General features: G+C 39.2%; 1 protein-coding gene across 13 annotated transcripts; it reads left to right on the top strand.

The window, feature by feature from the left end:
* The first annotated feature begins 3,180 nt into the window (after positions 1-3,180).
* Positions 3,181-67,122, top strand: AGTPBP1 (ATP/GTP binding carboxypeptidase 1). 13 transcript variants are annotated; one of them, XM_055790640.1, is made up of 29 exons: positions 3,376-3,618; positions 4,422-4,570; positions 11,530-11,671; positions 12,828-12,959; positions 13,959-14,029; positions 20,037-20,167; positions 20,696-20,763; positions 21,153-21,216; positions 21,549-21,695; positions 21,999-22,130; positions 23,998-24,091; positions 25,575-25,612; positions 27,143-27,351; positions 27,837-28,014; positions 30,233-30,330; positions 31,382-31,498; positions 32,152-32,861; positions 36,258-36,341; positions 36,615-36,701; positions 36,792-36,940; positions 38,459-38,546; positions 39,279-39,423; positions 41,762-41,915; positions 42,657-42,837; positions 44,347-44,476; positions 44,827-44,958; positions 46,578-46,754; positions 52,099-52,259; positions 66,392-67,122. In XM_055790640.1, exons 5-29 carry the CDS (start codon positions 13,998-14,000, stop codon positions 66,567-66,569), a joined length of 3,684 nt encoding a protein of 1,227 aa, XP_055646615.1. In that variant the 5' UTR covers positions 3,376-3,618; positions 4,422-4,570; positions 11,530-11,671; positions 12,828-12,959; positions 13,959-13,997; the 3' UTR covers positions 66,570-67,122. The 13 variants fall into 13 exon arrangements, 12 of the variants coding, with proteins under 12 accessions (XP_055646617.1, XP_055646615.1, XP_055646616.1 ...); XM_055790642.1 differs by lacking the exons at positions 3,376-3,618; positions 4,422-4,570 and adding an exon at positions 3,181-3,298; XM_055790641.1 differs by lacking the exon at positions 4,422-4,570.
* The last annotated feature ends 77,057 nt before the right edge of the window (positions 67,123-144,179 follow it).

Raw genomic sequence — 144,179 nt, forward strand, 5'->3', positions numbered from 1 at the left:
ACTTGGTATGAGCCTTTGAAATACGGTGCATCATTTCAGAAATTTGTCCCCTTCCTGCCTTGAAAAACAACACCCACTCATTCCCACTCCCAGTCCCCGGAACACTTAGATGCAAATATCCACCAGGGTACAAATGTGTATGTTCTGAATTACTCTGTGCAAAGAATATTGATGGGTTATTTCATTTTAGTATTACAAAAGCAAGAGTAGCTAAATGAACCACAGATGTGAAGTTGAACTGAAATGCTTTTGTATGCATTGCAATACAGAGGTAACAGAGCACAAAACATCTTCTCAAAGGTGAAAAAGAACAGAAGCTATGTTGGAAAAGTACCAAGTATTCTGATGGGTAGGGAGCAATGACATATCTAGCCACAAAGGCAACAACAAATTCTGCAGTGTGTTTATCAAATGTGGGAGCGATTGCTTTTCAGAGTTAAGGAGTGCTGGTAGCACATTAATTAATATCAGTCGTTTTTTCTTAAATGAAATGACACATTTTGCCAGTCTAAAATTAATTGGATCTACTGCTGTATCCTCTTTTTTCAGTAGAGAATTCTCGTATTTTTAACTGATTTATTTTTGTCATGTGCCAGTACACATACAGAGCTGTTTAAAAATATTTTCTTAACAAACTTAAGTGAACTGACTTTGACTTCAGCTTTAAAAAATTTGAGAGATTTTTATCTACACGCACCCCTTATTTGCTCTTTACTTGCCAGAGCCTGCCTGACACTATTTTTGTCTTTGCCTGAGTCATACTTGAGTTCATTCCATGTCTTCTGCTTTGCTTTAGACAAAGTTATGCATTCAAAATAATTCCATGAATAGAACTCCACAGAAAACTTCTAGCTGTACTGTTTGCTGTTTTAAGTATTCTTTCTCAATCGTCTGTGATGGGTGTTACAGAGCAAGTGAGACTGTTCCTACCTGTTGCTACTGTGCTGGTAAATTCCTGCATTCTGATTACCTGCATTCTTATTCATGCTAGATGACTGGAGAAACCTGTAAGGTAAGCAAGGGAGTCATCTCCTTCCAAATACATGTGTTTTCTGATCCTAACCCTTGAGTTTACAAGCTCTAGGATAATTAATCATTTGCTGGAGAAAGACCAAGTGAAAAATAAAATCAAGGAGGACTGGTTATATGCCTTAATCTGTCCTATCCATTCATGTTAATAAGGTGGGAAGGGGACGTCAGAACATGTAATCAAGCTTTTATACATAAATTATGTGATAATGGACTAAAGAATGTGTTACACCACTTTAAACTGGAATTAACTCCACCAGAACTCTAGTTGACTTTCCTGATTTAGTTGGTAGAAATTGGCTGATGCCAGTTAACTAGACACACTGTATTTAACCAGACCCAGGTAGGAGGGCTGGTAACTCCCATCTGTCATAGGTATGCAAGAGTGGTCCCCTACTGCGACTTGCGTTGTTTCTGCTGACTTGCCAGTAAAGCAGCTTTGTTGTGATTTAAAGAATCAGTCACCAATATTTGAGTGAGCGGAGGTTATCTTTATTTGGCAGCGCTGGGTGCATGGGGGATTGCTCCACCAAAGTCATGCACACCGAGGGGATTTTTCAGTCCCCTCTTTATACAGGCAACTCATACCTATTCATTAATTTTCCAGGAAATCATTTACATATTCATTACACTTCCAGGAACTCATTTACATATCTTGCTAAACTAGTGACCATGATTTAAGTCCTTGTCTTTGGCACGTTGTATAAACAACAGGAGCTTAGGCCCAGATAGCCTTTTTAAAGATGACAAATCCAAGGACTTAGCGATTAGTACATCCGTCATGTTAGCAATAAGGGTCCTTGGATGTTTCCCAACTTTTAGATAAACATAAGTACATCATCCTATAGATAAGTGGTACATCATTCATCATTCAGTTGTGTGTCTGAAAGTTACAGATGTTCATGCTTTCTGCACAGATCTGTGGACTGTTGCGTGAATGATAAGCAAAGCTTGTGTTTTGAACACTGTAAAGCCATGTGAATTTAAGGGGTAACAGGTAGTAAACGATTATTCAGGTGAATCAGCACTAAAGAAGAGTTGCCAAGCGTCACCTGAAACACACAGCTACTTCCTAGACATCAGAAGAGTCTTGCGTATCTGTTTCTGTCTTTGTGGGTGGAATAAATTCTGGTGTGTAAGACAGTAGCTGCAAATGCTGTAGCCAGATGCATGTATTTTAAAAGGCAAGATGTAAGGCATGTACAATTTAAAGGATCTGAAATATGCTTTTTACAGAGTAAAATTTAAGATGGGTAACGCCAAGGTTACACAATGTTATTGGGAAATGAACCTTGTGTGTTTCTATAGGGATCGTGCTTTTATCATTAGCTATTATTGGTAGAAATGAGATTTGAACTGGATTTCAATTTACCAGCCTTCACTAATGCACTGCTTCTCCTTTGTCAGTTTTGTAAACCATCAGCATCAAGATTTGACCTCGAAATTATTGGCAGTTTCCTATTTTAATTTGAGGAACTTCATGAAAAAAAGGAAATGTTACTTCTTGGTTGCTACAGATCAAGAAGTGTCCGGGAGGGAGATGGAAGTGCCCACTTACTTAAGTCAACAGGGATACCGAAGTGGCTCAATACGGGGCCCAGAGAGGTTAATTTGCCGTAAAAGTTAATGTTTTTTGGGGGGGAGGTGGAAGAGAATGGCGCCTTCGGCTTTTACTATTCCCAAGTTTCCTTCCTCGCTTCAGCGCCCTCGGTAGCAGGGGCCTGGCCGCTGCGCAGCTGCGAGCGCTTACCTGCCACGAAACCCGGGTGCCAGAGCCCCGCTGCGCGGGTGAGCGCTCGGCGACACCAAGGGACGCGCAGCGGCAAGCGGCCGGTGCGCAGCGGGGCCGCCATCGCCGGGGCAGGCGCAGGCGACCGGCCGTGCTGACGCCGCGGCCCTCCGGCTCGCGCGCCCTCCCCCGCCGCCCGGCCCCGGCCACCGGCGAGGCCCGGCGGCGGCGCCGCCCCCGGGGCGGGCTGGGAGAAGGCGGCCCGCGGCCAGGTAAAGCCCTGCCCGGCTTCCCTTCGCCGCCGCCGGGCCCGCTCCCCCCGCTCCGGGCGGCAGCGGCTGGGGCCGAGCCGCACAGGCCGGGCCCCGCGCTCCCCCCCGGCGGCGGCGGCGCGAGGCGCCTGCGCGAGACCGGGGCGGGGGGGCGGTGACGCGTTGCGGTGCGGGCAGGTTCCTGCCGCCGCTCGCACGAAGGCGGCGGGGCCGCAGCGCGGAGCCGCCGCCCCGGCGCGGCACGGTGCCCCCGCCTGAGCATCGTGGGGTGAGGGGCACCCTCCGGCCGCAGCGCCCGTCCGTCGCGGGGCCTGCGGGGCGCGCATCGCCCTTGGCAGCGCGGGCCGCGCCGCAGCGGGGCGAGGGCCGGGCGGGGCGAGGCGAGGCGCCCGCGGGGAGGGGCCGGGGCCGGGGCCGGGGCCGGGGCGGGGCTCCCCCGTGCCGGCTCCCCCGTGCCGGGCCGTGGGCCCGTCGCCGCCGGGAAGCGGCGGGCGCGCTCTTGCACGGCAGCTCTCCCGGGAGCCGCTCTCCGGCAGCCGCGCCCTGCGTGCGCCCACCTCACCTGCGGATGCGGTTGCGGACCCTACGGTAGGCGCGGTGCCCGGTTTCGGGGCTCGGCGGCGCTGAGCCCGCCGGTGGCCGCGGGGCGCGTGCGGCGCGTGGCCCCTTCAGACGCGTTTCCCGGCTGCGCGCGGCCGCCCTACGGCAAAGCTCTGACGCCCGCGGAGCGGGAAGGTGGCGGGGACCCTCGTCCCGCCGTCCCGTGGCGCCGCGGCCCGCCCCGGGGTGGCCTGGCGCCGGTGCTGCGGGGGAAGGCGGCGGCTGGGGTGCCGCTTGCCGGCCGTGCTGTGCGGCGGAGCCCGCTGGGCGGCTGTTTAACTTAACGCTCCTTGGGTAGGAGTTTATTAACAGTCTGGGGTTTTATTTTCTTTTCCTCCCTCCTCTTGCAGTTGTGGAAGTCGAGCGTGGCGAGTGTTGCGGACGGTGCGGGGTCAGGTGCCGGGCGGGCGGTGTGAGGAAGAGGCAGGGCATCGCGGGGCGGGGTGCTGCTTCCCTTCGGCGTCGACTCTTCAGACCCTGAGCTGTGGCAGGGGTTTAGGCATCCAGACCTGGATGAACTTCTGATATATATGCTGGCAGCTGTAGGCTTTCCGTGTTCTGTCATCGGCAGAGATGAAATTCTCCTATGTACCTGTATGGTACTGAAAACACCATGAAACTTCTGTATAGCCTTGTCGTAGGAATGTTGATTTTTGTGTATGTATTTTTCCATCATAAGGGATTTAGCTCTCCAGCAAATGTATTCCCAGTAATGATTTTCTTTTAGAGAAATACGTTTCTGAGCTACCTTAATAGGCTGTATTTCATGAAAAGGCTTCTCTGTTTTGCAGGTAGCTTTCAGTGTGCTTTTCACTGCTGTGTATAATGATGGGTGACAGGATGCTGATGATGGGATAGCCCCACCTTCTGGTTAATCCGTCAGTGAAATCATACTTGGACCTACGAGTTTTTCTGGAAATTACACCACATAATGTGCATTGTGAGTGCAAGTGCAAGGTTGTGTTGGAATATCTTTTTTTATGTTTTGGGCTGGGCAGTGGCAAGATAATCTCCTTTTCTGAAGACCTTCCTCCTTAACATCATGATAATTTTATCACATGCCCCTGTTCCAGCAGAACAAGTTTTTATTAATAGTTTCTGATCTCTCAGTTCACTACTGTCATTTTTTTTTTACGCCAGCATAAATTAAAGGAAGTACATTTTTTGAAAGCATCACAAAACTAGGTTTCTTGGTTTGTTTTTTTCAAAAAGGGAGGAAATGATCCCAAACCAAGGAGTAATCCTAGTGTGTCGAGTGATATCTGATCTATGTTTGTGTGAAGTGATACATCATCTCAGGCTTAGCTTTCAGCAGGTTTTGGAGATGGCAGTGTTCCCACTTAAGTTTTCATATTCAAGAAATTCAGACGTTGTCTTCCAAATGGAAGCTATTGAGCTTGAAAAATGTTCAGGTGTCTTGATAGTAGGTGGTACACACAATCAGCAGTTTTATATTAGTTAGCTTATTGTTGCTGGGAGTGACTTCCCTGAAATTATGCATGTGAAGCTACAGTTAGAGAGGAAAGACCTGGGAGAAGGCTCCCTGAAGTCCTCTTGGCTTACAGGAAGAGCTTGCTATTTCACCTCATGTTTAGGTTTTAGTCTGGGGAAGAAGACATTTCAGCTTGTCACTCAACAACTTGTCAGCAATGTATCTTAAGATTAGAGACTTCGCAGTCTTTAAGATTCATGGTGATACTCTGCTGGACTTATTTGGGAACCACCTGTTTTTTGGCGCCTAACATGTTACTTGAAACTTCTTGAGTTCTAGTATCTGCAAGCTGCTTGCTCTTAGGAGATTGTTCCTGTGCTATGGATTGTTAATGTCCAAAGAAACTGATGCTCAAGTCACTCTGGCCCTGGAGTCTAACTGCAGTAATTGAAGTGTTTAAACTCCTTAAACAACTTAGAGGGGAAGTCAGATTTCTTGGAATGTGTGTGAGAGTGCTAAACAAGGCAGCTGGCTGTATGAGTGCTTAGGAGGGATTTGTAATGACACTGTATCTCTGGGTATGTTTTCAAGCCCTGCCACTATCTACAGCTTAACTCTCCAATATCCTGTGTTAAGAGTCAAGGAGATTATGAGCTGTTCAGTGTGTGTCCTGGATACACGGACAGGTCAGCATGGTTTACATTTGGAAATATAGTTCCCTAACAGTTAGACATAAAAATACTGGAAGCGTGTGTGTGTGAGCACCCAAACATCCTTCCTTTCTTACGCAACAGCTGCAGAAGTTACAGTCCTGAAACTGTCATCCTAAAACTGTAATGCATTAAAAGGCATGCATTAATTTTCACTATGTCTTTAAAAAACCTTACAATTTGTGAGAAGCAGGATGTCTAGGATTTTGTGTACTGGAGGTAGGTAATGCTGTTCTAATTGCTTCGAGTATAAGTCATAGGCTAAATGGTACAAATCAAGGTTTTGAAAGTGAGACTGGTTCCTGAGAGTTTTGTGGATGTGAGAACACTGTGTTTCTGCTTACTAATGAGGTTGAAGGGCTGGAAGTATATTTGACTAGATAAATGTGGAACATGGAGCCACGGGTATTTTTTTCTTTTTTCTTTTCTTTTTTTTTTTCCTCTTTTCTTTTTTTCTTCTGGATTAAAACCAGGCTTGAGGGATTGCTTTAACTCATCTGGTGAATTAGCAAATTTAGATGCTTGGGTTGATTTCTTTAAAGATTGACCTTAGCCATCAAAACAGTGTAAACCAAAGGATCAGTCACTGGGTTAGGTGCTGGAAAGCACCTCTAACATTCAGCAGTGTATCAATGAAGCATTTCCAAGAGCTGAGGAGAGTTACTGGGTTTCCAGTTCTTTTTCGGTTTTTGGTGTAGGGAAATGCTTAGTTTCTGCTATGATTGTCCTTTCCCTCGTGGCTGTTTTTATTGCTCCCCTTCTCCCTCCCTGTGCCAATCATGTTCTGCCTGATGAAAGGGTTATGTTAGCTGGGCAAGAAGTAGCTTTTGCAGTATTTCTGTCAACTTAAATCATGCAAGGTTTGAATGTGATACTCTGGGAGCCGGGTGTGAGGATTTTGTCATGTCTTGAGGAGCAACCTTATGCTTGCCATGCTAATAACTTGCCAGGGGCTTCTTCCAGGCAAGAAATGAAGTACTGTTTTCTTATTTTGCTCTTTTCCTGATAAATGCTTCTTTTTCTTTCTTTTAAAGGGAATTGCTATTAGATATTTACAGCTTCTTTTGGCTACGTGTATCAGACTGTGTTTTTACAGTTAAGTGGACTGGTGGTAATTGACTGCATGACATAGTTGCCAAGCTGCTGTACAGGGCTTTGCTGCTTCAGTCCTCCGTGAAGCTTTATGTATGTAATTTTGAATGTCTGATTATATACTGGAGTTTATTTAGTCACATCAAAAAGTCAGCACTTTGCTATAATGCAGCAATGGGTAAACTAATCAGCTGATATTTTTTGTTTCCTATATGAATATTGATAGCAAAGGGTACAAGGAGAAGGCAGTAGCTGATTTTCAGAAGTATTTTTTTCTTTGACTAGTAAGGGTTGTCAGCCTTTTCTTTTTTTTTTTTTCTTTTTTTTTCTTTTTTTTCTTTTTCTCTTTTTTTTTTTTTAATTTGAAACTAGACTCTTGTTGCGACGGAGGGAAGACGCAGTCACTCAATATGAGTGATCAGCAGACTTCCTTTATTGTACCTTACAGTCACCTTTTATGCCTTGTTATAATTAGCTCATACATATTACAAAAGTTAAGCTCATTATTGGTTAGTTGCCTAAATATCAAGCCCGCCCCTAGTTTCTCTTCTGTAGTTATCTGTTCCCACCTGCAACATTCTTTTCCCACCGCAGTCTTCCTGTTATTTTGTAGCTTTTGCTTTACTTCAGATAAGCTGAGAGCGATGTGCATTTTTGTCCAGCCAGCTGGACTATGTCTATGTGAACTTTTACAGCTAGCCAGTTATCCACAGACTCTTTTCCACCAAAAACTTAAGCCTTTTTTTTGCTACTTAGAGGAGTTGGTTAGCTTTACTTGTTAAATGAAGGGTTATTTTCTGCCATTTCCACATGAAATCTTACTGGTTTTGATGACACTAAAAGCTTTTTGTACTGCTGCATATAAAAATATTAGGAAGAGATAACTGTTCAGTGTGTACTCAAAGCCATTCTGTCCTAATTCACAGTTTAATTTAATTTAGGAAACAGCTGGCCCTGAACATTTTTTGTCTCTGGAATATTGACTAAGACTTTAATTCCTGTGAGACTTTCACAAAGTAAGATTGAGGATGGGGTGGAAAGTCTATGTTTTTGTTTCCCAGTGCTTGTAGAAGAAGGTTCAGGAACTAGTCTAGGGATAGGCAACTTCAGAAAAGAAATTTTCCCTGCCACATTAGTTACAACTCTTTATGTATATAGGTTTTGTTTACTAGATTGTGGTTGAATACAGTGTAGGATTTGCCAACCTGAAACTTAGTTGTGAAGCTTGAAGGGTTTCTGCAGGTTTTCAATCACTAGAGTTTTAAGTTGGAATATAGATAACCAAAACTTTTATGTATTGTACTGTGGGTTGAGCTGACAGCTCCAAAAAAAGGATACAAAGTGGTTTGTACAAATAACTGTAGCATCTCAAAGTAGTCTGTGAGAGTTGTAATCTAGCATTAGGCCTCATGTTTTTAGTAAGGAAATTGTTCACATCCAGTAACTTTGCTAGTTTGTACAGCTTTAAAATAGCAGTGTTCTGTCAAAAAAGCAGTATTTAAAAAAAACCCGAAACAACCTTGTGGAAGTTGTCACCCAGGGTACTGAACTGGGAACAAAGCACCATGTGTGAATGAACAAATGAACAGGTGGCCAGAGGGGTCATTTAAGGTATGACTTTAAAACCCTTTTCAAAGGGCCAGTCCTTCCTGTGGTACAAGAGGGTGAGATGGTGGAGGCAGCACTGCTGTATTAACAGTAGTGGCCAGTGCTTGCTGCTGCCAAAGGAAGAGCACTGTCCTGCTGTATGTTTCTTGTATAATCTCAAGTAACATACTGCAGTTTTCCATATTGTGTAGGGCTATATGTGGGGACTTCCCATATTTAGGATGCTGGTTATTATGGTGTTGGCCAGCTCTAGCAACATTCTTGTAGTTTGCCTTTTTGTCACATGTTCAAAATTTAGGATGAGCAGCAACACAGGGTCTATTCCTACAAGTGTAAACTTAATTAGGTAAATAGTCTGTTCCTGCAAACAATTTAATTCTATGTTTATGTCCTGGTTTTGACTGGGATAGTTATTTTTTTTCTTCTCAGTAGCTGGTACAATGCTATTTGGCTTTAGAAGAGAATAATGTTAATAACACACTGATGTTTTTAGTTGTTGCTAAGGAATGTTTATACAAAGTCAAGGACTTTTCTGTTTCTTAGGCTTTGCCAACGAGAAGACTGGAGGGGCACAAGAAATTGGGAGGGGATACAACTGGGTCAGCTGACCCAAATTGGCCAGAGAGATAACTCTGTACCATAGGGCATCATGCCCAGTATATAAACTAGGCAGGAGTTGGACAGGACCTGCCAATTGTTGCTGGGGGACTTGATGGGCTTCAGGTCAGCAGGTGATGAGCAACTGTATTGTGCATCACTTGGGGTTTTTTTTCCTTTCTCTTTCAATTTTATTCCTCTCCCCTTCTCTCTCCATTACAATTGCTTATTATTATTATATTTTATTTCATTTCAATTGTATTGTTTGAATCTATACTCTTGGGTTTTACCTTTTTCCTGATTCTTCTCCCCATCCTGCTGGAGGGGTCGGGGAGGGGTCAGTGTGTGAGCAGCTGCGTGGTACATAGTTGTTGGCTGGGGTTAATCACAACAGTTCAAAAAAGTAAACCACGAGCAGTATTTTGGAATTAAGATTGCCTAGAGCACAAAGAATGCAGTAGTCTTTTAACAGTTGTGTTTAAAGAGACTTTTCCAGTGTCTTGAAGAAGAGTATTTCAACCTATGCACAGTTTCTGAGACTTTGGGGTATGTGAGATGATACACTATCAAAGGCCAGTTTACTTCCAGTTTAATCTGCACTGGGACTGGGGGACCAACATGTACTTATTTCTGTGAGAGGCAGAAGTGTCTTTTGGCAGCATACTCCAGAATGCAATCACCTGATCAAGCAGAGGGGTTTGATTTAGCTTTTTTTCTGCCTAGCATTTATGAAATTTTAAATCATTGCATGTTTTCTCAGTTCATACCTATGGCTTCTCTATTTAATTTTTTATTTCATTGTTTTTTGACACAATTCTGTCCTCTGAACCTTTCTGTTCCTTCCTTTTTCACATACTAGTTCTGGAGGGTTTTTTGACTGTAGCATTTATTTATTTATTTAATGATTTTATTCAGCTACTTGCTTCCACTATCTGATAAATAAGTATGCAGTAAAGAAGTGGCTTATTTGCTGTGCATTTGTTCATGGTTACTTTTTTTAAAACTTTCATATCAAGAGCTCCTGCTGTGGCTTTGAAAATGCTTTGGGATGCGCCTAGCTTTGGATAAAAAGCAGGACATAGAAATATATATAGATAAACTGTCTTACAGGTTTTGCAGACTTATTATGATAGATACGCACAATAAAGGTGAACAGACTCAAAAAACATGCTTGCCTTTCTACAGAATGTGTATTAGTTAAGAAAATAACTTTCTGGAAAAGAAAACCACAGAAAACAGGATATACTGCAAGTAGAACAGATTCAATAGTATCAATAAACAGTGCATATCCATATTGGTTTTGACTTTTCTAGTTTCATTTAATGAAAAGAACTGTCTTCTTTGGAATGTAGTTGCAAAATACTTTGTAAGAAAGTCCTAGTATTAACTAGGGTAAGTTTCAGAGGTCTCTGGCTTTTTTAAGGAGTTTGTTTTCTGGGTGGTAGGTTGTTTGTTCATTTTCTGTGTGGTTTTGTGTTGGGGTTTGGTGGGGTTTGTTTGTTTGTTTGGTGTGGGTTTTTGTTTTTTTTTTTTGGTGGGGGGAAGGGGTTTAAGAAAAGAAAATATTAAGATACTTCAAATTTTTTAGTTACAGTTACCCTTCCAAGACAGGTACGTTCCATGTTAAAGTATTTTGGTCAATTGAAGCATGTGAATTCTGTTTATGTAAACTCAGAATGTGTTCTGACTTCAGTGGCATACAGATCATCATCGTTTTCCCTGAGGGTTCTGATAGCAGGATTGTAGCATAAAAGCAATGTTTCTTTTCAACCTCCATGGTGTCAAGAGGTAGGCTTTATCTGGCCATATGTACATGTTGCTTCTGAGCATGTCTTTTTTTTTTTGGTAGCGTCATTTTGCCCTGACGGATGGGTACTGCTCCCTTTGCTTGCCATTAGCTTACAGAATACTGGTAGATTTGTCTTCCATGGCAGTTTTTGCAAAAAAACTTTTAGGGTCAGATTCTTCATTGCAGGAAAATGAGCTTGATGGCAAGACAGTCTGATGTAATTCAGAAATATAGATAAATATTTTAAATGTATATTAAAAAAAGTTTCAGTTTCAGTAACAAAAAGAAAGGAAAAAAAGTAACCATGAAAGCAGAGTTGCTGTTGGTTAAAGTAAAATTTTTCAGTCTCAGATGTGAGGTTACTGTGTGTTTAATGTATGAGAATTTCTTTCAGATGTGATGTTATCAAAATGACAATGAAAGCTCTCAGCACTGACATATTTTAATGGTGGCCATACATTTTTTTTCTTACTATGATTGTAAGCTAAAGTAAGGACCGAGGTTTGGTTTTGGCTGCTGCCTTTACTGTCCACTAGTGATTTATGGGAGATAAAAGGGAAAACAATTTACAGTGAATACGCTTAACCGCAGGTTCTGGTGCAGTTGAGCCATGCATTACTGTACTGAATTTAATTTGATTTCTTCAATTTTATTTAAATTTGGCTGTTTAGAGCATGTAGAAATTCCACCTGGATGGCTTGCAATAAATAAGGGGTATACTCACTTTCCCCTGAAATACATGCATCAGTTAAAGTACCAGAATCTTAAGGAAGATGGAAGAAGAGCAGTGTGACAGTGCATGCAAAGTATTTGGTTAGTAGCATTTACTTTTTTTACTTCTCTCTTTCTGTTATTAGGTAGATCATGAAGAGTAAATCTGATGATTAAGTGGCTTTCTACTGTGGTATGAAGTGCCTGATATTTGTGTAAAAATGAAAAAGGATTCCTTTAAGAGAGAAGACAAACAGGGGAACGGGGATGGGCATTGGCTTGATTTTAGTGAAGGGGATTTTTATTTATTTGCTTATTGTTTGAAACAGATTACACTTTAGGTTTCTCTTTCCTCAAAGCAGTGGATTTAGGATCACAAAAGTAAATAAATGTCTAAAATGGGAACGAGGTGCTGCTTTCTGGAAGAATCAGGAGCTAGTTTTGACTGTGTATCAGATACAGATTTAGTGTTCTAAAAAATTTAGTGTTTAACTAGTCAGCAGTCCCTGTTCCCCTCCAACTTCAGGTTTTTTTTGTTTTGTTTTTAGTTATTGTTGTCCTTTTAAATGCAGAAGAACTGATTCTAATTTACCTTCTGATATGCTACCTCTTGCAGAGTGTGTTTAAATTGATACTCATGCATCTTCTGCCTTTACCTTTCTATCAATCCTTTATTCAAAATAAGCATTGTATTAAAAATTTTTTAAGTAGTTTGGAAGTGGCTTTTTTGCATCACCTAGTGAAATGTTACAGAGGATTTTGTTACTTTGGTATGTGTAAATGTTCCACCACAACTCTCTATTGCGGATGTATGCTCTTCTCTTTTTCTCCCTGCTCCTTTGTACTGCTTTTTGTGGAAGATCTTGTGCTATTTCTTATCTGTTTGTCTTTCCCCCTTGATCTGGAGCATTTGCAGATTAGTGCTTACTGAAATACTTTGTGGTGAATTTAGAGCAAAACAGATTAAGACCTTGCAGTCCAAGATAGTTCAGCTCTGTAGCTGGCATCACTTATACAGCAGCTCAGTACGCTATATCATGTAGACACTATTGGCACTGGCAGACTGTTCATCATCTGTCTGACAGTAGGTCAACGCTGCAAGCAAAACGGCACTTGGCTACTTGAAGTCAAGAATGTAGTATTTTCTCCCTGTAAGACCTGCAGCCTGGTTTGAATAATACAGACCTTACACTTTGTGAAATTGTCTGCATTGAGGTGGACATGGCTATTCTCTTGTTACTATTCCTTTTCTTTAAAGGTAGTCAAGATAGTTTGCACTTGAAGGGTACTTGAACAAATCTAGGACACCTGTTACCTTGAGTCAAGCTGAAATTCTTGTGAGAAACTGAGCATTTGCTTCCTGGCTGCTGGGAAGAGATTTGGCTTTCAGGTAAGTCTGGAAATAAGCTTGCTTCATACTTCATCTACTTTAGACTTTTACCAATTGCAGAACAGAATTCACCAGTAATAAAAACCTGATTATTTTACATACTGAACAACAAGGATTTTTGAGAGGTTGTACAAATTTTTCTTTGGGGGAAGAGTGCTTTGTGTGTGTGCTTGCCTGAATTTCTTGCCAACATTTCCCTAGAACAAATGCTTTATCTTCTTCATTCTCACCACCCATATCTTTGAACATCCTTTTTTCCCTTTGCTCTGTCTTCTACCTTAAAACTAACCACTTTGTGCTTTGAGGACACGTTTTTTTGTTACAGTGGAAGTATGTGTCATTCATACTAGATCTGAAATGGAAATACTGAGGTTCAGTTAATGGTCCTGTTGACTGCAACCTTAATTGCTTGGAGACACCATTTGAGGAAGCAGTGTACCCTGAGGACACTACATCCTTAAAAGGATAGGAAAATTGAGTCCTTAACACGATATGGTTTCTGTCCAAGAAATGCATTCAGGTCTCGCTTATATAAGAACACTAAACAGTCCACGTTTCTCCCTGTGCCTCTAGTCCCAGTTACCCTATGGATACATGAAATGGCAGTCAGGTTTAAGTATGTTGTGGCATCTCACAACATTGTCAAGTAAGTTCAAAGAATTGTATTCACTGGCTTCAGCAAAAGCTTTGTTCGATGAAATTCTGTCATGGACATGAAAATACTGTCTGTTAAGTAACTGATACAAATTTCTGTTTTATTATAATCAGACTCAGAGCTTGGTAGGGCTGAATTATAAAGCAGAATAACACTCCATACTTATTGCGACAGTTTATTTTAGAAGTTGGAAGAGAGAAGAGCTTGTGACAGTGTGGAGAAATGCAGTCAATGCAAATTAACTTATTTAACATTTCTATCATAGACACATTCAATATGATGGTAGTTTTCATCATTAAAGAACAAAAGATGTTGATAATTTGTAGTTGTTTAATATCTTCCAGGTTATCAGAGATGGTGATTTGAAGAATCAGGTTTCCGATATGAACAAAGTAAAAACATCATCTGAAAAAAGGTAAATTTAAAACTATAGTGATGTCTCAACATCAAGCTATTTGAGATTTGTGAAAGAGCAGTCTTTGTCTTAAAAATAAAATAAAATATACATCATGAGTCCCTAGTAAGAGTGTGTAACTTCATGTCCTGAAACACTAAGGCAGTCAACACTGATTAGCATAAAGTAGCTTCACATTTAAGAAACAACTTTTAAATGTAAAATTTTCAGTTAGTTAGACATGTTCAAATATAATATACATTACATTCCATTGAAAAAATTAATTTAATCATTTCATGCAAATATGGGCAAAACAAAATGATTCCTACTGAGAGAATTAAAGGACAATTTTATAATACTGTATAAGAAGCCATGAATTTATCATAAGATGTCTATCATTCTCCAGTAGTTCTGCAATCCAACACACAGCTAGGACAAACTAGAGATTACAGAAGATTTCAAGAGTTGAAAGGCTGTTACTTTCATGATAACTTGTTTTAGCAAATAATTGAAAAGGTTGTGAGATTATCTATAGAAGCCAACATGTCTGTTAAGCATCAAGAAACTATTGAAAGACTTTCAATCTTAGTTTTCCGTTAAGCTATCTTATTAAATCAAACAGTCTAATGAGATTTAAAAAAATAAATCTAAAGGCAGCAAAACAGGAAGTTTTGGCTTTAGTCTTAGTTCTGTGAAGTATTAATTATTTTCCAAATGAGTGGATAAATTTACAAGAAGGACATGCTCTACTGTTGATTAATTTTGTCTCTTGGGATGGTTTTAAAATTTGAGATTAAATGCTTTCCTGTAGAAAGCATGACTTTGAAAGGGACGGCTTAATATGAGAGATTGGTTGTTCCTGCTTGTGTGAGTGATGGATCAAAAGATATAGTAAAGAAACTATTACCTTTTCTACTTATGGAATATTAGTTCCTTAAGCATTGCAAACAAAGCCAAACTCTCAGCAATGGGTATTCTTGGAAATACCACTAATTAGTACATAAACTATGCTATCCCAAAGACTATTGGATTTTTGCAGAGTGGCTATTTAAGTGCCATTTATTCTTCTTTAGTTATTGAGTTAATAAAAGTTTCTATCCCTGCAATTCAAAACAGTTGTTCATGAAGTCATGAATAAATTATGGTACAGAGGTAGCTGTGAACTAATCAGAAGCATCCACTCTCTAAAGATTATTTGGTAACTGTGGAGGTGGTTGAGGAAAGAAAAGAATTTGGAAATGGTTTGCATTGGAATAGAGTGAAAACAAACTCGTGAGAAGCCTGCCTACTTTAAAATAGTTTTTTAAAGGCTCACTGTAACATGCCAAAACACAGAAGACTTGTGTGCTGTGGGGGAAGAAGACACTCCTGGATACATCAGTGTGCTGGCAGACTGCAAACAGCAGTTTCAGAGGAAGTAGGTACAGTGGGGAAATGGAAGATTTCTGATGACTCCCTTCATTTATTATCTTCTGGAAGGCTTCTTGCAAGCTGAAAGCTATTCTAAGGTAGCTGAATTTTTATAAGCTGCCATGACAGCCATTAGGGTTATCTTTCTCACTTACAAAGGTGCAATGATGTGTTTTAGCATTTGTGTAGTGAAAGTAGTGTGCAGTGAGTAATGGAGATTATGAAGAAGTGCTAGATTCACAGATGAGACTAAGAATGCTTAAACTTTTTAGGAGCTGGTGAGACTGAAAGAAATGTCCCTGCAGTGAGGGAAATTCCTTTGAGAAGATGTGTTACTGCTGAGGGAGTTCTTTCAAACATGAACCGCAGAAGTCCTCTGTTCCTCACTGTCTGGGCAGTTGCTTCTTACGTATCTGCTCATAGCTTCCCTAACCAGGGAAGGAGGAAATCACTCTGTGCTTTGGCAACAGTTACTAACAGCCTTGCTGTCATCTTGCTTCCTTTCTGCAAATGAGATGATGGTGCGAGGGGCGTTCTGAGCTGCAGCATTTGAACGTAGGATGGAGAAAGGGATTCCTGCCTATGGAGATACGCAGTGTACCAGGTCAGATAAGCCTGGTAATCGTCACCTCAGGATGTTTAAACAAAGTCTAAATCCATCCAATAATAATAATAATTATTATTATAATAATAATTGTTGTTGTTGTTTGTCTTTAGAAATGCATGGGATTTGGGTTAAGTAGTGAAAGAGAGATGGCGGACTTGGGGGTCTGTAGGAGTCAGGGAGCAGAAACTGAGTAGCTGTAGATCAGCCATCTTCTCTTCTTTGCTCAGAAGGATTTTGGAAGAACTAAGCAAATGAGTGGGGCTGTGAACAGCCAAAAGTGGTTTGAGTTGCTCTTGAAAATACCTGTGATTTTTCATGCGTGAGAGAGTAACAGGTCTCTCCCATGAGCAGGAAAGTGTCATTAAAATACCGCATAGGTGTCAAAGCTTTACTGAAATAACCGTTGCCTATGATTTCCATCAGGGAGTTAAGGCAAGTGCTCCATCTAGGTGCTCTGGAGCTGAGCACTGACTGGGTGCCAGAGCAGTGGTGTTTGATAGCTTTCAGAAGGAAATGGTGCATGGTTTGTTTATGGATGTGCTTTCTTTCTGGTTACAGTTAATGACTGAAAATATTTTGAGCTTCGACTAATGATCTGAAAGAGAAGTTCTTGTTAAAATTTCAGACAACTTGGAGCTGGAAAGATCTGCAAAAATATGGGAGGACCACATGATTTCAAAGTACTGTTATGAAATGTAGAAAATAGTTACGAATATTTGATGGAAATATGTTCAAGGTAGTAGCATGCTAAGAGAGGTATACTGCTGGAATGGATAAAGGACAGTTGGATTTGTAGTGAGGAGAGCCAGAAACAGGTTAAACTGCAGGAAGAAAAGCTTTCCAAGGAGAGGATACAAAATGTTAGAATGAAGTTGCCTTTGATTATTAATTCACCATTTTTGCAGGCCATTAAGGACTGTTTCGGCATATGCCTGTCACGAAGAGCCACTATGGTGTTCATCCAACTCTGAAAAGAATAGTTTATATGATTTTATAAAACTTCTTCTGGTGCTTCTTAGTTGTAATTTTTATAACTAAAGGTAGTAGAGACTCTGTGTAACTATGGAGTGCTCTGTGAGAAGGCTTTAGAATGGGTAGTGTGAAGGAAGTTTCATCTGTTAACAAGAAGGGTTCTTCATATTGCAGGCAAATATGTCTTATATGAAAGGCTGACCGCAGTGTTAATGGTATTCATGTGAGGTTCTGCAATGTCAGCAGCCTGAAGAGGAAATCTGTCTCTGACAGGACACAGTTTTTGTGGTGCCATTTTGACCATGCCCTTCATTTACCTTGCTGTTGATTAACAATATTAAATTTCATGGTGCCTCTCTGTTTTGTAGAGCTATCTTCTAGGCTTGGATCCTGAATAATTTGTTGGTCAAAACGTTTGTATTTGTATTACAAGTATCAGAAAGTGTCCCATTGCAAATTGGGCTTCCATTTTGTTCTTAGGTCAAATGCGTGGTGACAGCCGTGTGACTACAGGAACAGAGCTGGTCAGGCTGGCTGCCATAACTCCTGTCCTACAGCCTTTTTGATTTACAGTGTAGACATTGGAAGCCGTCACAGTATTATAACCACTAAGTATATTAATGTAGAATATTGATAAATAAAAGTACAATTCTTGTTTTAAGAGGAAGACTTGGTCATAGCTAAAAGGAAATCAGGACTTCAGTTTATATTTCAGCATAGGCTCTGGGCTGGTGTTATTTTCAAGAGCACTTTATTTGGTATACTGAAGATGTGAAGTTGATTTGGCTATATTTCTGTTGGAAGACTTCTTGCAAGATGGATAGCCTAAAACCCTACTAAAGATATGTTTTTAACTGCTACAGTGAGTGCTTATTGCTCTTAACAGAAACTCCAGCCTCAGGAGGAGATTATACCTCTGAATCTTAGGGCTTAAACTGTTCTACCACCCAGTAAGTGGGAATGACTTAGCCTTCCTAAACCTTTTAAAGCTTTTATTAAGTATGGAGAGGTTACGTTAGATGCTAACTTTTTGTACATGTATGTTACTTCTGTGTGCCAGTGTTGTTTGAATTTTTCAGGCCACAGCAGTAAAAAAATCAGGTTTTCTCTGAAATGTTAATGCCTTAATGAAATGTTAATGAAATGTTAGTTTTGTCTTTACAAAAAGTTACATTTTCTTGTTTTGTTTGTTCCTAAGGGTCATCTTTGCTTTCTTGGGTTGTTCCCAGTTTTCAAGCTACATTTATTTCATTGTGAGAACAATGATATAACACAGTAGAAATTATATATACACACACACAAATTAAAGCAGTAGTTCTCTTACACATTGGCTTAGATGTGGGATGGCTGGACTCTTACTTGTTTTGATTGTGAAGCTGGTGAAAATAAACATCAGATAACATCCTTTGGAAGTTTGTCAGTTTGTGTACCAGATCAACAGAGCTTATGGATTTCATTAAAATCTTGGGTTTATTTTGGAGTATTTCAAGTTCAGTGGATAAATGGAGGGGTAGGAATAAACAAAACAAAACTTATGCAAATAATAACGGCTTTATACTACTCAACCTGGTTTTGGATGATGAGAAAGGATTGACAGGATTATGCTTTACTCATACAAAGAAAGTAGTATTTCAGCAACCAAGACAGATCTATTTTAGATCAAAAAATACTTCTAAATCAAAGTCTAACATATAACTGAGAAGGCAATATACAACATAACATTGTTTTGATTTAAACGCTAGAATTAGTGTAATAATTTCTTATTACTGGTGTTAACAGCTTGTGTAAGTATCATCTGTAATCTGAAATTTTTTTGGTTATGCTTCACATTTAGAAATCAGTGTAGAAAAGTGAAAGTGGTGGAAATGGTTTTGTCAGCACCTGTTATATCAATTTGCTTTCAGCAAAGTACAGTGCAACCTTTGCTGTCAGCTACCTTTTTTCCTTGGTTTTAACATTTTTGTCCACATCTAATTTAATTATTTTAGTAGAGTTAACTGTGTGTGAAACGTTTTCACAGATGTAACATGCAAATAAAAGACTAATAATTCCTCATTGTTATAAACAAGTGACAGTATTTATAAAGCAAACTTTATATACTTTAATTTTTTTTCAGATAGAACAGTATGTGTGTAAAATGAATTATTGTTGATTATTGGAGGACTCTTAATGCTAGTGAAAATTCAAGGTAGCTAATCATTGGAAATCATAATTTCCTCTAGTTAATTATGTGACTATAATTCAAATGTTAAACATTGGTCTAAAAATCACTTTCATGTGGGAATGTGAATCTCCGAATTATTCTAAGTAGTTGTTATGATTTAAAACTGGAGAGCAAATGAAATGATTTCTAGACTGACTGTATTTTGAATACTATAAATATTTACGTTCTTTCTTTATAATCTACCTATCTATATGAATTCCTGTTTTGAAATTGTTACTTACATTAGAATACTTTTAAAGGCAATTTTATGATGTCAGGCCAAAATACCCTTGTGTTCAAAATGAACCCAAATTCTGATGGTAGCTCTGGGCACCTTCGGAAGTTTTTTCTTCAAAATAGTGTTCTTTTTCTTCAGCTGGTGGGTGCTAGTTTGTTCCCCTCATGAATGATCATCTTTTCTTCCACTTCTGAAACACCAGCCTGTAAGACAAGTCTTTGCGCTGTTTGTAGCCAGTTTTTCCTTGAGTGGCAGGTTTGATACAGTATCCTGGCACTTAACATAAACTATATTAAGTATAAATTACTCTGACATAGATAAGCAGCATTTGTACCTCTATCTGGATGTTATTAGCTGCATCCAATTTCCCTGTTCACAGTTGCTCTTGAAGATGGTGTTATATATAATTAGTCTGCTGCAATGCAGGGTTGGCAAAATCTGTAAATCTGCAAGAATTAAGAAGAATTAAGACTGTTTTCCAATCAAGATAAAATATGAAGGTGAATTAGTCACTTCCCTTACTAAGACATGGGATTTCTGTTGTTATATTTTGGGGTTTTTTTTCCTCTGATTCAGATGTAAAAAATCTTTCTTGTAGTGTGTCTACCAGTTCTCGGACAATGTCTCTGCTGTCACAGCTGGAGAAGATCAATTTGGACTCTGTATTAGGAGAAGCAGACAATGCCAGATATATTACCTCAAAGATCCTTCATCTCGTTCAGAGTCAAGGTAAATACCTCAGTTTTGTGGTTTTAGTAGTTTTCCTTTTGAGCCTTCCTTCTTGTACTTCTTCCTTGCTGGATTTTTTTTGTTTCTGTTTGACGAACGTGATTATCCCTCTGTTTTTGGCACTGTTTCTTGAATGCACCTGTTTAAATCCATGTTTAATGCTATCTGGTACAGTATTGGTTACGTAGTGTATTTTGTATTGTCAGACAACTATAATGTAAGTAAAAACTCACAGTAGATACATATGTGCGTAAATATATATGAGAAGCAGAAGTATCTGGAAGAGACCCTTTCTATAGACTTTTTTCTTTACATAGGGCATGACAAGATTGTTGAACAAGTGAAAGGAAAAGTGAGTGTTAAAGTAACTTAAGACTTTTACTTAGTTTGATATACATATATGCAGGTTTTAGTAGGTTTGATTATTTGCAGTGTGGATTTTCTGATCAATCTGTATATGATAAAATTTCAATTTTTTTTCTGCAAGCTAGTATATTAAAAGAAAAATGGTCTTTTTCCCACTGGCAGAAAAAACCAGGAAGGAGATGACATCTAAGGGCTCCACTGGAATAGAAGTTATCCTGTCAACCTTAGAGGTAAAACCTTCTAATCTGTGTGGTTATGGGTACATAGCAAGTTTTCATTTCATCATTAGGCTTCATGTTATTAAATATGTTGTTATCTCAGCTAGACTCCAAAACTTGTGTGGGAGTGTAACGACTAGATATGGAACTTAAGAATTCATCTCCCCTTTTTTAAAATATTCTAAGAAATTGTCAGCTATCACTTCTAATTATATGACATACTACAACCTGATTTTAATTGGTTTTGTGGTTAATTCAGGCTGCATAGTGGGATGGTTAGGTGGGTGGTTACATCTTAAGTTCTGTTTGACTGAGGGGTGGCACTTTCTCTGAGCTTTTAAGTATCTAAACCACAGTAAACTTCTACGTTAAACAAAAAATATCTGTTATTTGTACTGCAGAATACAAAAGATCTTCAAACAATTCTAAATATACTGAATATTCTCATTGAGGTAGTCTCAGTTGGTAAGTTTTCATTAAGGAATAATTTGTGATTTTACTCCTGTATTTTTCTGCAGAATTTTGGGGTTGTTTTGTGTGTGCTTGCTTTCTGGTTGTTTTTGTTTGTGACGTTTGCTAAAGCTGACTTACATGCCAAATGACATAGACTGAAGTCACCTTTCAAATAATCACACACAAATAATTTATTTTGCTGTAAGTCTAAGTCCAGCATGTTCTTGCATAGTGCAGTCATATATGCAGAAAATATTGCTGTGCTAAAGACTTTATGGTAACTGTAACTTAGATGTTTAATTGTTCTTTGGCTTCAGAGATACATGTTGAGTGTTAATTTCTAGGTGGTGGTCGGAGAGCAAGCATCTTAGTCACTAAAGGAGGGACACAGATCTTATTGCAGCTGCTTTTGACTGCCAGCAAAGACACTCCACCAAATGAAGAATTAATGGTGCTTCTTCATACTCTTCTTGCAAAAATTGGTCCAAAAGGTGATAATGATAGACTTAAGTAACATGGCTTAATACTTTACAGTTTTATAATTGAAACTCAAGAAAAAAAAATCTTTCTGTTACTGTGTAAGCATCTTTCTATTATTGTATAAGCATCCACTTATTCAGAATTGGTAGAGGAGAACAAGAGGAGGAGTAAAATAGAAGGCAGGAAAGAATGGTGAAAAATAGATGAGCAGAGTTTACATTATCAGTAGAAGGAATTCACAGTTCATTTAACTTGTATTTTTTGATAATAGTTTCAAAATTAGTGTGATTGATCCTGTATTTTTTTGATGTCAGACAAAAAGATTGGCATGAAAGCAAGAATTAATGGTGCCCTAAACATATCATTGAATTTAGTGAAGCAGAATTTGCAGAACCACAGGCTAATTCTGCCATGTCTTCAAGTATTAAGAGTTTATTCAACCAACTGTAAGTATTGCAGATAATTATTTTCTTTCCCATGTGATATAATTTTTTGTACCTGGATACGGTTAAAATATCATATCTAAGGGCTTGTTTAACGTTAGAAGTTTAAAATAATTATTTTTAAAATGGGAATTTGCTTTTTATAGTGTCAAATTACTTAAATTCTAGTAGAAGCTGTGAAGTATGTATGTACTTGTGTATCTTTGGTTTTTGTTCTCTGTGTGTGTATATATAGAGAGAGACAGTTGAGGGGAGTTAAGCAGTGTTGTTGAATGTGTGGAATTTTGAGTCATCTAATTTGCATGAATGCTGATGCTTTAAGATCTAAACCAGAAATGCTAGTATTGTGTTTGCAAAAGGCACTTTATATTAAAAATTTATTCTTTTTATTATACATTTTGTGTGTTATTATTTCATTCTTGATTGCTACTTTAAAATTGGTTCACACGGGAAATATTTTGTTGATTTGTTTAACATTTCCCTTATGCCTTATGTTGAAGTGCCCTACTCTTGGACTAATACTCTTCTACAAGAGCCTAATTCATTGTTGGGCAGGCAGTAGGAAGCTATTGAAAATAGAGTGGTTCTTGCTGTATCACTACTTGCAGTTAGGTGCTCTTCAGTTTTTCCTTTGAGCTCAAAATGGCAATTAAACCTCATAAACAGGTGGGACAAATTGCAAACATAACGACATTCCTCCAAGAGAACTGATTTGATGATCTGTAAGATTGTTTTCAGGACATTCACATGAGGATCTGCTTTTCATGAAGTCCCAATGCTTTTATGATGTGGAAGCTTTATTTCTATTGAGCTGTCTGATAATAGGTAAAAATGCTTCTAAATGGAAGAGTTTAATATAGATAGTTAAATAGCTTAGCTAAAAACTCATCATCCTGAAAATGGGGAATCAAACTAATCTCTGATTTGGATTCTGCCTAGATCAATGCTGTCTTTCTGTATTTCCCGCTCCCTATAAACAGAAAAAGTAGTGGTTCATTATGTTCTGATGGGTAGTACTATTTAAAGTTTGTGTACAGTTACTACCAGAATTCTTAGATTCTGGTGGTGTAATGTTGCTGCTAATGATGATGAAATTGCAACTTGGGTTCAAGAACTGAACTCTACACTAATAACACCATTCATTATGTTTAAGTCAATTCTTAGTTGCTCTCTCCCTGCTTTGTTAGGAGTGCATACTGCTAAACTCAGTTGGGAATTGAATTTCTGTGCCTGTTTCAGCAGTTTGTATTTTCGGTGGGCATTGGGCTTCAGCCATATGTACGTCCAGTGTGCTTTTCTTGAACATAGGTCTTAGAATAATTTCTTTTTATTTATTCCCTTCCAAATAAATAATTTTTTTTGAGAACTTATATGCATAACATCGCTCAGGAAAGCTTGTACCAATTGGTATTTCTAAATTTCACAGGGAACGCATGGCTTTCAAATCCTGGTGGACATACCTGTCTGTCCTAATACTGAAGGGTAATAATAGCAAATCATAGAACTTGTCAGTCTTGAAATTCTAGAAACCCTGCTGTCTTGATAAACTGAGATTATTTTTTTTCCAGAAAATTCTTTTTATGTATATTAATAACAGAGCAGAAGCATGCATTGAAGTAGTACATGATTTTAGTTGTAAAGTAATATTTTTTTTTTCTTCTTTTCCAAGTTGTATCAGGATTGGATTATCACACTAAATACATGCAGAGTACTGTTTGCTTGTCGTTGTATGTCTTGAAGCACAAAGTTATCTTAATTCTGTACTTCAGAATTAACTCACATGGATTTTAGTTTGAGTGTATTGGGTTTTTTTTTCCTTTTGACTTTCTTATTACATTATCTTAAAATGGATTGTGTTTCACTCTTCCAGCTGTAAATGCAGTATCCTTGGGAAAGAATGGAGTAGTAGAACTGATGTTTAAGATCATTGGCCCTTTTAGTAAAAAGAACACTAGCCTTTTGAAGTAAGTAAGGTCTCTTTAATATAGTGTGTGGGAAAATCTTAGATACACTTCAAAACTTACTTGTAAATGAAAACTAATATTGGAGAAATCAAATGTAATTTATACTTGAAAGTTAAAGTGAAGGGAGTTGGGAAGGAGAAGCACAGATCTGACAGTTTAATTTTACCCAGTAGACTAACACAAACTGTTTGAATGTCTAGTTACAGTGCTGGTAAAAGAATATAAATGTTATTTTTTGCCTCTAATATTCCTGCATAGAAACTATGCAATGATTATCCCCAAATCAGGACAAGCAGATTAAGACAATCCCATCATTTTTCAATTTGTTGAGTTAGCTCCCGCACCTCCTTTGTGTTTTCAGAGTGACATTTTCTATTTTATTTTGTAATTTAATTTCCTTTCTGTTTTACTTCAAAGCAATTATAGACTCTTAGAGCAAAAACATAACACATAGACTAGGAAGCACCAGCAATATCTGTGTAGTGGGCTATTGTGTTTTAAAAAACACATTCACTGCATACCTCAAAGTAGTGAGTTATGATTCCACCCCTGGCACCCTTGTATTTTTCTTTTTTTTTTTAATATTTTTTTTAAAAGTCAATTCAGTTTAAAATAGACAAGTGGATCTAACTGGACATAGCCCTTTCTTTATACACTACTACCTTTTTGAAGCACATACCTGTGGAAAACTGAATTTTTCATCCAGTTAGCAAAATAATGATCTTGTATAGTTCATATTCTAATTTCAGTCAAAAAAAAATAGTGTTATCTAATCTGGTATTTGTGGTCGCTGGAGTATCTTTTAAAAAAAAGCCCTGCCCCTTTAAGCACCAGCTAAAATTAGATATGAACTTACTATCCCATGATGTGGGGTAATCATGATACCCTTGTTTATGGTCTAAGATCAGATGCATGAAGTCTATCTTTACAAAGAGGGTAAAAATAAGTATATACATTTTCTAGTTGTAGAACTTGAGTTAATTGAGACAAGATATTTGTGTACAAAAAAATTTTACAATGATAATCTTGTATTATAGTACAGCTTGATGAAAGTTACTTCTCAACATATTCATGCACTGCCAGTTTTGACCTACAGTTTTCTAAAATCGTATCCTTTCCTTTGTGGCAGTACTTGTTGCTGCTAACATAAAACATGGGTTTCAGAGGTATCTCATCCATTGGGTGTGGTTCATAAACATTGCATGGTCATTTAATGGTGTTCTTTTGCAAACACTGAAAGTTTGTATAGCCATTGCATTGATACTTTTAAATTTCACCATCAGGCTTCAGATGTAGCAGCGGTGCGTGGTATTTTAGTAAAATCAAATTTTAAAAGCAAAGTCTGTGATACAGTGCAACCAGGAAAACATGAGGATGGATGCTAAATAGATCTGTTAGTAGTAAATATTTTGTATGGCTTTACAGTGTTGTAGATTAAATTTACTGGTAGTTGCTGTTTTGACTTTTCTTGTTATGTTGACAGGGTTGCATTAGACACGCTTGCTGCATTGCTAAAATCAAGTAAGTGCTTGACTGCAAGAAACTCTTTAGTTGAGAGAGATATATGTGTGTGTATATGTATGTAAAACTTTAATATTAAGTCTGTGCCCAAATCAAAATCAAGAATAGGAAATGTAGAAGTGAGGCTACAGTTTTACCTGCAGTCTCTAGTGCTTTAATATTTGTGTGGAGTGTATAGATGTTTAAAAATTAGTTACTGTCTCTTCAGTTATGCAACAGAAAGGCTGCACTGCTTTTGCAGAACTGATCTGGATCCAAGGTGGAGAAATAGCCTTTTACACTCACCTCAGCCCTCCAGCAATGGGTATTTATAGTTTAACTCCTGGGCATCTTCTTTATATACGTATCTGAAAATATCTGTTGGATGGCAAGGGAAAATACAGGGTTTCTTCAGGAACCTTTATGAATAATTAGGTATTATGTCTTAAAGACAAACTTGTCAGTGATGCTCATGAATTGAAAACAAGTGTAAAAAAACGTGTGGTCTTGTTCCCAGACACTGGCTGGCTGGGCCAGCAGCAGTGTGCCCTGACAAATGTCATATTTGCAGACTTTGCACCAGGATTGTAACTGACAAGGAGTTAAAAACATTCTCTCCAAAGAGCTGCATAAAATCTACAGCATCCCTGATAGTTTTAGTGGAGTTGGATGAGAACTGAGGTGTGATTAGATTTGCAGAAAAACATTTCAGGCAGATGACAGGAAACTTCTGTACCAATTATTACAAGTGCTGAGTTTTCTCATGTTCGATTAGTGTGATACCTTGGTCTTACAAATTTCTGTATTTGCTAATTTTGGAATTTCTGTTTGGGGAAATTTAGGGAAACAAGTATTTTTGTATTCTTGTCAGTATTCAGTTTTGTAAATTGGCAGTTAAACTTTAATGCTGGGGAAAAAAATAAATTTTGAAAAGATGTGTCTTTAAAACAGGAGGGCTTGCACATTTATTTTGAGACGTCTTATCCAGTCATTAGGGGTTTTGACATTGTAGCTTCCTACACTATATTGAAGTGAAACTTTTCATAAAAACACTAATCTGTGGTATGTAGAGTCCAGTTGTCATACTGATCATGCAGTATTTGGGGTATATATTTTGAATTTATCAAATTTGAGTGATAGTTGTTGCAAAACTGTACAGATTACGAGTGGTAAGAAGTTTGTTTCAGATCTCATGTCTACACAGTGTGTGTGGCTAGATATAGATATGCTTTATATAAACACTTTTTTTTTTTTAAATTTGCTAGCTAACTGTATCTTACAATTACCTTTAGGTGTAACATACACTGTTCTTCTGTAAACCATGAAAATTACATGCAATGTTATTCCGAAGAATGAAGTGAAGGCTCCTGGCCTCAGTTATTGAGCCATTTCTGTTCAGGATGATGTAGAACTCTGTTAAGTGTGGCTAAAAACTGCTTTAAATGAAATGATTCAGCTACTTGGGTAAAAAGAATAATTTTAATGTTGATTTGAAAATAATATTTAAGTAATTGGGCAATTCTTAATTTTTTTTCCCAACTTTTAATAAAGAAACAAATGCCAGGAGAGCAGTAGACCGAGGATATGTGCAGGTGCTTTTAACAATTTATGTTGACTGGCATCGTCATGATAGTCGACACAGATACATGCTGATACGTAAAGGAGTTTTACAGTGCATTAAAAGTGTTACAAACATCAAACTGGGAAGAAAAGCATTCATTGATGCCAATGGGATGAAAATTCTTTACAACACTTCACAAGTAAGTTTATCTCAGTAGTCGTTCTTTTTTTTGTTTGGGGTTTTTTTCTGTTGTTGGTTTTGCCTCTTTAGCTTTAAAAACAGATCCTGACCCCCAGTTTGTCATAGTTCTTTTATGAAATTCATGGTCATTCCTGATTATGGGGGTAAGGATTATTTTCTGTACTTGACTGAAGCAGAATGAAAGAGTACAGAATTAAATTAGTATTTGCTATTATTTGGCTGTGACTATCTCTGGGAGGGGCTGTTGACCTTAGTTTAAAAAAACAGGTTGGGGGAGAAATCTTTTCATTCTGAAGTATGGGGTTTTTAAACAAAGTGAACTTGAGTTGGTAGAAATTATTCTGGCCTTCAAAGGAGACATTAATAAAATTTATTGTAAACAAAATATTTTGCTACTAGTGAATCCTAGAAATTGGTAAAAGAAATGGAGTTTGACTATTAGTTTGAGAGATACTTTTGTCTTCATTATTTTCCTGTTAATAGGAGTGCCTTGCTGTAAGAACTCTTGATCCCCTTGTCAACACATCCAGCCTAATAATGAGAAAATGTTTTCCTAAAAATCGTCTTCCTTTACCAACTATTAAAAGTGCTTTCCATTTCCAACTCCCAGTTATTCCTGCCAGTGGTCCTGTGGCTCAGCTGTACAGTTTGCCTCCTGATGGTATGGTAATGTTGTATTTTATCTTTGAGTATGTCTAACATTGCTTTATGTAGGTGGAATCAATTGCAGTTATTTGTGTTCTCTGCTAAAACTTGGACACTGAGACTCTTCTCAGCTAGCAGAGGACCTGTGACTGTTAGTGTAGCACATCAATTTCTAATGTGAAGTTTTAACTGATGAAAATTTTGTCCTTATGTATGTGGTTATATTTCTGAGGTATGAAATGAAAAATAAAACGGGAGCTAAAATGTGATGTTTGTTAAAGTCTGAAGTGTAAAACATAAGTTATACGTATTAATCTACAAACTAAATGGGCTGTCTTTATAACTCTCGTACCATATACATTCCCTTATGTGAAATTTAGTGCACATCCTGTTTTACAGGAGTGTATATTCCTTGTTTTCTTTCTGTTACTCTGATAAACTGGATGTAGTGAATTTAGATTAACATGTGCCATTTGAAGCACTGTTTTTTAAATTACTGTGGTTATTCCTTCATTTACATGGTGAGAAAAGTAGAGCTGCTTTCTTGGACCATTGCAGTCTCATAGGCAACACTTGTCTGCAAAGGGTTTGTTTGGTGCTTTGTAGGAGATAGGTTCATCCCACTGTGAAAACCTTTCATTATTTTTGAATTATTAATGTTTAATGCATTTTCAGATAGGGTGAAACAGCTTGGTACCTGGGTAAGCAACTGATGAAGTTGCTGTCAGAGAGTTACTCTTAAAATGAAGAGGCAAAGTCAGACTTCTTAATATCTTCTTATTCACAATATCTTCTGAAAGACAATGTGATCATAGTTTGAAAAAAGATAGCGCTTTTTTTTGGGTTCATATAGTTCAGACTCAGGAGTTCAGCGTTTGTTTATGTTTTGTGTTCAAAGTAGAAAACACATTTAGAGTGTGTTCCAAAAGCCACAGAAATTAAAACTCTGCTTAATACAGTATCTTTGGTACTCCATATTACCTATTTAGAAACTTCCTGTACTGTTGAAGTAGACCACTGAAATTTTGTTTTCTTAAGTAGGTCTGTGATCTTTTAAAAAAGTGAAAAACCTGAGGAAATAGGACACATAGGATTTTCTTTTAAAGGAAAAACTTCTGTATTAGAAGAATAAGTAGAATGCTGGGGTGGGTAAAGCTCTGAGTTTCTTGTATAGTTGGTTTTGTAAAAGCAATAAATGTAATCATTCTGAACACAGCAGAAAACCAGTATAATTTGTAAACCTCTGAGCGAGCCTTTTACGGACAATCAGCAAGTTTCCTGTGTGGAAAAGAGTCTTTCAGAAAATATACCAAAAAAACCCCAGCACTCAAACTGCCTGAAATATCTAGAAAATGATCAAATTTGCCACGAATAAGTAGAACATCTGCCAGAATAACTGGTTTATGCCAACTTCCACATATTAAGGAGTTAGCCCAATTCTTGTTAGTCATGTGTAAACAATTAATTTGCTTCCCCTTTTTTTCTTTGTTAAAAACAGAGGAAGTCCTGCACCCTTCAGCATACTGCATCTCTAGCTCAGGTGGAAAGTAGTCATTAATGTCCAAATAGTTCCACATGTCTAAAAAATAACATCTTGCTGTATTTTTGGGGATAAAATTTAGTTCCACATCTGTGCATGCTAAGCAGTTGGAGATACATTTATGACTTTTTTTTTTTTTTTAATTAGGCGCCATTTAAGCAAGACAAAAACAGTGAAGAGGGTACTTTGTTCCGCTGTTCACTGGTACCAGGTCAATACTGGCTGGCATAACTAAAAGCTGCCGAGAACTCATAATTTTTTTTATTAATGTGGTCTTGATTACTTACTTTGGGAAAAGGTGTCAGAGCTCTCATTTTGTGCTAACCACAAGCCATCCCAAGATGTTCTTGGCACATCCACGTTGTAAAGTATTTCTAAGGGCCATCTGCTGTCTTGCTGGGGGTGTTTTTTGAGGTGGTGGAGGTGTTGGGGTGTTTTTTGTTTGTTTTGCTTTGTTTAAACCGGAGATCTTTGTTTTGACTTAAAACTGGATGGAAATGAGTCTGCAGTATTGTGAAACAAGCATTTTGTTTTGTAAATCTTGTAGTAGTAATTGGTGTTTGCTAGTTGGTTTTCACATTTTTTTCAGGTGATAAGTAAAAAAGAAAATAAACCCAGAATTTAGAATTTTCTTTTGAGCATATTTCTTGGATTAAATGTATAATCTGCCTTACAAAACTTTTTTGTGTCATAGTGGATGACGTAGTAGATGAAAGTGATGATAATGATGATGCTGAAACAGAATCAGAAGTTGAAACCGAAAATGATGATGACAAGGACCAACATTTTAAGGTTGGTGTGAGACACAATTAACAAGCAAAAATCAGGCATAACTTTTTTTATTTTCTTACGTTGCTTGAATCCTGTGTACAGCCATATGTTTTAAGTGTTAAAAGGACTTTGAGAGGTTTTCAGTGCAATTTCTAAAATCAAAACAGCTCATGAAACTTATGAAAGGTGGGTGCTGGTTGAAAATATCAACCTTTGTTGTTCAGATTACTTCAAGATTATTTTTTTTTTTTTTAATTTAAAACATTTAAAAAATGTTTGCTTCACACTTGATATTTTTGGAGTATGGTAGAACAGAACTTCAAACTCTGTTAGCAGTGTTCTGTTCCCAACTTGTGTTTCCCTCAACCTGCTCTTCCCACCTAAGCTGCTCAGTATGCAGGAGCTGCTCTTAACTTTTTCCAACATTCTGGACGGGGATTGAGTAGGTCAGTGTTTCAGTAAGGTAACTTTGAAGTTGAGCCAGCTGTAGAGGTAAGAAGTCAGACCTTTCACTGTTGTATCATTTTTGGAAGATTTTGTTCTGCTCTCCAGCAGCCAGTCAGGACATGAAAAGACATCATTTGGTCAGAACTGCCTTATTCTCTGTTTTTATGTTACATACGTTTAGGAGGCATTTGATTTGTCTGTCCATGGACTAGAATGACACATTTTATTCAAGGCTCTCATGAGCCCTGAGGAAGTGAGTATCTTCCATAGAAGTGGTTATTCCTTTATCACTGCAGTCAGATGAAGTCTTGCACATTTCTAGTTGCAATAGTGCAGTGCACAGATCTCATGTAAAGTATGGTCTGATGTCTCTGCATAATACACATGGATGACAGCAAGAAAATTGAGATGTTTGTGATCTTTCTGTTGAACCGTAGGCTTTGGCATACTAATAAAACTGCTGCTTAAACTTTCATGATGAAAGGTGCACTTAAGCTAATTTTGAATTAGTGATATTCAGCTTTTAAAGCATGGCTGTGTCAGAAGTAAAAGGTGAATGTAACTGTTTTAGAAGTTCATTAATTCTGGATGCAAGATTGATTAACTTTTCCTGGTGTTTTTTCAGAATGATGATATTGAGACTGATATTAATAAATTGAAACCTAGACAGGAATTGGGAAGACCCATAGAAGAACTGAAAATGTATGAGCAATTTTTCCCAGAACTTTCAGAAAACTTTCAGGTAAAGTATATGACTGCTAGGGCGTTCTTTGTCATGACAGGCTGACTCTGGAATACACTTTGACATTCTTTTCTGGGTGGATGGTTCCTCTAGCCAGAATATGAGAGTCTGCAGTTCTACAGCTATGTATGAGAGTGCTTAGAGTGAGTTATTTATTTAAATGTTATGGTTAGTTAAATAAATATATCCAGATGGGTTACTTTAACCTGACTCACAAAAGATTGTGGGTAGATAAAAAGGAAAACTGTTTTCTGGTGTCTGATTATTGCACAGTAGAAAGTAAAATAGTAAGAAAGGACATAAAATTTCTGACAAAGATTCCTTTATATTACATATTTCCTTAAATGCTGTGCACTTTTTTTAAAGTAGATGGTTAAAATATCTGGAGAATCATGTTGACTTGATAATTTGTTACTCATGAACTACTTGTTTATTGCTTTGACACTACCTTCTTGTAAAAGCTGAAACTTCATTGCTATGCTTATTTAAGTTTAAAACATAGTAACTTGTCTTCAATTAAACTCGTTTTGCAGTATTGCAAAACGTATCAGGAACAATGAAATAGAAAGTTTTCTGATATAAATGGAACATTAGGAATGGATTACTTTTTTAAAAAATAAATATTTTTATTATTTTTTCTCTTATTTTTTAAGGAATGTGACTTAGTTTCCAAGGAACCAAAGCCTTTTGTACCTGATGTGAATCTGAGCGGACCTATTGTTGTTCCCACAGCAGGAGAGGAGCACTCTGCTGAAGCAAACCAGTCAATGAAAGGAGTTACTTTGAAGGAAAGCAATCCTTTATTGACAGAGGAATACAATAGAAGGCCAGTCTTTCTGGAACTACCAAAGAAAGACAGCATCAAAGACAGTAGTTTACATCAGCAAAATGATCAAAGAAATGTGTTTCCATCATGCCAGTGTCTAAGCCAAGAAATTGTGAGAGGCTTGGACAGAATCAGTCTGCAGAACAGTGCAAAAAATGATCAGTATTATGGTACAGGTTGTGTAATAAAGAAGGAAAGCAAAACTAGCCTTACTTCACTTGCTTGTAGTAAACCTTGCGAACATGTTTCACCCTGTGGAAGTAGCCTTTTTGAAGGATCACCTGTCCAGCTGGGAAAACTCTGTTGTACTGGAGTAGATTCCGAGGAGGAGGATTCCAGATCTAGTTCATCAGGGGAGCAAGTTGTGCTTGAAGTTTCTGATGTATCACCAGTTCATGACTGTGACCTTTATATTGAAATGGTAAAAACCACGAAGTCTATTCTTGAATATTCAGAAGTCGCCTATCCAGATTATTTTGGCCACATTCCACCCCCATTTAAGGAGCCTGTTCTGGAAAGGCCATACGGAGTACAGAGGTGAGTTACAACACTACTTCTTTGTTGTTGTTTTCATTCCCTTGAGAAACAACATTTAAGGTAAGGTTAACAGACACATAAGCAATGTTTACTTTGAGATCTAAAACTATTTTCAGTGAAGAGCAGTGTGGAGGTAGGTGAATAGGCACTGATCAATGCAGAGCCATAATGAAGAGCACAATCTGAATCTGTAATATAGTTTCTAAATTATATGTTGAATTTATAGTCTCCCTTTCTTCCTTTCCACCACCTCCCATCTAAATTTTGCAGTTTGTAAAACAAACAAAAAAACTTTACAAAAACCCCAACAAACAAAAAACCACTACCTGAATGCTCCCTTCAGGTCTTAGCAAAGATAGGACAGTTTAAAGTTATTTCAGCTCTTCTCTTTGCTGTGCTAAAAAAAAGCTACTTTTCAGGAAAATGTAGTGGGAAAAATTAAGAAATTTGTACACTGAAGTGTTAGGGTTTAGTGTTTGCAGTATAACAGAATTTAGAGGCAACGAATGCTGAGGATGCAGCTTGTGTTATGTCCTGCAGAATGACACACAATAAACACAGAATGAAAAATAAACCAATGAAAACCAACATGCCCATTTATTTCTTCATTGAGAGATATTAGATGATGATGAAGAGTGATGTGACTCAAGAATAATTGCAGAGACAGTATGAGCAGCTGGCTCATACGCATAGTAAGTTACTATAAATGTAAATGAGCATGTTAACAGAACATGCAATAGTAGGTACAAGACCTTGCCCCTTGCCCAGTTACTAGATTGAAAGCTTCCAGCTTTACACTTTAATCAGTTTCTTGAGATTCTTCACATTTAGTTATTAAAATTATAAAGAGATTAGGTGTCTTTAGGTTATGCAATTAAAATCCTTTAGCAGTTTCACATGTAAAAAAGTGATCTTTCTAGTGAAATGACCAAGTGTTGAAACATTAATGACATAATGAATAAACTGTTACTAGAAAACACAGTTTGGTGTTGAAGGTGAATAATTAATCTTCCCTGTAAACTTATTTTTTAGATAATTCAGCTGATTTAGAAGGTAGATATTCTTGTGTCAAAAATCACCTAAGAACTACATTTTCAGAAAATCTTGCAGATCTTCATGTATGTTTTTGTAGTACTTAATAGTTCTGATTTTCCTAAGTAAAATTGAGTGAAGTCAGATTGAAATTTGCCATTTCGATGCTCGTTCTGCTTAAATATAGAGCACTGTATTAACCCTGATTTTTAACCAGCAGACCTACTTGTGTGGGTATACATAAAGCTGATTTCTAAACTGTGAAAGTAATTCTAGAGTATATTTTCTTTTTACTTTAAAATGCTTTATTTTTATTGTATTTTTTATGTTGAAAGTAACTTTTTTAGGTCTCGTGTGAAACAAGAATGAAATATCAGATAATACTGCTAAACGACTCAAAAATTCTGCATCACCTTTTAAAGGTGCACTGTTCTAAGAGTTCGGTTTTCTACATATTACTCAGTCTTGTTACTGCAATGTGACAAATTTCTGATACGGGAATCTGTTTAAAAAGGGCTTATTCTTTTTAGGACCTTATTGTTTATATGAAGGTGGGAAAAATGAGTTTGGTAGGGGACATGGAGAAACTTTTAAGTGTTCTACAAAACTGACCAAACTCTTTTGACATTTGGTAGGATTTATTTTTTCCTTAATGTAAGCAGCTAGTTATAGCTTGTCAGCCAACTCTCCTTTAGAAAACAGATGGGTGCCTTAATTCAGCCGTGTAATTTAAGAAAACATTTTTGCGGGCTGAGGTGGGATGTTCTTTTTACTTTTATTAGACAAATGCAATGTGGGGATTTTGGGTGTGAATTTTAGTCTTGTAATACGCTAGCAGATGCAATATTTTTGTATTTGTGCTGTGGAGTGCTTTTACTTTTTCATTTACATTTACAAAAAAAATGAAGTTTTTTATATTCTTCTACCTTTTAGGGAAGAAAATTATTATATAATTCAATACCAGATAACTTTGGGTTTAAATTCCTACTTTTTTCCATTTCTTAAGATTTTGGGTTATTTTTTGCTGTACTCTAGTATTTTCTAATCCCTTTAGTGTTTTTTAATCATGTGACACTTAGAAGTGATCATCAGGTGGTTCAGGCTCCACGAAGGACTAATCTATAAACACAGAGCTCCACATCAGCAGTGTTGGGTTTATATTTTTTCATTGAATTATCTCAAAATAGCTTCCCTTTTCTCTTTAAGTTTTTCAGAACCTGAAAATGTCCACTTCTACTTTTCCTTTTTGTGTGCATCTTGAATAGGATTTCTTCCTTCCTTTTCTCTACATTGGTTATTACTGTGGTATTTGAATGCCTGGCATTCATGAATGGATTTTGTCTTAACAAAAGTGCTGTGATGGTAGGAAGTATTATGACCCCTTAGAGCTGAGGCGTACTGAGATCTGAGAAGTTGTGCAAGATCTAAAATCTGTAGTTCTGCCGTGAGCTGAACTTGATCAGATGGATTGTGATGAGTCAGCCTCTTTACAATTTTGTTAATACATGGGACTTGTAAGTTGTTTTCTTTTCCAGTTAGTTTTAGTTTAATAAGAGGTGCTAGAATTGTGCACTTCCCTTCTTTTTCTTGTTTGTTAACAATATTTACTTTAATTAAATGGAGAATTTCCAACCTGAGTATAATTTACAGCTCTGTTCCTGTAATGTTTGTTGTTAATCTGCCTCGTTTTCTACTTACTGCAGGTGCTGTGCAAGTTTTTTCACACAGCTGTGCAACTAGATTCCATTCTTGAACTGCAATGCATTCTTAGTTTTCCAGACCAGGACCTAGATACTGCCATTTATGCAATGGTTTTATGATCTGGATAAATATACACCTAACATTTGGCTGGCATCACCAAATTCATTCTTATTTGATACCTAGTCAATGAGTGAATCTAGAGCTCCAAAATGAAAAGCTAATGCACTAATACGCTCACTATATGACCTACTCTCTAAAAGCCTTTAATTTTAACTATGGTAGGACTCCTGTTAAGTTCCTAATGACTTACCAAGTGCTGTCCTGGATTAAAGCATTATGTTTGAGTAATTCCTGCTTCTACTATAAAGTATGAAGTAGTGCATTTTTTTCCTAAAGATAAACCCCTGTGGGTTGTGTGCTTGAAAACTCAGTTCCCTCATATAGAAATACTAGACTCGGTCAGCTGTCAATGCAGATATTTAAACCTACATACACTTACAGTTTGTGCACATAAGTGAGGATGAGGCTGAGGGCTCTATAAAAATCTGTCCCACTGTCTTCATGTGAACTTTGTCAGTTTTCATTGTTGTATGGGGTCGTTCCTCTTTTGTAATTGGAAACAGTATGCAACAATTTAAGTGAAAACTCTGCTTTTTATTTTAGGACAAAAATCTCTCAAGATATTGAAAGACTGATTCATCAAAATGACATTATAGACAGAGTTGTGTATGACCTTGATAACTTGAGGTAAGTTTTCACCCTTCTGAAAGCAATATTCAGCAAATACCCTAAGCCTATTCTACTTTGTCTGTGATACGATTTGTAATATTTAAAGCAGTACTATTATGTCAGACTTCAACGGAAGTTTCATCTGAGGTGTTTTCTGCTACGCAGGCTGTGTTTAGAGGAAGGTTCAAAATAATTTCTGAATTAGCAAGTGAAGGCTAAAATAAATGTAATGGATTTGTTTTGGTGAAGTTTGTTTACTCATTTTAGTCCCTTTTCTTTTTCTACTCATAGTTGTTCAGTACCAGAAGAAGCAGATGTTTTGAAGTTTAATTCCAAATTTGAATCTGGAAACCTGCGCAAAGTTATTCAGATCAGAAAGTGAGATATTTCAACTCTTCTTTTCACACTTAAGGCCTTCTATTTCTGCTTCATAAAAAAAAAGATTGATTTGTTTTTGTTAATCTTTAGAAACGAGTATGATCTAATTTTGAACTCGGATATAAATAGCAATCATTATCATCAATGGTTTTACTTTGAAGTCAGTGGAATGAAAACTGGCATTGGTTACCGATTTAACATCATCAACTGTGAAAAGTCAAACAGTCAGTTTAACTATGGTAAGATACGTTTCCTGTCCTTTAAGAAGAAATACATAGAAAAATATCTGTACTCGACAGCTCAGCTGTTTCATTCCCTCTGTCCTGGGATCAGTATTATATTCATGTTATCAGATCAGATTCCTTTTTAGTATCATTACTAGAAATGTTTTGACAAGTTTCAGTTAATAAGAAAAGGAGTGTCTTAAAACATTGGCTCTCAGTTTTTGAAATGACATTTTGTTGTAAGTGAGGCCAAAGCAGAAGAAATTTACTGGTGGCTGCAGCTAAAATTTGTCTTCCGACCATTTTGGGAGGACAACACCAAACCCTGTTGATCCACACACGTGCAAGAAGAATGATAGCTGTCACCATTAATCGCTTTCTGAATAGAGGTATATTTTCAGATGTGAAAGTAAGCAGAGATTCTCAAACAGTTTTGTCATGCTGGTGGGAAGAGAGACACATTATTTGAGAAGGAAAAGTAAGTCTCCTTTGAAATGCTGGACTTCATAGGCCACCTTTTGGTCTCCAGCAAGTGGTGCCTGCTGCATGTATCTCATCCAAAAGTACTGGCTTACTGAATATGCCTTTCTTCCACTTTTCTGGGGGTGGGATGGGGTGTGTGTCATTTAGCTTAATATCATTTGTTTGGTGAGATTATTTTTTTTTCCTGTGGGATTTTCTGAAATTTGTCCTTTAAGAAGAAGGAGAAGCTCCCCTCTCCCTGCCAACCACAAACTCTTGGGGCAGAGTAGCATTGTACTCTTCTTTTTCATAATTGTACAATTCACATGGATAAAACCAAGAATACCAGGTAGTTTGACCAATAATAAGATGCTTTTAGTTTATCTACTAATCTTCATCGGTTACTTCAGATATTCATTCATATATTGCATATACTTTCCCGACAGTTACTTTTGGGGTTTATTTAAGTATGCTGCCTGAATTGGTCAATGTCTTTGTCTAATTATCTAACCAGTAACTAATGTTCAATTAATATGTATTATTTTCTACTGTAATATCATATTATATGTTCAATTTAAGTATACTTTCAAAAAATTACCAACTTTAAAGAGTTACTGTTTGAAAAAGAAAATCAATTTTCCTGAAACCTCAGTTACCTATCCAGGTGAATAGATGATAGTTACCAATTTTTTGTATTCTCTTTGAAGCCTTTTTGTAATGGTGAGTTGGGTGAAGTAGGACCCAAGACTTCTTGTAGTTTAACATTCACACTAACTACAGCTTTCATGAGCATTTCATTTTGGTCTTCTGTAGGTCTGATTTCTTTATTTTTTATTTAATTTGTTATTTTCTGAAAACAGGGACATAATGAGAGGAGAGGGGGAAGAATTTTTTGTCAGCTGGTTAGAAGAGTGTACAATACCCAGGCATTCATGAAAATACACTGTGATAGTGAGTAAATGAGTGTAGGTAGTTTGGAGACTTCCATCTAAGTGTTGATGTGGTCCGTTCCTGCTATGACCTTGATGTTTAATGTTAAGCATTAAAGTGAGATGCATTTTTTTCTTTAAGGCATGCAGCCCCTCATGTATTCTGTTCAAGAAGCATTAAATTCTCGACCATGTTGGACTCGTGTCGGGACAGATATTTGTTACTATAAGTAAGTACACCAATGAAATATGCAGCAAATCTTACGGTGAAGATTAGAATGAGGTACAACTTTTGAGGAGAAATATTTGCTTCTGAGTTTGACAATTCTGTTATAGGAGTTCTGTTGTGAACAGAGTTTTCTTCCTGAATTACTTCTTGGAGAGTAAGAGTAAGAGAAGTGATCAAAATATACAGGATCTTATTTTGTTAGCACACTGCTAATATTTAAGCTGTTCATCTTTTATACTTTTGACAGAAATTGCATACAGTTCCAGAGAAGCTTTTAAGGGAATGTTTATATGCATGCTTACTTGAAATCTTAATAGTGATTTCCAGTAATATTGATCACATGGTGCTTTTGATTAGGCTCCTGTATTCTATGATGCAATCACTGTGGAGCAATCCTGGAACACAGGATGAGATGGTACAACATAACCATGCATTACCCTTCCTCGCTGGCAGTTGTTTGCTTCCCATTTCTTTTCTTTTTTCCAGAGCTTTTTTTGGTTTTGTTTTCTTACTTGTTTTTGTTTACTCACCTTTTCCCAGTATGAATGAATGTATATGACTGCTATAATATCTTTGCAGATGGTGGGAACCAGTGTATTTAATGTGGATGTATGCAAAAGAGAAATACAGCCACTAAAAGTCTATCTGGCTCTTAGAATGTGTGTTCAGGAATAATCAATGATACGAAAAAAAAATATTATAATGTGTTTTATTACCTTCACTTTACTCTTAGGAATCACTTTTCAAGAAGTTCAATTGCTGCTGGAGGTCAGAAAGGAAAATCTTACTACACAATTACGTTCACAGTGACTTTCCAACATAAAGATGATGTCTGCTACTTTGCTTACCATTATCCATATACATACTCAACTTTAAAGGTGAGAAGATTATGATCTATTATGTAGATAAATATTTATGTTTTTAGACAACATGAGATACAAGCATTCATGAGTGAATTCTTTTTATTTCTTTTTATAAAATTCAAAATACTCCTTAAAATGGAGAATTTTCATAAAATATTAGTGTTTAGACTGGAAAACTCTGTATGTTGTTCTAAAGAACAGTCCCTGGAAAATTAAAATTGATATTTACTTGCAGGCTAAATGGATTTTCTGGGTATCATAATTCATAATTGACTGGAAACAGATTGGAAATTGGATGAAGTGTTTGTTTTTGAGTCAAATGACTCGTATCCTGCTGTTCTACATAAACCTCTTGAACTGACCCATTCAAGATACTATATTTAATTGGAGACCTTTTTCAAATAATGAATTGGCTAAAGAAGTGCTGTGAAGCTTTTAGTACTAAGCAAAACAGCTAGCTAGAATGTCTGTTGCTGAACTTGGGGATTCAGTGGCCAGTGTGTAACTGCTTTGTGTGAAGCTTTTTACTAAGCCATTCTTATTCTTGGAAGAAGTAGCTGATAAGAGATGTTAGAAGCAGCTGCTGCCTCCAACAGCTTGAGGGCCTGGTGGTTCCTCCTGTCCAGTGAAGGGCCCTGGAAGTCTCTGTCCCAGGCTGATGGACATGGCCACTGCTTTCCTGTTTGCTTGTAAAGTTAAGCCACTAGTGAGTCTCAGTGTGTATCCCAGAGAAGGAGAGACTTGCACACACTTGCACATCCCACCTCCTCCCAGCATGGCTGGCAACACAGACTGGCACAGACAAGGTGTTGCCTTCAGCAGCACCTGTGTGTAATACTACTGGGACTTGCGTGAAAGGTAACTACAGACACGAAAGTCCCTTACCTCCTCTCCAGTTGCTGAGAACTGCAGTTCACTAGTAAAAGTACACACACACACACACTCTCTAGAATCACAAGCACATGCACATTTGTGGACATCTGGCGTGGCCCATCCTTATTATACCCGTGCCTGGATCCCAGTCTCTTCCCTGCTGTGCAGGCCTCCAACTTGCAGGCTAGTCCAGCCTGATTGCTCACTAGCAAACAGATGTGTGCACTCACATGCTTGTCTCACAGGCACTCTGCAGTTTTGGGTTCCTCCCAGATGCCAGCATGGACTCTCTGCCCACCTGATACCCCTGCTTTGACCTGGGTGATCATACTCGCTGGGTAGTCCACCTTGAAGTTTGCTAGCAAACTGCACATGCACCCCTTGGCCATGCATATTAGCTTCAGGGAAGATGCATATGCTTGCCCTACCACTTCTAGCAGCTGGTATCAGGCACGTGGGCTTGTAACATGTTCATACCCCTAGGTACTGGCACCAAGACATCTTTCCTTGCTTTGCTCACCCTTATCACCCCACTAGATGGTTTTTGGGACACACACTGTTCTGGCTGCAATGGTTGGACACCAAGACCCTCATGTGCTCCAGCAGCTGGCACTGAAGTGCCCTCTTACTTCCGTTGCTGTTGCTACGCACAGAAGGGTGCCTACACTGCCTGCAGCTCCACCAAGTCTGCTCATTTTGATACCAACAGTAGCTGGCACTTTGGACATAAAGTCTGTGGTGCCCACAGGGGTGCTCCCAAGAGGTATGGCCTCGATAGTGACTGATGCTGAGACCCTTGCTCATTCCAGTTGCTGACCCCAAATCCACTCACACTTGTCTTGTTAGTTGCAGGTAGTCCACATAGCACTTGCATGCATGGAATAGAGATAGCTAAGGGCAGACTAGGGATCAGGTACATGAGTTTTGTATAGTCCCACAGGCCCCCTTTGAATATCACAAATACTCCTGTTCCTCTTGCTTCCTTCTTGTCCCTCAGGTGTCCCTCTCCAAAACTTTGCATGTAGATTATTAATGGCCCATCAGTTAGAGAATGGAGACTCTGGTCTTTGCTATTTTTTCTGTTATGTCTTGTCTACCAGGATTTTTTCTCTCTGTTCCTGTTTGTTACTTCTCTCTTTACTTGTTATCCGGTTCTGCACTGAAAGGGTGCATAATCAGATAACCTTAATGAAGCAGAGGTTCTTACCTTCCACATACTCTTACAATATTAACTGGTACAAAATAATGCGCCCTCTGTACCTTCATCTTCGTTGAAGTGGTTGGAAAGACAGACTATAATAAAGAGAAGTATTCACTCAGAGATCTAGAGTGATATTTCATGGTCAAAATTATGATGGAAACTTGGAACATTGTTTAGAATAACAAAAAGAAAGGTAGTTTAAAGAGTACCTGTGGAATACCCTTATGATACATGACTGCAAAAGATTTGAAGTGTTTTTCCATTATTTTGGGGATGAAGATGCATCTTCAGAAGCTGGAATCTATGCACAACCCTCAACAGATATATTTTCGACAAGACGTTCTCTGTGAGACCCTGGCTGGCAACAGTTGTCCTGTAGTCACTATTACAGCCATGCCAGAGTCCAATTACTATGAACATATCTGTCAGTTCAGTAAGTATGACTTCCTTTTCTCATCAACTGAAAATTATGTAAAACTAGCTCTTTATGAAATAAAATTTGTATTTAAAACTGTTGTGCATTGTAAAAATAGCAATGTAAAACACAGTTAATGAACCTCATGTAATTGAAGCATCAATATTCAGGATTTGTTTTGCATTTAATGGTATTTATTTGTGGTAGTCAGATAAGGATATCTATACCTGGATATAGGAGTAATATATTAATATATTTTAAATCAGTTGCTAGGTATTTCTGCATGTTATGTTTTGCAGACTACAGTTCTTGGAATAGAATACCTGACTTCTGAGTAACTTTTTTCTCCAAATGCTCAAGTTATTTGCTTGTCAGAAAATCTTCCATAAAGCTAATATCTGAGCTACTGTGATTTGAAGTAAGCTTTAGTTATGACAGCATTCCTGCTTTGTTCATCCACCCCAGTACTTTTCTTGGCTATTGGAAAAAAAGCCATCCAAGTTGTTGTATCATAATTGCCAGCTCAAACTAGTTGTGACTGTATAATTGTCTGATTGAATTTAAAGCTCCATTGTGAGAGTTCTGTAATTGGCAGTCCTTATAACAATATTCTGGCAAGCTCTATTATTAATACTCAACTCCCAAATACTGTATTTTCCATTGTAATAAGTGAAGCTGGCTATTGCTTCTTTTTTCAATTAACAAACTGTTTACATAGCTTGAATTATATTTTGCAACTTCTATGCATACTTCTTTTAGGGAATCGTCCTTATGTTTTCCTATCTGCTCGTGTACATCCTGGAGAGACTAATGCAAGCTGGGTTATGAAGGGAACGCTGGAATACCTAATGAGCAATAATCCAAGTGCCCAATGTTTACGAGAATCTTATATTTTCAAAATTATTCCCATGCTCAATCCAGATGGTGTCATAAATGGAAAGTAAGCATAAGTTTACTCACAAATATGTAACCTTTAGTACTAAGTCTTTGCATCTGTTATTTACCAAAAATCTTAAAATCTAAACTAATCCCAGAAACACAGAAATGCAATACTTAACATGGAAAAAAGAAACACTTAAAAATTACTAGGACTTCTCAATTTTGTTTGGCCTTTTTAAAGGCAGATGCATTGTTCCATGAATTTCAGTTTTATTAAAAGTATTTTCAGTTGTTCATGGATGATAATCATTCCTGTGTGATTTGACATGACATTTTAATTGTCTCTCTGAATTAGTCTTGGATGGGTGTTAGTGTTACATGAGAGCACAGCTGCTTTTAGGAAAAAGCTAAACAATTTCATGGTTCTCATGAACAAGACCAGTCCTTGTATCTGAGAGAGCTTTTTATGTATTTTTTTTTTTAATTATAGTTTTTAGAAGGATGTTATGGAAATAGTTGTTGTCAAATGCTATTGAAAGGGGGACAGTTAACAGGTATGCAAGAGAAAGGGTAAGAGAGTATCTTGATTTAATTAAAGTTACTAGAGTAATTCTTTCACTTACTACCACTTTTCTTAATAAATTTAAGGGATATTTCAGAACCTTTTGATACTGCAATGAGTAAGCATTTAGCAGGCTATATTTACTTGCTTACAGGGAATTAAAATGAAATGGAAATTCTGGTGTGGTGAATCTACAGTTCCTTCTTACCTAGTAATGGATAAAGGTTTTGTGAAAAAAATAATAAAACCCTAACCAGTTATGGATTTTAGTAGAATCCTGTCTTTATATACCTAAAAGCATGTATATAACAAAACAGCTGGAATTAAATAATTCAGAATACAAGTGGAAGTTTAATACAGGGACAAGTAAGAAATGTGTCCCAAACAGACATGGTCTAAAGACAAATGTACTGAAGATGACTTCGTGTTCATGAATTTCTGCAAGTTTAGAAATTCTTGCTGATAGCTGACTGAATACATGATCTTTAATCTTTACTGTTTTTTGGTTTGTGTTCTTTTTGGTTGTGATTCCTTTTTTTAAATTTTTTTGTTTTTCTCACAGCTACTTGTGTTCTAGCAACTTCATGTTTCAAATCTTAGGTTTCTGGCTGATATTAGTCTTTATATTACAGAAGTCAAGACACCAAAACTGTAAAGATACCATATATTTGAAATTCCTGATTCTTGAACTAGCATTTGAATAGGATTGCAAGCCTTCAGTTTTAACAGCAAATAAGCAAGATTACATTTAATTCGTATAAGAAGCTACTTCTAATTTATTTTTAGGTTTTCTGTAATGTAACTTAACCCCCCCACCCCCAAATACTTCTATTGTTTGGCATGTTGGAAAACTGAAGTTTGTTTCTCACCAGACTCCTTCCAAAGAAGCAGTGGTGACAAGGAAAACATGAGGTGGTGGGGGGTGGGGGAGGCTTATTTAAAAGTATGATAATACAGACTACATCATGTGTTTTTCTACCCCCCCACCCCCAATCCCCCCCACAATAGCCACCGTTGCTCTTTAAGTGGAGAAGATTTAAATAGACAGTGGCAAAATCCAAATCCAGATCTGCATCCCACTATATACCATGCTAAAGGGTTACTGCAATATCTGGCTGCTATAAAACGTTTACCTTTGGTGAGTACGTGTGTGTGAGTAATTCTGAATCTTTTTAACCTTGTCTATGTAGCTAGTCTGTAAATCAAACATTTTAATATGTTTTTTTAAACTGTGTCACACTTAAATTCAACTTGGAGAACAGGTTTTCTGCAAACCTTTAGATCTAAATCTTTTTTTCTTTGCTAGGGTAGAAGGTTAAACCTTCCTTCAATGAATCCTACATTTTTTGTCTTAATGTGTAAGAGTTGTTTCCTGTTCTTTGGAACTTTCAACAGTGCAAATAAAACCTTTTATTTCTTCTCCTATGACTTTTATAAAATGTTATTTCCATATGTCTTGGCTTTGTTTTGCCAAATGATTTATTGTAGGTCTACTGTGATTATCATGGTCACTCCCGTAAAAAGAATGTATTTATGTATGGCTGCAGCATCAAAGAGACAATGTGGCACACAAATGTTAATGGTGCCTCTTGTGACCTGATGGAAGACCCTGGTTACAGGGTAAGTTTGACATTTATGCCTTTTTCAGTTGGCATGAATTTGGAATATACATTTCACACAACTTCCCAATATTATTCTGTGCACACAGTGAATTTATAGCATAAGCAGACTTGATTAGAACGGTCTCTTTTTCGTTCTGAGAGTTTAAAACATACACTAATACAGCCAAAGTAGAGTGGTTTTTTGGGTTTTTTTTTTGTCTTTGTACCAATACATGCGTTTTTGTGTTCAACATTACCATGGTAATAAGTAACATGGCAGATATGCTTCTGTGCATTTGTAATTACTGGATTAAAAAAAAAAAAGTGATTTAAGCATGGTAAATAATATTCTAGCAGACAGGGAAATAAAAATACTGAATTGCTCTGAGAAATACTAATTTTTGTGTATGGAAATAGGCAAGGTTCCTTTTATAAAGAGGAGTACTTAAGGCATGTGCCCCTAATACATATACATAACAAACGTGCACAAACAATATCCACTACATTGACTTAAGCTTTCAAAAATTGTGAAAGATTTAACGCGTTACCTGTTTCTTCTGTGTAACTCCACTGCCGCCTTGTGGCAACTGCGAATCTGTCCAGCCTAATGCCTACAAACCCCGTAATTTTTTTTGAGATGCATATTTAGTCTTTAAAAGAGTGTGAATGCACGTTAAAATGCTTGTTATGCATCCGTGAATGTAAATGAGTACAGATACTTTCCGATTTTCCCCCCCCTCAAATCTCCATCACTTTTAAAAAGAATTCTATGGCTCCTTCATTTTCTTGTGTGATTTCTTGGATGCTGAGTCTGATTCCATTCACATCTGCTGCTCAACACATTTATACGGGGCTTTGCCACTTCAGCGTGCACTACTATAGTGCATAAAAGACAATAGTCAATAAGAGTTGTAGGAAAAAACCAAAAACTTTTAGCTTCAAAAAGCCAGACCGAATGTTTGGGCAAGCTTACACTAATAATGGTATATTTACAATGGACACAGTAAATTCAAATTGGTCATGTGTTTTGGCTTAACTGATACAAATAAAAGCTGGAAAGAAGGTAGTCATTTAGCATTAGTGAAATACATACATTTGCATAACTGTTTTCTTGTCTGTTTCCAAAGCTGTCATTTAAACACTTACATTGAACTTCCAACTTCAGGAACATGAATCAATATGTATTTAGTGCTTTGCAGAACATGAATGAACTTTATGTATTAATAAAATACTGCATGTGTTAAGACTGTTTCAACAATCCCATTTGCAGTCCTAAGTAAGAAATTGAATTAAATTAATTGTATGAGGTATGTATTACATTTAACTTGAGCAAAGTTACTTCGGTGAATTAGGAGGACATGGTGATTACCTGAAGAATTCTGTATCCTAATGTTACCAACATGATTAACACTTAATTTTAGTGATTGAATCGAAGAGGACTTTAATAAGGGGGAAATTGCAGGCCTGTTGTCACTTGAAAACATGGGGTTTTGAAAACTCAAGGTGGAGGAATGTTTTCATTTTTTCTCTTTTAATTCAAATCACAGCAAAATTTGCTTGTGATTGCATATTCCCCTCCCCCCAGTTCCATAAATGAAATAAAAGAATCACTGTATTTTTCCAAATTCTGTCCTGCAGGCACTTCCCAAGATTCTGAGTCAAACTGCCCCAGCATTCTGCATGGGCAGCTGCAGCTTTGTAGTAGAAAAGTCCAAGGAATCAACCGCGCGAGTTGTTGTGTGGAGAGAGATAGGAGTACAAAGGAGCTACACAATGGAAAGCACGTTATGTGGATGTGACCAGGGCAAATATAAGGTAAGAAAATATATCAGTTAAACTGTTCTTGCTTGGTAATTTCTCTCATTTGCGTCAGTATCGGGTTCTATAACCCTGCTTGCTTGCTTTAAACACCTAAAATTCTTCTAAGATCTGTGTACGCAAATATTAGAGTGGAATGACATAATTTACAATATTACAGGTTACATAAGTCTTCATCTGTCACTTTACACCCCCCCTTCTCACACCCATATAGTATGTTGTGCTTATTGGCTGTTTTAACAAGATTAATATTAAATACTGCTTGTAACACTATATGTATGCATGTAACTAAAAAAATCATAACTGTTCTTTCCAGTAGATTAAAATTGGGTAGTAATAAACCCCAATACTAGAATAAAAGATTCCTTTTCACATGGCAACTTCAGACTATCATGGCAGTTCATGGTTCTTCAGCAGACATTTAGTAGTGTCCCTTACAGAATTTTCTTGTGTAGCTGCAGAAACAGGCTTATAAATCAAAATGCTTTAATATCAGGCTACCAGAACTACAAATTACACATCTCTGAACTCATCATAGTTGTTTGACTTTGTGACTTAAAAATTATTTTCAATTTGTCTCATTCAAAAGCATTAACAGGGCTGGATATTTGAAAACAAAACATGACCCTGTTTGTGGTTTCTCACTAGTAGAAAACTTACTTAAGAGGAAATTTTCTTAGGCAGAAAACCAGGAGAACCACTGCCCTAATATCTAATCTTAAGCCTTTGTTACTGGGTTAAATTTAGCTACAAATTGAAGCAAGTTTTTTGGAATGAACGTTCATGGAAGAAGTGACAGTTTTCCTCTGCTTGAAAACAGAATTAAGGAATGCTAATCAAGAAAATAACCACAAACTTTAAAAAGGTGCTCTTGACAAAAAGAGGAGGGAGGACAGAGCAGGAACAAAACAAAAAATTGAAACATGGTATATTTAATATATTAATATATGCTCCAACACCAGTGCTTATCTCCTTAGAAGAAAAACATATTTTGGCAGGAATTTGAGGAGGTCTGTAACTACTAAATGACTAAGTTAATTTTGTCAGTTAACAGAAGCATTCCCACTATTGTCAGAATATTCCATTATTTCTCAGATTACGTCATTATGGAGCTTTAAAAAAAACCTCATCCAGCTTGCTTATTTTGAAGCTTCTAGGATATTCTTATACATGAACCTTGATGGATTTAGCAGTGTTGCTGCAGAAAGTTCTTAAGAAAGGTGAATTGAAGATACTTTGTGGATAAACTTGCAAGATGCTTAACCTGCAAAGCCCTTCTTCAGTGAGGGAGGAAAAAAAAGTCTAAATTCTGTGGAAAGGTTCTTATTCAAAAAGATAAGAACATTCTTCTGTGTAATATAAACTAGCTAATGAGATCAAATTGTTTTGTCATTCATTTTATTTGGAATAAAACAATTTGTGAGGTCTTAAGCATCCTCTGAATGTACAGGAAGATTCTTCATTTTTTCTTCAAAACAGTAATGCTTAGACTTCCTAAGAAAGGGTATCTAAAAGTCTAAGATGAGTAGACAAAGAGCAACATCTCTCCAATGAAAAGGTCAAAGAGATGAAAAGGCTTAGGTTTTTTTTTTTTTTTTTTTTTTTTTGTCTGGAGGGCGTGGGACCAGCAACTCTGAATAAACTTGCGGTATGAGTTAGATGACATATTTCATAATATGTTATTTCAAAATACAATCCACAGAGAGGAGTTAAACTGTAGAAGTTTCCTCCCTTCCTATTCCGATCCCAATGGACATGACAGTTCAGATCTGAGGAACTGGACTGTGTACTGTGGTCTGAAGCACTTTTCCAGTCTTCTTGTTTGGCATCATCGCTGAATTTTGTTTTAAAGCACAAAGCATTACTCAACAATTCTGTTCTTTGTGGAAGAAGTGCTCGGTCTTTGCCAAAGCTGGATAATACCAGAACTTCAATTTTTGGTTCTGCTAGACTATTTCTAGCCAGAACTGAGATTAGTAATTCTTACCTGAATTTAGGATCCCTAGTGACAGAGTTATCTCTGGAAGCAATCTCGTTTTAACTACCTGCATGAGTGAGTCTTCCTAGCGTGTTAAGAATTAGTGCTGCAAATACTGCTCAGCCATCTGCAATTCAAGATACCGAAAAGCAAATGTTCAGGTGAAAGGATGCTCCAAGATCTACTCTGGAGCATAATTAAGATGCCAAACAAAAGCACAATTTCTTCAATAATTCAAACCACCTGAAAACTGAAATCACTCCCTTTCATGATTGGAGATTAATATGTTTGGGAGTATTACTACTTTTTTTTTTTTTTTAAAGTTAATAAAGAAGATTTTGTTATCTGTCAATTTAATGATGCACATAAAGAGAAGACTTTAGGAGATGAAGATTCAGTCAATGAACTTTGTCAGTCCGTCTCTAGATTTTGAGTTCTGAAAAATGATCGCATCTTTGTAGCCTCTGCTGAATAAGAAAGCAGAAGAACAAGATGATGTCCTACTGTCCAACTGACTTCTCCAAATCTTAGTATGGCTGTTTTCAATTTATTAAGTACATGTTACAGTAATATTCTTCTCAACTTAAGGTCACAGTCCATTGTGCTTTTGTTTTGCACCTTTGCTTTCAGGTAACAAAGTTCATCACTGAAACTCTGTGTTCATGTGAAGGTATTTTTGTGACATGCTTAGTAAAGAAGACTTCAACCAACCATCTAAAATGTTACTGTCTAGCAGAAAGACAGTTGTATAAAATGTAAAAGAAAAAGGAATGAAATTCAGTGCATGGTTTTAAAAAGAAAATAAAACCAAAACCAGCTACTTTCAGTGCTTAAAAGCTATGTTTCTGACACTTAAGGAACTTTAACAGGCCACAGCTAAAAGTACTAGAGCAACAGCTGAAGGTGATTAGGAGATCAAGAAGAGGAGTGTAATTAAGGCTTCGGTGAAAATGAACTTCACCTCAGGTTCCTTAGGGCAACTATTTATTATTATTATTTCCTGAAACAGACTTTGCGTCTCTTGTTTCATGGAAATTAAGAGATTTGGCTGATGGAAGAATAACAATAGGTAAAGAAATCTGTTATGTGCCAGCTGTGTGGTATTGCATTATGATTTAAAGAAATAACAGAAACAAATTTAGATTTTGGCATAGGCTTTTACAGCAAGTATGTAGGCCCTTCAGTGTAATAAGTTCAAATTTTATCATCCAGGCATTTCACAGTTACCTACCTCCAATCTGATCCATTTAGGTCTTTCTAGTTATGTCTTCTTTCTGCTGTGCTGAAAATAGCAGACACGGAACATGCACACGCTATTTATCTTTCTAACAATTGTCTTTGCACTTTCTTTCATACTGTACTTTTGTCCTTTTTTGACTGAAAACCACTCCTATTACACTGTCCATAAGGAGTCTGTGAACTAACGGTAACTTCTTCAGCAACAGATATAGACAATGATTGGAAAATTTTCTGAACCATCAAGTTGTGCACGTTAGTAATCTGTGTAACAGTGAGATTACTGTTACCCTTGTCCTTCCTTTTCTGCATACTTGTTGCCTCTTGTCCTTAATGTTATTTTAATCTTTTTGGGGCAGGGACTGTCTTCCTGTGATTAGCGTAGTGGAGCCCCAGCTATGATTGGGGTCTTCGAAAGTTATTGACGTGCAAATAAATACAAAACAAAAACAAAAAATTGGCCTCTGTGGATAAGGTACTGCACTGGGAGTGAGGAGAACTGATTTCTGTTCCCAGCGGGGTCAGTGACATGCTGAGAGACACTGTGCAAATCGCTTCAACCCTCTCTGCCTCCATTTCTCCATCAGTAAAGTGAGGATAATTCTTCCTTTATTAATAAAGTGCTTTGAAACCTACAGCACAAAAGCATTATAAAAGAGGTAAGTAGTATTACTATTAACAATAATACTCAAATATCCAACTCTTGCTCACTGCTGACAGGTTGCTGTACCATTTGACTGGAGGATGGCACTGTTTAGATTAGTGGATGCAGCTTTAGCTTTCTTGTTACTAAAAAACACCTTCTTTACGAAGACTACTGAGGAAAAAAAGAACTTGCAAGAAAAATAAAATCAAACTTTCCATTTATTACGTGTGTATATGTTAAAAACAAAGTACATGAAGAATACGCGGACTGTATCATTTCTGGAGCAACAGAACACTTTCTTTTAAATTTCCATTTTAAAATACATCAGTGTGACAACATATGCAAAGCTTATGTGTATGTTTTTTAGTGTTTAGTAAAAAAAACTCCTACTCCGTTCTTTTTGCTTCATGTATTTTCCTACTTGATGACTTAGTTCACCACCAGTTCCTGGTTCTTCTGCTTCCCTGCTTCTTTTGTCAAAGCTCCTTTTTAACTCTTCTTTACCTTAAGAGACTTAGAAGATCCAAACTAAAATCCTTTTAAATTTTCCTGAGATACAGAAGTTGTAAAGGAGGAGGTTGAGTTGTGTTGTGACATTGAATTTGTCAGTGTATATACTGTCAGTACTAGTAAATTCCGTAATTGTTGAGGATCACTCTAGAATATCATTCTCTTGTCATAAAGTAGTTAAGACCGGAGGTTCTGTCCTTACGTACTGCACTGCTAGCTAAATTAAAAGTGTAGAATTATCTGACAGGAGGCTTTATCACAAGCATCATATTCTCTGAGTTTACGTAAGTTATACCTCCTAAAAACTCTTTGCAGAGGAAAATGCCTTGGTATATCATTCAAGTTAGAAAACAACTATGGGTTTTGATACTTTGTTGTTTTAAATTACTAAATGTGTGAATAAATGCTTTCAGAATTAACACATGTATCCTCTAACTTATAGGAGAGGAAGAGATGTTTGTATCAAGGAGTAACTTGCCTTAAATAGTCTTATTTATGTGTCAGAACATGGCAATGAACTTGATCATAGCTACGATATGAATTTGCTAAATTTTTTCATTCTGATGGAACTTCTGCTGAAGAATCTTGTATTTGAAATTACTACTTATATATTTTTCTCAGGTTTTAAACATAATTTTTACTTACAAACTTGGACACGATACCTGCCTCTTTTCTAATGCCACTGGGTAAAATCCTGTTAATATGGATGTGCCAGAAGTGTAGACTATTAACCTCCAAAGAAATGTGGAAGTGTCCAGAAGTGTCTGTTCAGCCTTAGAGGAATGGTGTAGATATTCGCTGAGTTTTCTCTGATACTCTTAAGTGTTTACAGGTCTTATTTGTTCTGTCTTTAGAGCAAGCAAGTCTATTAAATAAAATAACAAAATGTATTTTAAACAGTAATCCTGCAGTATGTCTGGGTCCATTTGCATGTACCTATTTTATATTTTTAAATCTTATTTTTAAATTAGGGATTGCAGATAGGGACAAGAGAACTGGAGGAGATGGGAGCAAAGTTCTGTGTTGGCTTACTGCGTTTAAAAAGAATGGCCTCACCTTTGGAATACAACCTGCCTTCTAGTCTGTTGGATATTGAAAATGAACTGATTGAGTCAAGCTGTAAAGTGACAAGGTAGTACACGTTTATTATATTTACTTTTTTTCTTTTTTCCTGTTCAGGAAAAATTGCAGTTCTCAAGTGACATAAAGATTCTCTCAAAAATATTCTTCCACTCATCAAAGAGAATGTTGATGTGTTGTGACCCATTAGTGTAACAATAATCTGAATATATTGGATACTTATTGTGTTAATTCAATTGCTTCACATTTTGAAAGAAAACAGTAAACACAGACTGTATGTCACATTTGTTGCTGGGGTAAACACTGACAATTTTAGTGTCATTGGGGAGTTACTACATGCAGTAAAACGCAGTAGGTCTTAGGTCTCAATTGTCTGAGAGCATTTTTTTTCTTTTTTTCTATTACTGGCTACAGCATTAAAAATTTACTTAGACCAACTTGAAGTATGTGAGTTAAAGCACTGTAAGAACTTTGATGTTTATTTCTTCCAAACTTTTTTTTTTCCCCTCTGGTAGAGATACAAAACAACATTTAAAGAATTTAAAACCTGTGAAATAATGTTTGGGTCAACAAAGAAATGTATTATGTCTTTTTCATAGCTAGCTTATTAAGTTGCCAATTCTTTAAGCTTTAGACAGGCCTGCCAAAGTATGCATACTATTGCATATTTCCATTCATGTAATTCATAACTCAAGTAGCGACATGTACATGGTAATAGGGGATGCACAACAAGTAAGCTATTTCAGATGTACAAGCATCTCTTTCTGAAAATCTGGTTAGAGGTTAAATAACGCGGAGTTCCAGACTTCAGAAAAGCTTTGAATTTGAAAAGATTTACAACTGTAATATGTTACCACTTGGCATACTTAGAACCAGAAATGTTTTTATAGTGGCCTTGGCTGTAGCTCCAACTTAGCTAAAGCAATACTGTAGAAATTTGAGAGGAGAGATGAAATTTATTATTGGTTTTGTGGAACTGAAAGAAGAAGGTGCTTGAGACTAAGACTTTATCATTAAATGCTAGACTAATGAGCAATTTGTCTATAGACCATGCAAAGCTAGCAGAGATATGGGAGGACATCTGTGGTACCCTATGGAAGGGGGAGATGATGTTTATTTTAGTTCCAGCATTTAAACACATAAGTGTTACCAGAATGTGAAGTACTGAGAAAAGCTGGAGCTTCTGTTCAAGCTTAACATCTACAGGTAGTAACGGAAGTTGAAGTATAGGCTAAAAGGTGGTAAGAACAATAGGAGTAACAATAGGAGAGTGTCTTAAAGAGGTAGTTGAAAGTATATAAAGAGTAGGTGTGATGGGTAGGTATCTACCGCTCCAGTGATGGTTGTATCCCTCAGTATCACTTGCTCACTGGTACAGCCTTAGCATGCTTGTAATGGCCAGATTTTTACTGTTGGATCAAGTTTTGTGCTTGGCTAAGGCTGAGTTAGTGATTCCTGGAAGAGATAGGATCAGAAGGCAGCTTTGGAATAACCCACCCCCACCAGCATGTAAGCCTCACTGAAGCATGGGTAGGCTCACTGGGAGAGAGAGTGTCATGTGGCAGATGCTGAAAAAAGAAGAAGGTGCTCTACAGCTATTAGAACAGCATTAGCATGATGTCTCCTGGGCAGCTGAAACACAGCATTTTAATCACTAAGAATGCCTTGGTGATGTTTACTGTACTAATGTAACATTGATACCAAAGCAATGGTAGCAGCAGAGAGCAGCACTCAGCATTTATAATATTACTGTTTAGTGTATCACTCTAAAGTTTCATTGGAGGTTGTTTGCTTTACTGTCAGCCTTGTAAGATATAGTTTGAAAATGCAAATAAAATGTCCATGTCCTTGGTTTTGCAAGGGTAGAACCATATTCCACTATCTTTATAACGTGTTAAAAAGCCCCAACAAAGTGGAGGGTGAGGGGCAGGGGACAGGGGTAAACTGTGAATGGTTTTGAACTCTCTTATTTTTTTCTTTCATTCCTTGCATTGTTTTGAGAAGTTGGCCGTTAGAATAATTATCTCTTTGCTCTAAAAAGTCTCTTGCTTTTGTGTGGCATAGTAGTTTAATGAGCAATACTATAGGAGATTAGCACAGAAAATCTGCTTCCTCTGCTGTTATGCTGTGGGCTTAGATAATTGATCTTCAGGCAACTGTGGAAAGCAGATGTCTTGTCATGAGGTTTTGGATTAGGAAAACAGATTCAGTGGGTTTTGTCTCATGGACAGGGATCAACCTAAGGGAAAAAAATTAATTGCTTATGTATAGTTTTATATGTATTGCCAGGGATTCTGGATCTGTATTGTTTGAAGGTAATCTGTTTAGGATTATTCTTAAATATTTGTGGAGTTTACTGTCTCAGACATTTCAGTTGTTCTTTGGGATGAAATGTAAGTGTTGACAACAGAGGCTAAAACTTGAGAAATGGAACTTGTTAACTGCTAAGGAAGTGTGTAGATGCTTGAAAAAAGTTCTACAGAGCACCTCAGATACATTCCTTCAAATAAAACTGGTGAGCAAGGGGCGATGTTTTACACTGTAAAGCTCTTGAAAGAAATCACCAGATGGAATTCCGTCTTTATGGTAGAGGAAGTCTTACTACAGCAAATAAAATTGTTGTGATTACAGTTTTCCTCACAAGGCCTTTATCAAAATAAAAAAGGAAACTGGGAGAAGAAGAGGAGGAACCAAAGTGACAGCTGCTTTCAAATACAAGAAGTCAAGTGCAAAGAGCCTGTTCCCTTTAGAGCAGATGGAACAAGGAGCAATGGCCTTAAGTTACAAGGAAAAGACAGTCTAGGCTTTATGTAAAAATTCTATATGGAAGCAAAAATGAAGTTCTGGAATAGTCATCTGCGGAAGTTGCAGAGTAGGAGATTAAGAATGGTATAGACAGGCTTCTGTCTAGAATAGCAGTGGGAACAGCTGAATTAGCCTTAATGCACAGAGGTACACAGAAGGGCTGTGGCAAACTTCTTCACCAAGTATCATACTTAAAATAAATCATTTATTCATAAATACTAAATAGTTAAGACTCTCTTCTGTTAAAGCATTGCCTTACAGCGTTCTCTCAAATACTTGCATGTAAGAAGGAAGTGCCTATGAGGGACCACATGGAAAAAGCCTGGAGACCCTTTCTGGGAAGTAAACATGCTGGGGTGCCTCTTTGAAGTGCCTCCACAGTCATGTGTGCAGCACAGGGGCTAAATATGAGGAGTTAAAGATCTGTGTGCAGTTGCAGGGCTATGATCTTTTTGCGATCATGGAGACATGATGAGATGCCAAGAACTAGAATGGTGCAGTGGAGAGCTACAGGCTCTCTAAGTAAGGACAGGCTGGGAAGACAAGAGGGGAGGTTGCCCCTTATGTGAGACAGCAGCTGGAATGCATGGCAGTCTGCTTGGGTATGAATAATGAGCCAGCTGAGAGCTCATGGGTGAGGATTAAAGAGCAGATCGCTCAGTGTGACATGGGTGGTGGGTGTCTCCTGCAGGCTGCCTGACCAAGAGGAACAAATGGATGTGGCCTTCTACAGACAGCTAAAAGCAGCCTCAAGTTTGCAAGTCCTGGTTCTCGTGGGGATCTTCAACCACCCCAGTATCTGCTGGAGGAACAACACAGCAGGGCATAAGTGGCCTGGTTTCAGCTGGGATAGAGTTAATTTTCCTTTTAGTAGCTCGTGCAGAGATATGTTTTGGATTTGGTGTGAAAACAATGTTGATGGCACGCTGATGTTTTTAGTTGTTGCTGGATAATGTTCATACTAAGTTAGGGACTTTGTTTTTTCAGGCCTTGCCAGCCAGAGGGCTGGAGGGGTGCTAGGTAAACTGGGAGGGGACACAGCCAGGGCAGCTGACCTGAACTAGCCAAAGGGGTATTCCATACTGTGGGACGTCATGCTTGGTATATAAATTGAGGGGGTTGACCAGGGCTTGGAATTTTACTTTCCTTTCTGATTCTCCTCCCCATCCCTCTGGGTGAGTGAGGAGTGAGCAAGTGGCTGTGTGGTACTTAAGTTACCAGCTAGGGTTAAACCACGACAATAAGCAATCCAGGAGCTTCCTGGAGAGCACTGATGACAGCTTCTGGACCCACATGATACAAGAGCCAACAAGGAGAGATGCTCTGCTGGATCTGGAACTCACATATAAGGATGTGCTAGTTGGATGTGAACATTGAAGGCAGTCGTGGTTGCAGTGACCATCAGATGATGGAGTTCAGGTTCCCACGAGGAGGGAGCAGGGCAAAGTTCAGTCCCCATAGCATCTGCCAGAGAGCTAAAGACACATTAGAATGTCAGGATGAGACAAAAAAAGGGCGAGGAGTCATGCACCAGCCAGCCTTCTAACATAGCACTTTGTGTGAACAGATGCACAAAAAATCCAGTTCTAAAGATACTTGAGGGAAGGAAATAAAGTAACTATAGTTCTTGACCTTCTTTCCATGGTAGTTGGGGCAGAAGCAATTTGCTGTGCTTTACCACTCAGGTTAAAGTTTTAACTGCTCTGCAAACTGCAGACAATTAGGTACAATTGTGGTAAAGAATTAGATAACTGTTGTCTGGATTAAATGTTAGTTCTAGATATTACCTTAAACTAAGAACAGGATTACTGCTTTTGAATATTTCTGAAACTTCCAATAGATCCGCACAATCTTTTATTGAGAGAGATTTTCCTGTTTCAGTGAAGCTAAACTTTACAGTGAAGGTAATGGTTATGGTCCTGATTCTGGAATAGGATCTCTGTAGTCTGGACACAAGTTTATCGGCTTCTTTGAAAGTATGTACAAGCATAAACATAATCTTTCGGATTTAATGGTTCTTCCGTTTTTGACTTACAAAGCACATTGCTTATGATGGGTGTGAAAGTGCCTCCAGTGAATGAAGGTTGTTAGTGCTTTGTGTTTAATAACAAACTTGAGTAACACTAGATGAAAAAAGGAACAAATGGGAAAGTGAGTTGTTTGCTGTTTTGAAATAAAGCAAATCCTGGAGAGAGGGATATGAATAGATATGCCTATTTTGAACTTCCTTCTCCAGCTAAAATACGTCACTAATCCAGCTAGCTCTAGAAGAACTATTATGTACTAACATGAATTGCATGTAAAGTACTACCATGCTGGGGGCAGGGAGAAAACTGCCTCTGACTTGATTTGTATTTTGTTGCTGGGAGTGAGGGGCATGGAAACTGTTTTCTACTAGCAGGTGTTGTTTGGGTTTTTTTCCTGAAAGTACTAATAAAAGACTTACTACTGCAAACACTCCATATAGTTGGCTTGGCGCATAGGAGCATAGATGAAAAATAATGAGGCTTATACTACGGTTAATACTATTGAGACTGTACATGGAAATGTTTATAATCCTGTTATGTGAGGAGGGTAGCTGGTACTGGAGGTTCAAAAAACAGGAAGGTTCAGCCTCGATCCCAAAAGACGAGTTCATGAAAATCACAGAAGTGATTGTACTGCAAGACAAAGTTGGAGAGAAATCATTGAATAACTTAATTCAATGCTTTGAAACGGAATTTGTATATAGAACAAAATAAATAAATATTTTCCCCTAATAATGACATGTGGGTGTTACACAGCTACAGATGGTGAGTGTCAATAACCAAATGCTTCTGCACTAAAGAAATTAATGCAGTGGAAAAAAAGGTATCAGATTCTATATATGTTACAGTTACAATTTTTATCAGATAAGGAACATTGACATAAGATATATCTAACTTTATTGGAGAAGCCTGTTTAAAACTATATAGATTTTCCTAATGTCTGATGGCTTTGTTCCTTAAGTTTATTAAATGTAAGTCTACTTTAATAACACTAAAATAGTAAAATGTGTAGCCTAAAGTGAGAAAATAGATATCTTGCTCTCATTATTCTTTTAACAGCACTGTGAGAATCTGTGATGGAAAAACTAAATGTGTAAATTCCAACAACTTCTCTTTAAAATGAGGTATTCAGACTGAAATAAGTTTTGTGTTTGTACCTGACTCTCTGTATGTTCTGACCAGATCTTAAAAGTGATTCAATAATTAAATTGTCTATACAGAGATTTATTTCTTTGAATTCAGTGGAAATGTTTGGTATTTAAAAAGCGGGATTGGAATCAGACACTTAATGAGGAATATTTTTCAGAGAAAAGTGCAAACTGTACTGCTGTCTGTCACTACTGGAATATTGACCTAACATCACACTGTCATCTTTTTCAAGTGTGAATTTTCTTAAACTTTATGTGTAATCACAGCAGCTTTATGTAGAGCTGCCGATTTGTCTATACCTGCTGATGCATTATCAAACAGATTTTTTTAAACAAAATTACCTAAGCAGTTATCTCTAATTAAAAGCACTGAAAAATATTTAAGTACTTAATACTTAGCCTGGCAAAATGTTCCTCTAGTAAATCTAGAATAATGTAAGTAGATTTATATTTTTAAAATGATACTTTAATGTTCTTCTGAGACAGGAGTGACCCATCTCTGTGCATGACAATAGGAAATCGCTGGCCTGATAATTTTAATTTTTATTTAAAATATCCTTTTTATTTTGGAAGTTGTGTTGTGTCCTATAGAAACTATATACCTACATTATTTTTGCATAAGGAAGAAGCTATGATTTTGTTCACAGTACTTCCACTATTACCAATAAAAGTGCCTTGCCTTGTAATCATTTATGTTTGCACATTATCTTCTTTCATTCTTTGCTGAAGGGGTTAATACTGCCATAGGTGGAATTGACAGATGGTCCGACTTTATTTCCGGAGGCTCAGGAGCAGAGTTCTGCTGTATACCTTAGGCCATCAGACTTTTCCTCAATTACTTGGAGAAGTCTGTCTTAGAGCAGAGCAGTTTTATTCTGCTGCCCAACAAATATGCCCATATGACAATTAGGCCTGATATCCCTGGTATCCAAGTTTCCTGTCTTTGGTAGCACCCACCGCATGTCTCAGCAGAAAGTTGAAAACCTGTAATGTTTGTCAGTGATGGGGAAAGTCTCATGTTATTTAACTTAAGGGACTGGCTTGTATTCGGAACTGAAACACGTACTGTAGAAGAGGTTATAGTTAAACAGCAGCTCTTTTATGGGATAATGGAGATACCGTGTTCCTCTATTCTGTGTGTTACTTAAAATAAATCTTAACATAATAGTCCTTTTTAATTAATTCTATTGCAATCCACTTTGTACTGTCTCAGGAAGTACTGGACGATAGTGTAGTAGATAGGTATTGATGAGAACTCTCCTCAACAAACAAAAAAAAACAAATGTAAAAAGATGAGGAATATTCAGATTTTAACAGCTGAAGAAAAGTATGGTTCAGCATGGATTTTCCCTTGGCCTTTCATAGTTGGGTTTTTTTCTTGGGTGGGTTTGGGTTCTGCTTAAGCAGTATTTTTGTATGACCACTGAACGAGTTTTCAAGGTTATGCTCTATTTCCCTGGTATAGTGAAAAGAAGATGGACACTGCCCTCAAGAGGCTGCAGTTCTCTCATATTTCATAATCGTAATTTTTCTTGTCATCTTGGGGGTGTGAGAGGCACTCCAGAACATTTTGTTAGAAGGCTACAACTACCTTACGTGGATATGATGAGTACCAGCTCCTAGTGATAACTCTAACAAGGCTGAGCAAAACTCTTGAGCTTTCCTGTTCCCACTTCCCAGTCCGATGATGATGAAATACAGAGATGCCCATGGCTGGTATTTCTAAGTACTCTTACAGCTGAACCAGGGCGGGGTGGGGCTCCCTATCTGTGTGAGACCTCACTGCTCTTTGGAGGAAAAGTTTGCTTGGTAGGGTTTTCTTACTTTGCACACGCCCACACCCCCAAGGATTTGGCTTCTTTGTGCAGCAGAAACCCCTCTTTTTGTAATGAACAGGAAATAGATTTTAATTTTTTCTATTTCTTGGTGCTTTAAAAAACAGGTTTCTATTAACACCTCTTAAAACCTGTATGCCAAAACTGTGAAATATGTTGTCAATTTGTCCTTTGATTCAAGCCTTGTATCTAAAGTGCTGAAGTTTTAGTGTTTCTGTACTGTTCTAGACAAGATATTAAAAATACCTATCAGCTGAGGTATCTATTTATCAGGTCTCTGTTCACTTGAGTGCTGGAAATGAAATGTACAAGGAGCCCTCTTGAGTAAAATGTATAAAGTTGATTGCTGTTCCCCTTCAGAGGCAGTCATGGTCAGAAGATAAGTCACACAATCCCTTGCTTTATATGCCCAGACTTCCATTCCTGTCATTTTTCATTTTCATTTATGAAAATGACATCTGGAAAGAAAGTCCTGCTTGTACTTTCCTTGGCTTACATGATTCGCTGCTCATTACTTACCATCAGAGATTAATTGCTTACCAATAGAGATAGAAGGTACCTACAGAAAATAAAGAGTAAAAAAAATCATTAATAAAGTATAGATGAGAATAGTTTTTCACAGCTCTAATTCCCTCTAATGTTAGAATATATCAATGAATAAGATTGTAGTTACTTCCTTTATATTTTGTATGTTACTGGTACTACTTTCTACAAACCCACAATTTTAATGCTTTAGAGGATAAGCAGACAAGTTTAAACATTCAAGTCTAAGCACACAGAAACACTGCTTTTATTTTTTGCAAATGATTTTGAGGGTTTCTCGATTTCTTTTTGTTTTTACTGGTTGTACTTAAAATGACCAAGCAAATGTTAATATTTTAAAATGTGCCTCCAGTATTTCATTACACACAGGCTCAGTTTCCATGAGTTCATTTTGAACCATGTCTGAAACATATTTCACTTAAGAAAAATAAAGCAATAAGTAAATTATTTCCCTCTGGCAGTGCACTTTAACATTGTAAGTGATGAATTAAACACTTTATTTTTTTTTAATTATTTTAAACCCATTTGCCAATGTTTCCCCCCCAGTTCCAAATGGAAAAGATTAGACCAAATGTAGTACTGATCTTGTAGTAAGAATTATAGTTGTTAAGCTGACAGGTTTGGTAGGGTCTGCATGCAATGAAACAAAAACACGACTGCAGTCGTAACTGTTAGGACTTAACTGGAATTACCCTTTGTGCAATATCTTGGCTACTTTTTGGAAATTCTAGTTGTTTCATTGGTTGTTTTGAGGCTCATTGGTGTGTTCTAGAACATAGCGTATTTTTGTTAATTTGATTTAATTATAGCAGAGAAGCAGACTGAGCTTTGGGGACCCAGCATGTCTGGAAAATGGTAGGAAAAATAGACTGCCAAAAGGAGCTGTGGGAAAGAAAAAATGTGATGCAAAAACCATTTCCTGCACTTAGTCTTACACTTGAGAAAAGACATCAGACTGATGGGGCAAGGAGTGAGGGGTACATGCAGTGATAATATGTCCAAGAACTTCTTGCAAATGGTCTGTCTCCAAGATGCCAGAAGGAAACTGGATTTGTTCTACTGTATTTCCCACCCTCTTAATAACTCTTAAACTTTGCCCAGACACTTGCATACTTCTAGTGTTCTTTACCTGGAAGTGAAAGTTTTTCCTTCCTACTCTCCTGCAGTGTTTTAGCTTTTCTTAGCCTCTCTTCCAGTACCTTAGGTTTACAACTTAGTTAAAAAGAAGACGGCTTATGCTGCAACTTTTATTCTGTCTGTCCCTTTCAGAAGGCTGAAAGAAAAAGATGAGACCTAGAATTCCATTTGTGGGCCTAGTGGTGCCTTTGACCTAAGTGAAAGTGATTGCTTTTAATGCTGTGTAGGCTGTAGCACTGGAGTACGGTTTGGCTTCTCTAGGGCAAAATAAGGAAACTAGTAATCTAGAAAAAGAAAAAAAACCAAAAAAACCAAACCAACCACAAATAGGAGGGGGGGGGGGGAAGAAAAAGTGGTGAACAGCTTATATATTTTTTATACCGTTTTTCAAGCTTTTCCAAATACTAGTGTGGGCTACAATCAGTGATTTTTGAGAAAAACACATAGGTGAAAAGCTCCTGAAGGGGACAGCACATGTAGCTGCATGTGTGATGTTGCCTACTGTAGCAGCATTGCTGATCCCTAGAAGAGAATATAGACCCTGAAGGGAAATCAAAAGTAAAAGTAAGGAGAAATGATTCCTTTGTGATACTTTCTGACTCTCTTTCTCCTCTAAAATTTTCCTTCCCCTGGCAATGCAGTTTTAAAAGGAATCATTAGTTCAGATGTCTTTTCTCCTTCCTTTCTGAGCTCCCCAAGTAGTTGCAGTTCTCCATAGTTTGGCAGGGAATATTTCTTAATTTTTTCTTCCAAAGTTTTAAAATGTATACAGTTCCCCTGTAGTCTTAGAAAACTGCTGATCTCCATGGGGTTGAAATTGGGTAATGGTTGTGTCTGGCTTGTGGATTAATTTCTCTGTAATTGAGTCATATGGATAATGAAAAATCCAAGTATATCTTTTGAGGGACTAATAAAACTTTTCAGTTTGAGAAAATGTACCATGTTAGTGAACAGGTTTATTTTTTAATATGTTTGGAGCATTAATGACAATAAGAAAAAACCTAGTAAACTATTGTCATTTAAAATCAATAATTAAAATATTTTCTAGAAAAAAATTGCATTAATTCCAAAATTCAGTGTGTTCAATGGTAAGTGATGTAGAAAATACTCTGTTTTTAAATGAAGGGGAGATTCTTAAAATTCTTCATAAGCATGAAGACCACAGTATTATATTGTGTAATTTAATCAGGTGTGTAGGAGTTAATTTTTTTTGCCCATAAAATGTTGTGTAAGTAAAATCTTCAACACTTCAGGTTTTCATATAGTATTCTCTTTTAACTGTCATGACTTTAAAGAAAATACACAGATTATGGTATCCCTTACATTACAGAACTGTAGTTTTGTGATGAACAGCCTCTGCTAACCTGAGTAAATTAATGGTTTCCTTTTGAAAAGTGGGAGGTGTAGGGGTAGAGGAAGAGGGATTATTGAGCAAGTTAATTAAAAACAGCCCAAGGGAAAAGTTAGGAAATTAAATCCCATAGAATCAGCATGATGGCAGCTAAAAATATGTTGTCACAAGATATGCTGTGGGTGGGGAGCAGCAGGGAGGCAAATAAAGAATTTGATTAAACAGCAAGAAGTTTATTCAGGTGTTTTGATTTCTGCATTTGTTGTGACCCAGCCTCAGTAAAACAGTGGAGTAATATTTACACTTTGTAGATTCATGCTAACCTTCAGAATAAGAATTGCTGGAAAGTTAAATATCCAAGATTAACATTTGCTACATCAGAAGAAAGCATGCCAAAGGAAAGCAAATTACATGAGTGGCTACGCGATGCAGGCTTTTCCTTTGAATGTAGAAAGTACTTAGATACCATATTGTGAGGAATGAAGACTCAAGAAAAGGAAAGTAAAAAATGATCCTAATAAATATAATTATTATATTTATTTTCAGTAATAAATAATTGTGGAGTTGTGGTGCATTGACCTGGATGGTAGTACAAAGCTACTCTTTTTATGAGTACTACTCTATTAATGAGGCAGATTTCAGAGCCAGCTTCTATGTTAAAGATTTATGTAGCTGTGAAAGTAACATCTGTTGATCTATTCTAGTGGTACTTTTTCTTGATTCAGGAAAGTGATTTATAATATTGATTTTTATTTTATTAAATGGGAGATGTGAATGAAAAGCATCCCTCCGTTTTGGATGAGAATTTTGAATGTACACATGCCAGAGCAAATACATAATATGTGTCACGTTAGACACACTGACATAAAGACTCTGCACAGTGGCTGAATTTCTAGAAGTTAGGGATGTGCCTACATGTTTACACATATGTGAATCAGTAACAATTCATAAAAATGTAAGAAAAATATGTTTAGCAAATACCTCTGTGTTTTTCAAGACAATATAAGATACAACATATTATATGAACTAACAAGCCACTTTGAAGACTTCAGCTACGTGGTTTGCTTGTGTGTCCATTTCTGTGGTTTTTGTCCCTAAAATAGGGGGTTTTTAGTTCCCTTTTTTTTTTTTTTAACTAGATCAACTAGGTGAGTTTGATTTCCAAATAACAGCACCTATGAAAAAGTGGATAAATTTTTTTAAGAGCTTTACGATACTATATTGTACCTCACTAACATTAATTTCTGTAAGTGCTACTGTAATGCATTAACATCCCATTGTCAGTGGTTAATAAAATACTTGTCATTGACATAGCCCGTTGTAGTTTTCTGTACAGGTATTCAGAATTACTAGTTAACAGTGGACTGACATTCAGATTTAATGGCTCCATTTCCAGTGAGTTGAATTACACAATTTACCCTGCAATTCCAGCATGCATTGCTTGCGTACGAAAGCTAACAGATCAATATCGAGTTATGCGATTAGAAGCAGAAGTTGCAAGAAAGCTGTGCACTTGTGGAATGCAGTACATTTGGTGAAGTTCCTTTCGTTTTGTTCTTTAAATAAAGGAAACATTTAAACTTTTTGTTCTTTAAAAGAAGTGTTGGTAGGTGGTGACTTCCTTCCGGTAGAAAGTGTCACAGGATAAAAGCACTGGAAAACTATATTCCCTTGCTGGTTCTACCGTAGGGTCTTCATGCAAAGCATGTATCCTTATGGTATGTTGGGTTCCCCACCTGAGAAATGAAAGAGGTGCCTTAGCAAAGATACCGGGTTATTTTCCTCGCTCTTTGTCTCTCCTAAATGGAAACAATGTTTGATGAACCAACATAGTGGGTTGTTGCCTTAGTTAAAGTTTAAATAATCTTTTAAAGTATTTAGTTTTATGGAGCATTCTGTTTTGCATGGTTAATAGGTATGACCTTGTTCAGTGAGCCATGACACAGATTGTTTTAAATGTAAATCCAGAAACTGACTGAATGGAGGTTTTTATAATTTATTTTCTTAATAATTTAGTCTTCTGTACTTTTTTTTCATCCTAAGCTAAGACTAACAATTCTTCTCATCTGTTCTTCTCCTAGTATTTGAATATTTGTCAACAGCACAAAACAGTACAGTGTAGCATGTCATTGAAGCTACAGGTAGAGGAAGAATACAGTGAATTTTATTTAAATTGAATAGAGACTGCATTGCAGATTTCAGCTGGTCCACTTAAGCTCATAAAACACTTTTAGAAAGAATCAGGCATTAATCTTTTTGATCATAAAGCCACAGCCAAGCTAGGCTGTTGTGTGCCTTCAGACAAAATTCATCAAAAGTGATATGCAAACATTTCTACAGGTACCTGTGATCTTTCTCAATAAGAACATTCTCACTGTTTTGTATGAGTGTATGGGGTTTCTGTATGCTTTGATTATTAGGTAAAATGCATTACAAAACCTTCTTAGGACTTCATCTGAATATAAAATTACTTATGAAATATTTAGGAATACTTAGTGCTTTTAAGCAGATTGCTTTTTTATGTCCCATGGGAGGTTAGTAAAACTGCGTCTGGAAAACACTTCCCCCCGGCCCCGTTCTAAGGAGGTGAGAGGATCAGAAAATTGTGTTTTAATCTTTATCCAGTTAACACTAAAGGTGTTAGTCCTTTTTATTCTTGGAGGCCATTAGTTAAGGGCATAGACCATTCCATGGACAGTGGCTCAGTTCCTTAAATCTGCTGCCTCTGAGTTACAAGGCTTAACATATAAATTTTAACTGTGTGCAAGTGTGTGAGGATGTGGTGTGAGTCAAGCGATTCATATGGGAACTTAATCTTAGTTGTAGGCGTAAACGTGACTGGTTATTTTGTCATCTCTGATATACACAGTGTAATTGCTCACAGTGCTTTTCAGTATAATGTGTGTTTTAATAAAATACAGAAGTTTCCCAATTGAATTTTTAAACTCTTCTGTTTTTCAGTTTGTTTATACCTCATAGCAACTGTTGTTTCTTTATGTAGTCACATTCTTCTGCAAAGTTTTCTGATACTGCTATAATTGTATGATTTTTTTACAGGCCATTAGTGTAGGTCTATAACATGTAGCTAATTTGTCATGGCACATTTGGATAACGTGTTGTGTATGACTGACTAATTAGCTCAGTGTCTTACAGAAGTGGTTTTGGCTCCCAGTTGTTTTATGTGCAATTAAAAAATCAATACTATTTCAGGTAAACTGCCCCTTTCCTGAAGTAATTTTTGGATTATTTTATGTCAGGGTAGGGACACGGCATGGTCTGAATGGATTATTCCAAGTAAAACTTTTAAGATGATTCATGCAACTTCTTGTTCATTATAGCCCCACTACATATGTTTTGGATGAAGATGAGCCTCGCTTCCTTGAAGAAGTTGATTACAGCGCAGAGAGTAATGATGATCAAGACATTGAATTAGCTGATAGTGTGGGTGATTATGAGGCAACTAATCAAGAAGATGGACTTTCAGACTCAGATTCAACAAGGATACTCCTTCCCTGAACCAGCTTTGCAGCCAGTAATAGGAAATTAAGTATCCTGAATTTTCATATTCAAATACTTCCTCACTATTGTCTACTAAGGGGATATGCTTAGGAAACGCAAGTAACTGCAGCCTGCCTAGCTCAAGGACAATAAATATTTCTGATTCCTGATAAATCTGTATTTGTTTTATTTAAGGAGTTCTGTGTTTCCTTTTAGCACTAAATAGATAAATTTATTTACCAGTTCATTTTCTATTTAAACAGCACCGCATGGCATTTTGTGTCCTTAAACCCTGTCTTCAGAAAAATGCATTATAATTTGTGGTGTGTCAGAGTACAGCAACTAATTCTTTGTGGTTCGGTTCTTTGGGTTGTTTCCTGAAAAATACTCATGTACAGATTTTCTAAATTAATTTGTGTATGTGTGTGTTTATGCGCGTGTGTATACTGAGGTGAAGAGGTTATTTTTCAAGATTATTTCAAAGATACTTGATGGTGTTTGAAGTAATGTAGTGCCTGCTCTGGAAATACTCAATAATTACTTGCATTAAAAATGAAAAAGTGATGTATGAGTTGTTGTACTTGTTTCTTGCTTCTGAGGATTGTATGGTTTTGCCACAGTACTAGGTGAAAATACGTGTCTGTTCACAATTCAGAAATTTGCACACTGACCAATGCAGCCTGTGCTTACAAGAACTATATGCTTGTATAAAACTCTTTCACATATATTGGTATGTGAGGTTGGGGTGTTTTATGCGTACATGACTGCAGGAAGTGGTTAGATATGTACACTACACAAATGTTCAGTTACTCAGTTGCTCAGGTTTTTTTGTTCAGTTCTCATGTAGTTAAAAAGTGGTTGCTTTACTGGGGGCACATTGACTCAGTTCAAATGCTTGAAGAGGGAAGATGCATTTTGGTTTAAACATCTTTTGCCTGGTCTCAAACCAGTGTCAACCCTGCTCTGAGGAGACTGGACTGTAACTTGCTGAGGTCTCTTCCAGCCTGAATAATTATGCTGTGATTCTGTATTCAGTTTATGGAGTCAAGCTGTCAGGCATGGAATTTACAATTCATCTTCCTCTGTCATCTACTAATTCTTATTGCCTGTTGCCTCTACTTAGAATAAGATGAAGTCTTATGAAGTCTTACCCCATTGTTTACAGAACTGACATGTTTTGCAATAAAAGATATTTTTCAAAAATTATTTTCACTTGATGTCATCTAATTGTGGCATTCATTTTCTGCCGCATGTGTGAGGGCTTTAAGAGCATGAAGAATAACACTTCTAAGTTACAGCAGGATTTTAACTGATGAGAACTTTGTGTATGTTTAAATTATATTTTGGAGGGGAAGGGTGCCTTTGGTAGAAGGATGAAAAATTTAAAAAAAAAATAAAATTAAGAGAATTAGCTGTGTCAATGATTCTGTGTCAGGAGATGGATTTTCACCAGGATCTGCTGTTTCAAATGTAGCATTGTTTGGTGATGCTTGTCTGTACCATCCCGATTCTGAAACTGGGGAAAGGTTTTTGATCCCTTGTTATATGCTGCTGTATTTTTGTTTAAAGGCTTAATTTTATGTCAATAATCGCACAGTTTTGAGATGTAAGGGTATAATGGAAACATAGACATTCTTGTCCCTTTATAAGTTTCTCTCTCTAGCAAAAATGATCATTCCTTGTGTTCTGTGAACTTCATACTGTAAATAAGAATGTTTATGTAATACCCCGTTGAAGAGAGGAGCCCTCTGCATTGAAACAATAGAGGAATTTGGCCATCTGCCAAACAGAAGGATTAATCTTGCCACAGAGAATAAACTCTCTTTAAGTCTGCCCAGTTAGAGCAGTGCAGAATGCTCCTATTGCTGTGTGAGTCTTATACTAGTTATCTACATAAGTAGATTTTCATCCTTGAGGACTTATACTTCAGTACCTAACATAAATAATTTTTACTTAAATTTCAGGGGATGCAGGATGCCACATATTAGTTAACTCCATTGTGCATTTCTCCTTATTTTTCATGTGAATCTGTATTAATTCTGGAACACTTATTTTCATACTACAGGCAGGACTAGAAATGATTAGAAACAAAATTTAGAAGGAATTGTGGCTTAGCAGTACAAAATCATAGTTTCATCCTTAGTAAATATGCATATATTTTCATGTCATGTCTTACACAGCTTTTAGTCTGTGCAAAGGAGGAGTTATGAGTGATTTATAATGGCTCAGGGTAAAAGGCATTTTTCTAAAACAACGATGTTGCGTTTATACATTAGATTCTAATGTACTTATACATTAGATGAGATATATGTGTTTGATTAGATGAGATACCAGTCTGGCAATTGTGGGTCTAAACTTCTACCAGCGCAGCTGTGATGCAAGAGTGAAACTTTGTCCTTATCTTACACATTGTTGAAAATGCAAAGGCCGTTACCTCTCACACTTCTTAATGTGCCTTCTGAAAGGCTCAGTCTCCGTTTGTGCTCACAGGGAGGCCAGTTCATGGGAAGAACTGTCACAGTGGTAGCTGCTTCACACCATTTATCCCTTGTCTACTACATGTTGCCATTGTTGCAGTGGTGGTGGCAGACATACGCTGGTATCCTTTTTTTGTCTGTTTTGGTGGGGAGCTTGGTGTTTAGCTGAAAATGGAATAGATGAGGCTTGAGCACACGCTCCATTCTGTTACTATGGCATTCACCAGAATGGATAGCAAAGAGTGGCAGCTTCTTGAACTGTCACAGATCAGTCACCTAGCATGGCCTTTATTTTATTCATTGGCATTCCAATGTGTTTCTGGTTCTAGATGATGCTCTTTACTATAAGCATGACTTGATTATGTATAGGAAGATATTCTTATATCTTTTTCCAGTAATAACAACAAATAAGGTTATAAACAATAATAACATCTGTGTTATTTACTGTCTTGCATCTAAATAATTGCTGGATGATGAATTACTTGATTCCCTTTTCAGGTGTAATTCAAGTTGCAGCACAAATTTTGGTATTGTGTCTTCACTGGTGATATCCCCTGCTGGAATGTAACTTACAGCTAAGACTGCAGTTTGTGCCAAAATCTTGCCTGGTCATTTTTGGAGGTGAATTTCTTTATCAGGGAGAATGGGTTTAAATCTCAAATAAGACCACAGTAGCAGTAAACACTTCACAAAATGCAAAAATTCAAGGTTTCAGATAGTTTCTATTGTAATGCTGTGATAGATATAAATGTTGCAGTGTTATTATGCATGGCCCAAATAACAATACTTATTAATAAAAGTATGCAATAAAGAATTAATGACAGTAACTTTGCTTCCCTATTATTGGCTAGTAATGTTTAAAGGATTTCTCATCATAGCATTTGCAGCAATGTACCTACCTGTAAGAACGAAGGTGTGCTTAGCCTGTCAAAAAGGAGGATGTTTTTGTTCTTTGTCAAACTGGTGTGCTTCAGGCTTGGAGTACCATTTGCATATTAATGAATTGAATTAAAGCTCTTTTAAAAACCTTGATATTCATCAGTGTATGTAAAACTTACAAAAAACGTTGGATGAACCACAATGAAGTCCATTGCAGAGCACAGAGAAGAGGAGAGTCTTTTGGTGAGTCTTTCCCTCCTACACAGCTAACAGACTTTTAATTTGATCTAGGAAAGGCACAAGTTTATTCCTCAGTAAGTCACTCCTTTACAATTCAACTTTGACTGCAGTTGAGGACTAAGTTATTTTTACTGTTTATATTTTTGCAGTAGCAATTTAAGATTTGAGACAGTTTTTTGAGGGAAGGCTTAAGGTAAAAGCACATCTTGTAGTTGTGTGGAGCTGTCTAAAAAGAGCAAGTGGTTACTAGAAATCATAAATGTCACTTTTGCAAATACACATGCAGTTTACTTAACTGTGTCTGTCATGTTAAGTTTAACACCTTCCTTCACAAGCTCTGTTGTCCAAACTGTGGTGGAGTGGAGAAGAGTCACAGTGACTCTTAAACTAGTCTAAGGACACCTTTCTTTGATCTTAACTGTTTCTAAAGCCATCAGAATGTAAAGCATTGCAATGTGACCTTGCATCTTGTTTGCTTAAATAAACTAACTGTAGATTGCTTTGAAAGAAGGGCTTCAAAATATGAAATGCTAAACAGCTTTGGCACCTAGCAAGGAATACGTTATCTTGAATTATGGATGGCTTGGCTATTTTTAATAGTATCGTATGAAGAATTTGTTTAGTCCCTGTAAAATGCTTCCAAACTATGAAACACACCTCATTATTTTTTCTGTTATTAGAAAAAGTTAGGTACAATTATATTTTCCTTTTTTTTATATATATATGTAAAAAAGTATAATATAGTTGGTGCAGCTTTTGAAGCAGTTCAGAAAGAATCATTGCTGAAAATTACGGGTTTAGTAACAAAGGAAACAGCACACGGTAGTATTTGTTGATCCAAATTATGTGGTTACCAAATGCCAACCAGCTGCAGCTGCTGCTTTTTGCTGCCTATGCAGCATTCTTGTCACAAGATGTTTGTGCTTAATATGTGCCTTTCTTTCTTGGAATGGCGTTACTTAGCATGCATCACTTTTAATGGTAGATTGGGAGAATACATACTTGAATTAGCAGCACCACATAGCACTACTGTAAATTTTCACTGGGCTGAATGCTAAATAATAAAAGAACCCGACTAACCACATTCCACAATACTACTTCCATACATGAAATTGCTGTTAACATGGAGTGGGGAGATTGCATTATAACGACCTGAAAGGGAACTCCTCCCTCCACTGTCCCTCTAGATTTACAAAGGCAAGATAATAAATGTACAAAAGGATCTCCACAATTTACTACAGACCAAGAACTTTTTTCCAGACTCCTTGCCTATCTTTTGTCTTACCCACTTCAAAAGAAAAAGGTCTGGATTTGTTTGTCATGTATTTGGAGAACAGCTCACTCTATTACTCAGTTATTTTGGGGGTTTTGCCCTGAAAACAGCAACTGGAGTCTGAAAGTGATGTAATACTATTGTGGAAGTCTTCATACAGCTTAATCTGCATAAGGTGCCTCAATTTAAGGTCATTGCTAACCTTATTAGAAAAGCTGCCAAGGTCATAATAAGGATTGCCCCAGAACATGTAGGTCCATGGCCCAGGAATGGCTGAGACAGGGGGCTAACTTTTACAGGACGATGGTCTTGCTTTCTCTCAAACTTGAAAATGAAACAAAGGTTATTTGCCTTGCAGTCAACTGGGAAATATGATGCAGGCTGAAGAAAAAATGCAGGTCACTCAGCCCATTTTATTTATAGCTTGCAATCTTACATTTGACCTTAGCACCTGAAAGAGCTCTGGGAAGCTGCTGGCTTTTGGACTTGAATTTCTTTGCGCTGGGGTGGTCTTTCATCACTTGATTGGTTGCAGACTGGCTCTCCTTAACAAGCCTCACTTTGCCTTTCAGGGTTAAATCAGAGCTGTTGTCCTCTCTGGCTAACTATTAAGTCAACACAAACCACTCTTAGATGGCAGTTTTGCATTGATGCTCACTTTGTTCCCAAAAGAAAATTAACATGAAAATATTTCAGCATAAATGAGACATGCAGCACAGAGTAAGGAAGACAGATTATCTTTAGTATTTTGTATGATATTTGCTTAATTGTACCATATTTACATAAATCTTATTAATGATACAAGAAGTCCAGCTGCCCCCACAGATTAAAATGGCTCAGTTGTACATGTTGTGAAGATAAACTGGAATGAGGTGCCTTGCACAAACCCTCAGCCAACAGTCTGCCTCAATGCTTGGCTTTGATCCAGCATCCCACTTAGTTTAGTTTAGTACAATACACTGCCAAATGAAAAGTCCTAAACTGGTCAGACAGTGTTTCAAAATAATGTATGCCTGTTTTGTTTTGTTTTTTTCCTGTGAAGACTGTTGCAAAATTTGCAGATTCTCTGTAACAGTCATTGTACTGTTACAGCTCATATATAATCACAAAAGGGACAAGTTCAATTTACACAGATCTTGTGCTTCTGTACACTTGTACATGAGATCAATTTAATTCACTCTATGTTACTTTGTTCTTCTAAAGCATCCAGTTTGGTCAAGCCAGTCCTTTAGCTTAAGTAGTTAGCTGGTGGCATTTCCCTCTTCCTTTGGGTTTGACCCCACTGCTAACAAAAGCTTTCTGTTGTGAATCACATCAGTCAGGATTGCTTGAAAACTTTGCACTTACCAAATGTACACCTTGAGCATGTTCCAAAATGAAAGGAGGCCCAGATAATCTGTTTAAATACAGTAGCTCGTAACTCAGTATGTCAGGTACTTGTTTCTTTTGTCCAAAGACTGAATGTCTAGAACAGAAGTAGACTGTATTTCAAAAGAATAATTTTTCAGATCTGTGAGTGAATTCAGGAAGATATTAACTATGCAAATCCCTTTAAGCTAAACACCTATTTTTCGGTAGGCCCATATTTTAATAGGAAGTAGGTCAAATCTGATGTACTCCAGCGGGTGTGGCTCCTGGTCAGCTAATTCTGTAAGGGAGCTGAGTCACTTGTTCTGTCTCACACAGGTTCCTGTGTTGAGAAGATGTTGTCATTCACAGAAGTGGATGAAGTCCACGTTAATGTCATTCACCTGACTGTGCCTGCCTCACAGACCTTAAGAGATCTGTGGGCAAATTTTCCTCTGCCTTCTGAGATGCGCTCTGTGGTGTGGAGAGATGGAGAGAAGGATAAATTACAACTTACCAGTCTTAAGGGTCACATAGGCTAGTGCTTAAGAGCAACCACGCTCACCTGTGACTTGTCCACCAGGACAAGGTGGCTATGGGCAAAGCACCTATTGCAGTGAAAGAAAATGGAAGGAGGTGGACACGGGAAATACCTTCTTGGTTTCCAGTCTGGATAGCAGAGGCAAACAGGGCCCAAAGAACTCCTTGGATGCCTCTGAAGCTCCCTCTCTGCAATCCCTGCCATGAGCTTCCCTCCATGCCACAGCGAGGACTGGCTGGGTGCTGGGGGCCCTGATGGAGCACCACTGCCTCACCTGGGGCCAGGCTACTGGCACAGCTGGGAGAGCCGTCCCCACAGTGGTACGAAAGGTGATGCTCGAGTCAGGAGCAGGGCTGTTGGGATGGGATCGTTGATGGGTCGAGGATTCAAGAAAGATGACACCAGCCTAGAAATTTTATGGGAAACCCAGAGGGCAGCTAGGTGAGGGTGACCAGGCTGAGCTGACGCTGCCAATGTATGGGTGGCAGGCGCTTACCTCTCTTACGGGGCTGAGCATCCCACAGAACCCTACCCTGCCTGTGGGACCAGTGCCTACCTGGCCCCCAGAGCCTCTGGTCAGCACTCCAGTGCTTTGCCTAGCACCTCACTAAATCCCAGCTGCCTTTTGTTCATGCCAGCTAGTGAGTAATTGCTTTATGCTTTTATGTTGTGTATATCCTGCTTGCAGCATCTCTTTGCACCCAGAATAAGATGTGTGAACCCAAAAGAGAGGTCGTAACATGTCTTACAATTACTGATCAACCCACCTGGGAGAATCACACAAAATTCTGGCCTTTCAGGAACAGAACTGCCAGTCCACAGAAGCAGGATCCTTCATCGTATGGTTTTGTGAGCAGGAGGGCCAGGGATCCCAAGTAATCACATATTTATTAGGTCATGACTTGCATGTTCTGTTTCTACCATTCTCCCAAAGATCTTTAATTACTGCCAGTTGTATCATTAATATCTCAATCTGAGAAAACAATTTTTTTCTACAAAAATGGGGCACAAACATTCCCTTACAACTTAAAATCATCACCTTACAACCAGGATCCACCTACAAAATTATCCCCCTCCTTTTTTTTTATTACAAACCACACAAAATTATTAAATTTGGTGATTTACAACACAAGGATTTATGTTCACCCTTAGCAGATGGTTATGTGAATGGAATAATACAAATGGAGTACTTTAACAAAAATCTAGAAGTATTTGTCAAATTTGAGGGTGGAAGAAATGTGTCTGAAACCCTAGCCTTACATGCAGGAAGCCTTGTGTGTTGATTGAGCTCTGGGGTTTGCAGGAAGAGACATTAAAGCTAAATGTGGCTGCTGGAGGCTGAGTAACTCTCAGGAAAACTTGGAAAGGCATTTTCTTATTCCCAGCTGAAAGGCTCTATATGCCTCTAAGTGTTAAGGAGTTAAACTATGCCAAAAGAGGAAGACAAGAGGTTATGGTATTGCAGATTATTTCAAAGAGCTTAAATGTGCTTTTCTCAGCACCTAAACACTCCACTCCCCACCCCCTAAACAATAAACAAAAATGGGGGGAGGGGAATATGATGCAGTTTAGGTGCAAAAATTTCACTATTATTTCCGCAATCACTAAATCTCTGAATTTCTAAAATTCAGATTCTCAAATCAATTCATTTTTAAGCTAATTAAATTTAAATATTGTCTTGATAGGAGTTAAGTTTTCCCTGGTACACTAACAGAAGAAGCGGTACTGTTGCCTACTAAAGACCACCTGCCACTTCAAGGCTACAGCCACATATAAGCATGAACCCAAGCCCATTCTTTCTTCTGTTTTTTAGTGATGTCCTTTAAAGCTTCATGCATAATGTAGGTCAATACTGTGAAAGAAACATCTCATTTTCCAGCCCAAGGTTTGTAAATTGGGAAGGGCAGTTATATTACATCATGTAAAGATATAAAATATTGATTGCTATAATAAAAGCTATGATGACTGGTAGTACACTTAGAATGCATTGCCCGATAGTATTACATATGTAAAAGATTCCCTCATATGATGCCAGTTATTAGAATAATCCCTTGAGAAATCTTGTAAAGAAGTGAAAAAGCAGTCCATATGGCATTCAGCAGTGTGGCACGTTTCAAAGCTGTAAGACTGTTCTGAGGAGAAACTGCATCTTATTTTTACACAGACTTCCTGTTTATGCATCTTAAATTTAATTATTTTCGCCAAGCACATCTGGCTGCCAGTTAATAACTTACAACCAAATAAACAGCAGAAGATTGCACACCGTAGCCATGGAAGTGTTGGGGCAGAAAAGCAAATGTCACTCCATGTTTATGGGCAGGGGCCTTTGCAGGCAGCCCTATGAGTGGCAACTAAAGGTTATATTTATACTGTTTCCATGGTGACTGCTCTTTTTGAATGGGAGGCTCTAATGACGAAGCAGGCCTTGGCCTAATGAAGTGTTGAAAGGTATGTCCTTCAATAGGTATCAACCACAAAATGCTATCAGGAATTATTAAAAGAATGTTTTCGTGTACCTTCTTCCTCTGGCTTTAATTTATGCTGTTGTCTTTATTTATTGAATAGTCAGTGAATAACGTATGAATGAGGTGATACTAGAGGTATCTATATTATAGAAAAAATACCCATTAAGTTTCTATGTACTGGCACAATTTCCAGGTTAACAATTTTCTTTCCTCACAGACTGGAAAAGACGTAAGACCTGTGCTACTGAACCTAGGAAATGGTTTGTAACCTCATCTCTGCCATCAGCCAGTGTTGACAGCTCTAGGAAAGATATGAGGAGCCATTTATGGGCTAATCTAGCTGGAACAAAATTGCTCCTGGGAGCCAGAGATAGTTTAATACCCTGCAGAAAAAGAGGGTTTTTTTCCCCCCTCTTTATTAACTGACCATGGTGTATGCCGATACAACTTACCCAGTGTATGCCGATGTCTCTATTTTCAATGTTGTTTAATATAATCACTTAAATGAAGCCCTGTGACAGTTTTATGCCTGTGAATGTCTTGTGCTACAGGTTTTCTGTCCTATTGAATATTTCCTGTTTGCCGTCTCTGAGACCATAGATGGCCAGTCTGAAGCCAGTGAAAATCAAGGATGCCTGTTAAGACTTAATATGTGCATTAATGATGACATTAAACTGCCATGAATTCAGAGTTAACAGGTGGGAATCTAAGCATGTAAAACAACGGAAAACCAGGGCAGAAGCACTCAAATAGTCTTGACTCCAAGCTGGCAGTAATGCTCTCATAGAAAGAAATGACAGCTAGCAACACAAATCCACCCTTCTGCCTTTCCCTCCCTTCTGTTCAAATGCCTGAAAGTTCTATGAGTTTCCAGGTTTTGGGAAACTTGAAAGACCTGCATTATTCTATTCTTGTAACATTTAGGAAGGTGACATGAGACCATGCAATTTGGTATTATTTTCACCATGCACATCTGGCTGCCAACCAGATCTTACAACCAAATAAACAGCAGAAGATTGCACACCGTAGCCATGGAAGTGTTGGGGCAGAAAAGTAAAATAAACCAAAAAAAAAATAAACCAAAATTTGCAAAAGCTGATTCTGAAACTACTTTTACACATAATTTGTATGATTTGCTTGCAAATTAGCAGACATCATAGATTTTCTGAAGTAGAGGCATCATTATACCTTACTTTCATTAATGCTGCTTAAAGGGTCATCAAGCAGTTCCTGTCAAATGACCAGTGTCACTCACCAGTGGCAGTGGTGGCTGAGAGCAGTATTTGTAGTTCAGCACTGAATTAGATTTTGCAAGCTGCTGAATCCTTCCTAAGAAGAGGAAACTTCTTAAATTGCTAATTACTTCTGATGATTGAAAAGGAAAAATCCCATTTTCTAGTTTTAGAGTATATAGCTGTTAATATCTAGTACTTGATCTCACTTTATCTTTGCCTGCTTACAGTTCAGAAATACTACAAGGAAGTCATCCTTCAGTCTTTTCTTTATTGAAGTGAGCAGACTGCACTTCTTCAGCCTGTTTACCTGTAAAGCATCTTCCTAAACTTGGATCCATTCTCACAGCTTTTTCTGAGTGGTCCCTGGGTCACCAGTTCCTGTTTAAGAGTAGTCATCACAGACCATATGGTAGCCCTGTGCTGTACCCACATTCCCTGATGCTGCGGGCAGTAGTACACCAGCTTTTCTGCTTCTGGTGTACTACTCCAGCCTCCTCCTGGTCATACATCCAAGTATATCATGGTCTCTGTGCTGAGACTACACATAGTTTATCTGCCTTTACTCTAACTCTTTGTCTATGTTATTGTTCTCCAAAACTATAGTCACTATTCCAGAATATTTTTTTCATTGAACTTCTGTGCAGGACAACTTGTGAGTTCAGCTAATCTTGCAGTTTAGTCTGTGTTCAGCAGGTAAGCACTCTCGTTTTGGAGAATACACTCTCCATTCTTTTTGCAAAAAAAGTAAAGACTTATATGCAGATTTTTAATTCAAATGAAACTTTAAAAATTCACTGAGCATATTTTTCCATTTCAAAATATGCCTGTTTAAAATGCATTGTAAACTTATGACAATCTAGATTTAAGCAGAATGTAGAAGCAATTTAAAAATTTGACTCAAACTAATTTTAATATTTAATGCCTATAAAAACTATGGACTAGTGATGTGGAAAAGAGTTAGTGTAGGTAGGATGCGACTCAATGTACGTAGGAAGGACTCCTCTCTGTCAACCATGGGATTTGTGTAGCAAATGAAGCACAGAGCTTCACCAAAAAAACCTCAGCTGTTAATGCCAGCCTGAAGATCTGGATTTGGTGTCCGTTGCTGCCCCTGCTTTGTGAAGTTAGTCACGTCCTTGCTCTTGGATTCTCAGTGGCTGGTGAGTGTCAGTTTCTGAGTCCCTGACTTGAGACCACCAAGGCACTTATTGAAATCGGTGTGAACTAGTTCTGAACATATGAAATGGTGTGTACTGCCTGGCATTTCTCATAGAGCACTGAGCATTTGTAGTTATTTTGCATATTAAATTCTCAACACTCCAGGTCTCAGCTAAAAAAAAGGAGGAAGCCCTCCACTCTCTCACTTAAACATTCTGAGTTTACTAAATAGATGTGATGCTTATCACTGTATTTCTGTTGTGGTTTAAACCTGGATGGCAACAAAACACCACACAACCGCTCACTCACTCCCCCCACAGTGGGGAGAGGATCAGAAGAGAAAAAATGAGAAAACCTGTAGGTTGAGATAAAGACGCTTTAATAGGTAAAGCAAGAGCTGCACACACACGCAAAGCAGAACAAGGAATTCATTCACTACTTCCCATCGGTAGGCAGGTGCTCAGCGATCTCCAGGAAAGCCAGGCTCCATCACATGTAACAGTTACTTGGGAAGACAAACACCATAAAGGTGAATGTCTCCCCTCTTCCTTCTTCTTCCCTCAGTTTATATACTTAGCATGATGTCCCATGGTATGGAATATCCCTTTGGCTGGTTTGGGTCAGCTGTCTTGGCTGTGTTTCCTCCTAATGTCCCATGTCCCTCCAGCCCTCTCGCTGGCAGGGCCCGAGAACCTGAAAAGTCCCTGACTTAGTGTAAACATCACCCAGCAACAACCAAAACCATCCATGTGTTATGAACATTGCTCTCACACCAAAGCCAAACCACAGCACTGCACCAGGTACTAAAAAGAAAATAACTCTATCCCAGCTGAAACCATGAAAATTAAAAAAAAAATTAAAAAATGTTTCTAAGACTCATGCAAGGAACTTGAGGACTTTGGTTTCAGAATACTTTGAATATTGTGAAGTTAATAAGGCAAGAGATCCTGCACTGAACAATAGGGATGAAACCACATATTGAATAGTTGCTCATTAAGGGTACAGTCTCTTTTATGCAGTGAATGAGGCACAGATGCACTTAAACCTAAAGATTGCATTGTAATTTAAAAACGTATAGGGGCTGAACAGAGTCTATACAGGCAACTTTGGAGTTCTTGAATGCAGCTTTATTACTACATTAATGCAATTTTATATGGAGCATACAGTTGGGTCTTTCACTGCACTCCAGCAACCAGTAAATGCTGTTTCAATCTCACTGTCTTCAAATGATTCCATCAAGTTATACATGTTGAAAAAAGAACAAAAAATCTGTCAAGAACTTTTTATCTTTGTATTAACATATGTAAAGCACATAGACATTTTGACAGGGTAACTGTAAAATATTATTAGCTTATTTACATAATAAAAATCTCAAAGTTTCCTAAAATATCCCCGTGCAGGAATTCAAACATCTGTTTTTATCTTATCAAAGGAAAGTATGCAAAATAATTATGTTTAAAGCAGAATAAAAAATAGTAACTTGCCAAAAGCAAACTTACTTCCAGTGTTAAATCCCTCAGTTGCTCTGAACAGAAATTGCTTTTATTTTGAAGGTTTTTATATGAGCTGTTATTCATTCTGGTTTTTACTCTTTATGTCAAAGCAAAGGGGGATAATTGCTCTTTCTTCCCACAGACCCTGGAAGATACAAAATTCCAGGAAGCAGAAGTAGGATTGCAAACTTGAAGTTTGTTTTTGTTGTTTGGTATCATAATTGAGGTTATGAAAGATCATGTAGCTCTCTTGAATGTCACAAATAGTTTTAAAAAAAGGTCATTCAGGACCTCATTAGCCTGGAAATGGACTGTAGAAAGAATCTTACGATGTTTGTGAAATGAAATTCTTACATTTCATCTATTTTTCCCTACATAAATTGCTAAAAATACCAGAGAAATACAGATGATATACAAATATGAAACACAGCTTTTTGGTGATTCAACATGTCTGAAAACCAAGACTCAGATCATTTGTGGCTTAATAACAAAAAACCCACAAAAGTTGCTCTCCTCAACTTTTCCCAGTTTTGCAAGGGATACAACATCCTGTCGATGGTGTTCTGATCGGAAGCAGAGTAAGTTGTTCGCCCTGAATTTAGGTCCTGGCCAGAACTTTAAAAATTCTGTTTTAAGAAATAGCTCTTTCTTTACTTCTGAGGTCTTCTGAGACATATTGGATTATAACATGAACTACACAGTATAGAATGAGAATTAAAATAATGGAATTTTAAAGTGCTCAGACCATTTTTGACAGGGCAGATGTTCCCTTGATCGAGTTCCCTCCTTTAAGATACTTGAATTAGTACTTCATAGAAAAAAAGAAAAGAAAAAAAAAAAGAAGAAAGCAGATTCTCCTGGTTGAGGGAGATCAATCAAACTCTGAGCTGGTTTTCACAGTGCAAAGCTGTGTTCTTTGTCCTCTCACCCCAAAGATGCCTTGACAGAAGCCATCCAGCGCTCCAGGAGCTGTGCAGAGCCCAGTGCCATCGCTCCTGCTGACTTGCCTTTCTAGACAGATGGCATCCCTCTCCAGAGAGGACATGGTGTTGGCCATGGGGCCATGACATGCATGGCACTGCACAGCACAGCACAGAGGGCAAATGCAGCCCACCCACAGTCACATCCTATGCACAGCAAGCTGGGCCTGTGGAGAGAGAGGAGTGTTGGGCAAACATGTTCTGGACAGTTGCGATGGGGACTTTGGAGACCATGAGGTCCCAGTGCCAGGGCCACAGGTGACCCTGCGTGCCTCAGGCAGGCAGCAGGAACCTGGGGAGAAGCATAGCGGGGTGAGGCTCTGTGGGCAGGCAGAAAGTGGCCAGAGCCAGCCAGGCCCCACGGCTCCGGGGGTGCTCAGCGGCCACCCTGGGTGGAGAGCCCAGCTGCAAGGTGCAGGCTCTGGAGACCGCACGACGCATGAAGCAGTTGCCTTCAGGGAGGCCCCATGAGGTCTCCCTGCACTCCTCAGGCTCAGGAAGAGTTCAGAGCTGCTTTCATGTGAACTGTTTCAGCAATCTGACACAAATCAATGACTCATTCTGGAGGAGGGGTGGGTCTCCCCTCTTATTTTCCTCTGGTTTGGGGCTTTTTGGTGTGGTTGGGTGTTTTTGTTGTTTGCGTGGTTTTCTTTTTTTTTTTTTTTAACCATTTTCCCTTTCAGTTTTGTGGGAAAGTTAAAGTTTCTTTTATTTATTTTTTCTATTTATGTTTTCAGATTTATTTTTATGTTGCATTTATATTTATATATTATATATATTTTTACATACGTAATATTCTTATTCTTTTTCTTATTCTTCTTCTTATTGTTGTTGTTATATTTTACCACTTTCCCCTGATTTGATCTCCATTGAACCTGGCCCATTGGTCTTGAAGGGCCTCTCTGCACTTCTTTGAGCATCACTGAGACCAGCCAGACTGGTCTGGCTGGATATTTTCTGTCCCATTGCAGAGCTGTGGGACTTAGCACTCAAGTCTTGCTGGGGCAGTTTTTCCTGATTTGAGCACCCCTTTCCCTTGATAAATGCAACATGGCAGCTGGACCTTGTTCTTGCAGGTCCTCTTTGCTGTGATGTGAGTGCCATGGGGCCTTGGAGCACCATGGGGTCCTTGCCCACTGCTCATGGAGAGCCTTTCTGCTGTGGTTTGGGCAGAATAGCCTGGCAGGGCCCCTTCCCCAGAGCAGGCTGCCATGGGTCCTGGCTCTCTGCTTTGCAGGCCCTTTTTGCTCTGTCTTGGCCACCATGGGGCCCGGCTCCCACATGGCCAAGGCACCCGCATCAGGACAAAGAGGTCCTGCATGACCCAGGGGCAGGCCCCAAAGTGCTCAGCTCTGTGGAAAGAGGCAGCTGAGAGAGCAGGGCAAGATGAACATGCTGTTGCCCTCAAACACACGCATTCTTCCCCTTCTTGATGGTCCATCCTTGGCCCTGGCTTTTTCATCTCCCAACCCGGGAAAGACCCCTCTTCAGCAGATGGTTGCTGTCAGTTCCCCAGCAGCCCTCACCATCACCACCCCCACCACCACACGGTCTCTGCAGGACTTTCCCCAGCGCAGTCCCTCTCTGCCACAAGGAAACTCTGCAGAAATGGCAAAGGTGCAAAGCAGGGTGCAAAGGTGCCATTTGCTTGCATGGAGAGCGCTGGGACCCAAGGATCCCACTGCTAAACCTGGGAAGTTACATATTAGCTGGTGATCCTTGTAGGGAAGGTATAGTCAGAGAGCAACGTTCCGTTGCTGTTCCTCACTTCTTTGAAAGGATTTCCTTTAAGGGAGAGGTGACTCCTGGAGATCTGCCTGGCTGGTCTCTGGGGGCAGTGCAGGGCTGTGTCGGGTGCCCAGGGGCCAGCCTCAGGCTGCTGTCGCTGCTTGTCCAGCAACAGCCAGTGGCCCCCGCTGAAAGCTGAGGGCTGCAGCCGGCCCTGTGCGGTGCAAAGTTATTCAGCCACTCCTGGAAAAGGAGTGTCCTGGTGTCGCAGGAAATGCTGAGAGCCAAAGATCCAGCATGTCGGAGTGGCAGGAGGAACACCACATCTCCCTCTAGTCTATTTTGGGGTATGCAGCTGAGTAATCCTCACCATTCACAGCAGTCTATGAACTGTCTCTAAGTTCTTCTCACAAATATGAAGGATTTTCAAGTCAGCTGTTCTTGCAGGAGACCACAGGAGTCAGAAAGGTATTAGTCTGATCCTGTACTGTAAAGCATGACTTTGTGATACATATTCAGGTTTTCTGCTTGTGTCACATTCACTTCCCATAACTCTCACCAGCTTCATAGATTTTGATGTTAACAGCTCAGAGCTATGCATTCTCAACACCTGTTGAGTGTATCTTTTCTTATACTGGCCTTTAACTGTTTTAATTATTTTTCAGTTTACACCCTAGTAACTACTTGGTTCGCTTCCAGGAACAGTCTCATTTACTCATTTTTGGCCTCAGGGTTGTCATGGGGAGAACAGCACAGCGAAACCTGCGCACAGCTTGTGTGTGAGCAATCATGACCCCAGACAATAGCAGGTGGTAAGAATTTCAAAGTCTCTGATTGACCAGAAAGGATACTGCAGAAAGACTTTGTTTAATCTAGTAAGCTGCCAGACCTGCTATCTGAGAAATAAGCCCCATTGCAAATGCTTCATAATAATAATGCATGTGAAGAAGTTTCAGAGGTTTGTGGGTGGTTATATTGCATAATGGAATATGCCCTGGGCCTGAGCAATATCCTGTAACCCTACCATGTTATGTTAAGCCTTCTCATGAGAGCAGAATTTATTTTACTATCAGCAGACACTGCACCATCTGAGTCATAATTCATAAAACAACTGCACAGAGCAAGGAAAACAGCATTGGGTATTTGCAATGTACTGCAAAATGAGAATTGCTTCAGTTTGCTCTAGATTCACTAAGAATATGTTTTTCAGGACTGGCTGAAAGTATTTGTGTTTTGAAAAGGATTATCAAGGTTACCACAGCTTTTGTAGGTCTATGGAATCTGGTTATTTCACACAGCTCCATAAACTGTGCATACCTATCCTCATTAACTTCCCTATGTTCTCTTTCTTGTCACTCCTCCTGCATGTGTTAAATATTCTCTTTTATAATGTTTCTTCTCCTGACTGACTGATGCAGGATTGCTGTTCTAATTTAACAGTAAATACAGGAAAGTCAGAGATGCTGGTTGTGACATTGCAGCTGTAAGCCCTTGGAAGAGCATGAAACCCAGAAAAAATTTACTCATTTACAGACAAGACAGTAATTATCTCCGATGGATAATATGAGTGGGTAGAAAGGCTCTGTCCCTCATTTAGCAGCTACTTTTATGTTGCACTTGGGACAGGGGATTCCGGAGCAAACCACATCTGATACCAGGAAGGAGTGATTTGCACATAGGTCTTGAAGCAAAAGCTGGCTGTTCCACCTGACCATTTGCAGGATTTCAGTACAGATGTGCAATCCAGTGAAGCGTGTGATCCATTCTGTCTAAAATTGACAACTCATTTACAGTCTTTATGATCCATTCTGTCTAAAATTGACAACTCATTTACAGTCTTTATTACCATCTGGCATTTAGGTAAACTGCTATCCCTTTTAGATGTTTCCCTATCAGCTTATGAACTGAACCCAGTGATTCACTCTTAGCTATGTAAAGCCAACTGACAAAACTGCAAGGCTGAATTTGTTAGGGAGGGCTGAAATTTGTCTAGCAAAACCTGTAGCCTACTGTGAGTCAAAAATTCTCCCTAGAATTATTTTGTTAGTTTTATGGTAAATGGAAGGGAACATTCCCTCAAATACTTGGGAAAAAAATGCCAGAATTGCCTATTGCCTGCATGTATGTGATGATAAGCTGTCTCTGCAGAGACCACCAGGAGTTATGGCAGCTTCCTGCATTCAGAAAGGCAAATTCAAGAAACTGTAGCCTTTAAATTTTCATGAGAGCACTGCCTTGATCCGTCTATGGCATGCACTGATCCACCTGAGGTCAGACTGTGTCTGTCATGGGTTACTTTATCATTCTGTTGGGCTTTTTGACAATCAGGGGACGGACCGACAGAACTACTTGGCAAATATATGCTGCAGTTCATTGAGCTGCTCTGGTTTTGATTCTGTACTGAGAATGTCTCCCAAACTAAAGAATTATTACTTGTGGTTATTGTTGGGTTCGGATACCAATACTAACCTTGCTCTGTCTCAGGACCGTAGATCTTGGTAAGCAAGAAAGACTTCAGAAATGCCTGTAACCTCATTTTTGGATGGGTGAGGCTGGACATGTGTGCAGGTGTGAGGAGAGACCATAAAAAGAGGGTCTGGCCACTAAAATGAATTTGAAGGTTTGAGATCCCAGGTGCAGCTGGCTAGCAATATACCTGACATATTCACTAGCACGAAACCACATATAGCACTTGTCGTATAACCTCTTTTTTCTAACAGATATCCTTCTATTTTTTTTTTTTAATTATTTTTCCCTTTTCAGTTATTACCATGCATTCAACTCTGGCTATTTGAAGTAAATAGAAGGAAATAGTGGAATATATGTTTATTTATGAAAGCAAATCTGACTGGTTTTAAAACTGATCACTGTATATCAAGAGAAACTAGAAAGAAAATGAAGCTATAACTGTTAACAGAAGCTGATACCCCTTGTACTGCAGTTGTGTGATTTTCTTCACCACTTTCTGAGATATTTAGTCTGTTTTATCAAATCAATGAATAAAAAACATCCTTCTGTGCAAGTACTGTGTTTTTAAATGTAGCAGAGAAGCATTTTAAGATGTGCCCATCAGTACATTTCTTTGACTTTGAGGGTTTTACGGACACCAAATTTCCCTACAGGCTCCTATTATTCTGTTCTTCAAGAACATTCACAGAAGCAGCATCATTTTAACCCACTGGGATGACTCACGGGCACAAAGTAACATACTAATCTGATGCAACGAGGTATAGCCACAAATAACATCTTTGCAGGACTTTATTAATAAAGGAGGAAAAAACTAAAATCACAGAAGTTTGCATCTAATGTGAAAGTGATCATGTTATCACATGAATACAAAATTTGTAGAATATTTATGTTATGTAACCTTTGTGGTTCCCAGCCATGGGTTGTAATTCAGTTCAGTCCTTCACGAGATAGATTCCTTGTACAACAGAAAATAGACTTAGTGACAATGACTGTATAGGAAGCAGACTGTCTATTTGGTGGCAAATTTTACAAGTTTAACAGAAAGTTTTGAAAACAACTCTCATGAAAAATGTCCTTTGTGGTAATCAAAACAAGATGCCAACACTCTGCAAATAATTTTTTAAAGTGAGGCTAACACAAAAATTCTTTTCAAAATGAAAACCCAAATCGCTCCATTCTGAAGTTGTCCAAAAGAATGTTACTGGGAATACTTTCTCCTTCTCTTCTTCATGAAAACAGGTGTTAGAATATTTCTGTAAAATGTTGCCATTTTAAGCAGTTGGTAATTTCTGATGCGGAAAAGCACCGTTGGTAAATTTCTGATCATCTGATCATCTTTGAACAGCAGGATCTCCAAATAAGAAGTTGCAACTTGTGGGATCTAAGTATTTCTCAGCTGAAAGAAATTTGATTCAGGTGTGGTTCAGAGAGAAGATTTGGCCCAGTTTATTTCACTAATAATTTTACTTAATTGTTAGTTAATTCATGTTGATTGTCTCACTCAGCCTTCTTCAATGTAATACTGAGTGACCCTGTAGGCCAAGAAAAAGTTGTATTTGTTAGTGCAGTACCAGCTACTGTTTTCCCTATGCAAATGAGCTGCATACATCTATGCAGGGCAGAGTTATAACATCCTTCATTATAAATCAACAATATCGCACTGTTATGTGAGCTGTGCTCAGGCATAACAAAAGAAGCTGTCTGGTTAGTTCAGGGAATTGTTGATGAACTAAAAACCCTTTTAATGTAGTTCATTGGTATGGACAGCTGGCTGTTTTCAGCAATTATGAAGAGTTGATATAACGCATTGGCTTGTTTGTAATCCCATGCTGGGAAGCAAATTGGTAGTCTCAAGCCAAATGCCAGTGAGAAGGGCTACAGTAACTACCAGACAAGCTGCAATAACCCAGCGCCTTCAGCCAGGAGAGTGGCAAGTGGACCAGGTGACCCGCCTGTTGGATGAGGGGACTGCCATAAGAACTGTCTTATTAGTGCCCTGTTTCCTGGGGAGCTGCTACCAACCGGGCGGCCCTTGGGGCTGCACTTGCTGCATGGTAATACTCCCAAAATAGGTCTGTCTGTAGGAAAGGAAAGTGAATTGGGACCTGAGAATCCTCCAGGAATGTGCCATGGTGGCAGTCCCCTGGGAGGGCCACAGGTGAAGTACTCTTGGAGTGGATGGGAAGCCAAAGGAGCTGGGATCTGCTCTACCTTGCTCCCCTGAGGCATGATAGAGGAAATGGGGGTACAACTCATGCCCGGAATATGGTGCTCCAGAGGAATTCTGAGTGTTTGTTTTTTCCATAACACTAAACTAACGTTCACCCAACATTCAAATGTGTGGTATCACTTATTTAACTTCCTCCCTGCTGTATGCTGACTTTTGGTTTTTTAGACTTTTTTTGGTTTTCTCTTCTTTTGTCTTTTTTTACCTTCTTAAGAGCTTTGTAAAATTAATCCATGACTGTTGCATGTGATTGAGGCAAGTGTATGGTTTTCTACTTCCCTTTTGTTGCTAAGTATGTGGGAGGATTTTGTTTTATTCACTTCCTCCATCAAACTTTCTAAGTATGTAGTACTAATCCAAAAGGCAAGGCTGGAAAACTTCTGGCTGAAAGGTAAAAACTGTAGAGAGTTCAGTATAACTGAAAGCAAAGATTTGTAACAAAACCAGTTCAATAAAGTCAGTTCTGTTTGTGGTGATCATTGCAGGTTCAGCAATAATGCAGTCCTCATATAGTAGTACATCACATTCATGGGGAACTCAGAAGAAATTATAGATGTCTGCATATCTCATTTAGAATGACCACAAAGGAATCCTTTGGAATATGATTGGGAATTAAAAGAGGTAATTAGTTCTCATCTCCATCTCTGCTGGAAGTTGTGTGTTCTTAAGCACTTACATTATCCTCCTGTTTATAATCCCAGATGATACTGTTATCCACCCTGAGCACTGTGTGGATGTATCTTCACATCCCAGAAGGCTGAAGGTATCCTTGTGTCTGCCATAGAAACCTGTGGATGACCCCTCTTTTTTATGGGTAGATGTATGCAAGAGAAGTTGCAGCCTGGTTTCAGATGCTTTGAAAGGGGAACCCTGGAATTTGAATCTAAAGCAGTCAGTTCAGGAAAAATGCATCTTAGGGGTCTTGTTGCCAGGCAAAAGTATTTGCTTTAAAAGCTGGAGCTCTAGTGCAGTTTTCAACAGGCTACTCAATGAACTAACCTTCACAAAACAGGCAATAAACTTCTTGGCCTCTGCTTAGCAGTAATATCTCTGGTGAACTGATTGCTGCAATACTTTTTCTACCATTTATTAACCTAAAGGTGAGTGATGAGTTTTCAGTGGGTTCTGTTGGCTGTTTTTCCCCAAAATACAGAATAAAATTACTTTTCTTTTCCAAATGTTTAACTCCTTTCTTCTGCCAAGAAAATGCTGTTTAAAATTTTTCCAACCATGAATGGAAATGCTGACAATAAAACCCCTTTCACTGAAAACATCAAAGCAAATCCTGCATCCTTACCCACTTACCCGGTAGTTTGTATTGACTAATGGAAGATAGTTGGGCCCAAATTCCCTAATACAACTGGTACTGGCTTTTTGAAAAATTGTTATGTGCAGCCTAACACTTCAAGCTGTGTTTTAACATTGCTACACACATGGGAACTTTCTATTTTGTGTTAATGCTAATTGTGTGGCTAATTTTCTGTGAGGAAATATGGCAATAACTGCAGCACATGCTTGATTTTTATTTTCCTGCTAGTGGTATTGCAGTAAAAATCTGAGTGTACATGTTGGAAGAAGGAAAGTGGGGAAGCTGTACTTGCTTTTTGCTCTGTTGACACCAGCTTTGCAATGACTTAATAGTTCTAGGCAGCCACCTGAACAGGCTGGACCTGATTTGGGACAAATATTTCTTTAAACTTATCTTTGCCTTATTTTCTTGCAGGCAAAATTAAAAAAGAGTTTCCAAATCAGTAAGCAGAAGGAATATACCCACACATTTCTTGTCAAAATGACTTTTTGAAGGAAGGGTTTCTTCAGCTGTTGTAATCTCCAAGCCACCCAAGGGGAGATGTAAAACCATATGAAAAAAAGCAGTGCTGAGTTAGAGAAAAAGGTCCAAGAAAGAAAAGACAATGTTGGTATCTACTGCAAAGTGCCACTAGCTCGTTTGCCTTCAGAGGAAAATATCTTGCAAAATCAAGATGTTTTCTTTGCTTTCTGCTTATAAAAAAGGATTTAAAAAGCAAAGAAAAACTAAAAGAAACACAATTAGTAAACCACAAAAAAGTTAATCCAAGCCCTGGAGAACAAAAGTTTTTGTCCCTTTTTTAGGTTGATGGATTCAGCATCTGATGATTTGTATGAAAAACAATAAGAAACATGACTTTCATTACTTCATTGTGCCTTTGATTTTTCTCCTCAGCTGTTATTTGTTTATTTGTTCAGGCTTCCATGACTCTGAGTCACTTGTGAGGTGTGGAGCAGCACAGCTCTGAGCTGGCTGGCCATAGTTTATAAGTTTATTCCTCCTAAATGAAATCAGAATGTAACACGCCTGACCATGGTGTTCCTTGTGTAAGATCAGCAGAAAACCTGCATTTTAAGGGCTGTGTTTCTTGCACTGTGCCCATGCCCACAGTGAGCCAGCACAATACACAGATTGGTGTAATCGTGGGGAAATATTACAAAGCATCTTTGGTTTGGCCCTGTGGGACTTATTGTTTGGAAAGGGTCATGTTTTCCCCTCTTCCTCATCAGTGTACCATCACCAGTCTTTCACTTCTTGCTCCTTTTCTTCCTACACCTTCTTCCCGTAGAGCACTTTGCCTTTCTCTGCCAGCAACACACCTGTCCTCCACATGCCTCACTTCCTAAATTGCACCAAGGCAAACTAAGGGTCTTTGTCCTAATTTCTTCTATACTCTCTATTCTGGGTAAGGAGTGTCAAATAACGAACTTGTTAATAACTAGTTAATGAAGCAACTAATTATGTATACTTAATATAGCAAGGGCACCAAATAGTGTGATATCAGGCATCTTTTCTGTTGAAAAAAAATTGTAGTTAGCACCTCTCAGAGCAATTCCTCTAGCAGGTAGGAGGATGATAGCTCATATGATAGCAGGTCTGTTATTTCCTTTAACTGCAGAGGACTGGAGTAATCCTTCCTAGGTGGTGGTTACCAGTCCCTCCAGAGGCTGGCTGCTGGCGGTTAAGTAGTGGTTGTTACAACCAGCAATCCTGCCTTTAAAGCTGGTAGCAGCACTTCTAAGAGGAGAAATCAGGGGAATTACATGTTCTAAATTTGTAAATCAGCACAAATATTTTAAAACTATGGTGGCACTTGAAAACTATGGCTAGTGAGGCAAACTGGAAATTATTGGGAAGGGAAAGTTGGTTTCTGACTGCAACATGTGTAGGGTGTGAAAAATTTCCTTTTCTGGTCCTTCCTTGCTCTCCTTTTGGAGTTGATTTCTGCCAGAAAGATGTAGGTGTCTAAATTGGAAAGACTGGTGATGAGGAAACAAAGGTGCTTTTCTGGGTGCTCTGGAAATAAAGAAAGTCTGATATCGTCCACTGGAAAGAAATAATTCTGTACCAGTTTCTGGCTTTCTGCGCTGATTTTTTTTTTTTTTTTTAAAAAAAAAAGCACAAAAAATCCCCAGAAAGCTTTTGACCCTTTTGGTTTTTTAAACTCTGAGATTCATTTTGCTTTTGCAAATCCCACAGAATAAATGGTGGGTGGTTTCTCACTCAGCAAAAGCTATGAGAACCTGGTAGCTAAATAAGGGGCATTCCCAGAAGGGAGAATATTCCCTCTTAGAATATACTCCAGATTTTTTGCACCTAGAGCTGCCATCTCACTGACCGAGAGGCAGCTAGAGGTATCCCTCCTGACATCCTCTCTGCCATGCTGTTTGAGCAAAACTGGTGGTGCATTTCCTCGCTAACAGCTTCATGATGGCTGCTGTGGAGGGGACTCTGCTTGGCTCAATGTGATGCGACCTTGGTGACAAGAAACCTGTGCCTCCCTCCTCCCTTCAGCTTAAAGTCGCACGAAATGGAGAACAATGTTCTTGTGCAGATAGCAGAACCCACCCTTTCTGCTAAGTGGGTGATCCTTGCATTGACCTTTTAAAACAGATGTGAATATTTAGAAGCCAAGGTTAGTGATGTATCCTTAGTTCATATAAGAGTTACTGTGGATGGTCTAAAAAATGGCATCATATTTCTTGGTGCCCCTGTATGCAAAGGAATGGAAAACATCTGCTCAAAACAAGAAAATCTGGATGCTGTGTTTGTTACAGGATCCATTAGGAAAATGCTGGTCTAAGTTCTGGGGCCAAACCCATTCCTAATTTAACTTTGTAGCTATCCCTTTAAGTTATGGCAGAAACAAGTTTATTCTGTAGTCTTTTTCTGGTGCTATTGTTAGTGGAAAGTTCGAAGACTAAACATTTTCGCAAAGATTTGCAATGTTTTCCTGCTTTGTGAGAGAACTGTCTTAATATTGCATACCAAGTATCAAAAGGCCCAGCATCTGAGAGAGGATGTCTAATAGAAACAAAGCCAGCACTGTGATCATCTCTTTTTTTAATTCTTTGAAAACTGATGGCAGACAAATAAAGATGAAAAAGTTAAATTATGAGGAGTGTTTTTCTCCACTTGGAAATATGGACTTCAACACATTGCTGGATGTCTGTGAGTAATGACATAAAGTGGAATACAACCTGCTTATCTAAAAGGAAGACATGACAATGATGCAAAGAATAGGTTAGTTAATTTTTTTAAAAAATTGTTATAAAAATAAGATTACATCTTTTTAATAAATCCACGATCACTCTTTTGCTTGAGAAAGTAAAACTGGTTCTGAAATGATTAACTCTGAATTTTTTCTTTTGGCTTATAGAGCAAAATGGTTCTCATTAAACCTAAAAAGTCATAAGCTGAATCTGTTGAAATCAGTGGGAAGCTTTCTTGATTTTAGAAACACTTGTCATTATTTTTTTTTGCTTCTCTTCCTTTTTTCTATTTTTGATGTACATGTAGGAATAGGAGAAATGGGGGGAACTGTTAGGAGGTACAGAATGGCTATCAGGTGTTTTCAGATGTTCTACCTTCCTTTTGAAATACAAATTTCAGATACCTCATATACAAATTAACATTGGGTTATGACACTTCTGATTTTACATCTAAACAGTGGCACAGAGGCATTTGTATCTTTCAATTCATAATATGTAGTCTGTAATAGCAGATAGCAATAGCTGATCACATTAAAAAAAAAATTTGGTTTTGTACACAGAAAAGTACATCCTGGCTTCTCACAGTGATTTAGAAATAGCTCATTCTTTGTTTATAGAGAGGGAAACTGAAAGACCAGAAGGGTTGAAGGATTTGCCAGAGGGATTTTTATCCACAGCAGATCTGGAAATAAAACTTACATTCCCTGACTGAGCACTCTGTTATAACAAAAATGTATAACTTTTCCTGCTTTTGAATGCTGATGTTTCTGAACCGACATGTAAAAACTATTGTCAGAGAAAATGGTGATACTGGTAGTTCAGGGCAGGCAATGAAGAAATGCCATACTCTCCGGAAAAAAACGTTTTGTCAAATGATAGGAGCTGGAATGAATTTTTACTTCTAATGCAATATTTGAGAAGGTAGCTAGCCAGTTGTTCTCATGTATTTCTCACAAAATAACCTAATTTCTCCTCTCCTGCACCTGAAACAATAACTTTGCAGACCAATGGGAGCAGCTTATAAATATGCAATATTTAGTTACGTATTAATGGAATAAATACATGGAGGATCTGTCTTGGTAGGCTGTTCTGTCTGCTTAGTGGTTGTTTCCAATGGCTGGGCTTTGCTTTTTATTGTTTGTTTCCTCAACTTTTATTTTTCTTAATGCACATGAATGGCTGTTCTGTTTTCTCAGCTGAGAAGCAGGCCTGCTTGTCTCAGCTGCAAAACAGCGAAGTGGGGGCAGGACAATTCTTGCAGACTTGACATGGTCACTGCATGGAATGTGATTTCCTGTCAGCTAATCTCCTCTCCAGGAATGGGAACCTTTCTGGGCTGGCTGCAAAGGCAGCATGCTGATGAACGGTGGGGGTTTGAGTGCTGACTGTGTCACTGGTAGCGAACACCAGCCCTTCACAACCAGCCTGGTAGCACCAGCAGCTGCAGATAGGAAGGAAGTCCATTTTGGGGAGACACCTGCAGTAACAGAAAGTCCACCAGTTCAGAAAGGCTTTATACAGAAGGCTTTATATAGAAAAGGTGGAAGAGACAAAGGGAATTGCTGAGCCTTTTCCAGGTACTGCCTGGCAAGTCATGAAACACCCCAGCATCCTTAAGCCCTGTTTCCATGTCCCATCAGCTGCTGATCTGAGCCCACATCTATGCCTCTGGGGCACTGTGAGATGCTGAGGCATGTGTATGTATCTGTCCCACTGCATGCAGTCAGCATGACATGAGCAGATAAAGATTCCAAATTGCTTGTTCGGGGAAGAGAGAAACACAGATTAAAAATAAGACACAAGGCAGCTGTTGGCAGGCCACTGGGAGACAAGAAAATCACCCCTTGGGGTCTTGTTTTGTAAAGGGATGCTGAGGTGCCCAGCAAACATAGGTGGACCCTCTGACAGGGTGCTCATTTTTTGTGCTTCACACACAGCTAGCATGTGCCTATAGCAATCACATAAAATAGGCCTTACTTTTTACTCAGTTCTTTTGCTTAGAATATTGGGGGTTTTAAGATTCATTTTCTTTAAGTACCCAAAAGAAATGAGTTAAATATGATATGGAAACATGTTTATTTCCCCTTTCATAGTACATGTGCATCCCTGCTCTCTCTTCCTCTCTCTTGTGTTCACATACTCCCAGACAGTTCTTGTGCTCACAGCTTTCTTTAACAGAACTGTTTTATTCTTTATAAAATTGAGACTTATAAAACAAATAAATCTTGCTATTGTTCTCTTGGGGTGCAGCTGTGTTAAACTGTAATCATGGGAGTTGAAACAGGTTTCCTTTCACAATAACATTTATATTCATTTCCTGACACTCTTTCCTAATAACATGAGTGTCTTCAGCTGACCAAGGGGAAGAAAAGCCCGCTGCTCAGCACTTCTGAAGCTAAAATAATACTTGTGCAGCACAGAATAGTTACTGCTATATTACAGTATTTTTTAGATTTTGTTGCACTGGATAAAGATCCACTAGATCTCTGATTTCCCAATTACCATTTATTTTTTTTGTTTCTCCTCTATCTGAAGTTTCTCCTACTACGGAAACCTTTTTTTCCATTGAGGTTTAGTTAAGCCAGGCCTTACCATCTACATTATCTGCTTCTATTTGTCTTTTTCCTCAAGGATGAGCACAAAAGAGTTGACCAAAACATCTGAGAAAGAGGCAAAATAGAGCTTGTAATGTCTCATAAGGATGGAAAAACAGGAGACTTCCACTCATTGAGGCACTTCCTCTGATTTCTGTGAGCAAGAATGAAACAGCTATCTTTGTTTTACAGCTTTTCCACCTGTAAAAGTTATTGGAGTAGTAAAACGGTGTTATCTGCACCTCCTTTCAATGTCCAGACCCTTAGATAAATTTGTCTAAACACTGATCTGATTTTAATGAGTGGTACATAAATAAGTGATACTCTCACTTTGGAGAACAGATGTCAGAGATTGATACCTTAGTGGTTGAGAGCTGATCTTATAGAATTTTAACAAAAGGATGTCTTTCCCTTTTTTTTTTTTTTTTTTGACATGCCAATGAATAAGTGATGTTTACAAAGCAGCCAAGATATTAAAAATATTGTTCAAAACCGGAAGGAGTGAGCTGTTTTAACTTTTTTTCATTTCAGAGGTTGCTATGGAAAGCAATATCTGCTTTAGGTAAGTGTGAAAGGCCATACAGGAAACTTTTTTTTGAGGTTACTATTTGTAACTAATAAACTGCCTTTGTTTGTACATGAGGGAGACTTCCAAGCCCTTCAGGAAAACCTGCATAAGTATATATAAACACAAAACAGTCCCACGTTGTGTTTGCATCTTCCATGTCTGCCCTGCAGCTGACACATCCCCCTGTAAGCTTTAATGAAGACTAAAAGCACTGTGAGCCTTTGTTATTATAACCTTTCCTTTAACACAGGGGAGAGCCTGGATCCGGTACTGAGTAAGAAAGAAAACTACATGAGAAGATGGTTTTGGGTATTTTTTCTTTTTTTTTTTTCTTTTTTTTTTTTTTTTTCCCCGGGGGAGCAGGGTCATGAAAATGATAATCTACAGGATACAATGCCTGGGTAAACTGCTTGTGTGGAAGGAGCTGCCAATAGAAAGAACATCTGTAAGGAGCTCTGTACTATCTCATCCTCACCGTGTCTCTGTTATTATACACAAAAGACTACTTTTGGCAGAGTGCTGTCACAGACCTTTGCTGAATGTAATCCTTAGGGGCAGCGTAACAGATCCAGTCAGAGGATATCTGACCCAGCTGGTAAGTACCTGCAGAAGAGACTCAGAGCCACTCTTCCCTTTCCTTGTGTCCACAGCTTGGTGGGAAGTTAACTGTTTCCAGTGTTTATCAGAGTTATTCACAGTAAGGTAGAAACATAGACCATAATGAATCCTTCCTTGCAATTGACTAAATGAAAAGCAGGAGAAAGGAAAAGAAGAAAAGAGAAGTAACTTCAAGTTCGAAGAGGACAGCAGCCATCCAGCCTGCAATTTCTACCCCACTGTTGATAACCGATTTATTTCTTGCTCCAAGACAGATGTAAGTCTAGAAAAGGGGTTTCAAAAGCATATTGGTCACAGCTTTCTTGTTAGCCAAGAGAAGCACAGTTTAAACTGGGTATTCGAAGCACAGGGCAGATACAGAGAAAGCATGAGAAGCATGCAACTAATGCAATGAAGGAAGAGGGGAAGGGAGAAAGGATAAGAATCCTGGTTAGAGAAAATGCATTTTTTGATGGATTTTGTTTCATCTAGAAGACAGTGGGAAGGCTGTTCCACTGATGTCCATAGCAACATTTGCCTACTACAGACTGTTCACAAGTGTAGCTATTTAAGCATTGCATTAAATGGATTTCAGAGCCTAACTTCAGGTGTCTTGGATGTCACACTCCTTGCATGCCACACATTATTTACACTGCTCAAAAACAATCATCAGTAGCGTATTAAAGGGCAAGAAAAATGCCTGGCACTGGAAATCACGGGGCATGGTTTCAACTCATTGTAAAGCTGCAGCTTACTGTAAGGTCTTAGGAAAGATATTTAATGTGCATTTAACATGTGTCAAGTCCTTCAGCATGAGTAATTCTTTTTAACATCTGTGAACTTCTATTCCTTCTACAGAGGAAAAGCACTTAGGAAGCCTGATGCATAACCCTAGCCAGAGTCCTCCAGTCAGTCATCCACATGTCTCTAGTGTGACTCACTCCCAGCTTTCTCTTTCTCTTACCAGCTTGAAGCTGTGTGCATGGGCTTTGCCTGAGGCAGAATAGTTTTTGAAGGTCTGAGGAGAAAAAACAAGTCATTTATATAGCTAAGTCATTAAGATAAGAGGAAGGAGGAAGAGCCGCAAACAAACAAAAATCAACAAATGAGTCCTGGGGATTTTGTGTGAACATCTGTTAGTGCCAAAGCCACATGAGGCCAAAGTCTGAATTTCTGATTCTAAGAAAGGACTTAATGAGTACAATAAGCACCACTGACTGTCGTAGTGAAAGATGGCTGTGATTTAGCAAAAGGAACCTTTGAAAGCCATCGTTTCAGTAGTTCCAACCATAGCAATGCTTTTAATCATGATTTGCCAGCTTTCCAGCAGAAGTTTATATGCTTTGTTCATGTCTGGATGGCTAATGAATCTCCTTACTAAAAATACATTAAGTTAAAACTGTTGCCCATGGTTCCAAAAAGCTTCTTAATGCTGTTTTAACTTTTGCCTTCACCTTACCAAAGCATAAGCACAAGTTAAGTTACAACTACTCAAATAAAGGTAAGGAGTTGTTTATAGATGTACAAAAAGGCAGCCTAAATCTTTAATTTGTTACACAATTACTTGTTAATTATTGATTGCTTAATGATAGAAGGCGCCCTTTCTACCTATGATACAAAGAAAATACCTAATTTTAGTGCAAAGGTTACATAATTCTTTCTCCCTTCAAACCACAGAAGGGAAGCCACAGAAAACCAGCTTTATCTGATTTGGACTTAAAATGAGAAGAAAAATTCTTGTCTAAAAGCCAAAACCTGCCCTTGGATGCAGGCACGCACCTCTTGAGCTCATTTGGAGACCAATGTCTTTATCCAAAAACAAAATACAACTTGCCTAGATTGGGTTAAAATTCAGTGCTGCTATGCTATGAATGAAGGAATTATCATAGATTAAATCAGAGATTATGTCCTTCCCCAGCACTGATTAAAGAAGCTGAAAAAAATCACCCTAAATGTATATGGAAAGCTGTGTGTTTCAAGAGTACAATGGACTTTGACTTTGTAAATCAAACCTGAAGAAAGGTATTTCTTATGCTACTTATAACATATTTCATAGGAAATACTTTGGTTAAAGAAAGTTACTACATTAATACTGATACAAACAGCTTGTCTGAAAACTCTGTAAACTGTGGCTTTCTGGTTTTGCCCTGTCCATGTGTTTGTTCCGTGAAGTGTCAATGCGAGTTACTCTGCATTAGCTTGAATCCATATAACTGGATCGATACCTGTCATAATGCTTTTTGCTGTTCATCCATCTTCTGTCAGGGCATTTTGCAAATAAAGAACAAACAAGCCAAACTAAAATATAAAAAGTGGCTCTCTTTGTGGTGCTTATGCTGAAAAAAAAATGGGCAACAGTTAAATATTTCCAGAGAACTGTGCTGAGTATGTTGCCAGCATTTTTTCTGAAGTAAAAATGAAAAGGCTATAGTGTTGTTTCCTTCTTTTTCTTCCTTCTGAAGCTTCCCCATGTCTGCAAAATACAGCTCCAAGGATATAAACCATTCAGTGATCACAGTTCTGTCTGTTTTATTTTTCTTTACATACATATACTGGCAATATAATTGAAAGGCAAAAATATGTAGTGGCAGGAGAAATGTTCATTCTCTGAAATTTTTCTTTTAGCTGAGTAACAATATGGTTAAAAGCACTCATGGAACATATATGCTAGCAGTATGTACCATGAATAATCTGGACTTCTGATGATGTAAGAAAACAGTAGCTTCACTGATTTTATTCTCAAAACAAAAGGTAGATGTTTCCTAAGTCTTTCAAATTTAGCTGAGGCTGATATGATGCAAAAAGTGCTACGATGACAGTCTTGGATGCAGTTTGACAAAACTAGAAGGGTTTTTAGTAAATGATGTCAGAAAGCCACATTGAGGGTCAGAATACTTCTTTCAGGGGATGAATTCTGGAACTGAGAACTTCACCAAAGTGGCCAAAATGTTTCTCCAGCTGATTTCCCATAATTTAAAAAAATTTTCTTTGGGCACTAAACTATCTTCACTGTTTGATAGTGCAAAGCGTTCAGATTTCATAGTCGCTGACTAAAAGGTAGACACACTTCTATTGTGAAATGTGATAGAGACAAAATTATTTCAGCCCTGTCCTTTTTATGAAAATCAACAAAGATCTGGCTTATATGAATGACACAAAGCTGACAGGATTTTGTATAAGAGCATAGTTCAGTGACTCTGCATTGTGTGTATGAAATTGGTGACTAGGTTCAGAATAATGTTCAATTTAGGCCAAGCAGAAGCATTCAAACCCATTAGGATTTTGTGATTTTTACCTACCCAGCAAATGAAAAAGGCATGTTCTTTGTTCTCATCTGTTTTAGGGTGGATTAGTCAGCAGGAATCTGTTAGAAGAGAAGAGTGAGTAGAGCTAACAGGGCTGGGCAGAGAGAATGAATTTGCTCAGTAATGCTGAGTAAATTTGTATGTGCATTGGGGAGAGACCACAAAAGCGTGAGACATCTGGGCAAATGATGATGCCACCAAGAAATCTCTGTAGGGACACTGCAGGTTTCTGAGTCACTGAACCAGGACACTGTAACTCTGCTAAGTATTTTGCACCCTGCTAAGTGTTCTGCACCTCCCAAATGTCTGCAGGATTTTATGTGATCTATTGTGTTTGTTTCCTATTCAGCAGATTATGATCAGGTTGTTTAATTGACATTACAAAAAACCCAACACGCAAATGTTTTAAAGCTAGTTTTCAGGGTTTCTGCTACCCTTAGCAAAAAGCCACTGCCCAGCAACAATTTCCTGCTATTTGCAATAATGCTGCTAATGATACTGTCTGTTTATGGGCATTGGAGCTGAATATCCGGTGTGGTAGCAAAATGTAAACTGATTAAATGGTCAGCTTTTAATGTGACACTCTTCTGTTCTTTGCAGCTGTTTAGTGGTATACACACACACAAACATGCACAGACATGTATTTACAAATTACTGACAGGTGTAGGGGGGTCCATGGCAAGTTAATCCCAAGCTAGATAAATGAATGCAATCTTTAAACCTATGCCAGGTTTTTCCTCCCTCTGTACCACATCAGCCAGTTGAGGATGCTTGTTTGCCTGACTGATTGTTTTTGTTGAGGCAAAACCAAAGCCTCAGTCTTTTGGAGAAGCTTCGTGCTTTGTGAATGACTTAAAAAAAACCCTATTTGAATTAGAAAGGAGAGGTTGCAGCCAAAACTATTGCTAAAAGCTACCACCTGGACTGTGAGGCAAACTCAGCTCCTGGTTATGTGCAATCCAAATAGACAAATGTGTGAAGGAAACAAGCTTAGAAGGAAAAAGTGACTTTTCCACTGCTTCTAGGAGCAAAGCTCAGTCTTCCAATGGAACAGTTGTCTTCCGGCTGACCTCTGCCTGGCCAAAATCACCCTGATTTTCAGCCATTTCCCCGATTTCCCTGAAACAATACACAGTCTGTATGTTATACAGCAGTACAACATGGTGTACACCATCTCACAATAGAATGTATGTGTTTCCTTGCACAGTGTTAGAATACTGATTCTCAAGCCCTGCTTCACTAGGCAGGCACTGAACTCTCCACCCTACTGCTGACCATTTACATGCCACTTCAGGAGTGACTGAAGTGTTTCAAACTGTATTAAGCAGATAAAAAACTCTTTACCTCCTCATGTATGACAATATGATTACATGCATAATTTTGTGCTGAAGTGTTTTGTTACTTGCTCCTGGATCCCAAATACTCCCACATTTACAAATCCTTGTGCTGTTCTTGTTCCTTATTTTAGGTAGCTTCCACTTACCAGACAAGGAGAAAGCTCTTTGTTCTAGCCAATGTATAAATTTTGTCTAACCGTACATAAGAAGTTTATAAAACAATTATAAAGTTTGTATATACTCTAACTGCACGCTGGCACAGGTTGCCCAGAGAGATGGTGGAAGATCTATCCTTGGAGATCTTCAAAAGCCATCTGTACAGGCTCCTGGGCAACAACCTGCTCTAGGTGGCCCTGCTTGAACAGAGGGGTTGGACCAGATGACCTCCAGAGGCCCCTTCCAATCTCAACCATTCTGTGATTCTGTGAATCTTACAGAGAGAAAAAAACAGATCTGTCCTTCCTAAGATGCATATTGTATATAAAGGCCAGACAGACAAAAGAGCAAGGCAGAAAAAGGGTGAGTGAAGTGTAGTTTCATTTCTCTTTTATGTATAGAGAACTGTAATGATTTACTGAAGGTTGCTACATGAAGCCCAAGCAATTCTAAGATGTGAACTTGGATTTCTTGAGACATGATGACAACAATCAGATTGATTCTTTTTTCCTCTGCTGGAGGTTTCGTTTTCTATCAAAGCAGAAGTTTTACTACCCTACTTTCAGTTTTGGTTTCCTACCCAAATTCATGTCTGCTTATGTGACCAAGAACATATTTGAGATCACAAGGTACTGGACTTCTCTACCACTCACTGAAATTGAAACCAAATTCACTGGTGCAGTGAATATTAATGAATGGCAAAAGACTCCTTACTGGCTCTTTACAGAACCAGACTCAATGGTTAAAAAAATGAACTATAACACCTTGTCATAGACAAAAGTAGCTATGTATAAGAGAGCAACGGAGCTCTAGCCTTTAGTAATAATTCTGTTTTCAATGAGTTTGACATCTTAATTTTTCATTCCTGCTGGTGCAATTCTTTTTGACTGAATATGGACATTAAATAAGTGATTCATGCGAGATAGTAATTTCTTTTACAGGAGGTGAAAAATAACAAGGAGAGCAATAGTAGCCAAAGGAATTAGAGCTAGAATCTGGAAAATATGAAATGTGGTGTTTGTGTAAACCTGATGAGAACAGATCCTTTAATCAGAAGTAGAGCATGGAAAATTTTGTTGGAAGCAGACACAAGGAAGCTATGTTTAAGCTCTTGCTCCTGAAAGGTTTTTCCCTGAAGCAGATTTATAATGGAAGAGGAGGAAATAACAAGTGGTTCCATATGACTTTTTTTTGAAATTACTTTTTTCCCCCAAGATCATCCCTGCTGAAATCAATTTCCCCTAATGGAGCTGCCCCAACTACTGTTCTGTATTAAGGAGCCAGGTGTTCTGCGTCATCTGTTTTGAATAAATGGCGGACTATTTCTAAAAGACAATTTCTCATTTCTACTTTGTTATATTTATTTGATCTGTTCCTGTTTCAAACTGTTGTCTTGGCTATCTAAAATTAAAAGGCCTATGCTGAGCACTCTCAGTTCTTGTTAGTTTTAATTAGAATTTAAAGTGATATATTATCTTCCAAGACAAAGTTGATGTTTATAGCATTCAAAATATAGAGTCACGAGCAAGAAACTGATGGATTCTTCTTGGTCAAAGAAGCTAGTCAGGATCTTTTAAATGATTTTTACAATAGAAAGCGCAGTTTCTACAAAACAACATTGCATGAGGAAGCTTTCAGTTTGTCTGAGATATGCCATGCTGATGTTTCACGTAGGGTCAGCTCAAGCGGCCTTGTAATATTCTGGTTTGTTCAAACAATCCCAAATACTTCTCTCATATTAGCTAAATTGGGATGGATTTCCCTGCTGTGGCAAGCTGCTGCCTGGGAATCCCACTCTGTTCAGCTTTCATGATGCAGCGTTATTCTTCTCTTGACTAACAGCCCCCTGCCTCCTGACTGCAGAGACAGCACGCGGGATGTAATCTGGCCTGTAAGGGCCTTTGGGAACATCTAATAAGCCACAGCTCAGTCACACAATAGATCTACTCCTGTGACTATCTGTACGAGTCTCTGAGTGTTTGACTGTCCAAACAAGGACAGTCCAAACAAGAACAGCAAGAAGTAATGTATATTTTTGACTTCTGCAGGACTTCTGCATGTATGTAGTGACCTATACATTGACACGGGCTTGCAGAACACACTGGAAACAGATGAGTAGTGTATGAGCTATTGCGTCACATTGCCAGGTACTGAATAGGTAGTGTTGTAGCCTTGCTGAGATTATTCCTGTAGTAATTTCAGCACTGCCTTTTTTGAGAAATGTTGGACATAAGTTGCTTCCACTAAGGAAATTTTCTAGTCTTTTTAAAAAAATTACTATTGTCTGTAAAATGAAGTTTATTCTGACTAGCTTTACCTCAAGTGATCAATTCTAATGTTGTTCAGATAAGCAGTAGAAGTACAGAAGCATTTGACTTTCATCACTGTATGACATAAAATCCACACTCTTTTGATGAAATATAGTCATGGATTCCTGTTGTGGCAAAAGAAGTAGGAAATTATCTTAGGTGAGAAATTACTCCATGCAGGAAAAAGAATTTGGGATTAACTCTAGATGGCTTACTGTATAGTAACATAAACCTACAGGCTAGTATAGGACATTAGAGGTTTAGCCAAGTTAGGGATCTTTCGTTGCTGCCAGTTTGTGAGGGATTTCTGAAAGCATTGCAAGATGTCCATGGATTTCTCCGAACAACAGAAAAGAGGTGTGTTGCCATCACTGTATCTAAACACCAACAGCACTTTTCTGGTGGTTTGTGCAAGAAATAATTATTGGCTGTGGTGTGTTGACATCACCAGAAAGAATAAGCTGGAAAAGCTTGTGGGTTGAGTTAAGGACAAGGACACCACTTACCAAATACAACCACATGCAAACCAGACTTGACCTGGGGAAAATTAATTTATTTCCAATTAAAAGTAGAGGTGGGTGGTGAAGAAACAAAGACAAAACCCAAAACAACACCCTCTCCATCCCCACCAGCTCAGTTTCACTCCTTCACTCCCAACTCTTCTACCTCCTACCCCTGAGCAGCACAGGAAGATGCGGAATGGGGTCTGTGGTCAGTCCCTAAGAGTTCCCCTCTGCTGCTCCTTCCTCTTCACACTGTTTCCCTGCTTCACCGTGGGGTCCCTCCCACAGCATACAGTCCTCCACAAACTTCCCCAACAGGAGTCCTTTCCATGGGCTGCAGGTCTTCAGGAACTGCTCCAGTGTAGGTCCCCCTGGTGGGGTACAGTCCTTCAGGAACTCACTGCTTCTGCATGAGTCCCCCATGGGGTTACGGGTCTTGCCAGAAAACCTACTCCAGTGTGGGCTTCTCTCCACAGGCTGCAGCTCCCTTCAGGGCATTTCCACCTGCTCTCCTCCATGGGCTGCAGTGTGTATATCTGCTCTGGCGTGGTCCTCCATGGACTGCAAGGGGAAAACCTCCTTCTCCATGATCTTCACCACAGGCTGCAGGGGAACATCTGCTCCAGCACCTGGAGGACCTTCTCCCTTTCTTCTTCACTGACCTCGATGTCTGCAGGGCTTTTTTCACATTTTTCTCACTCCTCTCTCTCAATACTGGTGAGAATTTTTTTTTACCCTTTCTTAAATACATTTCCCCAGAGGCACCACTAGCTTGACTGATGGACTGCTTACCTCTGGCCAGCAGTGAGTCCATTTTAGTACTGGCTGGAACTGGCCATGTCTGGCACAGGACAGCCTCTGACATCTCCTCACAAAATCCACCCCTGCCAAGTCCCCCACTGCCAAGTGTTGGCAATACATTGGCATAGCTCATTTGGTAGAGAGGCTCACTCTTCTTTTTGTGTTGGTTGTAACAGTGCAGGACCATAATCCCCTTTGAGCACAAAACCCCTTGAAAGCACATGAGAATTTCTCTTCAGACCCAAAGGGTGCTAGTGTTCTACACCTGAGGTCACACTGTGTTTGCTCATCTTGTAAAACTGCCACAGCTCTTGCTTGAAGTCCCTGGTTCTCCATGTCATGGCCCATGTTGTGTGTCCATAGAGCCCTACAGCTGTGATTAATGCTGACACACTGTTCTGTCCCAAGTGGCAGCAGTGACAAGGTGCATAAACCATGTTTTGGGTGGCACGCACAGATTAGATTGTGTGGTTTTGAGCTACCATATGGATGCAGGAACTCAGTGAGTGCTTGGCATTTTGAAGTAGAGGAGACAGGTCCAAAAGCAGTGAGAGAGCGGGTATTTTCTGGGACATTGCAGCAGCCAGACAGTGAGCTCTTACATCTAGAAAGGATGTTGATCCGAAATGAGACATACGGATGTTTCCTAGTGCCCCTGTGGTTCAGTCTTGTTTGGAAACCTGCCCAGTCCTGGTTCCTGGGGAAGTTTTGTGTAAGGAAGTGAGGAGCTTGTTCAGCAGGATGGTATGGATAAACAGCTCATTGCTACATGCCCATTCCCACATCACTGGGAGTCTAACAATACTGCATGAGGCTGCAGAACAGTGGCTGTGAGTGACCGAAGGGGAGGCTTGTGAGAGCAAGCCCATGATGGAGTGACTACCTCAATGGACAAAGGAAGAGTGGTGGATGTCATCTATCTGGACTTCTGTAAGGCTTTTGGCACAATCCCCCCCAACATCCTTCTCTCTAAATTGGAGACGGACAGATTTGGTGGGTAGTCTGTTTGGTGGGTGAGGAGCTGGCTGGATGGTCACATACAGAGGATAGTGGTCCAGGGTTCAGGGTCCAGATGGAGACCAGTTATGAGTCGTGCCCCTCAGGGTTCCATATTGGGACCGGTACTGTTTAATATCTTCATCAATGACATAGACAGTGGGATCAAGTGCACCCTCAGCAAATTTGCAGATGACACCAAGCCAAGTGGTGCAGTTGATACACTGGAGGGAAGGATGCCATCCAGAGGGACCTTGACAGGCTCAAGAAGTGGGCCCATGTGAACCTCATGACGTTCAACAAGGCCAGCTGCGAGGTCCTCCACCTGGACTGGGGCAACTCCCAGCATCAATACAGCCTGCAGGATGAAGGGATTGAGAGCAGCCATGTGGAGAAAGACTTGAGGGTACTGGTGGCTGAAAAGCTGGACATGAGCTGGTAATGTGCACCTGCAGCCCAGAAAGACAACCATATCCTGGGCTGCGTCAAAAGAAGTGTGACCAGCAGGTTGAGGGAGGTGATTCTGCCCCTCTACTCTGCTGTGGTGAGACCCACCTAGAGTGCTGTGTCCAGCTCTGGTGTCAGGACAGTACGGGAAAGACATGGACATGTTGAAGCATGTCCAGAGGAGGGCCACAAAAATCATCAGAGGGATAAAACACCTCATCTATGAAGAAAGGCTGTTGAGGTTGTTCAGCCTGGAGAGTAGAATGCTCTGGGAAGACCTTATTGTGGCATTTCAATATTTAAATGGGGCTTATAAGAATGATGGGGACAAAAATTTCAGCAGGGCCTGTAACGATAGGACAGAGTGTAATGGTTTTAAACTAAAAGAGGGTAGATTCAGACTAGATATAAAGAAGAATTTTTTTGGCAATGAGGATGGTGAAACATTGGAACAGGTTGCCCAAAGAGGTGGTAGATGCCCCATCCCTGGAAACTTTCAAGGCCAGGTTGGATGGGGCTCTGAGTAACCTGGTCTAATGGAAGGTGTCGCTATTCATTGCAGGTGCGTTAAACTACATGATTTTTGGAGGTCCCTTCCAACCCCAATTATTCTGACTCTGACTTTTTTATTCACCTGTATATACATGCAGACGGAGTACTGGTAAAATAATGTGGTGTATTAAATCAGGTTAATTTAAAGTAATGTGAGTGTTTTCTTGGTGATGTCTCATAGTAAATTGAAGTGCCTAGATTCTTTGAGATCGTGTTCATGGATGCCAAAATGCTTAAAGAAGATTGGGGGTGGCTGCACTATGCAGGTAAACTCTGCTTAAAATTTCTAAAGATGGGAGAGCACCAACTCTCTTAATAAGGAAAACACTGGGCAGTGAGAGGTGATTTGTCCCCTTGGTTTACTCATTTGATATTTTTGGCCATTTTAGACTATGCTGTTAATTTTGTCATGTTTATCATTCCCCTGATTTCCAACCCTCTCCCACCCCCCTTTTTTTTGGCACTTGTCTTAGTCATTGTTTGTGCTATACTGTGGGCTGTACTGCAGAGCAGAAGAAGTATGTGTAAGGAATAGGCAAGCATGATATTTCTAAGAAAATGTATTTAATCATCCCTAATATTTAACAGTTCACACCTGTTGGCAGTCACATGCTGTCTTAGAAATTACTTGTCATGAATTAGCTAACATGAAGTAGAAATTCACTTTGCACCACTATTATACAAAGCTGAAGGTTACCACTTATTAAGAGAGAATAAATTCATATCTATATGGGTGAAAGCCATCTCAGCAGCCTAATCTACCTTCTGGACTCCTGTAACAGAAATATATAACACACAGGGAGCTTTGGTATCTCCATTACCAGAAGTCAAGTAACAACCATTTAGTAGGATTCTATTATATTACAGGAAAACATCTCAGGGTAACTTGAACCGCTACAGTTGTTAAAAAGAAATTCCTTGAAATATTAGTCCATTTTTATTGTTTATATGTTGATTTAACTCAGATTAGGAGGTCAGACTGTCCAGATCACTTTTCCTTTCTGTCTTAGTGGAAGATGAATAGTTTAATTTTCTTGCTAATATTTTCAGTTGCATGACCCATTGGAACAGCAGCAGGCTGTCCAACCCTCTCCTTAGCACTGCCTCTATGTTATATTAATTTCCTGATCAATTCCTGGCCACCTATGGCACTTCACTCTCTTGTCTGCACAGTCCTCTCTAAATGCAGGATGCTCGTAATTTTTTGCCTAAATGGTGGATGCTAGTGGATCTTTCCCATCCCCCAATTGTATCAGTGATACCAGCAATGCTAGGCTGTGTTCAGGGACTGTCATTTCAGCTGTAAATGCCCTCCACAGGTCAGAGAGTTCAAAGTCCACTGGGATAAAAAAAAAAAAACCAACTTGGATTGCAAATGCATTGAAGTGAAAAATCTTTGTTTGTATCTGTCTGAGGCATTTCTCTAGTGCTTCTTTCAGCTATGTACAATATATATGTTGTAAAGAAACCGCATGTATTAATATCAAAGAAGCAGAGCTTATAGTTATACACAGCCATAAAGCACAGGCATGGTTGCAGAGACTTAATTCCTGATATAAATAATGTGCACTAGAGAACTTGGCTAAAGACATGTTAATTTCTTAGCAATAACAATCCTCTTGAAGTTTATGGCCACTGCAGAAAATGTAAGATAAAAAGCTGCCATATGTCATGTCATCCCCCAGAATATAACAAAGCCTCTTCATTTTCCCCTTCTTTAATCTTTTGTATATTGTGTTTTCCCTCAGGGCTTGCTAGGCTCTTTGGTCAGATAACAGTTTCATGTGCATACTACTTCAACTGTGAACTGGTGTTTGGTGGGTTTGCCCTTTTCTTTCAGTCAGCGACCACACAGAGAGAATGGTTGGGATTTTTCCCCCTAAAAAGGCTTTTGCATGTGTAAAAATGTATTGCATATTTCAAGGAATCTCCTTCTGTGTGATTCTTAGGTGGCAGAGGATGAGTTAAAAAAGAACAGCTGCAAACTGAAACAGTCAAAAACAAAACCAACTTTTCTCACCCAGAAAAATGTTCACAAGAAAGAAGAGGTTTATTTCCAGGCTGAAATGACATTCATACCTTGTTTGCTTGGAAATGTCTTGCTCTTTCAATGGCACATTTTAGTTGGTAAACAACCATTAAAATTCTGAGCAGATCTGCATAGCTTGCAGGAAAACCTCTGAAAACAGCTGCAGCTCCTTTCACCAGATGGGAATTAATAATAGCCTTTGTTCTATGGGCTCTTCAGTTTGCACCCACAAAACAGGGTGAAAGCTGCTTTCCCCAGACCACTGGTGCCCACAGGACCCTGACCGCGCTTGTGGTGCAAGCTGCAGGTTGAGGATAAGCTGGGAGAGTGAGTGTGTCACCAACCTCTCTCCCTTTCCCCCTCAGCTTGCTGGCCCCTGGCAGATAACAGCACTGAGTTCAGCTGGTATGGTGAGATAGAGACCTGCCCTCACCCCTTACCTCCCTCTTGTCTCTCTTCTCAGTATGAGTGAACCCATTAGAGATGCTTTTGGTGACTACAATGTCTCCAGGACATGTGCACTGGGGACTGAAGGTACAGCTTGGTGCATGACTGAAGTGCCACTGTGGGCTTGGGGGTGTCCAGCAAAGGATGATGACCCACCACTAGCACGGTTGGTAGCTCACCTCTGCTGGCTGAGAGAAGCTGCCAAGCGGTGCTGCCCTGTGTGCAGCGCCTGAGGCCTTCCTAAGCCCTGGGGATGGGGGCAACCCTCAGCCTGTGAAATGCAAACGGCCTCTGTGGATGCCCACATTGACGAGGGGTGTGGGACTACACCAGGGGTGACTGTAGCTGGACCCCTGTTTTCACCCAGAATGTGTTGCTCTGACTGCAACTTGTGCAAATTTCAGCTAAAAACTCCGGCTGCTCCCTTTACCCTATGCTTGATGCTTTTGCACTGGATCTTTGGTCTCTAACATTGGGGGAATTGCCAAGAACGTTTTTTGTTTCCCAGAACTGCTCTTCGTAAAGCCTCGAGGCTGCAGGCAGGCTATGCAAACCGAGTTTGGCTGCTGTCTGTCACCTGGAGCTGCCCCCATCCCTGCTGCCTGCATGCTGCCAGCACCCCCGTGCCCTGGGCTTTTGTTCTCACACTCCCCACAAGATGGGACCTGACTGCAGCGAAGAAAGGGGGGAAGTACGTGAGACGTGGAGACAAAATGTTCTTGGCTGAGGGTGCTCATCTGTGGCCGGAGCTCCTCGAGGAGACGAGACCTAGCCAAAATCCCTGGGAGATCAGACCACTGCAAAATCCTCCCGATGACAGCCCCTTTCCAGCCTCCCCGAACGGGAGAATAAATCAGCACCGCTCGGCACAGGCAAGGGCGAGGGGCGGCCTCGGGGGTCTCCTGCGGGCGGACCTCCTCGCCCGGCGCGGCGCGGAGTCCTGCGGCGGCGGCAGGCCCGGTTTCTCGGCGCCTCGCCGCGGCCGAGCAGCCTGCCGGGAGCCGCCGCCCGCCGGGCCCGTTAGAGGGTGCCCCGCGCCGCGCCCCGGCGCGCTCCCGCCCGCCCCGCGCCGCCGCTCGCCCTCCGCCAGCACCCGCCGGCGGGAGCACCGGCCGCCGCTTGCGCCTGCGCCGTGTCGGGGCTCCGGCGGGGAAGCTCCCTTTTACGACTTCTTAGGTGCGCCGAGTACGGTTAATTTGCCTCAACCCCCGTGCTTAATTTCTGCTCGGGAACCTAAACGAAGGGCTTAAATATTGTGACCCAGGCAATGCTGGGCTTCCCCCGGTTCTACAGTCCAGAACTGACAAAACTTGGTCGCTGACTAGAAGAAACTACAGAGCACATCGGTGAATTAGAATTTTTCACTAGGGCAGACTGCTGAGGTCTGTAGAATTTCTTTCATATTGCCATTTGATTAAAGAAGGGGAACACATTTCCCAATCCTTTTTAATTTCAGTAATTTCCTTGCATTGCTTGAAATTGTTACCGGCTTTCTTATTTTTATATATATGTATCTGTTGCTGATGTGTGCCTCAAAATCTTTTTAGTCCAACTATTGCCAGATGGCCAGCTGTACAATGCTGTGAAGTTCTGACTGAGATGGTGGTATGGAAGCGTCACGGAGAAACAAGAAGAGATTTTCTGCGTAGTCGGATCTCAAAACAGACTGAATTTTCTTTTCCTGTTCCCTTTATCTGCCTCTCGTCTGATAATAAGTTATTTCTTCATACCAAAAAAATGTCACAGGATATGAGAATTAATGCCACATGTATCTATCTGCTTTTCCTTTTCTTTCATCATGAGACAGAAGCAGGAAGGATACTTAAGCTATTTGATGACAGGTTGATTGAACTATCAACTTATGGACAATAGAATGCATTTTCATGTGGCAGTGTGACATCTCCTTTAGCATCTAGCAACACAGGTGTAGTCATGAACTAGCTAGGCAAGTATTCTCTATTATGCTTAGAAGGGAATACTTCCACTTTCCATTACTAGCGTACTAGCGTTCCATGTTTTGCAGTCAGCTAAGGCAATAATAGACTGCAACGTTAGACTTGCAATGTTTTGGGAGTGCAAACAGCTTTCAGATAAAACTGGCATTGCCTGTTGACTCATGGCCACCAAGGCTGCTCCCCAGACAAGTCCCAATTGTCCTCCAGATGCCAAAGTCTGCAAGGGATCGACAGGGGGGCAGTAAGCAATCTAGGCTGATCACCATCAGCGCCCATCTACTGCTGTTGTTCTGTTCTGATGATTCATACAGTTGCCTTGTTTGGTTCCATTTTATAGAGGGAAAAAGCATTGCTTCAATGGCAGGAAAAAGGGAGCAGAAGTGAAATGAAAATGAATGTGCCTTCTAAAGGAAAAGTCAGGGTTTTCTTTCAAGGATGACAGCTTTTCAGGTACATTGGGTGGGATCCCATCAAGTATTGTATTACTGCGTCTGAAGTGCACTCGAGATAAATTCAGGATAATTTCATACTAGGCCTCCACTTTTTTCCAAGTTTGTAAGTATTTTGTTAGTGTTTAGACACATCTCTTAGCTACCTGAGCCATAAGTTAGGAGGTAGAAATCAAAGAAATAAAACCCAAATCCTTGCAAATCCCATCACAAGGTGTACTGTAAGTATGTATATGGTTCCCTAGTAATCAGTTTGCTAAAGGGAGAAATATATGTGGAAATGCAAAGAGAAGTTTATTGTCTCCCAAACAGCAAAAAGCATAGTTTACTGGGGTACATATTCCTATTGATTTAATTGAGACCAGTTGTAAGTAAAGGTATTCATACAATGCTTGCATTACTGGACACACATACCATATATAGCTTGTCAGGGACTTCTAAATGTGAAAACAATTGCAAAACATCTGCTTTGCTTTACTGGAAAAACCTGTTCACATTTCAGTGAAAAGTCCTAGAAGAAATGGTACCAAATAGGTGAAAAAAGGAAAAAGTATATTCTTTGTATTTTCTGTTCTGCCTTAAAACTGAAGTAAATAGTAAAACGTGTCAAAAAGTTACACTCAGATGAATTCTGTCATAAAATAAAAAGCCTTATGGTACAGGATCAAGAATAACAAAGTCAGACAATCCAAACTCCTGAATGGTAGTTAGGAAATGAAGGAACCCATGTAGATAGAGTAATTAGGTAGCCAATGATTTCAGAGAAAAGAGGACAGTTAAAGTGAATTGCCTCCATTAGGTACATGAGGACAAATAGAAAGGGTTGTGTAAGTATGCTGGGGAAATAGCAGACTTGGTAGAAAGTCCATCTGTTAGTAAATCAGGATGGAGATTAACTTTCAACCACTTAACATGGCTGAAACACTGAACTTGCTTTCACATTCATCTGAAGAAAAATTATAGACAAAGCAAGTGGAAGAAAACAGTAAATGTAAAAGGGAATAACCTACTAAAAAGGAAAAAAAAAAAAAAGAGGTGAAACGAGATATTGGAAACCTGGGCATGTATGGGTCACCTGGATGACACACATCCTTCGGCGTTAAAGATACTGTTTTCTGGATAATTTTCTGCCACTTACAACTATCGGAAAACCGTGGACAACTGTGGAAGTGCTGAAAGATGGAAGGAAAGGAAATATCACACTGCTTTTCTAAAACAGAAAGCACACCAAGTCTAGCAACAGCCACACTGGGCCTATGGGTCGCAGCTATCCCTAAAGGGTACAGCTCACAGGGGCACCCACTCCCTCCTTTACTCTCTGTCCCCCTCAGCTTAAGGAAGCACCCCAGCCTCTCAAGCCCAAGTGTACCTTCAATGATACCTAAGTTTAGTTGTAAGTGCTTACTTGGAACTGTGCCCCTGAGAAGAAAAAATTTCTGAATATTTCGGCTCAGACTCTTGGCAATGGAAAAGGAACACGCAGATACACAGGAGATGCTGGAGAAAAAGATGAATAGGATATAAATACTGTTTTGCTTGATATTAAATATCCAGGATTAGCACAGCAAAATGCAGATGATCTGAAAACTCAGAGTGAAAATACATTGGTGCAGCACAGCACAGTTTACAAGAGTAAAGCCAAAAATCTGCAGCAGTATAAAAAAAATACAAAAATAAAAATAACCCTATTTCTCAGGCAGGATGCCATTGATTTTGTCTTTTGTATGCTGAATAAACTGGGGAGATACAAAAGAAATCATGAGATTCATTTGCTATTTTTAATATACAGCAATGAATTTTAGTCCTTAAAGTGCCCCAGCGGGTGTAGATGTGGATGTGGAATAAAGAGATGCATGGAAATTCAAAATGATGAACAGCTCAACAAAAACTTGCAATCTACTGGCATTATGAAGAATATCAGGATATTATTAATTGTGGTAATTTTTTCCTGTTTCAAGGGAGAGCTTTTCTCTGTTGGGAATGTAAATATACTCACTGCAGCTTTATTAAAGGGTTTCATAAACTAAGTTTCATTAAAGAAAAGATCTGCAGCATTTCATCACGCCTCTAATGTCTCATTTGGACAGATCAGCTCCTTGATCTAAACTTCTGATACTTGTGTAGCCCTGATTCAGGGAAGCATTTATATTCAGAAATAGTCCTTAGTATCAAGCATAGACACAAGTGATTTCCTAAATGGGAAAGGCCTCAAAGATGTATTTAAATTCTTGCTTGGCTCAGGGGTTGCTTGCAGTCTTTTATGATACTGTGAAACAGAAACTAGTGTGACAATTACTGAGGTGCAAGCAGTGAACTGCAGCAATGTCAGCTGGAGATGGCCTCCTCTCTGAGCTTCTGACTGCCCGTGCATAGCCTGATCCCAAACTAACTGCGACCCTGTTTTTACTAAATTTATGTATTTTTCTTCCTTGAGGACCCAGTGGTGCATTAAAAACAAAACAAAACAAAACAAAACAAAACAAAACAAAACAAAACAAAACAAAACAAAACAAAACAAAACAAAACAAAACAAAACAAAACAAAACAAAAAACAAAACAAAACAAAACAAAACGCAGGCATACAAACATTTTAGTTCAGCTGTTGAGTGGAAAGGAGTATCTACCACTCTGTCCTGGGAGAAATTATATCTTGAGGGAATAACTCTGTTTCATAGGAGGAGGCTTTCATATGGTAGTGCTCTACTCCCATGGAGTAACTCAGCTGATGTCTGCAGAGCAAGATTTCCCTGTCTGGGAATCCAAAGTTCCCTTTCCAGAAACCAATAGCAAAACCCATCGAGACCTCTTGTCCAGGATGCATGCTAAGCACTGGATAAGTGAGATCAGGTAAACCTGTTTATTATGATGATCCTTGAAAGGGGATTTCTTCTGGGATCTGCTATTCTGCTTCTGATCATTTTTTTTTTTTGTAATAAATATTTTATCTTTTAATTTTTGTCCATTGGATTATAAAGTGGTTTGTGGTTTTTGCTGGGTTTATTTTATGGTTGCTTTTTACATTTTGCAGAAGCATGGCATGAAAGAATGTTTAAAAATACTCACTTTAACATGAATTCTAAATTGAATCAATCCTCAGCAATTCGACTGGTAGAAAAAAAATACATAATGTTACAAGAGGAATGTTTTCTCGTTAGCCAATTAGGTGGGAAAGCATTTCACATAAATTGGTTCGCAAATCTGCTCCTCAGCTAAGCCTCTGCCACCGCTTTTCTGTGAGACCTTGGACAAGCCATTTTCCTTCTGAGTGCTGTTTTTTAACTTGTGTGCTTCGCCTGTCTTAGCTATTTAGGTTGTAACCTCTGAGGGCCAGAATTTTTGAAGTTTTTTACCTTAAGAGTGTTACACAGGTATCTACCCTGCCGCCTCATTCAGAAGGGCTGAGAGGAACCCTAAGACAGACTGAGTTTAAAATTGCCTGTCTCAGGCTTCCTTACACTGCTGACATTCAGCTTTCAGGTTTTGTTCCAAAGAAAGACAGTGAATACTTCTGCTTACCTAGTGCAGGGCAAATTAAACATTTAAGCACCAAGAATCTATTAATCTACATCAGCTGTCCTATTTTCCAGTTTTACTTCTGCATGTAATGGCCCTTTCTTATAAAATCACAATGGTGTCAAAACAGAAGCTTCAACCTGCCCTTGAGTCTCCTGATCTGTAGTACCACAGCTAAGATTTGTGAGGATGGATGATACGTGCAGTAAAAGCCTGTCTGTGGCTTACTGGTCTTAAGTTAATGCTCACCATCCCTAGGTGGCTTGTAGCACTTGTGCCATATGTTAATTCAAGCAAGTGGTGACGGACATGGAGCCCTCTCCTCCAGAGCACAGAATCCATCCCTGATCAGCTGGTAGATGCTGAAGAATGCAACCTCCTGATTTCTTTTGAGGTCTCCAATTAGCCTCCACTCTCCTGGGTCAACATCACGGGTCAGGAGGAGGCAGGCAGGGCATGGTATGTCCCTTCTGGCAGCTCAGGCTGGCATCTGCCAGGGAACACCCCAAGACAGGGAGATCTGACCTGCTTTAGGACATGGGCCAGGACAGGGACACCTATGTGTGGGGTATGGGGCCACCGTGCTGCTGAGGCCCTGCAGGGGAGGGGTGCAGGGCCCTGATGTGCAGGGAAGAGGAACACTTCTGCTCCTGCCTCCTTTTTCTCTGTTTTTCCTTCTCTTGCCATCTCTTTTTCTCCTTGAAGTGTTTCTCCTTCAGCCCCCACAGCGCCACAGGAAACCTCACCCACTCTACCTATTTTTGCTCACTGGCATGTGGGCAGGTATACCTGCCCTGCACGCCTTAGCTCAGCGCTGCATCACAGAGCAAGCACTTTTGTTCAGAGCTCTTTTTAAAGCTATTAAAATTTTTAAAAAAAGAAAAGAAACATGCACCCTGAAGCCTGAAGAGCAGCATTTCTATCATCTGTTGTCATGAGACACAGCTGACGTGGGAACACGGCAGTAAGGCTGACTGCAAGATTAGTTTAATTTTGGTGCAGAAATTTGCTAGAAGCAGCTTTCAAAAATATCTCTGGGTGGGAGGAAAACAGGTGGGTGCTGGTTATGTGTATGAAGCAGAAGGAAATAGTTGTCAATCTTACCTAAGAATTACTCCACATCCATCAGCCCTTTGGTACCCTCACTACTTGACAGGGGAAATAAATGACACCATCTCTTTCTGCTCCTTTCTCTTGTTACTTCTGGAGAAGGTGCTGGTGGGCCACAGAGTGCAGGGAGACTGAGCATGGGATGACTGAATAGAACCACGGTTGTCTTGGTCAAAATGCACCCTGCCCAGACAGTCTCGGTAAAGATGTCCGTACGGGAAGATGATCTCACTATCACCCACGGGAGCCAGGCAACAGTGAGACCCACTCAGGAGAGACTTCTGGCCCAATAGCATCTAAAATGACAACTGATATTGGAGATGGGTGGTGAGTAGTGAGTGTACGGTCTGTAGGGACTCTTAGACTGAACATAGTTTCTGTGGTTGTCCATGTAGGTGAGCGAGTGGACTCAGACGTCCGTCTGGTTCAGCCCTTCAGAAGGTGGCATGCTGTGTATTTCTCCTGGCAAAAGCGTTCAGTGCCAACCTTGAAAGTAAGTCAGTGTTTGGTGGTGACATTTCAGGGTGAAACTTGACTGGGTACATGGTTTGTTATCTTCCCTTTTGCACAGAAAGAGAAAAAAAGAGAACCAGAATTGTTTGTCTGAATTCTCATCACTCTTCTTTTTCTTTTTTTGCTTTCCCATCTAAATTCTAGAGGGCTGGGAAAAAAATCAGTTCTGAGTTTGTCATTTGGGATATATAACCATCTGGGAAAAATATAAGCTCTGGCTGTAGGGGCAATCTAGTTTCCCCTGCTAAACAAAGACATTGATTCTCCCTTCCTCCTAGTTATTGCACTTCACATAATTTTTTCAAGACACCTTGAAAAAGCAGCCTGGAATAGCATTCTCCCTATATAAACAACTCTGCCTTTAGTAGAAATATTGCTTTCCTTTACGTGGATAGCTGCCATGCGCTTCCAGTCAGAACACCCTGAACAAGAAAGGACTCAATTACATTTTTAAGCAGCATGTTTTCTTCGTAGGCTTTCCTCTGCCTGCTCCAAACTGAAGACAAAATGACTGCCTGTCTGAAGACAGCAGACGTCTCAGAGGCGTAAACGTTCGTCACCCCTGAATTAAAGCCCCGGCATAGCTGAATACCTACTGTATAAAGACAACATTGACTGCCTTGTCTTTGTGTTTGTTTGCTTTTTGTGTAGGGGGTTGAAAATGCTTGTGATGTTTAAACACCTCTTTAGAGTCATTACAAGATATTGTGCAAATATAGTAATTTTTCCCTGGTAAGCAGGCATGGAATGTATATTTGCTTATCAGAACGGAACACTTCCCAGGGAGGCCTCGATGTCTGTCAGGTGGATCATCTCATCTCCAGATTTAATGTATTGAACTGGGAAAATAAGTCACTTTTTGGAGATGTTTAAATCTACATTTTCCTGAGAGCTTTTCCAGTCTCTAGGGTAAATGAATCATGCTTGTATAAAGATTGGTTTTTTGTTTAAAAAATATTATTACCTGAATAAATAATTGTGGTGTAACCACGTACTGCGCACACCAAACATACTTAATTCCATACATTCTTCCCTGTGAAATTGCCTTTTGCCAAGCTGCATGAGCCATTTAGGATTTAATAATCTGTCATATTTCCCCCTCCTACTTAGGAGAAAAAGAAAAGCAAAAATAAAACAGATACAAATTTCACAGTCAACAACATTGCTATACCTCTTAAAAATGTTTAAGTTATAACATAACCTGACAAAAATCAGGAAATTAAAATGCAAACCAAACCCTCTGTCCTTAATTCATCCCGTTGTGCTTTTTCTTATTATCATGCAGAAGAACACAGCCATTTCTGCTGTGAATCTTTGTGACACTAAGCTTCCCTACTGCATTTTCAAGATGACTTATTCTGGCTGTTAGCTACCTCCAGAACTGTTATGGTAGGTCATCTAGTCCATATCTGCCAAAGTGCAATTAATCCCTGCTGCACACTTACAAGGGTTTATCGCACCTAATGTAAATGTCCTGTGTGAGCTGGCTTCCTCTTTACCTTTGCTATGCCACTGAGTTATTTTTCAGGCTAGGAATATGTTAAAGAAAACCAGATTTAATCAGGATCTTTCCCCTGACATAGTTAATTTTGTACTAAAAAGGGTGTTTGGTATTTTCCCACAGCTCGGCATCCTTTGCTGTATTTTCCTTTCCTGCCCAAAAGCCAGCACGTGGAAGTATTGTCCTCTTCTCTGACTCTTTGGAGCAGGGCAAGAAGTATGGCCCAGCCTTTGACCTCCCTTTTGGGATGGGTCCTTTACCTCCAGACCCTCCTTGCAGGGCTGTTGTGCTTTGCCGCCAGCTTGGGAGCACTGTGTCCTCGGTTTGTGTGCCTCCCTCATTTCCTAGCACTGACAGGATTAGTGTTAAAACTCAGCCAAGATTTATTCAGAAAGTGGTTTAAGGTCAGACATCATCCATCTCTTGCTGCCTTTCTTTGCAGCTCCTACCTTGGAGATTCTGCTTGAATTTGAAAACCCTCTTGATGACTTGAGCTGAAAGCGTGTGCCTCGGGGTACTCGTCCCATCCTACTTTTTCTGAATACCATCCAGGCTTTTTGGCTTGTGCCATGTCTCCCCAGGGCAGGGCACTTAGAAGACCCGAATGGGCTTTCTCCATGGTACCTGCTCAGCCCCAGCAGCATTGTCCCTGCCTGACCCAGGCTCTCCACTTGAAACACGCATATCCTGGCTGTGATTAATGCTGTTAACACCTTCACAGCCAGGTGGTGTGATGGCTTACAGGCACCGAGTGAGGCCCAGATGATTGTACATGGCAGGCTCACATGTGGCCGTGTCAGAGCAAGCCTATGAGAAATTTTCTGCTTTGCCCGTTTGCCCATTTTAGCGTGCAGATGCTTAGTGAGGCCACTTCTTTCTCAAATAAGCAAGGGATTTAGTGCTCTCTGTGTTCCCAGTGATTTCCCCCCTGCCCCGCCCCGCCCCCCCCCACCCCCCCCCCCCGCCTTTAATTTTTGCTAAGGTGGGGAGGAAGAATAGAAGCACAGAAAATATCTTCAGAAGTTTTACTTTCATTGATGTATAATGTGAAAATTATGAAGAGCACTAGTGGGAATGTATTTATTAAAAGTAGCAGTATGACTTTGTACAGCCATTTGCCAAGAATACTTCACTGTGCTGTTATGAAGCCGGGAATAAACTGCAGTATCTACTAACAGCCTTTAACATTTCCTTCATTTTATTTCCTTTATCTTTAACCATGATGTGAAACTGAGCCAGGCTAAGTGTATTGTTCATGGCAATTCTGCACAGTTTTGCTGGCATCCAGAAAACTGCACCAGACACAGACTGGTCTTGGAGACTGTGGTGAAGCAGAGTTAAGCTGTAGTTCCTAAACATCGACTAATTCTGCAAACAAGTATCTGGAACTCAGTTCCTCCATTGGTTTATATTTATATGGTATATATTTATATTTATAGGGTATTTTGCTGGGATGCCTTGATTTCATTGATAGTAGAAATATTTAAATGCTAAGCACAAACATTTATATTGTTATTAGTAGCATAATGAGGAAAAGAAAGTAAAATAACTAAATTACCTGTCTTTACTTAGACAATAGAGTATGTTTTTTCTGTTTATCATCTTACATCTTTTAGTGCTGAACAGACGAGAGTAATTCATAAGTGTTTTCTTTATTATTTACCCTTTGTAAAGAACAGTATCATCCCCATTCTACAGGTGAGTCAATCAATGACAGAGACTGTGCCTCTTTGTTTAGCATTCAGGTAAGTGAAGCAGGAACCAGGCTGCTTTCTCTGATATGGAAGTGGAGAAGAACAAAATCAATTTCAGCTAGCCAGGACAAGAAAGCATCTCAGGAAGGAATATCACCATTTTCTAACCACTTCTGGTTGCACCTGCATTGTGATTTGGGGCTACTCTGTGCAGGGACAGGACATGCAGGAAAGGTACCAAATTCATGTTTAAATGTATTAGTTTAATCGCATTACCTCACTGTCATGAGATTTATATTTTGATTTAAAATAGGTCTTAATTCTGTTTCTTTTAATTCACTTTGGAATGTAATGTGGTTTGCCTGATCCAGTCAAAATTCTTACCTTGAATTAGCTCAGCTTACCTTTCTGCTGCATCCCCACATAGGCAGGACCTAATTTTGTTTTCTAAGTCTTGAAGCCATATTCTACCCTCTCTTCTCAGTGCCACTAGGAGAGTTCTTATTTCTGTGCTTCACAGATTACTCTCCCATCATGCAGTCAATTTAACCAGCTGTTTTAAAAGGTCTATGACATTACCAGCTTTTGTCTATGCAGTTACTTTAAAAGCTGGTGATTAAAAGGAAGGTGAAAGAACAGGCTGAAATAATTCACAGAGTAAAAATGACTAAGTGATGGAGTAATTGTAGCCTGAAAAGTCCAAAACCCCCAATGTGACCACCTATGTGATTTGTGGCATGAAGAGAGGGTGAATATAGGCTTTTAAAAATAATTTTTGCTGCCTAGGGGATGTGGAGGAGCTGGGTTTGCACTTGGTGGCAGTGCTCTCCCACACTGCTGGCAGCCCTGGCTGTCTGGGCTGCTGCTGCCTGCAGAAGACGTGGAGGGGGAGTGATGGCTCTGCGCAACCGGGGCTAATAATCTGCCTAATATAGTTTCCCTAATTAATTTTATGCACTGTTCCTCTGCTCTGATAGAGCTTTGCTGTTTTAGGGCTTTGATTGCTATCTAAAGGACTCCCTAAAAAGGAAAGGAAGGAAAGGAGATGGTGGAAATGGGTGAAAATGTTTGTAGTTCAGGACAGAGGAATCCTTTGTTATTCAGAGTCCTTAGACAATAAGGGTGGATGGTGGGAAGGGAAATGGATGGGATGACTTAGGGCCATATCTGATATTCAGTTTCTGCCTGGCACTACACTGCCCCTCATGGACTGGCTGTACTTCTCCCCTTTGCTCCTTCCTCCCTGCCCTGCCCTGCCCCACTCACCATCTCTCGGTCCTCCTTCCTTCCCTCCCAAGCCGACTGTACTCCTGTAAGGGAAGTGTGGCTCCCCCAGCCTCAGCTGTGACATATCTGAAAGCAAGGAAACACACCAACCCCCACAAACACCTGTTGCTGAGGCATTTACTGACTGTCCTTCAGCTCCCTAAAACAACAGGACAACTGGTGCTGGAGGTCAGGCTCATTGCAAGGTTAGCAACAGAAGCCACAGGCTGTTCTGAAATGAAGCTCTGGTCCCTGTGAGACTCAACAAAATTACTAAGACCGAGCACACTAGAGCTGAGCTGTTGCCTCTCCTTCAAGAAGGCATCTATAGCATTGTAACTGTGGAGAGAGAAAGGAAAAATAAAATGTCCTTCAAATGCCCTGTTCCTTGTGTGATGGCCATCTTGCATGTAGTGTCCTCTCTGCTGGCAACAGTCCTCTAAGCACCTCATTAGGATGAACTCACTGATGGCCCTGCAGGATGTGGTGATGTAGACCTGCTGATCCCTCTGAAGAACAGTAAAGTGAATGTAGTGTGGTCAAGTCTCACAACCTTATTATGAATGTCATAGCATTAGATGCTTTTCTCAGAGCTTCAGTCTGCATTTGTATGACATGCAGAAAACCTCATCTCTCTTTCTTCTTTTAAACAGTGTACTGCTTTGCCAGTGGTGTGTAAGAGCTTGAAAACATGAAAAACAGAGGTTTTGACAGCAGAAAACAAATTCCCACAATGTGTCAAAGATAATGCAAGGCACTTTAGTCTCACGATTTTTGCAAGGCCTCAGATGGCCAGTAGTTAAGATGAAAGGAGTTGTCCCTGCTGCAGCCACACAGACACATTTTTAGTGTAACAAAATAAAATGTATGAGACTGTGCAGCTGCTCCCTCAAGGTACATTGTTTGGTAATGCACTGTGGTGGAAAGAACTATGTAATTGAAAGATAATAATGTTGGCTAAAAAAAAAAACCAAAAACGAAAACGAAGGGTCAAAACTGGCCATGCATAACTACAGAATGGAAATAAGAAGTCTTGTAAAAATTAGAGAGAATCCAGAGGCTTCCTTGTAAAAGCAGCGGGAAAGGGAAATCAAGACGCCTTTAAAATGCAGTTTGACTTGTTTCCGAGAAGAAGGTGAAGTTCACAAGACCAGACACAGCGACACAGGACACCTCTTTATCCACTCACACTTGGACATTGATTATGCACTGTGTGAGTTCATAGCCTATTCTGGGCACAGGGGTTAGACATTTGGTGATCAAATAGGCCCAAAGCACAGAAATCATCGTCCTTCCCACAACACACTGTGAAAAGTGAGGTTAGTGTGGTTTCTGTGACTGACTAGGGCTGGCGGTTCAGCAGCAGACATTGTTCATGGATTTATCTATGAGCAGAGATGAGCCTCACCGCTTTTACAGTTCAGTGGACCTTCTGATCAGCCCAGTCTCACTAATGAACAAAGGCTGTGAAGAAGCTTGTATCCTCTATTAGAGACAAACAAGCAAGAACAACACCACTTAAGGAGGCAACATAAATAATGAATGAGTAGAGAAATATGGTCCTTTCTGACAGAAATTATGCTGGTTTTAATTTGTGTTTATGGCACCTAAAGTAATGGGCACATGAAATATGCATGTAGAGAGAGAACCAGAAGAAAAATCCCTGGAGAACCTGACCACAATCCCCTGGACCCCGACCAAAACTTACAATTGGAAAAATGTAACCAGGAAAAAGAAAGCCTCTGTAGGAAAAGAAAATAATAAACACTGGAAAAATACAGTGCATTCATTTCTGTAATGCCAGCTACACTACTAGAAAATCAAAACACTATTTAGAAAACAAGCTCAAAGTGTAAGATTGCCTAGTGAGAGTCTTTAGCATTTGGCATAACGAGGATAAATCTTTATGGAAGGAAAGATGGTGTTTCAGTGCTGCTCGTGTGTAGAAAGTCTTTGTTTAAAATATCCGAATGCCTCTTTCAGGACTCATTCAGCATGGCTTTCTTCCGAATTTAAAAGTAGTATGCCACAGATCAGATTAAATAAGGATGTAGCCCATCATTTTGAATCTTCCCCGGAAAGATAAGTTGTTTTCTCCTGAAGAATATTTTAGAAATTTTTAAAGTAAGGACTAAAGTGATTTTAGCTTTCATAGCTGAAATTAGCTTCTTCCTGGACTTTTTGAAATCTAAAGGTGGTAATGTTTCTGACTATGATGAATAGGGCTATAAAATTGTACATTTTTTGATTGAGCTACTGAACAATAATGTCCCAAGCCTGCAGTCAGTCAGACTGAGTACTGGATTTTTTTTCCTTGCAACATCAGTGCAAATATTTTTGATTGAGCTTGACCATAAAATCTGATTGACCCAAAGTAGCACATTTCATTTTCATCTTGGGAAATAACGGGCTAGCTTTTTCAGCAGGGCCTGAAATGGAATGGCATACAGGTGCTATGTACTTGAATTTAAAATGTGGATTTTTCTAAATGGATTTTTCCACAAAGGTGAAATGGTACCATAGATTTTGTATCAAGACTTCTACATATCATAACAAGGCTCCTATACTTTCTCTTCAACAACTGGCCAAAGGCGTGTGGCAAGAACACCCCAGTATGTGTGTGACCTAGGTGTTAAACCCACATCTTCAAGGACAGTGTCTTATCCATCAACATGTTGCTGTTACAGATCATGGAAAGATTGTACTGAAAATTCGTAGTCCAAAAAGAAGTAGAAGATAATAGTCTTCAGACAGGTAAAAGGTTACAGTAAAGAAAGACAACACCCTCCATAAAAAGAAATTCAGAGAAAATACTTTCTAAAAGTAAGGATAGCAAAGGAGTAAATGCCCTCATTATGGAGTATACATCACTGAGATGTTGGAAGAGTGTCAGAGTGCAATTTCTGTCCTGTGCGGCTTTGGCATAGGCAGTTCTGCAGGATCATGTCACTAATGGGCATGTGGGCAGAAGATGAAGGAGGAGGCTGCTTGTGGTCTCTTTCAGTCCACCAGTTCAGTAAGCTAGTGAAATGACCCCATTGCTTGAGGGTTCATATTAGTGCTCAAGTTGTGGGATCGCCCTAGCAGTACTTATTTGAATTTATGCTACATCTAAGTCAGAAGGAGGCTGTGATGTGTAGTGTCCAGCCTCAGAGTGTACAGGGGTCCCTGTACAAATCCTCTGTATGTTTGCATCCTCCCTGGCTGAAAGATTTTGTCCATGCAAAATGGTGAAGCACCGGTGGTCAAGAGTGAGCAGATCCATGCTGGAAGCAAGAGCTGCAGGAGAGTACAGGTGGGTGAGGGGTGCCAGCCTGAGCTCCGCAGGGAGTTTTGCCCGCCTCAGGGCTATGATGACTGTCCAGGCAGGCGAAGGTGGAACAGCTCCATTGTGTTTTGTTACATGGGCCTAAAAATACAGTTGAGAATGCATCTTTCCCACATTTTCTCAAAGAGGTACCTTAAACACTCGTGAATTACTGGGTCATTTTGATTCCAGCTGAAAGCCCTCCGCAAATCCCATCTGAATCTGCAGAGAAGTCTGGCCACCCAAACCCTGTATTTTCCAGGCAATTTGCTGAAAGGGAAAGGAAACAAGGAAAAAGGTCCATCTCTAATGACAAAACCATTTGTTTGCAAGGACTTCTTACTGATGACACAAGAATTTCCTGTTAATGTCTTTGGTGCAGACCCTTGTGTGATACAAATTGGAGTGTGTCTCCATGTGTCTCTCTTTTTCATTGATATTTTGGAGAGCCTTTTTGTAGTCCCTCCATTTGTACAAAACATGGACTGAGGCTATGGCCATGCCAAAATGTATCAAAGAGATACAGGCTTGGATCTTCAGGTTCTGGAAATCTGCAAGGTTTTACATGGTTTAATAAGCATTAGGTGGCCTATATGCAGTTCAGCAGGGTCATGGGAAGAGTTTAGCATTCCTGTGCAAGGATTCCCTGTTAGAGATGTCTCATTCTCACCTGTTGCTTTCCCCAAAACAGCCCATGAAAACCATTCTGTGACATTCAGCAAGCACTGGATAGCAAGCACTGTAGCAGAAAAGCCTCAGCAAGCCTGAGATGTACTATGTAAGTAGCAGGGGCTGTAAAGAAGACCTTCCTTTCCAGGACTCTGATGGGAAGCGCAAACAGGCAAAACTGTTATTTGCTCACCTGCTAACTTTTGACTGGATTTCCTAATCAAAGTCCTCCTGAGCAGAAAGCTGCATTAATTAAAAAAAAATGCCAAAGTACTGGTATAAATTTACTAGCCCATTCATTGTTCTTCAGAAGGGTCTCTGTGCAATTGGCATGGATCAGACTATACTATGAGACACATTTCTCACATGCAAGTGTACCTGTGAATATCTCTTGGTTTGAAAAGTTAAACAACTAAAACAGCTAACTTGTATTTGAATGTCTGGAAAACCAAATACTCTCCCCCAGCATGTAGGATTTTTTTTTTTGTTGCATTATGCTCTGCAGGAATCCTGAGCTTAAATCAAAATAAGAATTGTTGCTCAGAAAATCCCTGGTTGACAGTAAAAGTGAAAAAGCTAAGTGACAGAAAGAAAAAGCACAACTATCACTACAAAACTGGTGGTGTTTTCAAAGGAAAGCATTTGGGTCTGTTCCAGGGGGCTTTTGCTTTCTTCTTACATGTGTAGTAGTATGTACAAGATAAGTGGCAGCATTTCAGTGCCACAAGAGCTTCTTAACACTTGTTAGCAGCAGAGCCAGTGATGAGCTTACAGAAAACTTTCCAAACCTAGTGGGACTAGGTTTGGGCTAGACCTACTTTGAAAACTGTTGCAGGGCTACTGTGGCCCCTTTCGTGAACATTTTAAAAAATGTAAGCTGGGACTCATAAAGCCAAGACAACTCTGCTGGTCAGATAAGTGAGATGTCCTCAAGGAGCCCTCCTATCAGACACCTAGCTTTTCAAAATGAACAACATCCTCAACAGCAATAAATTCTCACTGTCCTACCCAAACCTGTGATGGGTGATGCTGGCTGAAGGTCTAGTCCCTTTTGTGGTGCTGGACTAATCCTGCCAAGGGACAGTATGATTCAGGAGGTCAAGGACTTGTTGTGAGCTGCCCAGAGTTTCTTAGAAATACTTGAAGTGTATTCCCTTTTCTTGTGCAAGAGGAAAAGTCAGCATGGTAGATTTTGTACTATCGATAATATCCTTATGTAACGCCTGCAAATTCTTAAACAAGTGTTAAACAGGTCCACCTGTTTTTGCATTGTTAAAAATGAGAGCATACACAATCTGCAAATATATTTACTTGGAAGAGCTGAATACTTTTCAGATAGATTAAAGTAGTAAAGCACAAAGCAGACGTGTAAGAAGACACCACAGCCCCAGCTGTATCATGCACAGCTCTAAAATAAGCAGATCTTCCTTTGATAAGTCACTGATTATTTAAATGTTGACTAGGAAAGTGAGTCTTCATGGAAGAAATTACTTCTTCTTTGCAGTGGGAAGACAGAATTTCCTGGAACATGGGCAGAGCAAGAGCCAAAATCCCTGATGAGTGTTATTAAGGACATTGTTATGCAAATGTAGTATGTTGTAGTTCTTTGGAGGAGGGATTTTCCTGCCACAAGAGACTGTACTATTTTAACACTTATTCTAATAAAAACATGCCCAAATGCATCTGTTTAGACAGTTTTCTTTCCTCTTTTATGGAGCAGGAAGTTTCGGTATATATGGTTTTTGGAAAAGCCGATGTGGAAATTACACTGAAAAGACTTGCTTTGAAGTAACGGCAAATGGCATTTTTGTATTTTATCATACTGAAATGCTGAAATACCAATTTGAAACAAAAGGTTTCACTTCCATATGTTGGTCTAACCCAATTTTTTTCTTAAACATTTCTTCTGATATGAGAAAATCAGAACATCAGTAACATCAGAAAATATCAGCACTGTTCCCCAATATGCAAAATGTCTGTGCGATGCCATTCTCACTGAGAAAAGGTTTCAATGGAAAGTATCAGCCACAGTCAGTGTTCATAAAAAAAAAAATTATTCCCACCGACTTCAACACTTTACTACTTGCCAGGACAAGGCATTTTTCTACATGACATATTTTTTGCATCACACAGTAGAGACAGCATGATTCCTGCTCCAGTTGTGTGCAGAGTAAATTGAAAATGGAAAAGCATCCAAAGTCTACTGAAGTTCTAGAAATCAGTGGGGGTGGCTGACCTTTTGCATGTGGGAGGAACGTATTGCACAGAAATTTCAGGTTGGTGCCAACTCCAGTATTAATGGTTTTTTTTCAGTGCAACCACTCATCGGCCATGAACTTGACCAAAGCTGTCAAATTCATTTCCCAAACAGTGTGTGACTGAGTGACACAGGCAGGGACTGGCCCTGCCTCCACACAACTGCAAGGACATGAGGTGTGCATGCTGCCAATTTGGTCAGGCCTTCTCCCTGGAAACTTGCCTGGCGTTAAGCTAGTTATGACTATCAGATATTTATCATATTGTCAGAGTATAAAGCAAGGACTAATTGATGTCTTCTATAGCAGAGCCCAACACTGTAGGCTGTTTGATAATGAGTGAGAGCATTTCCTTGGCACTTCAAGAAATGGAGCTTCTCAGCCTGGTGCCTTCTTATTTATCAAAAGCCCCATTCATCTACACAAGGCTGCCAAGCCGTGAGAAGATATTTGCCATGCACCCTACAGCTTGGACAGAGAGTCACACCTTGCAGAGAAGCCAAACCTGGGCAGGTAGTGCAGGCATAGCCAGGTCTGGAACAAGCACCAGAAATGCTTTGGCTGGCCTCTGTCCCTTCAGGTACAACAGGAGGAGAAAAGACAGTGTTAGGACCCAAAACAATTTGTATTGAGCTGAGACAGAAAGCCACCACAACCTTTGAAGAAAGGATGGTGCCAGCAGCTCTGGCTTCTGGCTAGGAAGGAGAAGAGTGTTTTCTGTGATCATCATTATGTGATGGTACTTTTGATCCTGGACAATTCAGAGATCATACAGAAAGAAAAAAAAAAAACCACTGAAAACATTAGTTTAAGATTCAGGTTCTTCATACTTTAACTCAGTTGATTCATTATGTCTTTTTTCACCCAGCCAGGCCCTTCTGACAAGATTTTTACTGCACAAAGAGCCTGGGACATGTAAAGAAAGAGGGGTGTGAGGTCTGGAAATGCTTAGTTAAAATTTTGGCTCTTTCACTACCTTGTGCAGTTTCCAGCTGGCTTATTCATGTTTCAGTGCTTCAGATGGGTCCTCAGTGAGGCAGAGTGACAGCAGTGTCCACGAAGAAGTAGTGATCAGGGAAATAAAAACATGTTTCTAAATATATAGAAGGTTAACAATTATAAAGAGTAAATACAAAGGAGAAAATTATGCTTATTTTTATCATGTTGTGGCTATGTAAAGGACTGAGTTCTCTGCTAGCTAAATAATACAGCTTCTAGTGACTTTGCAAGGTCAAGTTTTAGGTTAGTCACAAGTTGACAGCTGTCAGGGATAACCATCTGCTATATATGAGTTTGTATAGCTTAAGATTACAGTAAATTATTTATTTTGTTTGTTGGAAGGCTATTTAAGGGGTAGGTTGACTTTAGCATAGAATACAAAGTGATATAGTTTGTTCTGTCCATGTGGGTATAACTCGACATCTATGGCCAACTCTTCCAAGTCACATTACAAAGCCAGAAAGAAATCAAAAGCTCGATTGAAGAGATGTCATTCTTGCTCAGTGTTACTAGTGAAGTTCAATAAAGAGTTGTGAGCACCTTCCCTCACCCCTAAAGAAAGGCCCCTGCTGTCCTTCTACTCATGATCTTCTTTAATGTCAACTACACTTTGGGAGGGCTTGTGCCTTTGGGTCAGAGTTTCGCATAGAAGTGACAGTTTTGTTTTCATGTTGATGCCCAGTGTTTTTGTATATGGCTTTGTTTCCTTGCATAATATTTTCCACAATGTTAGAACTTAAAATGAAACAGTGGTTTTGTGTTTTTTGGTTTTTTATTTTGGTGTTTTTTTTTTTTTTTTGCCATGGATATATACATATAAATATTAAAAGCAAGCACAGATAAAATAATAAACATTCAAAACTGTGAACTTTGAATTATGCTTTGTTTTGGAATACATTCCACCAGCATGTGCAGATTGAGATATATGATTCTCCCCCAGTACTGAAAACCAGGAGGGTTTCCACAAGTCAACTGACTGCATGGCTTGGTGTGTGTTATTCAAGCCCTTGACTGTTCTGTGCTGTTGGAAAATGGAGGCATTTCTGACATGGACGGCGATTGTTTTAGGAAAACAAATTCCTGTAATTTCTGGGATGATTTCTGCTGCAGAGAAGTGACAAGCTGACTGACAGCTGAATGCATGGTCATCATCTTGAGCTTGCAGGTGTGTCCCACTTTCAGGAAAAGGTAGGAAAACACATGGGGTTTGTGTGTGCTCATCCTGATTTTCTTTTGTGGTGAGTCTGGCTCTCTGTCAAGCATCCTTCTCAGCCTGATACTAAGCTGCTATTTTGAAGCCTTTTTTTCAGTTTGCACAGAGTAAGTCCCAACAAATAAAACATGCTGATACTGGCCGGAGCCCCTTCAGAGGCACGTTGTATGGAGAACCCTTTTTCTCTGTGGGCTGACCCAGCAACAGGGCCGTTGGTATTTAAACACAGCTTAAGGCTCAGCCATTCTGGGGGAAAGCACTTGGCTGTAAAACAAGGTTACTGAAACACAGGGTAAAATGCTGGTCTTATAGCTTTCCTGAACATGCATGCTTTCCTGAATTGCACTTGGAAGAACTACCTATGTTTCTTGGTGCTTTGTAGAAATAGGAGGTGTGGTAGTATATACCAGTATATAGATGCTACATTGTACAATAGATGGTGTAAATTGGTATAAGCCCTATATGAACAGATGTGTTCTTTCTCCAGACGGAAGTAAAAGATGTAAGGAATTAACAAAAGGTTCTTATGTCACCTGGTAGATTATTCCACTCTGCTTACTTTTGGTAAGAGGTGATTCCAAAAAAAAAACAACTTGTGGTCTAATGATATGTGCAATAGAACCAATTTTTGAGATAATTGAGGTGTTATTTAAAAACATACTTTCCACTCAGTTCTGTATAAATTTATTTCTTTACTATAATTTCCTACACACCGCAGAACTAAGTCAGTTCCAGCTGCCACTCCACAGTCTATGTCCAAGCTAAGCCGGTCTCTGCTTTTTTTTACACAGAAGATAAACAAGGGAAAAAAAGATGGGAAGGCTGCTCATGAGTTTTCTGGCCAAGCACACACTCCCAGAATTCCTAGAATTAGTCCCCAAACCTTGTTTCCTTAAGAAACCTGCTTCTCTTTCCAAAATGTGTGAATTGGTAGCACTAAGTCAACAAGATTTGTGACATACCTTTTGGGAGAACACACTGTAGCAGTACATGTGAGGATTCATTGAGTGATACCCAAGTGTCATTGTATGTCATCTTAGATTTAACACAGAAGTGTGTTTTCATGTTAAAGCAGTAGGCCTGAACACAAGATTATCCACTGCAGTTTATGGTCTCTGTAGCTTTTATCTATCTATCTATCTATCTATCTATCTATCTATCTATCTATCTATCTATCTATCTACATATCTATCTATCTATCTATCTATCTATCTATCTATCTATCTATCTATCTATCTATCTATCTACCTATCTATCTATCTATCTATCTACCTATCTATCTATCTACCTATCTATCTATCTACCTATCTATCTATCTATCTATCTATCTATCTATCTATCTGTCTATCTGTCTATCTATCTATCTATCTATCTATCTATCTACATATCTATCTATCTATCTATCTATCTGTCTATCTATCTGTCTATCTGTCTATCTATCTGTCTATCTGTCTCTCTCTCTCTCTCTCTCTCTCTCTCTCTCTCTATCTATCTATCTATCTATCTGTCTATCTACCTAATCTTTCCCTGTAAGTTTTAGGAAGTTAGCTCTATTTTTCACCTGTAAAATGTGGAAAACTTGAGAGTAGAATACCGGCTCCCCAGTGAAACTGGGGAAAGTTTTGCCCATTAATTCCTTGCAGGATATAGAAGACTTCTGTATTTGCAGTTTCTGAGATCCGTTACAGGGTTCACCAGTTTGCCTGGAAACATTGCTGCTATCGTTGTAGGCAGTGTATGCAACAGTCTTATAGAAGAGGCTGTGTGACTTCATATATTTTAGAGCAGTCAGCTTCTTTTCAGGCTTGGTAGCATCATTAGACTGCTAGAGTAATACCTCATAACTGTGTAATCTGTGAATTGGGCAAACATACAGTTTTGAGGTTTTCAGACTCTATTGATGAGTTTAATCACAATTGAAAAGCTTTGCCAGATGAGTATAATGAGGTTTATGCAGTGTAGTACTTGTCTGCCTGCTCAGTATGGTTGCTCTGTGTTTAAGTATTGCTACTGAATCAGTAGTTCAAAACCCTTGAACTTTATTTTAAGTTCTTAAAACTATTTTCAAGTCCTTAAAACTAACCTAAGGTTGCTGCTGGCCCACAGGATGCCTCCTGGAAAGGTACATACCAGTGGAAGAGGAGAGGGGAAAAAAAAAAGAAAGAACAAAAGGCTTTTAACTTGCACTGTACTTGATAATGATGGAGTGCCTTCAAAGAGCACTGGGCTTTTTGAAAATCACAGGAGTGCAAAGAGGTCACCCATAGATATTTGAATTATTAACACATGTTTAACCATTAAAGAAAGATGTATTGATAGAATATCAATGTGATGAATTATTTAGTTACACAAAGTATGGCACAGAAAATAAATTAAGTATTCCCCACTGTTTGGGAAGGATGAATTTTGAATAAATGCATCATAAAAGGGCTTGTTACCACAAGGTTTGTTAATAACAGATGATCTTAGAGTGTTGTGGAAAATGTTTGTATATTGGTTGTATTTATTTCAGTTACCAGAAGAACCTTCATCAGTTGATCTGTAGTGAGATGAAATGGAGAAAAAAACCCACAAAGAACAAAGTTTGTGTTTGGTGGGAAATGTGGCAGCTGCGTAGCTTGTTGCAACCTGTTAAAGAAATAGGTTTTTGAAGGAAATGTGTACAGCTATCTGAAGAAGTAAATCCAACTAGTAAGATATCTCACACATGTTGTTTTCTGTGTCTGTATTAAGCAGCTTTGCCTACATTGCTAATGCAGCTTCTGTGGGAAGGAGAGAACATCCCTCTCCTAGGCTTTGTTGGCAGGAAAAAAGTATTGTGCTGTTGGAACCTGTAGCTCACCACTTTTTTTGTTGACTGTGGCAAATAAAAGCTTGAAGAATTGCATAACTACTTGGCAATATACTCATGGCCGAATTTCCTTCAAATTTTTATTCCTGTATATGGTTATTGCATGGTTTCTTCAGTCACTAGTCAATTATTCAATCAATCCAGGGAAATTTTTAATAAGAAGTCCCCAGAAGTCCCGTATAAAAACAGCATATTTTTTCTATGTATTTGATGCATCGGTAAGGATAGTTTTGGAAAAGCCTCCTAAGGCCTGCCTTTATTTTATTTATACTTTGCAGACACTGAGTAGAGTTAGGTGCCCAATACTTGGTGGTGTGTTTCCTTGATAGTGCAGTGTTAGGCTGAGGTACCTCACACAGGCTTCTCTACCTGCAATGTCGGGGGACTTGCCACAGCAGGTTGGCTATGAGCTAGTGTTTTCCATGACTAGAAAGAAGCAGGATAAAGGCTGCTGGTATATGTATATCTGTTGCTCCCTTGGTTGAGGCAAAACAAAAGACTCTTGCTCCATTTCCTAGCATGTCCTCTTTCCCAGGCACTGGAGAGGCACCTCTTTCCCAGCTGTAGCCTTGAGGGGACACTCATGATAGAGTGAGAAACAAAAAACTGTCCACAGCAACTGAGTGGGCAGAGGGAGGACAGAGTCCGAAGTCCACTTGGGACATCCAAAATGTCTGTGGCACAAGTAGAAATCAGGAATTTTGAGTATGTCTGAGTATTGCCTCAGGAGTGAGCTGCACACAAGTATTGAGCTACATGCACCTCATTCATGGTGTTTCCAAGATGGGAAAAGCAATAGCGATTTGGATGCCTTGTTTTTATATCACTGTACTTTTCAGATGCCAGAAAATCTACTTTCCTTCTAGTGTAAGGGCATGAGATAATATTGTACATAGCCAACTGGACAATCCACCTGGAAAGCTAGTATGAATGTAGAGGAAACAAAAACAGGAAAATGCAGGAATAAAAAAAAGTAATTAAAATTCACAGATTTTTAACCTAGGATTGTACAAGTAATTTGTATTGAGCTGGACATTAAATGGAAAACTAAACAGCAATACATCAGGTGCTGTTTAGTCTCTATAGTGTCTGAAAAACCATATCTGAGACATTTTTGCTGTTTTGTTTGGTTTTGTTTGTCAGCTGAAGATTTTCAGCTTGTCAGGCATGTATGTAGTATTTAGCTTACATATTAGTATAGAAGCATAGCAATCCTTCTGTAAGTCATGCAGCAGTTTGTCACTCTATTTTGGCAATTGCAGTTGTCCAGCAAACGAGGGGTGGCAAACTCTGGATTCCCTGAGAAGATCAGGCTCCAGGCTGTCTTGGAAGCAGGTCTTCCATGTATCTCACTCAGGAGAAGAAACTCATGAAAGCTGTTGGGGTACAATTCAAGCTGAAACCATGTCACAGACCAAAAACCTTGTGGAGAGTAGGCAACCCCCTGCTCAGGCCCCTTTGGTCCAGTGGTGCTGTCACATACCTTGTCTTCCTGGCTTGTCTTGGTGTAGCATCAGGGGAACAGAGGCAATTTTTGATCCATAGCCTTGGGGTGTGAAACACAGGTAGGTTGTGAAAGTGTGCTAGTGGTGTTTCTGAGGGAGAACTTTCTGTACCTTGCCCCATTATTTTAGGGAACTTGCTGAATAATTTAATTCTAATAGACTGTGGGGACTTCTCACGTGGAAGTCTTCTGCCAGTTAATAATACTTAGTACGTATATTGCTCTTCTCATCCACAAAGCACTTTGCAAACATTAACTAATTAAGCCTCACAGTGCTCTGGGGAGGTAAATATAAGTAAGTTATTATTGTTAAGTAAGGAAGGCTCTTGGCTCTCCTCTTAGTGAAAGTCTTGGGGGACATCCTAATCGTCCACACTGCAGCCCTTTTTGGTCTTCAGTCCATCCTGTGAGTTACATTTACAGAGTGAATTCAGAAATGAAGCCACGGTCCTGCTCCTTGCACTTTCACAACAAATTTTTAAATACTTTGCAACTGCTTACTCACCTCCTGGACCTATTAATGGTGCCAGCATGGACAGCTTTAGCGATTGCATAAGTCTTCTGTGACTCTTCTTCTAGGTCTCTTTCCTTCCAGAGAATCCAGCATCTTGAAGAGCTGCAGTGTTCACAAGTGTAATGTTGATTTTCTTGGAGGAGTCAGAAAGCTCTGGGGAAAAAAAAAGCAACCAATGCTTTTAAGAGCAAAGTGTGGGGAAAATCACATGAATTTGCTACTTAGGAAATTGAGGCTATTACTTTAAAACCTGATCTCAGCCAGTGGTAAAGCTCCCATTAATGTCAGTCGTGAAGGAACAGGTCTATAACGAAATTATCAGGAACCCCTGTGTTTTCAGCAATGCGCAGGTTTTCAGCATGCAATTTCCAGGAATGCCAGTGGAAACTATGTGCCGAAATCCTGCACATCCAAGTTGACGGCATTTTATTGGGAAAGCAATCCCCAAATGAAACACCAGTAGAAGCAAAATTGACCATTACTGTTTTTTCCACCTTCCAACACTGTCCTGCAAACCTTGGACCAGTTTTTCACTTACACTGAGGTTTTCGGCAATGTCTCATGCAGGGATGTTGAGCAGATGACTGAAAATGCTGACAGCCCCAGCTGTGACCAGCTAAGTCAGGGGTCCTCAAACTACAGCCCGCAGGCTGGATACAGCCCCCCAGGGTCCTCAATCCAGCCCCCGGTATTTACAGACCCGCCGCCCCCCCTCCACTGGGGGTTGGGGGGGAAACCAAGCAGCCGCAGATGGCTGCCTGCCACTGCATCCGCGCGCCTGCCCCCTGGTTAAACAGTTTGAGGACCCCTGAGCTAAGTCTTTGGAAAGCACGTGTCAGAGGCAGGAGAGCATGCCCCACACATCACATTATGTGTTTCTGACAGGGGAACACTCTCTATGGCTCTGATGGCAGCTCTGTTGAAAAATTTCATCCCCAGAAATCAAATCTCTGTTCAGCAAAGCTCCTTGTAAGGATTTGGGGTTTAATATTTATAGTAATAATAGTGCTGTTAACATACCACATTAAACAGACATTTTGAAGCTCTGACAAGGGCAGTTAGAGAAAGAATGGCAGCTGGTCTTTCAGTCACTTTCTATTCTATGTGAACCAGCTGGTTATTATTATCACTTATTATTTACCATTTAAGCTAGACTTGTTAAAAAAAAAAAAAAAAAAAAAAGACCTACATGACCAGGAAAAAGCAACAATGGTCTTTGGGGCCTCTGGGAACTTTCCGTGGTCTGATATATATATTTAAATTGATGTTTTTTCAATAAATCACTTCCTCCTCGTGCTACCTCAGCTGCCATATTAAAGTGATCAAGTTGACCACAGATTTACTAAATGGAAATATGCAGTTCACTTGGTCTGTAAACCACATAAATACCTAAGAGGGATTTCTCCAGTTTCCACCATTCATCTTGGAAGTACTGCTTAATGTTAATTCATTAGACCTCAGGGTTTTTTTGTACAACCCATGAGCAAGCATTTAAAATCTTTTATCATCTTCCACTAGAAGGCAAATGAGCATGCCCTGAGCAGTAAAACACCAAGGGCAAGTTTCTAGTAATGTTGAAGAACCTTTGATTGGAGGTTTGATTGGAGGATTGATTGTTGAAGGTGCAACATGCTTGAAGGTAATCTGACCTTTTGGAGATCCCTGCTTTCTGAGAGCTGCCCATACCTGTCACTGCTTAACTAAGGGCTTTCAGGGGAACAAACCACTTCATTGAGTCATATCTTGGCTTGTGTGCTTTAACTGTGCATGTAATGTCTTCTCTGTTGTTTGGGGGGGACACATGTGTGCACATTTGTGTGCGTGCATTTGTTTACCTAGGTGTTTTCTCTAGGGGAGGCATGGAAATTCACTCTTTGATAAAGACTTTTGCATCTAAAGTTCGATAGTGGCTGAAAAACAATTTACAGATACAGTTGATACAGTTGATTTGATTGATACAAACAGCTGGTGTGGGGTAACCGCTGCTTATTGTGCTCATCTGTGCTGGCTTGCCAGGGCCTTCTGCTCCTCATCCGTCTGCTACCTAGTGTCTCATGACTTAAGCCAGGCCCTGGATAGATGTGTGTGGAGAATTGGAAGTGACTTCTTTGTATATTAGTACAGTCCCTAAAACAGCTGGACAGTATCCATGGACAGTATGGCCAAACAGTAATAATCAACATGTCAGAGTGAGGAACAAACTGAGGAAAGAAGTGGTAGGCTTTTTTGCTCTAGCTGAGGTCCCCAAAATATTTGGAGCATGTACCTCATTGGCAGTTAGGGACAGTTAGCCACCAAGCCAAGAACCCCACGCACATTAACACAGCTAGCTCAGATGAGTGCAGCTTTGAAGGCTCCTCCACTGTATATCAAGGCATTCTTGATTGGATGGTTCTGGGGGCAACACAAGAGAAAGCCCTTTCCCATGCACAGTGAGGGACTGGATGCTCCCAGGTATTCCTGCGTGCCTCAGGGAGCTGAGAGCACCTTTCATTGCCTTTGCAAGCACATGTGGCTCAGCAGACTTTGTCAAAGATACCCATGCCAGTGAATATAAGTTTGCCACCCATCTTAGTGGAGTTTGGAAATTCAATACCTGATTGCAAGTCAGTTTTGTAAGTGGTGCTGTCAGCCTGCTTGGAAAGTAAAGTTTGAAAATGTATATGTTTTGTTTTTTGGTTTTTTTTTTTTTGCCACGCCAATGTAGTGCTCCTTTGGATTGAGGGTTTTGCTGTTTTTGAATAAGGGCTGACCCAATCAGCAGAAGGGCAGCAGTCTGCCCTCATTCTCCTGGACTTCAAGGAGATTAAAAAGAGAGACCTCCAGAATTCTTTTTTAATCAGAAAAATCTATTTTTCTCCTTCGAGGATGTTTGTACAGGAGCCTGTTTCACTGTGGAATCTTTTATCAACATTTCCACTTCTGTTTTCCTAGGTATAATCAAGTACAAGTTTATATCTGCTCCCACTTCTCTTCATATATACACTGTTCTTGAACACCTGACATTATTGAGTTGTTTGACTACCTGCAAAGTCATTTGCCTTCATTCCTGTTCTGATAAACTAAAAGCAACTTCCTCACTCCTGCTCCCCCAGTTCAGAAGAGCTTTAAGCGATCTGGCCTGTAAGTCAAATTATATTCTTACATGGTTGCATATGACTTTTGTAGGCACTCCATGTCCAGTTCTGGGGGTAGAATTTGACCTGGCAGCATCCTTTGCTGTGTGCCAGCATGAGAAAATTTTAGTGTAAAATAAATTTATCTTAACACAGAGTGGGAGTACATCACACATTCACCATTGATTTTTGTGGTTTGATCCTTCACTGAAAGGATGGTAGTAATCCACACAATTTATTTTTCTCTGAAAATCACTCTTCAGGCAAGATTTAAATATTTATGAGTGATCCATGCAAATATTTGGTTTGTAAAACCTTTTTCACCCTTAGGAAGTGTGCTTCTGCCAGGACCTGTAACTTGCAGGCAGACACCATGCACACAAGAAAGAGAAGGTTCAGTTCAAGCATGTGAATTATTTGCAGACTCTCAAAATGGGATGGTTTACTCATACTCAGAAGTCATCATCTTTTAATAACTTCCTCATATAAAGCAGAAGTTTTAGATTCTGTCTTTAGGAGAAATGGGTGTGTTTCCATGATAAACCTGGTGGTGACAGAGAGGAAATAGCAGGTCGAAGTGAATGCTGCAAGGCAGCCATCTCACCCAGAGTGAGAGATCTGAAGGTCCTACAGGGCACCCATGCTGAAGTATGGGGCTTGGCTGCTCTTCCATGCCAAATTCACAGGGGTTATGAAGTTGTTACAACCGTTGACTGCAAAGCCCTGACTGAAGTTGCAGTATATGATGTTTTTGCCGGCAAAGTCCTTTGATTTCTGTGTTGTTATAGAGCTGGAGACTGTCATTTGGGTATAATGATAATGATGTTGCTCCAGAGCACAGCTGCTGCACTTATTTTTCAGCCTTAAGTTATTCAAAGATTACTTTTCTTTAAGGACAAGAGACACTGTTTTAACATGGAAATTTTATATCCAGCACTGAAGAAGCAGAAGCCCAATGATTTCACTGCATCAAATGAATTTTCCTGCAAATTCTCCAGTGGCTTCTTTTGGACTTGCTTTGCAGAGTTAAGTCCTGGCAACCACATCCTTCTCCTCGAGACCAGCAGCCCTGAGCCCGCTGTGTTGAGTATCTGCAATTCCTTTCCTCCATACACATTTTGTGTTAAATATCAATACAACAGTGGCAGGGAGAACAATGTCTCGATGAACATGGATTATTGTAGTCAAGAGTTACAGTACAGTGTTTTTTAAAATAGAGTAGCTCAAAGCATGGTGTGACAGAAAGAACAGGGAGATTTAAATGCCCAGTAATAAAACCAACCCTACTATTCTAATCCTGAGACGAAGTGACCACGACATTGTTGACAAAGGTAATCTCTGCTCAGTGTTATGACAGCCTACCTCCTTGACATATTTAAACACTGAGTTGTTTAAGGTTATTACTAGAGATATCTTTCTTTCTGAAACCAAGGGAGGAAAATAATGATGGAGGTAAACACTGCAAGGCCCCCAGACTGTGTTTTTGTTTGTGATTTATGATTCAGATACGCACATCCAGTTCTGGTAGAAGTAGCCTTGCTAGTGCATTTGACAGTATGTTTTGGAAGGTGGTTTTAAACAGAGACTGGAAACCCAAAGAGGGTAGTTGAGCTCCTGAGGACTGAAAAACAAGTCATCTGTCTGGTGTGTGGCACTCTCCTGTTCCCCCAAGGAGAAAGCTCTTAGTGCATTTCAGCTACTGTGATGACAGTGATGCTATGTTTCAGGTTTCTCACTGCACTGTAAATTACATTATATTAAAAAAGTGCCTTTGGGTAGGAATACACAAGTGAAGAAAATGCATTTGATTAGAAAGAATCGTACTGTTCATTGCAAAATGGTACATGATTGTGAGCAGTATAACTACAGATAGTGCTACTCTCACCCATTGTTGGCTATACATTAGCATACCATTTTCTATCTTTTAGTTGTGTAATGGAAATATAATCCTGTCTTCACCCTGTTACTTATACACTAGCTGAATGCCACTGAACATAAAAAAAAAAAAATATTCTAAGGCAGTGACCATATGTGAAAAGTTTGCCCAGATATTCAGTCAGGTCTTCCAGTGACATGAGTCAAGTAAATAGAGCTAGGCATGATAGCAGAAAACAATCTCTGAGAGCAGTCACAAAAATCCTGTAAGGTGATGGAGAGTTATACACTTCATTTTTAGCATATTATCTATAAATGCACTAAAGTGGGGAAGGAGTTCTTTAGGGTGGACTGTTAATCTGACTGAAAGGGAAAGTTGAAAATCAGCTTGGATAGATAAAAAAATATTTAACTGCATTATTCTACTCTCTATTAAATTCACTGCAGGTTGGATCACTTCCAATGACACTAGAGAACACCCTGAAAAAAATATCAGTTCTGATACATACTTTAGACACCAACTGTATTCTGCCCAAATGATGGAGAAAACGATATGAAATGTTTTCCCGTCTCTGAATTCTGACTGTGCAGTGTACCTGAAATAACGGAATTACAAAGGGAAGAATATTGCTATGGCAACAAAATATTTCTATTTTAGTGAGCTTGCTGTAAGAAAAGAAGCAACAATGTGTTTTAAACAGAAACAGACTTTGCAAAATAAGAAATGCTATCATTACTTTAAAACTAAGTCATAATTTAACCCCAATCGTGATGGGATATCTACCTGTAATTGTCTTTGCTCTGGTATTTTCTGAGCTTACAGAAACATAGAACAATGTTTTAGAGCTTTGGAAACTGAGACAGGAGTTAAATGAGCCAATCTCAAAAGACATAGCGTTTCCTTAACAAAGCTAGACACAGAATGTGCATGATTCAGGATGCAACACCAAGATTAATCCTAGCTGGTGTTAGGCACCAGTCAGAGGAGTCTGAATTAGGAGTCCTTATTGCTGGAAGGTATCTCCACGTTCAGTGAAATACTGTACTCCCGCAGAATAACTGTGTCTTTGGCTGTTACCAGGAGTATATTGTAAAGGCCTGTTTCTCCTCTGATTTTTGGGGAGCACAACAGATCTGTTTTCCTAGTCAGCTATCTCAGTTGCACATCTCGAAGGTAAATCAGGACCAAAGGTCTTAGTTTCTGCCCAGTGGTTGATAAGAACTATAAAACTGTATTCCAATGTAAATGAACACTCATTTACTATCCTCCAAGCTGCAATGAGGATTTATCTGTCTTCTTGTTACTGCAAGCAGCAATGTCCAGTTTTTCTACAGCCTTGTTGGCTTCCCAAGCTATTTTACAATCAGATGGTTTGGCTGCTGTGGGTTTTTTTTTGTTGGTTTTTGGTTGTGGTTTGGTTTTTTTATTATTTTTTTTTCCCAAAGGACAGAGCACTTTCCAAGAAAAATGCATGGTAAAAATATTTTATATTTCCAGGCAATGCTTTGTCCTCTGCTCCATCATCTCAGTGATTATTTGGGGAGTGACTCTTTGGTGTTAAAGGCCAACTGCCAAAACTCTGGAGAATGAGAGAAATCAGCAGCCTTCCAAAAATGCTGCTTAGGGTAATGCACACAAAAAAGAAACATTTACATGGATAATTAAAGCAATAAGATTTTTTTCCTGGAGAATGACCTCACGGATTTTCAATGTGCTGCTGGCTCCTTTTTATTAAACTACATCTTCAGGAGGAGCAGAAATAAAATTCAGCTAACCTATATATCTAAAGAAAGGAGATACCACCTGCTTGTCAAAGAAATGGGATCAAACCTGCTTGTCCAAAATGCAGTCCCAGAAATCCCTGCAGAGCTCCTCTTCAGTCTAGCTTATCTGAGCCTTGACTGTACTGAGGTATCTTGCAATGCAGGGTGAATGTGCAGTACTGATGATTCATGCAGTTTCACACCAGAAAGCCACCTACATCCCTGCATCTGGTTTTACCCATGGGCTGCTCTTGGGCCTTCAGAGAATCTCAGCTGATGGGAAACACCAAGAATGGACCTAGATTATTCTGGACTTTAACATCTTGGAAGTCCAGGCTGTGCAGAAATTTAGAAAGTCTTATGAGGAGCAGCTGAGGGAACTGGAGTTGTTTAGCCCGGAGAGGAGGAGACTCAGGGGGACCTTATTGCTCCCTACAACTACCTGAAAGGAGGCTTGTAGGCAGGTGGGGGCAGGTCTCTTCTCCAGATAATAAGCAACAGGACAAGAGGAAATGGCCTCAAGTTGCACCTGGGGAGGTTCAGATTGGATATCAGGAAAAACTTCTTCACCAAAAGGGTGGTGAAGCATTGGAACAGGCTGCCCAGGGAGGTGCTGGAATCACCCATCCCTAGGGGAGTTAAAAAAACCTGTAGATGCGATGCTTAGGGACATGGTTTAGTGGTGGGCTTGGCAGTCCTGGGTTAACGGTTGGACTTGATGATCTAAAGATCTTTTTGAACTTAAACGATTCTATGAAGATTCCAGCTGTGTGGCTTAGCAGTGGCTATGAAATCCTTGTTCAAAAGCAGACACTGTGGAGAGCCCCAGTGCTCAGAAACCACCCCAGGCTTGGAGACTTCATGGGTAAAGTCCAACCCTCAGAAACAAGCCATTAGGGTGTGTGGAGGAGGATACTGATCTGTCAATAAGATACCAGGGATGCGCTCTATGAAACAATGTGCTGTGCTGCTTGAAGGGATGGAGTCTGCTGCTGTTAGCCCTGCTGCAGGAGACGAGGGGGAGGTTTAGGGGAAGTGCACTTGGAGAATATAGATGACCCTCATCTTGAATGCTTGGTCTTTTAGTGATCAAAGGTCTGAAAAGACTTCACAAGCAATGGGTGTCATCTTTTTAGCTATACTCAGCTACTTCAAAGGCTTCTGCTTTGCCATTAAGGCAAGCAGCACTTTACTTTTCTATGTGAGCTAGGCTAGGATGTGCAATGTCCTGCAGAGTCTTGTGAACTTAGGCAAACCATATGATTCAAAGGCAGTGATTTTTGCCAAAAAACCCAAGTGATAGCTTAATTGGCAAATCAATTCAGAATAGGCTCTGCAGTGAAATAAATGGTAATTTGATTATGTGCTGCTGCCACAAAACGCAATTTGATTTGACTTCAGGAAAGTGATGGCCTTTTCTTTAATATTTGGTTAGTGTCTTTCAATTGAGTGTAACCAGAGGAGAGCAGAATGCTGAAATATTATGATTCCTCCATGTTAAACTTGAACATGTTTAGTAATTATTAAAAAATTAAATGACTTTTAAAATCAAATTGAGTGATTCAAGCTTGCAGAATAAGGCTTAATCTTTGGCTGTTCTGCCTCTGCACAATAACGTGATCCCTGCAGTGAACGTGTTTTCTTTTTTAAAAGTATATTTATTGAGCTTCTTATGTAAAATCATCTTCATCACCTCTCGTTATGTTTTGGATTTGTTATTGTGGTTTGTTATTTTGGTTTTTTGGGGTTTTTTTTTGTTTGGTTTGTGTCTTTTTTTTGTTTGGTTTTTGGGCTTTTGGGGTTTTTTTTGGGGGTTTTTTTTTTGTTTTTAGGAAAGACTTTTGATCACCTGCAGTAACTCTGTTTACCTTACAGCTGGACATTCCTAGAAGAAGTAATTGTATTCATGTTGTGCCTCCTGTGACAGATCCTCCTCAGCAAACACAGTATTTTGAAGCAATCAAGATTTTGACACTAGAGCACAGATTTTTAGAGTCTGAAGGCACCAGTCATTCCCTGATCAGACCTACTCTACCTATCCTAAAATTTCACTCAATAATTCCTGCATGAAGCCCAGGGTCTAATGGATAGAGGTAGAATAAACTCTTTAAGCAGATACCTGACCTTGATAAAAAGAGATCTTGCTGTCAGGGTATCTGCAATGTCTTCCAAGTTCTTCACAGAATTGTTTCCCAGAATACAGACTTCAGTCATTAAGTACAAATCTACATTTTTAATTGTTGGATGCTAAATTTTTTATTTTACATCATTTGATGGATCTATTTGTAGCATTTACTATGTCTTTCTGTAATATCCTCCTAGTTATTTAGAATTTCTCTAATGTTTGAGCCATTACGGACTGCACCTGTGGTGACTTCATTCCTCCCAAACATCTATGAATTGATCCCTTCCAGATTACACCCAAATAATGAAAATTCTTTACAAAAACTTGTAACTGGAGACCTCAAGTTTATCATGAACAGCCACTCATTCATTGAAGAGCTCCTGCACTAATGCATTGTGCTTGCATAGAATAGTATCTTGAAGAATGTCTAGCTCATAGAAACTATCAGGATGCCTTTATCAATCACATTGACAGTTTTCTGAAAAAAAAACAACCAACTTCCAAGTTTATTGGAATCATCTGTTTTCCCCTGTATTCTACCTAATAATTTTGAATCATAGTTTTATCTCAAGGGTCTGGAGCTACAGATTTTAAGATATTGAGTCTCTTTTCACATTTCTTCCTTCATGAAAGGAAGTCAGCAAAAGAAGTGTATTTAAAAAAAAAAATCAGGCTGATTTCATCCAAGGGATTTGCCTGCTGGAGTCATTGGTATTAGAGATGAGCAGGGTCCAGCATACTAGCTCCACTCTGGGTTGAATGGCAGTGTTCAGATGTAATTTTATTTCCAAAGGATATATTTTGTGTACTTGTATTGCAGAAAGTTGTGGACTTGAAAAGCATAAGGGAACCCTAGAGAAAACACATTTTACAGTAAAACATTTCCAAACACACATGGTTTCAAGCTGAAATACATCACAACGTATTTGTGCCACTCCCACTGATGGTCTTTTTTAATGTACTTCTCATGGAAAAGTAATCTGAAGGAAAGCTCTTTTTGAGAACAGAATTCTTGAGGTGAGGGGAACGGATGATATAAATGGTGGATAGTACAAAGAGAAACAGTTAAGGCAGTGAATTTATTTATGGATTATGAAGAAAGATGGACAGTGAAAAAGATGATTATATTAACATCCCTAACACTAAAGTTGAATTTTTCTTATTTAATCTGTTACCCAAGAAGCTAGATATTGTACCTGGCTTGCATGCAGGCTCTTCTTTTATCGTTTTGCCTTAGAAGTAAAAAAATAAAATATTTTCATTAGCTAATTGTAGAAGATGGGTAAGACTATGAATGAAATAACACTCTTGTACTGTGCCCTCTGCTCTCTGTCTCAAAATTCATGTCCTGTCTTCCAAACCAACAGATGAATATGTGGAAGTATCTGTTACGGCACTGTTGCATCTCCAGCATGTAGAAGTAGAAAACACATCTCTGCGGTCTCTGTCTCTGCCTGGGAGCAGAGGGCGATGAATTGCACATCCATCTTTGCCTGGGGTACAGATTCCCCTTTGTGTCCATCTTCTTTTGCAAAAGTAAATTCCAAGTAATTGAATGCTAGGGTTGCAGCCCCAAAACTACATGGATCAGGACTCCTATAAACCAGTGAAGATCCCTGAAGAGGAAGCATAGTGTATAGGAGGTTGATAGTGGTTAATGAGAGGACAACAGACACAGTAGCAAGAAATTTGATCAGAATGAACAGGTTTCGTAAAGTGCCTTCCATTGCAAACTCACATCCATGATTCTCTGTATAAAGA

The sequence above is a fragment of the Falco peregrinus genome, chromosome Z, assembly GCF_023634155.1.
Source record: "Falco peregrinus isolate bFalPer1 chromosome Z, bFalPer1.pri, whole genome shotgun sequence".
Lineage (NCBI taxonomy): Eukaryota > Metazoa > Chordata > Aves > Falconiformes > Falconidae > Falco > Falco peregrinus.

What these genes read in the sequence shown, in the direction of transcription:
- AGTPBP1 (XM_055790642.1), top strand. Translation starts at nt 13,998, where the DNA reads ATGAACAAAGTAAAAACATCATCTGAAAAAAG. An exon ending in TCATCTCGTTCAGAGTCAAG is followed by an intron (nt 20,168 to 20,695) that starts GTAAATACCTCA and finishes TCCCACTGGCAG; the next exon opens with AAAAAACCAGGAAGGAGATG. An exon ending in ATACATACTCAACTTTAAAG is followed by an intron (nt 39,424 to 41,761) that starts GTGAGAAGATTA and finishes TTGGGGATGAAG; the next exon opens with ATGCATCTTCAGAAGCTGGA.